The following is a 142,725-nucleotide window of genomic DNA, read 5'->3' as shown; positions in this document are numbered from 1 at the left end:
ATATTATTAAAAGACACAATGAGTTTTACACTGATAACTTCCTGTTACTAATATAATCAGTTTCAGGACCACTTATAGTCAAATTAAAACCTCCATAATAACATTGTTTACATTTTGTTTACCATTTGAAACTACAGCTGCCCTTCACATTGTGAAAAGTCGAGATGACACCGTACACTTTTTCCTTTCAGATATCGATACTGATACTGAACCTGATGCAGTATTCTTTCTTTCAGATCTTCTAAGGCAGGACTCCCACAGAAAGTCTCCCACATGTTACTATGAAATTATATGATGATGCCTTGAGGTAGTGTTGAAAAGATTTTAAGCTAATTCAGAATATTTCACCAAGCAAAAATATTCAGCTGACAGTGGTCTGAAACAAAGAAAAGAGAGACCAGTTAGTGGATCTAAACGGAAATTGAGACGAGGGCTGGTGACTACCACATATAATGCATATATATCAAAGTCTCATTCCAAATTTCAACCTGTTTGAATGAAATATACATTAATACACGTTTTATTCGAGTTTGCGTTGCTGTGCAGTGAAAATGGTAATGATGTCTTAAAGGTATTAAAAACCATTGAGTTTGATTCTAAAAAATCTTGTAAGGTTTAAAATGAACTAATTTTAAATTTGAACATCTAAAAGTAGGCTGTCATATTCAAACTCTTTACTTTACAAGAAAAAATATAACACATACCAAAATATCATTCCTCATTTTTCCCACTGAAATACTACAGTCCATCATTTTCTACTGATATTACGTTGATACTGATACCCACTGATTCTGATATGCAGTCTCCAGTGTGAAATTTTCACACAAAATGGCCCATAGAAGTAGTAAAAAATTTAATTTTACATTAACATACATTAAAGCTAAGAACTTTTAAGAATATAGTTGCCACTTCAGAGGTACAAACCTTTACTAAAACAGAAAAGATATACATTGGAATGAAATAATGAGTGAAGTAATTAAATAACAAACTCAAAAGGATGCTACACTTTGCTCTCTGTCTGCACTGCATCTGTGTGACTGTCATGTGTATGAGTAGCAAATGAGGATCGATTCAATTCTCCCCGCTCATCCCTTTCTGTATTGACATTCTTAAAGGAAACGTCAGAATCAGACGTATTACTCCCTAGACTGTCCCTAATGAGGAGAATGTGGTGCATGCTGTGCTCTTTAACAATGTAGGATGGAAGGCTATTTAAAAAAGCATGGTTGATACCCAGCGTCCAGCGTGAGAGCAGCACTGTACTGCCTCTGCTGAAGTGAAACAGAGCAGGACGGAGGAATGGGCCTCAGCTTGCAGCCAAGAATGCCAGGAAACTGCATCGACCCAAGCACACACACAATATGTGTACACTCAAGTGTGTGTGTGAGAGAAAGAAGGATGTGGAGTACAAGCTCCTTTAATCTCTGTTAGTGGAGAGTGTAAGAGTGTGTGTGTGGTGCTCATGTGCTTTTGTGCATGTGTTTGTGCAGTGTGTGTACGGCTAGCCATCTCTGATCTGCCAGTGTGTAGGTTCGTCCTACGGTTCAAAGTTTATCTGTTTATTTATTGACATTTATCTTTGACTTTTTGACCGTCTTCTTAAAGCACAGCAGCAGTTACTTATTAATGCCCTTCCTTCAGGCATAAAACACTGTGGAGAAGGTTCAGTAAAACAGAAAAACTCTGGCTCCAACCCCCAACCACTCTCATATTAAAGTATTGGATTGCTGTATCTGCTGGACTGAGTTGGGGTAGAGGCTAATAGTTTTCTCAATGCTGTGTGCCTGTGTTTGTTTTTGTACATTTGTAAGACAAAAATGTTCTGACTTTGTAGGAATACAGGCACAAGCCATAATGTCAGACCCAATAAAAGTGTTTTTAATGAAAGCGACATGTTTCATTGTTTAAAAGTGGAGTGCAAAATAATTAAATTGTGGTTCAGGTAAGATTTATGTTGAGTGTTAGACTTAATGTTGTGCAATAATTTTACAATGTAGGTAATATATATATACATATATACTTAGGTATATATGACATACATACGGGACATATTATTATAACATATAAGAACGTATGTATATATAATACACATATAGATACTTACATACAGTACTGTGCAAAAGTCAGAAACAAACCTTGATTTATTCCATTTTCAGTCAAAATGGCCATTAGGTCACTTTTCACTTTCAGGGAAAAACACAGAAAACTTATTTAAATGTCATATAAAATTCTCAGTGTTTAGTATGTATCTTTTACCTTAATTACAGCTTCCATTCTTTTTGTGAAAGAAATCTGCAGGGATTTTTTCCACTCTTCTAAAGTTCAGTCTTAGAAGTTATTTGCTTTTCTGCTTCTTATAATAGAAGTTGTCTCAAACACATTCACTGATGTTAAAGTCTGGTTTCTGGGGTGGTCTGTCCACTGTTTTTGTTTTTGTTTTCTTTTCTCAGTAACAGGCTCATAGTGTTGAGTTGTCTTTCATAGTCATCCTTCATGGAAGGATCTCAAAGATAAAAGTTTATCTGATGGTGAGAGTTTTTGTGGTCTACCAGGTCTTGTATGTTTTTAGTAGTCACATTTTCTCTTAATATTTTTTTTTATTCCAGTTTTTATTGCAGTTTTGTTTTTTTCACCTATATTCCATTGACTTTCCTCTTCTTGGTCTAAAGTTCTCAGAAATCTCTCTTGAAAAATTAATAACTTTAATGGCCATTTTGACTGGAGATTAAATAACTGAGAAGTGGTCCTAGATTGTTCACTGTACTGTATGTAATACATATGGAATATGAAGAACTTCATGTGCAGACAGAGTACAAATACAAGTGTCTGTGTGTGTTGTTTCTACTCCCTGTAATGAAGAAGAAATGCATCCTCTGTCTCACTGTCTCTTTCCCCTTTGCTCTCTCTCACTTTGGGGTGAAAGGTTTAATGCTGTGTTTGTTTACTGTTGTTGCTGGGGCACATGTATTGTTCTGACAACTGCCCTCATCCTTTAGAGCCTATGTGTCTGTCAGTAAGGAGGTTTCCACACACACACACACACACACACACACACACACACACACACACACACACACACACACACACACACACACACACACACATTTAGCCTACTTGTAGACCAAAAAAAGGAATTGGTGAATCTCCGCTGTCTGTGTAATTTCCTCTAAGGCTGGACTCAATCCAGCTCCACAAAACCTGAACTAAGAGGTGCTTAACAAAGTCCCTTGAGTCTAAACCAAGGCAGTACAGATATATAGCACAGAGAGCCTTGCCATTCGGAAAAGCTGGGAGTATTAACACATAGAGAAAGGAACGATTATTCAATGGGCTGGGTGATTTACATGATGTAATATAACACTATGAAATAATTTGGGAAGCTCTCCAAGAGAGCGAACCTTGAACACTTATATCATGTTTTTAAGGAAGTTAAACTCAATAGTAAAAGCCCCATAGACACACACTATCTCTGTATCTCTCTCCCTCCTGTTGTCTCACACACACACACAGCGTGTGACAGCGTTAAATGCAGTTAAGTGCAGTTAAAATAGCTTTGTTAGACTGGTGTGATCTGATTGGCTGCAGTACACTAATGCTATATTGTTATTTTTATATTTTATAACAGTCTTTATCATTCCCATTTGCCAGATTCTGAGTCAGTAGAAATAAATTACATCAGGGGAGCCAAGCTTTGTTAGTGTTTGTTCAGAGACCAGCACTGTTTGGTGATTTCCCTGCTCAGGCTTAGCTGATTCAACACATCAGGTAAAGAGCAGGTTTCAGTAGGTGTGTTAAAAGGTTTTTCCATCACTTTTAGTGTTGTCTCCTTCAGCTGCATCTGAATCCTTCTGTTGATTATACTTACAGACAATAATTTTAACTTATTTCTTTATAATTAGAAAAAAACTGAAAACCTTTTGATTCAGAACTCAGTTATAATGAAAACAATGGGGCAGTCATGAATGCTGTGATTGAATACATATAACATATAAGGCAGTGAATCTCCCTCTTCCGTATGATATAGATCACATCTCGATACACAGTTTTTACAGTTACAGTAACAATTCATCACTTGATTCACTACTGATCCAATACGTTTTGGTTCAGTGCCGCTACAATTCAGCTCAGCTCTAATCCAGTATGAATCACTTCTGTTAAATTCATGCACATGCATTGATGTGTCTTGTTTTGACTCTGTATTTAACAACAATTTCAAAACATTAATTTCTTCACATTATTTCTGAGAATTTTCACTGCACCACATTAGTTCTTTCTATACTGCATTAATCTCTCTGTACTACATTAAGTAATGCCATATGTTCTCTTAGGCAATATGGCAAAAAATCCTCAGATGATATTTAAAGCCATTTTCGTGATACATATCACAATATTTTGACACAGACACAATGCAGTGATAGTGTCGTTTAAAAACAGCCGTCAAAAACTCACTGATTTTTATTCAGCATTTTACACACTGCTTTTGAGCTAGAACCACAAAACTTTAAAGGATCACAAAGCCTTTAGCCTTTACCGTTTTCCTAGTGTCCATGCAAATATCATTTTTTCCCAGTGAACAATGTCGAGTCCAATACCACTTAGGATAACATACAAACCTAGTAACATCTTAGCAATCACCTGGGATACTGTAACAATGGCCTAGCTATACCTTAGCAAACATCAAGCCAACTTGTTTGTTTTCAGACACTCCCCCCTAACTGTTACTTCAAACAGCTCCAGGGATGACACAGAAATGAGAGTGTCTTATCTGTTCTTATGGAGTTTTTTCCAACTTTGGAACACTGGAGCAACAATTAACAAACAATAAACAATGCCAGTTACATTTCTAAGGTTTTCAGATATCCAGTTTGCGGTCAGGTAGAACTATGTAAAAGTATTACACTGGTTAGTAATGATTACAAATTTTTCCCTCTGTAAAACGAATCCCATTTTGAAAGAACACATTATGCAGATTTACAGCTCAGTAAGTATGTGGAAATGCGTGGAAATGCATCAAACGTCCATAATAATTAAATGTGTGCTACAGTTGTGGCAGATAGATTAGGTTGAAAAGCACTGGACTATTCCTTCAAAGTAGAGACGTCTCCTAGCTATACTGGACTCCAGCCATGCAGGAGTGCAGTTGGGCTGCAGAAAAGAAGGCATGGGTCAGTCCTCCGTCTGTCCTGTTGTCTCCGAGAGATTATGTCACATTAGAGAGTGTGTGGGTGCTCTCATGTCTGATGAATGGAGAGGCCACAAAGCGCCAATATCAACAGAGTCTCTATAGCTGACTCACGCAGTGGGCTAGACGAAGGAAAAGGAGGAAAAGTTGGAAAGGGGGGTTCTGCATCTGGAAGAGGGAATATAAACAGATAAGAAGAGGATGGAGCCATAAAGAAGGGCTGATATTAAACTTGGCTTAAGGGAAATTACATTCATTTAATCAAACTCACTTAGAAATAGAACAGAATAAGAATGTTTACATTAAGCCTATCTACTTGCTTTCTATATATCCAGTGGAACTTTCATTTACAGTAGTGAACAGATGCTCCATAACTCAAAGACATCACTATGGAGCATCTGAAAATGACTATATAGCGTACAGTATGATAACGAACATCATGAACAAGTGCATTCTGCCAAAGTACAAAGAGCTTAAAATGCTGCAACCTTGAAAATATTTATAACAGTGAGCAGGAGTGGAAATGGAAATGGAAACTACAGTTGCAGTGGTATGATTTATGAGCTAAAACTTGCAGTTTTTTGTAGGGCTGCCACTATTGATTATATTAGTAAATGAGAAATCTACTGATTAATTTAATGATTAATCAAGTGTGGACGACAAAAAGAAAAAAAATCAAAGTAACCGAACTAATCATGCATATACTTTCAAAGATGTAGAGAAATATGTAGAGATGGTACCAATCCAGTACCAGTTATCAGTATCAGGGCAGTGCCAACAGAAAGTGCTGGATTGGATATCAGAGAGAACAACGGAATGAATCCAGTCAAATCCTGTAAAAAGTCACACACATTGTGTTATGTCATGTTGTTAGCTAGAGCACTGTACAAAAGCCGGAAATGACCCTATAGTTATTTTATTTCCAGTCAAAACAGCGATTAATTACAAGCTATTTATTTTTCTGGAGATATTTCTGAGGATATTATATATAAGATAATCCACACATAAGGAAAAGTCAAAGGATAAAGAGTGAAAAAAAAATAGGAGCTTCTAAAACTGGAGTTAAAAAAAAACTATTCAAATATGTAGACATCAGCCGTGCAAGACCACTAAAGCTTACCATCAGATAAACAGCACTTAAAGCTTTCATCTGTGAGAGAGGGAGAACATCAAGCTCCACTCTTACTTCAGAACTGAAAAAAATCCATGTGTTTCTGTTCATTTTTCCACTCTGAGAAGACAACAACACTATGAGTCTGAAAGGATGCGTAGCTGTTAAGAAATCTGATGAGCTAAGAAAACAGACAAAAAAGAACAATTTCAAATGAAACAAAGAAGCTCCTGATGTTTTCAGAACAACAGTCTGACCACCCCAAAGTCCAGACCACAGCATCTCTGAATGTGTTTGGGATTATTTGGATTGTGAGAAGCAGAAGCAACTTCTAAGACTGAACTTTGGAGGTGTGGAAAAATATCCCTGCAGATTTCTTTGAAAATTAAAAGCAAGAAATGTCCTGATACAAAACTTTGTATTAGATCTAGTTGTTGAGGCTTCTGTGTAATATTCTTTTAATTCTTTTTAAAAAATTCTTTTTTTCTTGGATGACTGGCTGTTTTAAATGACTGAACTGGGATCTCTGACTTTTGTAGAATACTGTATGATAATAATTATATAAGTATAATAATTTCCTTCTGTAGGGTAAAAGAGTGAGTAGTTTGAGCATGACAGCCTATTTCTAGATGTTAATATATTTTTCTATTAAAAATAGCTAAAAGACTGTGTGTGTGTAATGCATGTGTTGCTTCACTAAACTATGTCAAGCTACTTAGCAACTTCTTGAAATCTGATAAGGCGCTGAAGACATTCTTTAGCTCTCGTGTTGTGTTTTTGAATGTTGCTTTTCAAGTCGCACTCCTCTTTTGTTTTCCCACCATTGTGTGCATGGTCAGGACTGGACATCTGACACCAGAACACTGAGATTCATGTGTTTCAGAAACACACGTTTCACAGCATTACGTCATGCATTAAGTCATGCATTAATGTCGGCATAACTCCAGAAAGCTTATTTTCAGAGAACGGCAAAAAGTTACTTATTTTTGTTTTTTTTTCTTTCTAATTACAGTTGTGCTCATGACCAGACATGGACATTTATGTTTAAAAATAATGTAACATTTCCCATTCAACTATATTTAAAAAGTCATTAAGCGTCTGATTGCTTAAATCTGGTTTTTCAGCACGGGGTTACAACAAAGTTAAGCCTGGGACATGCCTCAAGGCAGTGGAGAAAGCCCATTATGCAGAAGGTTGCTGGTTCAAATCCTGGTCAGTGTGACAGGGACAAATGAAGTGGATACTGGAGGGTGATTGTTTTAAATATGGCAGTCACAGGTTACTGCAAATTTGCCCTCAAGCAAGGCAGCCCCCCAAAAGTATTTCTGAACTACCTCAGGCCCCAGTTTCCCTAAGCCAGCTGCCAAGAACCTCTTAATAATGGGGAGTCTTAAATAGGTCCATGTCACAGAGAGTTAAGTAAAAGAGTTGGTGTGTTCAAGTTTCAGAATGTACTGTTCACTCCTTAGTCCATACAGTCCATATGTGAAAACTAAGCTGTTTTGTTATATCACAAAAACCAACACATTTACATATATCCACCTATTCAGCCTACAGCAGTTTTGTCCTGGTCATTCACACTGATGTTAGTAGAGGTGTTTCAGCCTGAACTGCTTACTGAATGAGGCACAATACAGGACAGCCAAAGAACAGAGGTCATTTACATATCAATTTTATAAGCACCATAATAAAAGGTCTGTTTAATTATAAGGATTAAAGAGAGGATGGAAAGGAAAACAAAATATAAAATATCAAAAGAAAAGAAAAAATGTAATGAAGTATAATGTATGATAAGGGCCCTGTAAGGGTTGAGAGTCCTATTTCTGCTGTCTAATGGACACTAAAATGGAGCCCTAGTTGTTGAATAACTTAAGATAAAGCGCAAGTCTATGCAGTAATGGAGCATGTGTGAGAGACATGAGGCAAAAAGTGAGGGAGGGTGAATTGGCATGCAGGAAACTGAAACATATTGTGTTAGGTTACAGAAAGCCATCTGTCAGAAAGGAAACTCAATAAGAGCAGATAAAATGTCTTCAGACAGTTTAAGATTACCAAGAATCTGATGAGTCATTTTGTAATAACAGGATATTTTTATGTCTGTCACAGGTCACAGAGAATATCATCTCCAAACACACATTACAAGGTGAGTACCAGACTGCTGCGTGTCATTATTAGGGGTGGGAATCACTAGAGACCCTGCAATACAATGTTGTAATGACACTAAAGCCACGATATGCTTCTACTCCAGTTTTTAAAGATTTCTGATATGCTAAGTATTGTGATGTGACATAAGGGGATATATTATGATTTATTACTTTTGCTGGCAAAGTATGCCGCCAAAAGAAAACAATTTTTAGTTTGTATTGTGTTATCTCACTGAAACAAAACCATTTTGGGAAGTAGACAAAACAACATAAACTTCCTCTGTATATTTACACATTCAGCAGATGTTGTTGTTGTGAGTACTTTTGCCCACAGACTCTAAATGGCATATTGTTGTTGTTGGTATCAAACCATATGCGGAGTAATTGTGTTATCCACTTCATTATCCAACTATTACTACCAACAGCACCAGTGACAGAAACTTTGGTCTGTCCACCAAGAGAAAAAGACTTCATAAGCACTGTCTTATAAACATAATCCCCAACCGAGCTGGATCAGTTTTACTTGGGGAGGTTCTGTAATTGTAATGGTGATTACTGACAATATCCATGATTTAAATCCAGTAGGAATCTGCAGTGTCCATAGTTTTTACAAGTATGCTAAGTAAACATTCTGGAGTGAATTACTTTCTATCATTTTGACAAACTCTGAGTTCCCTCAGTAATAACTGTCCTGTTCAAATTCACAGTATTGTCATAACAGAACTGGGTAAAAGAAAACCTCAATTTTTTAATCTGATGACAAGGCTAATAGCTAAAGTGGAGCATTATTTGACCCAATTCCTTAACCCTCAAGTTCATGGCAAGATTACTGAAATCCACAACATTTTTGGCGATGGCTGAATTACAAGGAGAAGGAAAATTTAATATCTTGAAAGGCAACCTTTCATCTTGAAAACCTCTCACAAGGCAGTTCATTTTCTGTCTTGCTGGGCGGCATTTGGTCAGTTGAGTGAACCCACTTTACTAGCCTAATGCTGTCTGTATGCCGTTTAGCTGCACAACTTGTTATTGTTCAGAAGTGTGGCACCTGGTGACATAATGGTGACGTGAACGTCTGCACGTGTTTCGATCGGAGGTATTTGGAATAATTTGAAGAAATGACACGAATAGATTATCTCATATGAATCAGTCAGTCAAATCACACACATATTACTTTATCAGACCTCATCTGGTAAAACTAATCCAACTTAAATAGTTTCAGATAGTTTTAGACACAGCAGTGTGCTATTAGTCCATTAGTGGCCTTAATGTAAATGAAAAGTATTAATAATTAAATAATGAAATATTGATACTTGGGCCTCCACCCCTAGTGATCCTGCTTTTTTTGGATGTATTGAAAATTTCTGTCTGATATCCTATTATATCACTTGAATTCTGCTCTGATTTTACTCTGTCCTCCCCAGAAGCAAGAACCATGCCACGCACTTACAACACAACAGGGTCAAAATTTGTGACACAGAGGCCGTCAGCCCACCTAACCCTCAGCAGCCTACAAGGTGAGCTGTGCATCTCTGCTTTTTCTTTGTTTATTATTCTATATAGGACTGCATGATATGGAAAAAACACTAGTATTGTATTTATTTTGATACATATCAAGCTTGCAGTAGATCATGGAAAAAAACACATTGGTGAATCAGGAATGTGATGTGGTTACAGATTAGCCTGTGTTATTTTGACCAAAGTAATTTGGTCCAATTCTGTTCTTGGATTTCAAAAAATGGGTTGATTCATTGAAACACCCACAGAAACTTGTCTGGTCAAGATGTTAACCCCACACAGTAAAAACATTGTGATTGGTAAGAGAGGTGATTTGAATCTTGCAGACTTCTGTGATATCAGTATCACTCAGGTCAATATTGTGAAAAGCATTAAAGGGGAATTGTGCCTGAATGATTCAATCACTGAGATGTATACAGAGTAGTTTAGACTGGTCTAATGTGAAATGGTGCATTATAGAGAAACTTACAGGGTCAGTCTTCTTGATGGTGGTGATGATTGGAGCCGGGGGTTACAATGTCTACAGCTCAACTTTAGCCATTTTATTCATTATCCAAAACAACCAGTAAATCTACACATCCTCTGTTTTTATATGTTGATAATCGTAAAACAGTGATCATCTTAAAAAAAGCCACCTGCAGGATGTTGTTGTTTTCCCTGGATGTACCTCTCCGCCTTTGATGTATTCAAAAAGATACAATTTTAATCCAAAACCTTATCTCAAAACTATTGTAAAACAATGCCTCTGAAGTTAGGTAACATACTTGTAACCAGTTTATGGTGTTTCGCATCTTTAAATTGGTTAGGATGTCTGTGTCCTATCACCACCACTGTGAACGATTTTGATTCTGCAGTTTTCTCTAGAAAGAAACATTTCACACCAAACCACTTTGAGTGCCTTTGCTTCCATCTTAAAGATTTAAGTCCACTTTAACAAACAATATATTGTGCAGCTCTAATTCTATGTGCTTTAGTTAGGGAAAAAAGCATTTTATGGGGTGTATTACTTTACAAATTAAAAATATTAATGAAAATAAACTAAAGGTATATTTAGATCATATAGTGATGGCTTGAGGGTTAAGTTGCAGTCCAACCCTTTAGCTATAAGAAAGTTTAATAGGTCACCTATGTAACCAGGAAAACCATAAAAATAAGAAGGACAAGCCAAATTGGCTCAGCTTTTACAGCGTGAGTCACAAATGTGATCTTTAGACTAGAAAGCAGTTCACAGCATGCTGCAGTTTCTTTCCCCTCAAGTGTTTTCCTGTTTGATTCTGAACAGATGCACCATAACTCAAAAACACGACTGCAGGCATCAATAGATTACTGTATACCATACAGTATAATAATACATCACTCACAGGTGTCATAAGCCGACGTATTCTGACAAAGTACAAAGAGCTAAAAACACTGCAGTGCTGAAAACATTTATATCACTGAGCTGGGGTTGAAAAGACCAGGATATTCTAGACATCTGCTGCTCATCTGTGGCCTTTTCTTTGCGTCCCTGTCAGCTTAAGGGAAAGATACATTAGGATTTAGGAATATGAATCAAAGGCCAGCTCTTATCTAATCTATTGATCTTCAATGAGGAATGTGACTCTTTATGTTTGAATAACCTTCCACAAGCCCTTTCTCTGTCCTCCACACTTCTCCCTCAGTCTATTCCCCTTGTTTTTGTGCAGGACATACTTCTTACTGACTCCTATATATCTATACTTTCCTCTAGCTACTCGTCAGTAATACAGGTCGCTTCCTTATTCTCATCCCTCTTCTGTTCTCCTTATCTTCCTGATATGCTCCTGTTTTTCACTTTTCTCTGCACTTGCTTTATTTTCCTGCTAAAGTTTGCTTCTTTAGTTTTGCACTGGAGGCAAGAGACTAATGTAGTTAACAAGTAATGGAAGCTTATACCTCACCAGCTAGCATTGTGCAAACTGCTTGCTTAAATCAGATGTTAATTAAACTCAGATATACATGTGGTATCTGATAGTGTATATCACCAATACCTTCGAAAACAGACAAAGGTACTTCACATCACTAAAAACCTGGAGTAGCAGACACCTTGAATTTAGCCCATTCTTTTGTCCATTTTTTTAGACAGCAGTAAGTCAAAAAGTGCCAGAAACCACACAAGCAAGTGTGGCAAATATTTTGAGGCAGTTTGCTCTGTGCTGTTTAGTGTATGTTAGCTTCATTACTTGTTAGCTACATTAGCCTCATAGCTGTGGTGCAAAACTGAAGTGGCAAACTTCAAACACCAAACATGTTTTGGCTAATTGTCTTATATTAGAGTAAATACAAATAACAATAGTACAATAAGAAGTGGTTCCATGTATGTCAGTGTGTTTATTCAACCATTTCCAAAGCTCTCCTCATGCAGCACAGTATTATTTGCACTTATCATCTAACACCTAGTTATGCTAATCAGTACATCATTACATTAAATCAAGTTTGCTTGCTATGGAATATAACAGTTCCTGCGATGGCTGACTAGCTCACAAAATATTAACTTCTCTTTTAGAAAATTAGAAACACATATTACTTGTTTAATATATTTATGTTCATTTGCTACCAGCAGATAAATAAATGGTTTTAAACAATGTGCCTAAGACTTTTGCATGGTACTCTTACTCACAGTTCTACATGTGCAACCTCTATTCATTGATTGAACATATCTCTCTTTCTTCTCTCCCACCCACCACATTCCCTTTAGGTATAACCCCTCTGTATCCCAACCCCCAGCCAGACCTGCACCAGTCCTGCCGCCACCCTGTGCGCTCCTGGGCCAACCAGAGCTTTGGGGCGCACCTCCACAACATGACGCTGGCCAACGGGCGTCTACGTGTGCCTCAGGACGGCCGCTACTACCTGTACGCTCAAGTGTACTTCCGCTATCCATCGCCCAGTGAGGGCGAGCAGCACAGCACCAGCCACCAGCTGGTCCAGTGCATCTATAAGAAGACCTCCTACCTGAGGCCCATCCAGCTGCTGAAGGGTGTGGGCACCAAATGCTGGGCACCGGATGCTGAGTACGCCCTGCACTCAGTGTACCAGGGGGGTCTGTTTGAGCTCCGTGCTGGGGACGAGGTGTTTGTGTCCGTTTCTTCTCCATCCATGGTGCATGGGGAGGACTCCTCCAGCTACTTCGGAGCTTTCCGTCTGGACCTGTGAAGGGTAAATTAAAAAGACTGCTCCAAGACTACATTACCCACAAGGCACTGGGAGGATTTTTTTTTTTCTTTTTTTTTTAAGTTGACCCTGGGAGATGGATTAAACATTGCTTTGTTTATTTTGCCTTTGATCAATCAAGAATTCTTTATATATGTGAAGGAAGTGGTTTTGGACACCGTTTATTCTTTTTTTAAGGCGGAAGAATGTATGTATATTTTTAAAACCACATCAAAGATGTGGATCTTGGAAACGGTAGCAAAAATCAAAAAGGATGGCAAGCATGGCCAGGACTTCGCAAGGCTGCATCTGTGCCAATCGTGTACATGTCAAATGTTCAGAGGTGAAAATGGAGCTTTTTTCCATTCACCCAGAGCACGGCGTCTGGGTACATCGGATTTAACACATTTAAAAAAAAATAGAGATGTGACAAGAGAGGGGATGACAGGCGGAATGTGGAGGAAAGAGGACGAGAGGCATGCAACATTACCGGCCTCGCATGGCTCTGGCAGCCAGCTACAGAGGAGGAATTCACTCTGGCCAGTCCAGCCAGTGGAACAGCATGCTTTCACAGATACAGGCCTAAAAACAGATACTACCAACAGGGATATATATACACACATATGCTTAATGCAAAAGTCCCTCATTGCAACAAATATATCTTGACAAGTCAAAGCATCTTAAAGAGGAATTATTTTACACGTTTTTCAATCAAATACAGCTATTTTTATGTATCAGTTAACCTAAATGTCTTCTTACATGGAATATTGGTAATGGTAAAGTAATGGTAAATCTGAAATTTGAAGTTAGAGAACACCCTGTATGTACCCATTTTGCCATTAAGGCCATTTTTTTATGTTTTAGGCCACAAACTTAATCTCGGAACTATCATAATGCAATGTCTTCAGCATCAGGCAGCATATTCATAGTTATTTTGTGTATGAGCTTCTATGAGGGAGCTTTTAGATTCTTAAACTCTTCAGACTTCTGGTTCTTATCACTAGCATTGTAAACAATAGTGATATTTCTGCATCAAAACCACAAATGATTTAATTATTTAGAAATTTAGAAAAATCTATGAAACCCTTTAAAATTTAGCCATTATGTCTAATATTTCTTATTATGAGCCCGTTGTAAGAATATTAGGTCATTCTTTTAACTTATTTCAAGTAGGCCTTTCTCAGTTACAACATAACTGCCTGATCACAATTATCTGGGCCGATCGTAATCATTTCAGCTGAACGCAGTTATTTTCCAGTTGTCGTATGTTTACGTTGCAACAAACAGAATGTGAAATTGTTGTATTTTCATATGTTGGTTAGATCTAAATAAAAAAAAGAAGAAAGCAAATTTATCGTAACACCTTTATAGACCAGCAGTGAGTATCTTTTGAACTCTATGTCTGTTGTTAGTTCAGAGCTAAACAGCTCAGGAAGCTAGATAGCTAAGCAGTTGTCTACTTGAGGTATGTACTTTAAATAATTGCATATAATGAGGAAAAGAAAACAATCAAACAGTTCATCACAATTAGTTATATGGTAATTAACAGGCTGCTAAAATGTCACGATTATCACAGGTTTCATTTTAAGTTTTACTTATTTCATGATGTTATTCCATGTTTTAGTAATTTTTTTTTGGATTTCTTCTTACAACAAACCCATAATAACAAATTTTTAGATATAGATTGACTACATTGAGAATGCTTTGACATGCCAAGATATTACTTTTTGCAGTGCTTGCAAGACACCGTAAGGCAGAGATGCAGGTGCATGCTGGGATATGTTGATCCTTCCATTAAGTCCTCACAGACTCTTCTATAAATCAAGTGCACCAACATGTTTACTTTCCCGCTCCAGCACAAATCATGTACTCCCACTTCCATGCACTGGGCCTACTTTCTGAAAGCAGACACGACTAATTCACACAAACACAGGCTCGCGCCCTCACACGACCGGCTGTTGGTCTTTATCTGTGATAAATATAAAAAAAAAATTTAAAAAAAACTTGCTCCTCGCTCTTTGGTCCATGTGTGGTCAAAGTCCTAGGAAAGGTTAAACAAACAGGGTGCTTCATTGTTTAAATGTCACACACCCGCCGTGCTTTGTTTTTTTCTTAAGCTGCGCACAAGCGCACATGTAGAAACACATTGTCACATGGATGTGGATGTTATTCCATCTCTCTCTTTTTCTTTTAGTCTGTTTGGTTATACCTGTGTATATATACAGCTGTATGCTATTTAATTCTTTCATTTGTCTCATATATTGGGAGTGAATGTATAGCAGTCCAGTCACCTCCAACCTTCTGACTGAGGCTTTGTATGCTCTGTGTGGCAGATTCATAAATTGTCCTGTCCATGCTCCTTAAATGCATCCTTTCATGGCTGATGCTGGGTCGGACAATCTTTGCAGAACTCTGACAAAAATTCCATTCAACCCAATGGGAATAAGTAGTAAACAACTTGTCAAAACACTTACACTTAGGGTGTGTTATTAATTTCCAATGGTTTATTTTGTATACACTGGCCTCAAAAATGTATCTGGACATTTGTGCCATAAGTATTACGTTCAATGTGATAGAAAAAAGAAAATGTCAAACCAAGTTGCATTTATTTTAAGTGTACTGTTCCAAGACTATCATTTTCTTATTGTTTGAGCAATTTCTTTGCAATTTTATTATTGTTTGAGATATTTCTGCTGCAGGTTTGCACTTCAAAGTTCATGAGCCCATCAGTGAACACAAGCTCAGCGACACCATTGTAAGAAAATGAGCCCAGGACTTTTACGCTTTCCACCTCTGTGGTTTGCATTACTCTTAGTGCAGTCTGGTTGGAATTCTTCTCCACACAAACAGTCAACCCTCAGTCTGATGTTGTTCTGAAAGTGTTCCTGAAAGAAATACTATTTTGTTTGCGTTTTACAAAGTACCCTAAAGAACTTCACTGGGCAAACAGTTAAAGTGTCCAAATACATTTGGAGGTCACTAACAGGTCACTCTTAGGGCAGATCTGTGATTTTTTTTGTCATGTAATGACCTTACATAAGGCTAACAAAGATATAAACAAAGATCTAAATATCTCATTAGGTTTAATGGGCTCAGTGTTCTGTAAAGCTTATCCAACCTCAACAGTTGCTACGAAGGAGCACATTTGTGGGTGGAGCACTGAGAGGTCAGTTAGCCTCCTGCTCAAGTCAAAGGTTTAAAGGATATTGTGTGAGCAAAGGATGACTGTAAACAAGAGGAAAACTGAACAGCTCAGTGAAGGCCAGCCAGCATCTCTGCCAATACATGTCATTTGATGGACAAGAAAGCAGGGGTGCGGCCATAACTTTCCAGTTTGAATGGCCAAAAGCATTAAGTCCAGCCACAATGGTGGCTGAACAAAAGGCCTAGTTGGACCTCTCTGTAAAATGTAAATGGGTTATTTTTCTTCCCCTCCTCACCGGACTCCAGCCCTTCAGCTTTCTCTGATAAAGCCACTATTCCACAGGGGCCTGTACCAATACACAATGCACACAGTTGGAGGTATTTGCCTTCCTTTCCTGTGGACTCTGCTACGAGCCATGCTAGACATTGTATATAAATCACTGACTCCATCCGTCAAGTGCAGGAGTCCAGTCTGGCTCGACATGTTGGAAAGGGCAAACACGCACCATCAGCAAGACATATTGTGCAACAGGCATTAACCATTAGACTCAGTATGATGAAGAATGTCACTCATCATAGATGCCACCTCTACGCTGGTTTGAGTGTGTTACCAGGTAAGGCTGTCGGATAAATCCTCTCCAATTTATTCCTGTGTATTACAAATGAGTTTGCAGAGTTTGAATGCAGACTTCCACAGCTTTAAAAATGTGCTATGATGAATACCACTAGTGCTCTATAAGAACTGTAATCCTTGCGCCTGGTTTTTTGTATAAGCTGACTTTCTTGTTCAGTTGTAAAAGAGAGTTGGCAAATTCATGTACGCAACAGGCCAGAAGTATGGAAGCAAGCAGTTTCAAAAATATTTTACAGTGAAGTTAGTTTGCTTACAACCAATGCAGCATACATTTACCAAAGACATTTTTCCAAAATATTCCACTGGGTTTCAGTGATATACTCCTACTCCAACATACTCTATTGGAAATACCTTCATTCTATGTTAATCATTCTCTCATATATTGTCTATTTTTGAATAATTTACAAACTCGTAATTTAACACACCTGATTCAGTTTGTCAGGCCTTCAGATCATAATTATGTTTCATGTCTGGGTTGTGCTTTGGCCAAGCTCCGTTTGCACTTTTCATAAACTTTTCGGTGTGATAAGGTGAATACCGATTTCACCTTCCTGCATAAAAAGCACTTCAGCACATACATTGTTTTCATTTATTTCCATTTGATTTTTTACCCGTTATAATCATAAAGCTTGTGCAAGAAGGCACTCTGTTCTGTGATAACTCCAGCCTCGCTTATCCCCCATCCAAGGGTGAATCATGGTCTCATAGTGGCCCCACCTCCACATTGTGACAACAATGTAAAAACTAACATTAATAAACAGCTCTTGTATATGTCAACAACATGAACAAACAAAAGGCCTTGTAGTTTGAGGTCCCCTGAGTCCCCTGGCAATCCAAGGGCCCCGGGGTCTGGCCCCACTGATCAGTAATCCATCCCTGTCTCTGTCTTGCACCCCCTTGTCTATCCTCTAACCTGCTAGTCAGCACTCAGCAGACGCTTTTCTGCTCCCATAATTGTATGCGGATATAGAGCTCACACTTAAGGTACACTCATCTTAAATGTAGTCAAGATACACCTCCAAATGTAGTTTGAGTGATCTGATCGTAGTCCGATCGCAATGCTGTGTTTACACCTTATGTTTCATGAAATCCGGTCAAATCCGAATGTGATCCGATCACTGACAACACATTGCAATGTTGTAAACAGCCTTAGTCAAACGTTTTGGTCAAACACAGATGTGCCATAAATCTCTAATTTTGAAAAAAGAACAGTGTTTCTAGTTGTTGCTTCCAAACCTTTGGTCTGTATTAGTTTAAAGGGACACCTTCAATGTTAGGAGGCTTTCAGCTTCAGATTAAACTGGATAATATGTACAGATACAAACAGAGGTTCTTTAAACTGTAGAAAGATTCTTCACATTCACGGATCTTGTTTAAGAATGGTTCTTTGAACAAAACAAAAACAAAAAACATCCACTAAAAGGTTTTTTTAAGGCAACTGTTTTCAAACTGGTGCTCAAGGCCCCACATAAGACCCACATTTCTGCTCTCACCCATCTCTCAGTATGTAGGGATAGAGAAAAAATGTGAACTGTCTGAGAGGCCATGAGATCCCAAAACAGGTTCTTCTATGGCATTGGCAGTCCCTGAGAGGGGGGGGGGGCTTTCCATAACAGCACTGTGGAACGCTAGCTAGTTTCTGTTAACACCCTCGGAATTCCACTACAAATAACCGAACACAAACCTCTAACCCCAGTTTGTTATCGCACAGTATCCCCTTCTGCTCTGAAGTCTTACTGGGACTCCTCAGGCATTTGCCTGTGGAAATTTGGCCATCTGTCTATACAGTATGGGTAACATGGACGCATGGACAGGGTAGAGAATATAGTGCAGAATATTCCTTGGCTCCAGTTGAATTCCAGAAGGGCTCGCCTTCCCAACAGTGTGGAACCAAATGTGAAAAAGGTGGAAATAATATTTCTCAAAGTGAATGTGTACGTGTGTATTTCTTAAAAGATGATTGTACAAACAATGGATGTAATGCATAAAATGCCCAGCGTTGAAATGAAATTGAACTGTGTGTGTTCTTTCCTGAGAGCAGACTGTATTGTGGTGAAGAGTCTAATGTAGTCAGAACCCAGTGAGCAATACTGAACAAAAGGGCTATTGTTTTTCTTTTTCTGCCCAGAGCTATGTAAGTGCATTTTTGTACCCTTTAAAAGGTCTGTAAATCACTAATCTGTCGGTCTGGGTTTTCCTTTGATGAAAGATAACATGCACTGTTTACCACTGTTGTTTTCTCACTGTAAAAATGTACAAATGTCTGGTGGTTTATCTTAACTGTAAAAAAAGAAATTTTCTTGATCTGTCATTTGCGTTTTTGAGGGTTTTTTGTTAAGTGTTATTTCTAACAATTAAAATGCTTGTCTTCCAGCAGAGAGTCACTGGTGTGTTGACGTCTAGACTGTGTCTCTGTTTTTTTGTTACTCATCTGGTTGCCATACATCATGTTCTTAAAAGACTTAAAGCTCTCACACATACACTTTAGTTTAAGATCACACCCCCATCCAGCTAGCGCCCCCTCCTCTCTCATAAGCCTCTCAGACAACCCGAGCATGAGTCACAATCAGACTCACTTCTGCTGGGGGTCCCAGCCCCCTCTCTCACTCACACATACACTTACAGCCCACACGGTCATTTCCACAATGACAGACCACACACATCTGACCACCTCAGGAATGACCACACAAGCACACACACAGTCCGTTTTGATCTCCCACTCTTTGCCTCTTTGTCTGTCAGACAAACACACATGTATATACACTCCACTCATTGTGCCCAACTACAAACATGTACCCCCCCAGAGGCTATTCAGACCTGACCTCACATATACTGACCCCACACACTCTGGCCTGCTCCATTCACTAGTCCATCCATCCGACCAGAGTCATCTTAAACCTTGAGTGCCGTTCACTGAGGCATTCCTGTCTACAAATGTGTCATTGTCCACCGGAATACTGTGGAATGCCATTGGAAACTACGTACAGGCTGGCACTATTCAAATCGCTCATCCTCCTGACGCACAAACGGCCACCGCGCCCTCCCTTGTTCACATTTGTGCAGGCTGGAGGAAGAGTAAACACAAACAAACAAGAACAAACAAATGGGACAGCTGGGAAGGCGAGAGCAGCTAGCAAGCCCCAGAATGAGCAAGGCCTTCTGACCTACAGCACACTTTGAAAATAAAGGTTCGAGTGTTCTTTTCTTGCACGTCGAGATCGTAATGCATGGCCATGATTCAGTGAGGCGTGGGAACGAGACCTCATTAAGTTGTGGCCATGCATTAGGATCTCGCTCCCACACCTGTCCCACAAGTTAATTATTGTATTCCCACACCTTACTAAAAGTTGGAGTTGAAGTTGGGACGTTGTGTAAAACATAAATAAAAACGGAATACGATGATTTTCAAATCCTTTTCAACCTATATTCAATTGAATACACTACAAAGACAAGATATTTAATGTTCAAACGGATAAACTTTATTGTTTTTTTGCAAATATTCACTCATTTTGAATTTTATGCCTGCAGCACGTTCCAAAGAAGTTGGGACAGGGGCATGTTTACCACTGTGTTACATCACCTTTCCTTTTAACAACACTCAATAAGTTTTTGGGAACTGAGGACGCTAATTGTTGAAGCTTTGTAGGTGGAATTCTTTCCCATTCTTGCTTGATGTACAACTTCAGTTGCTCAACAGTCCGGGGTCTCCGTTGTCGTATTTTGCGCTTCATAATCCGCCACACATTTTCAATGGGAGACAGGTCTGGACTGCAGGCAGGCCAGTCTAGTACCCGCACTCTTTTACTACGAAGCCACGCTGTTGTAACACGTGCAGAATGTGGCTTGGCATTGTCTTGCTGAAATAAGCAGGACGTCCCTGAAAAAATCGTTGCTTGGATGGCAGCATATGTTGCTCCAAAACCTGCATGTACCTTTCAGCATTAATGGTGCCTTCACAGATGTGCAAGTTACCCATGCCATGGGCACTAACACACCCCCACACCATCAGAGATGCTGGCTTTTGAACTTTGCGCTGGTAACAATCCGGACAGTCCTTTTCTTCTTTGGCCCAAAGGACACAACGTCCATGATTTTCAAGAACAATTTGAAATGTGGACTCGTCAGACCACAAGACACTTTTCCACTTTGCGTCAGTCCATCTCAGATGAGCTCGGGCCCAGAGAAGCCGGCGGCGTTTCTGGGTGTTGTTGATATATGGCTTTCGCTTTGCATGGCAGAGATTTAACTTGCACTTGTAGACGGAGCGACGAACTGTGTTCACTGACAATGGTTTTCTGAAGTGTTCCTGAGCCCATGTGGTGATATTCATTACAGAATAATGCCAGTTTTTAATGCAGTGCCGCCTGAGGGATCGAAGGTCACAGGTATTCAATGTTGGTTTTCTGCCTTTCCGCTTACTTGCAGAGATTTCTCCAGATAATCTGAATCTTTTGATGATATTATGGACTGTAGATGATGAAATCCCTAAATTCCTTGCAATTGCATGTTGAGAAATGTTGTTCTTAAACTGTTGGACTATTTGTTCTCCCAGTTGTTCACAAAGTGGTGAACCTCTCTGCATCCTTGCTTGTGAACGACTGAGCCTTTCAGGGATGCTCCCTTTATACCCAGTCATAACACTCACCTGTTTCCAACTAACCTGTTCACCTGTGGAATGTTCCAAACAGGTGTTTTTTGAGCATTCCTCAACTTTCCCAGTCTTTTGTTACTCCTGTCCTTCCAACTTCTTTGGAACGTGTTGCAGGCATCAAATTCAAAATGAGTGAATATTTGCAAAAAACAATAAAGTTTATCTGTTTGAACATTAAATATCTTGTCTTCGTAGTGTATTCAGTTGAATATAGGTTGAAAAGGATTTGTAAATCAATGTATACTGTTTTTATTTATGTTTTACACAATGTCCCAATTTCATTGGAATTGGGGTTGTAAGTCATGGCCACACACATTCTTTTTATTTATACAGGATGTCACCAGTGGGGCTCTGCATGGACACAAAATATCCAAGCATTTTCATTTGTGACTTTTTTTTTTATCAAGTCAAACTGTTTGTATACAAAAGATGCTGATGTGACTGGTTCCTCTCACATAGGGACAATTGAGTTTCAGTCCAAAATGCTGTATATCCATTTGTGACATGCAGCTGAGGTCAATTGAAAGTGTTTTTTTTATCTTATTAAAAATCCCTTAAAAATCATTATTAATGTATTAATGATAATGTAGCATTGATATTTCTTGTATTTGTAAAGCCCACTCCTAACAATGTATATCATAAACTTTTTAAAAGTGGTCTATGGTAAGTGGTAATGCATTTTGCAATGAAAGCCTTCACTTTCTCAGACAGGTGTATTGTTCCTAGGGCTTAACGATTTGGGGGAAAATATTTAATGGTGATTTTTTATTATATCATGACTGCAATTTAAATGACCATAAATCTTAATAAAGTCCAGGCCTGTTATTTTGGCCAGGAAGACCTGAATATCTGCAGTTTATGGCTTAAAGCTTTAATTTTAAATTTAGATTAAATGTTTCCACTTAGTCCTGCGATGGACTGGCGACCTGTCCAGGGTGTATCCTGCCTTCCGCCCGAAGACTGCTGGGATAGCCCCCCCATTGCACTGCAATGCAGCAACTGAGATGATTGGGAAGGGATTATGAATGGGGCTCTGTATGTACAGCATTGCTTAAACCTTTCAAAAATTCAAAACTGATCATATCAACTGATGAAAATAAAATACCTATTGTCAACTCAATAATTCAATGATTAAATAATAATTAAAGAGGAAATCTACCAATTTTTAAAAAAATAAATAATTAAATGGTTATAATGTAAATATAAGAAAATGTAAACATAACAAAAATTTCATCTAGAGAGGTTTGAAGTGAAATGCTCTGTTTTAGATGAAAAAAAAAAACCAAAGGTCAGAATTGTTCACAGTAATGTTGATAGGAACCAGACTTCTGAAGAGTTTTAATGCCTCTGAAAGCTCATTCACAGAGAGTTATATGCTGCCTGATGTCTGACACATTGATTTGTGATAAAGTTTTGGCTTAAAATGTTTTTTATTCAATTCATTTTAATCCATTCAGGGGACATGCAGGGTGTTGTAAGGCAAAATAGAAAAGAAAAAAAAAAAACTTTTTTCAGGTTTATGTTTATTTTAGCAACATTGCATATAAAAACTGAGAAGATGTGTAGGTTCACTGGTGGTTTGGATAGTAAACAACATGGCCCTACTTGACCTATGGTTTGTACAGTGCACCACTTCACATCAAGCCACTTTTACTATTTACTGTATGTTCCTCCACAATTAATCACTTCACACTGAGCCACTCTGAACGACTGTTTGCATCTTAAGGACAGAATTATTCAGAAATTTTGAAAACAAAATAGTGGAAGGCACCTTAAGTGAAAATCAAATTTGTACAGTTTTCCACTTATCACAAACAATTAGCCATGATGTTTTATGATCAAAGTTCACTTTTTTCATTTTTGAACTGGAGCTACGTAGGGTAATGTTCTCTTGTCCATTTTTTTAATAGAAAACAGTATGTCATACAGTATCAGGACGAACATAAGCAAGCCTTATTAATGACTCAACTTGCAGCAAGTATTTGAGGACTGTTTACATAAAGCTAATTAACATGAGTGTTCATTACTTCTTAGCTACATTAGCCTTGTAGCTTTAGAGATGCTCTCCCACTGGCCCACTAGCCACTGCTACCCCTTTAAGGGAATGCACATGGACTTCTGTGCATTTGCATGAAGAAAGCTTGCAATGTTCATGAATTTCCTACGGGAATCATACTTAAAATCTTTCTAAAAAGGTTTCCAGATCACATGATCTGACCAAAACAAAGGCACTATGTGCAGAAACAGTATACTCAGGATAGCGTAGGTCATTATGGAGATGAATCGCCCATATTAACCCTGCACAAAAACATCCATAGGCTAGTTTTTGAAGACTTAGATGTAATCCTCTGTAGTTCAGAATGGGTCCTGTAATTTCCTTCAAATGCTGCGTATTACACTGACAAGCATATGGAACCAACTTTCAATGGAAAAAAAGCGGCCTGACAATTTGGGGGATTTTCTCTGGATCAGAAATATGATTTAAATGGCCACATTGCTGTCCATTTCATTTCTTAAATGAGTCTTTGATTGAGTGAAACCAGAAATGAGGCATGCTTGATTCCTCACGTATTTCATCACTCACTCACACACACACACACACACACACACACACACACACAGAGAGAGAGAGAACAGCCCCAGTGTGAAATGCTTCAGATTTATTCAAAATGACCAAAGATGTTTTCAGAATGATACTGGCAGAAAGTCAAAAAACAAGCAATTATAAATTCTTTAACAGAAAACAGTGTCAGCTTTGTACAATAAATATCAAGTTATAGACCCATTTTGCACATAGTACTCAAAAATGCACTAATTGACCTTCATGACATTCTGGGCCCAGCTTCACAAAAGTGTACCACAAACATCAGTGTAAGACATTAGAGTGCTCAAGACTATTTCAACACTGATGGAAACCAGGCCGAGCACATTAGAGTGCTCTCGAATAAAAGCAGGGTTTACTTTGTTTTGATGGTTGAGCTTACAAATATATGTTCAAATATAAATATCTGATTAACTTGACTGTCAACAGCATTTGGATTAGAATTGAGACTAAATTGTTTAGAATAAGTTTAGGGTTAGGTTTTCTGAGAAGGAGAAGTTTGAGGAGTATGTTAAGTCTTAATTAAACTTAACTTTTTCCTTAATTGATATTTAGTTAAATGTAATTTAAAGACAAAGTGCACATCAACAAAAGTAGTGGACCATCAAAATAATGTGCCAACAAAAGCAGTGCTCCTAAACCTGGCCCTGTAGGGATGGTGTTGGAGAATTTTTTAAAATGAATTTGAATGATTTATTGATATCATGATGAATTAGGTCATGTTACATCACAATATGTTTTTCTAAGAATATCATGTCATGTGGATATAGTCAGCTCAAAGAAGACTGACAAACTGCACGCTTCATTACAAAGAGAGCACAATTAGGTCTGTTTAACTGGAAACTGAAAAGTGTAGCACTGTAACTTATCAAAGTTCAGAAAACTAAATACTGTGATGCACATTGTGTATCATAAAAATGCATCATGATGTTATACCTTTGCCATATTGCTCACCGCTAAATGACATCATTGTAATGGGTTGCTGCCAGCTTCCTTTCTGTTTGTCATGTTAGCATGTTTGGCCAAACTGTTCTGTTAACAACCCCTTATTGAGTTGAGGTACAGAAAAAACTCTAGGATCGGGAAACACTTGAATAAATCAAGCCCACTGAAAGCACTCAGTACTCCATGTCACTACAGCCAACGAGAGAGGTGCATTTTTCACTTCATTTTTCAGGCAGTTCCTCAAAGAAAATGAACAGAGAGAAAACACAGGCATCTTTTCCACAACGCCTCCCAAACAGCATTTAGCATTCAATTCACTTCTGGCTTTTTGCTTGTTTGTCTTCCTGAGTTTGAGCACATTAGTTAAACGAAAGCCCATTTTGGCAGGTGGTTAATAACCACAGCTGGATAAAGCACTAACTCCTACATTCTTGCACAGGGTGGTGGGCCACATTCTGTAGATAAGGAGCAGAATGTTGGAGGGGGGCATGTCCTGTTGCAGTCAACATTTCATTCAGCCCTAGACCGCGACCTTAAAGCCAATCGAGTGTTGGGTTACAGCAGAGAAGCTGGTACAGCTCAGTAAGCCAGCAGAAATGAGCGAGGCTCCTTCTGGCCAAGTTCTCTCTTCCTCTTTCTCTCTCTCATAACCCCCGTGCCACACAGAAGGGACCTTTGTGAAAGCGATCCGGCTGCTGACCAGTGAGCGAGCGCTGTTTAATTAACCTTCTCTCCAGCCTCTCTCACCACACTCTCCTGTTTTCTCAGGAGGGTCAGAAAAAGAAAGGCATAATCTCTCATTCCAGCACACCTTAGACAGACACACACACACACACACACACACACACACACGTTTGCTTTCAATCAGGAGAGGGAGGTGGGGGGGTTCCTTTCCTCGACTCTATTATAATAATGCAGAATTGCTGTTGTTGCACGGCAGGCCCGGAAATTGGCTCTCTAAGACTGGAAGAGGGCTGGGTTTTCAGTGAGGGGGGCGAAAACAGTTGGGGAACATCCTGGCGACCGCTAGCCCAGACGAGGGGGAACAATAGTGCCTCTCCGACCTCGCTGCCCGAGAGAGAGAGAGAGAGAGAGAGAGAGAGAGAGAGAGAGAGAGAGAGAGAGAGAGAGAGAGAGAGAGAGAGAGAGAGAGAGAGAGAGAGAGAGAGAGAGAGAGTGATTAAGATTGGATCTGAAAGGTCTGAAAGCTTTTAATAGTGCATAAAACAACTGAAATGCCCAAAGAGAGGAACAAATTCATTGAGAGAGAGAAAAAAAAAGAAAGAACAAGAAAGAAAAAGGTGAAAAGAGAAAAAGGGAGAAAAGAAAAGAGAGGGTGTAAGAGAATTTTGGAGAAAGAGAATGTGCAAGAGAAAGAGAGCATGTAAGAACAGAGTGCAAGAGAATGTCGGAGTAAGACAGACAAGAGAAATGAAAGAGGGACTGTAAAAGTGGTGGAGAGAGAAAGACAAAAGAGTATGAGAGAGAAGAAAGAGAGCATGTGCAAAAGAATGGTAGAGGGAGCGAGAGAGTGAGAAAAGAGGAAAAGAAAGCAAGAGAGATGCAGAGGGAGAAAAAGAAAGAAAGAGGCAGAGAAAGAATGAGAGACCATCAGAAAACGAGAAAAAAAGTGATATAGAGAAAAGGACGGATAAAGGAGAAGAGAAAAATGAGATTAAGGGAGACAGAATGGGAATGGGAGACAGATGGATAGATGGATAATAGATGGCTTAAGATTGGATCTGAAAGAACTGAAAGCTTTTAACAGTGCATAAACAACTGAAATGCCCAAAGAGAGGAACGAATTCACTGAAGCTACAAAGATGGGAGATTTTAAAAGCATATGAGGGCAACAGTGTTGGCGAGTGTGCAGAGGACGAGCACTACAGTAAATAAACTGCAGGAGCCTCTCCCAGCGCCGGGCTGCGTTTCCTCTCAGAGCGTGCTCTAATGTCATGATTGGATCGTCAGCGCTGGTGAAACAAAAGGAGCGAGCGATCAGACGAGATGATCTGCCAAGGTTGTGTGAGGTCACGGCGAAGGCAGGCGAGGAAGACAGTGGATTAAAGGCTACGCCCAGCATCGCACTCAGCGGGTGCAGAGCATAAAAAGGAGTAAAAACAGTGCTGAAAGGCCGCATACCCCACCCACCCTGATCTGATTATCAGTAATCAAAATCAGCGGCGTCAAAAAGAGAGATGAAGTCCCTGAAGCAATGACGCCATGAGAGCATCTCATAACAGAAAGAGAAAGAGAGAGAGAGAAAATATCAAAAGGAGGGACAGGAAAAGAAAAGAACTTGAGAGAAGAGCGACAGAATAAAGAAAAAAAAAGAGATGAAAGCAAGACAGAAAAAAGAAACAGAAGACAGAAGAACAAGATAGACAGAAATAAGGAAAATAGCTAAAGAAAGAGGGAGTAAAGAGAAGAAAAAGACAGAAAAGAGAAAGAAGTAAAAGGACAAAAAGGACAGAGAAAGTTACAGAGGCTATAAGAAATAAGAAATAAGAAAAAGACAGTGTGAGAGCAAAAATAGGACAAAAGAGAGAAAGGAAAATGAAAAAAAGACAAAAAAAGAGAAATAGAAAGCGTATGTGGGAGTGAGTCCATGGGTGTGCGTGTACAAGAGAGGAGTGTGAAAAAGAGAGAAAGAAACAGTGTCCTCTAGTGGCAAAAGCATGAATGACAGTCTGCAGGTCCATTAGAGGACTGAAGGTAAAAACACTGCAGGAGCTGCAGCCTCAAACAGTGAAAACCTGAGCAGCCCCTCCACTGCGCTACATAACAGACACAGACATGTCCAGCACTGTGACAGTGAGGCGTCTGAGACCAATACTGACAAACACTGAGCCTTTGAGGTCATTACATGAGGAATGGAAGAGAAATCCAAGTGTCCATTGTTCATTATGGACAGGAATTGAGGGAGTTGGAAAATCAGCTACAGTGGCTTAAATCATGACTCAGGTCACAAACCTCTCCAACATCTAGAGCAGTGCTGGCTGCAGGCCAGCTTAAGTCTAGCTCATACATGAACAGTTAGAAACTGGCATGGGACAGCAACACTTCAGGCTTGAATTACGCAAGGTATCTGAGCTCTGGCTCAAGTCTGGGCAGAACAGCGACAGGACAGCAGCAGTGAGTTCTTTCTGCGAGGCTGAGAGGGTGATTGAGTGCGAAGGGCACGCAAGACAGAGTGTGTGACTTTTAAACATGATACACCCTCGTCTCATCTCTCGCCCACTTCCCACAGCGATTGTCTGACCTAGGCAAGTTCAGACACGTCACCTAGAACACAAACACAGACCACTGCAGATCTTTCCCAGAATGCCTCGCCTCACCTCACCAGCCATGGCTTCCTACTGAGATCACACAGAAACCTTAAAGGGAAATTCCACAGATCAAAAATTTCTGCATAATTAAATCATGCAGATGTAAACAGTGATTCAGTGTGTTTTCAAGTGAAATGATCTGTTCGAGGGAAATTTAAAGAACTGTGAAGAACTGTTCACAGTGGTGGTGATAGGAACCAGATTATTGACTGTTTAATGTCTCTAAGAACTCCCTCCCAAAAATGAATGTCAAACATATGCTGCCTGATGTCTGAGATGTTGTTTTAAGACAGTTTTAAGGTAATGTTATTTTTTTTAATACATTCATGGTGGAGAGGTACATGCAGGTAAGGTAAATGTTTTCTGATTTACCACTATTTTGCGAACATTATGTATAAAAAGAAAGCAGAAGACATGCATTTACACCAGTCCTTTGGACAATAAGTAAGGTAGCTATTTGAGCTGTGGACATCACAACCCCTGGTTGCTATCATCACACAAAAAGTAAAGAAAAAGTCTGTAAGCTTCTCTACAATTAACCATTTCATATCACATTCTGAATGAGCAATGGCTAAAATTAGCAAAAGCTTGCAAAAAATGTGCGGGTTAGGGAGTACATAAGGAAACAGTATGCTTAACACAGACTTCAAGATCCCTGAACATAAGATCACTGTTACAACAAAACCCCAGAAGTGGTAACCTTATAAAAAGGAGAAAGGAGGGGAAAAAAAAGTGAATGTATGGTATTGCAATATTTTTTCCAAAGTAATTCCAAGTCCATGTGTAATAATTTATTCACTCAATGTAAAGAGTGAAGAGTAGCAGGCATTTTCAAATTCTGTAAAATAAATAAACAAACAAACAAACAAAAAAATAAAAGGGTTGGGCAGCGTGGCAATATTTTATTGTATCATGATAAATTACATCACAGTAAGCCTTTCTGAGCATACTGTCAATAGGGCTAAGTATCATTCAAAATGTTTTGATACTGATACAAATGCCAATACCTTAACTTTGATACAGACTCTAACTGATGCTTTCCCTCTCATCGATACCTTCTTTTAAAATTCAAACCAAAAGGGGGTGTGGCTTAAACCAGACATGAGTTTGAGGTGCTACAAATTATCTTTTACTGAGCACATCAGACTGCAAACTAATTAAGAAGCGCTGACGTTAATAACGTGCATAACGTTGCTGTCCAGAAGCTCATTTGAGCTCAGCAGCTGTCCTTTACACTGTGTGGATTGGACAAACAGAAATGAATAAAATCTCTCTACATTAACTTACAATAAAAGTAAAGAACATTTTTGCCTTTTCTTGTAAAGTCACTGTTATGGACAGCAACGATAAGCAATATTATTTAGACAGCCAATTAGCTGTCTGGATTCTGGAACAAGCATGATTATTGGCCCACTGACACTGATAAAACTGAAAAATTGAATGCCATGGAATTTTTCAATAATTTTAATAGTACTGACGTAGTAACAACAAATTATTTCATCAGTACTAACAGAACACTGACCAACTGCATATTTCATTACAAAAAGATCAAAATAACCATGTTTAACAGGATTTAGTGCATCATGCAAAATGTAAAAAAAAAATGTATTCATCATTTTGGCTTTTGCCAACATAAACTTCAGAAAAACTTCATAATACCTATCATGTACTGTAATAATATCATGTATTGCGATATTACATTTTTGTCTTGTTGCCCAACCCTAGTATTGAGGTTCTGATATTACAGTGATGAGTGATTTGTGTATGTGTGAGCATGGGAATGTACTAAACAGGCTTTGGTCAAAATAAGAATGTTTTGGTGATATTAGAGGCTTTACGGAAAAAATCTGGATCAGGAATTGCACGTAGCAGTAACAGATTGTCCAGTGGGTGCATGTAGATGTGAGAATTTATGTGCTTATTAGAACAGTCTTTGGTCTAGTCAGGCATTTTTGGTGATATACTTTGGTGGTATGGTGGCAGCGTCCATAGAGATTTGCACCAGCAGTGATTTGTGTGGAGTAACTGGTACTCCAGTGATGCCCATGGTGTGTGTGTGCACTGTGTAGCAGTCAGTGGCAGGTTGTGTTTAATGTCAACAGCAGTGTCTATGCCTTTCATATGCTTTCCCATCAATGGCCTCCAGCTTCAAGATAAGCTGGAGAAGAAATGAAACCTCCAGTAGCGGGACACCATGTCCAGGCATGCCCCGCTCTGCTGGTATTAAAGCAGCCTGGAGCCATGCTCACACTGTGTCAGTAACACAAACCCCACAATACCTCCCACACAGGAACATTCAGGTGGTGACTGGACGATCCGATCCCGGCTTAGATGAGCGTTCATGTGAAGGAAACAGGGTTTCTGTACGAATCTCTCCTACCAAAGTCCAGAAGACAATCCTCCTCAGTTAAACAGGATCGAGTCAGGATCTCTGTTGGCCATCTGAGCCATGTGCTTCAAAATGTCCTTCTTAGTGATGATCCCCAACAGACACCTACAGAGACAGAGCGAGAGCGACAGAGAGAGAGACAGAGCGAGAGCGACAGAGAGAGAGACAGAGCGAGAGCGACAGGGAGACACAGAGAGACACAGAGACCAAAGAAGGGGGAAAGAGACAGAGTGAATGCAGGAAAAGGCAGAAAGAAGAAAGAAAGGGAAAAGGACAAAGAAAAAAAGAAAGGATGAGAGAGCAGGGGGAAGAGGGACGGGGTAAAAAAGGGAAAGGGAGAATGAGTGAAAGTGGCAGAAGGATGAAAGAGAAAGGGGGAAGAAAGAGGGGAAAGACAAAAGAGGGAAAGACAGAAAAAGAAGAGTGAAAGAGTGAAGAAAGTGAAAGAGTGAGAGAAAGAATGATGGGGAGAGAGTAAAAACCAGGTGAAGGAAAGTAAGGAAGAAAGACAAATTGTGACAGTTACAGAAAGAGAAAGAAAAGATTGACAGGTGAAAATTATTTCAGTTGAGTAGTAACAAAAACAACTATCCTAATAGTGACACACAAGCAAGACAGAAGAGCTTCGTTAGTTTTACTCTGGAAAAAGAAATGTGTGCACACTTATACACACATGAATATTCCACATGCGTGCGTGCGTGCGCGCGTGTGTGTGTGTCCTGAACAGTTTCTCAATCCCTCAATCGCTCACAGATGTCATTTCCATTTGTTGTGCTGGGAGTAAGTCTGGCTCCAGGGATGCAAAGAAAGATAAACAGCCTGCTCATCTTTCACTTGTGTGCACACACACACACACACACACACACACACACACACACACACACACACACACACACACACACACACACACACACACACATATCAATCCAGTTAAGTTAAAGGCAAAACATAGCCCAGAGATGCCTCTGCTGGAGGCTATAGAGCATAATGAGCTGAGAGATTGTGATTTCAAGGGTCAAAGCCACAATTATGTTTTCAGTGCTTAAAGTCAGGAACCACCCAACTAGCAGTAACAAGCATAATGCTAGACTAATCCCCCATTATCATTTTGTATTAAAAAAGAGAAGCTCAAAACATTTGTTTATATATATATATATATATATATATATATATATATATATATATATATATATATATATATATACACACACACACATACACATACACACATACACAAATACATAGTGGACTGACAAACTGTTTGAGTTCCATTATTCAGTTATAGGAAAACAAGAACAAACTGACATATGCCTAATATATACTCACCGGCCACTTTAGTTGCTTGTTAACACAAATAGCTAATCAGCCAGTCACATGGCTGCAACTCAGTGCATTTAGGCATGTAAAGGTAGTCAAGACAACTTGCTAAAGTGGAAACCGAGTTTCAGAATGGGGAAGAAAGGGGATTTAAGTGACTTTGAACATGGCATGGTTGTTGGTGCCAGACGGGCTGGTCTGAGTAACTGAGTTTTGAAATCTGAAATCTGAGTTTCAGAAAAAGCTGATCTACTGGGATTTTCACACACAACCATCTCTAGGGTTTACAGAGAATGGTCCATAAAAGAGAAAATATCCAGTGAGCGGCAGTTAATAACCACTTGTTACAACCAAGGAATACAGAATACCATCTCTGAATGCACAACACTTCGAACCTTGATGATGGGCTACAGCAGCAGAAGACCACACTGGGTACCACTCCCGTCAGCTAAGAACAAGAAACTGAGACTACAATTTGCAGGGGCTCACCGAAATTGGACAATAGAAGATTGGAAAAATGTTGCCTGGTCTGACGAGTCTCGATTTCAGCTGCGGCATTCAGGTGATAGGGTCAGAATTTGGCATAAACAACATGAAAGCATGGATCCATCCTGCATTGCATCAACGGTTCAGGCTGGTGGTGGTGGTGTGATGGTGTAGGGGATATTTTCTTGGCACACTTTGGGCCCCCTAGTACCAACTGAGCATCGTTTAGATGCCGCAGCCTACCCGAGTATTGTTGCTGACCATGTCCATCCCTATATGACCACAGTGTGCCCAGCAGGATAATGCACAATGTCACAAAGCTCATATCATCTCAAACTGGTGTCTTGAACATGACAATGAGTTCAAGTTCAATGAGAGCACCTTTGGGATGTGGTGGAATGGGAGATTCACATCATAGATGTGCAGCCGACAAATCTGCAGCAACTGCGTGATGCTATCATATCAATATGGACCACAATCTCTGAGGAATGTTTCCAACACCTTGTTGAAAGTATGCCACGAAGAATTAAGGCAGTTCTGAAGGCAAAAGGGGGTCCAACCTTTTACTAGCAAGGTGTACCTAATAAAGTGGCTGGTGAGTGTATAAAGGAAATGTATTAATGTGCTGAAATATGTTCAGGCCTTGCATGTAACACTAAGCCAGACAGAGTCAGTTTGTGTCAGTAATTGACAATGTAAATTAACCATATTTTTAAATACACACCCATTCTGTGTGACAAGGCACTGGCGGAGGCCAAGCTTGCGGAAGATATCTACAGTGATCTCCATGGGTGTGTGGTCAGTGATGGCCAGTGGACTGAGGTCCAGGATGGGGCGCAAACTGAGTGGAGGAGGACCACCCTGGTAGGGGTGGGAAGGAGTGTGTTCAGTAAAGAGTACACGCGATGCTCCTACAATGCCATCCTGGCAACAACGTGCATTATCTGGAAGAGAGGAAATCAGAATGGAGGTGTTTTAGGGTTTAGCAAAGTGGAGTTTGTGATCCAGAACTAATCATCCAACATCAGTACCTGACCTCACTAATGCTTTTGTGCCAGAATGCAATGAAATACTCATAGTAAATGTTCTATAGCAAACATCTAGTATAAAACCTCTCCAAAAGAGTAGAAACTGTTACTGCAGCAAAGGGGATACAAATGTCCTATAAAAACCTTGATTTCAGAAGAAATGATGGATGAACAGCATATGATGAATGTCTACCTACTCCTGCTCAGGGGAACTTTTACAACTCAGTTTACACCCACTGGTTTGACTGGGGAGACAAACTGTTAATAAATGACTAAATAAAAAATCTGCTCTGATAATGCATACCAAGCCTGCTTCCTTGTTTCACCTTGAATAACTGGAAGGGCCTGGAGAGTGGCCAAGTTTCATGCTAAAATGGTTCTGGCCATTCCTTGGTTTCTCCCTCTGTCCACATGCTCAAACAAAAAATGAACCAAATACACACTTTAGACCAGCTCACCTATCGATATCACCAGGTCCCTTCGCAGCACAAAGCCCACCAGTCTCTGAGACTGATGTGAGACCACCACGGGGAAGCCACTGTATGATGTGTCAGATATCATCCCCTCCACCTCCTCCACGGTCATTCCATCCTGCGTTAGGACAGACAGTGGAGGGTCATTCCTCCTCGGCCGCATCACGTCCATGGCCAGCGTCTTTTGCTCAAACTCCTCTTTGGGCTCCAGGAAAGGGTAACCGTTGAGGCGGATGTGTGCCTCATAGATGCCCTCTCGGCCCAGAGCATCTGCCACCCACTTACTAGTCATGGTGGCTGCCATCAAAGGCACGATGTACTCCAGTCCACCAGTTAACTCAAACATGATAACCACCAGAGAGACAGTCATTCTTGTAACACCACCTAGATGGAGGTAAAGACATGGTGATAATGGTCAGAAAAATTGAGGGTCTGTAGCTGTCAGGTGATATAGGGAGACCTAGGGGTCACTCACATAACCTTGTAACATGTCCATAAATATGTCATAGTGTCATAGGCATCACACAGATCAACTGGAGCTTTTATAATAATTCACTCTTTAAAAAAGATGTTTTTTTAGGGCTCTTTAGCAATGACAATGGTTCTATATAGAACCATGAACACTCAAAGAATTATTCGCATGGTAAAATGGTTCTTCAGATTGATGGAGAATGTGTTGTAATACAGAACCCTTTTCGAAGAGGGTTCTATGTTTTACCAAAAAGGGTTCTTCTATTTGTCTAATGTCTAGCTTGTAAGAACAGAAGAACACTTTGGTGCTATACAGAATCCTTTTCGGAAAGGTTCTATGTAAAGTCATACACAACACACACTCCATCAATCTGAAGAACCATTTCACCATGCAAAGAACCATCTAAGCATGCACTCTTTACAAGTAATGGGTTGACCACTGTCTTTACTGAAGAACCCATAAAGAACCATCTTTTTTTAGGAGTGTATACAAACAAGTTTGTGGAGTTATTCTCTGTTTCTCAAATACTCATATTTATCATAGAATGACAGACAGATCATTTTATTAACCCCAGATGGAAATTCACACATCACAGCAGCAGCAAAGGAATAGTACTTCTATTAAAAGTAAGAGTAATAAATATGCATTTGTATATGAAACTAAATAAATAAGAAAACCAGTTAACTGCTTTTTTAACTAGAAAAAAAAAATTATTACTACCTATAAACTAACTGTTAAACCTGTTTATTTTAATGTTCTCCTTTTAAAATAGGATGTGAACCAAAACATGTGGTACAAGCAAAATAAAATGTTTTTAAATTTACAAGCAAAATTAAATATGGTCACTGTGTTCCAGTAAAGAGATCAAATTACAAAATATCTTTTTTTTGCAAAAATATACATTATAATATTAAGCTTTAAAATTACTCAGACAAGAGTATACAGATTGTGAAGAGCAGCAAAAAAAAAAAAATACATTTTCAGATACTTACTTTGTCACAGCAATGAGAATTCGGTCATTTAAAGTGGGTCCCAGTTTAGAAGAGCAGAGTTCAGGGATGGTCAAGGAAAAAGAAAGGACAAAGATTGAGGGAAAGGAAAATGAAGTGACACATGAGGGTAGAGAAGGCAGCAGGATGGAAAGAAAGACAAAGAAGGAGGAATGGTAAAAGGGGAAGGAATAAAGAGACAGAGACATGAAGTCAAATATTAAGAGAGTGTTCCGGGGGGAGAAAGGAGAGAAGAAGATTAAGTGAGAAATTAGAAGAGAAAGATGAATGAAGACAGACAAAAAAAGGAAAAGGAGAAGAAAAAAGAGAGAAATAAATGGATACAGAGGAAGAATAAAACATTGTTGAGAGACTGTGCAGAGATTTGGAATGGAGAAAGAAGGCTGATGAAAGAGAAAGGCAGCAGAATGGAAAGAAAGAAAGAAGGGAAGGAGAGACATTGAAAGAGGGGCTAAAGAAACGGGAAAAGAAAAAAATATATACAGACGTGCAGAGATGGTGAAGGAACAAGAGATTAATTAATTGAGAAGGCATAATGAAGGGAGACAGAGAAAGTGTGGAAGAAAAAGAGAACAGGAGTGGAATGAAGCGACCGACAAGAAGAACGTTTTTGATGAAGAGTGCACAGAGGAAGCCAAGCGTTCTCACGAAATGGGTTTGCACACAAGCATTTTTTCATTCATGCAAAATTAACAAGGCAGCCACAATCGGGATTTGACAAAGTTTTACATATGCAAGAATGTTTGTTCCTGCACTGTCACGGAAGACTGAGCCAAGAATTTAGTGGAGATTGTAGATCAAAGAGCAGAGCTCCATAATAACGACAACAACCCATTTGGAAAATCCAAACAGCCGAATACACATTTTCCTCATCAGATGGGATTCCATAGCTCAGTGATCTCCATTTAACATCCCTCAGCCAGGCCCGGCTCCAGCACGGCTTACAGCGCACATGTGCGTGCCAGCTTAAAGCTTTATGAGCTGTGAAACTTCTGGGCTACAAACGGGCAACAACGATTGACACTGAGGATCAAGGTTTTAGTTAAACAAACACTACTAATTAAAAATATGAGCAAGCACATTCCTGTTGGTGGAAAGTAGATGGGTGGGCCATGGAGGGGTCTGCTTTAAGCAAAGGTGAAAGTCTTTTATTGTTGTCATTCTGCTTTACATTCAATGCACATCATACTGTAAATATACTCATCATATGTATATGAATCAATCACAAATAGATTTAAAAAAATCACGATGTGCATTTTTATATGAGCACATATCTATTTGCATTTATATATCTGTGCATGTTATATGTGAAATATAGTTAGTGTTATCAAATGTTTTCATTGCATGTTTAGTTATTAAAACTGTACTGGTCTTTGGATGCAGCATTTGACACTAACTTGTTATGCGACCTGACTTTTTAGATAATTTTTAATTAAACAGGGATCTACTTGGACACTCCTGGAAACCTTGGTCCTTGAACTTGAATTTATTCTATTTCAAATAAATAAACATTATGATAATTACACATTTTAATGGTTTTCCTGAAGTTATTCCATGTGACACAGTAAACTGAGCCATCTCCTAAAGCCAGGAGAATGCCACCTACAGGAATGCATGGCACCAACAGTAATGTTTGGTGGAGGAGGGATAATGTTTGGGGCTGTTTTTCAGGGTTTGCAATGGGTCATCTAGTTCCAGTGTGGAGTAAATGTTAATGCTACCGCTTACAGGAACTTTTAGACAATTATATGCTTCCAGCCTTGTGGATCCTGACTTCAGTCCTATTGAACACTAAGGAATGGAATGGAACATCGACGGCACTGCCTTCTTGTCCAACATCAACTTCCCAAATGCTCTTTTGGCTGAATGGGCAGAAATTCCCACAAACACAAGTTAAAGTCTTGCGGAAAGCACTGAGAAGAGTGGAGGCTGTTATAGCAGCAAATGGGGGGCAACTCCATTAAAATAATTAAAATTGATGATGAATGGACCAACAGAAATCCTCCAAAATGCTTAGAAGAAAAGTTGTTTAGTGACTCCCACTAAAAGTAATGTAAAGCAGTCAATTTGGAGATTTTGCTTCAACACCAACCACAGATACATACGCACTTAATTACAAAGTTATGTAATTAATTACTTATTACACTAGATCTACATTCTGTTTTGCAAGCTTTTGTATGTTTCAATGTCAAATCATGTAAATAAAACATTTTAGGCTGTCAGCACAACAATAACTTTCCATCTATTCAGAGGTGGGTTGATTTTAATGGGTTATCACTCTATTAAGAAGTTTTTGACCTGCTACGTGCTCTGTACTTCAACTTAAGTTGTTTCTGGAAAGCTCTGGAAAGTTGTTTACATTTGAGTGCATTTTTGGGATACTGTGGTGCAAGTTTTCATTCCAAAGCTTCATACACCCGATTCCACTTTTTAAAATTAGCTTAGTCCTCATCAATCAATCAATCAATCAATCAATCAATCAATCAATCAATCAATCAATCAATCAATCAATCAATCAATCAAGCAATCAAAGCTTCTGCTTGTTTGGAATGGAGCCCACAGACAGACTGGCCTTTTGTGGATAAGATTGGAAAGAGTGGTTTAAGGCATCTTACCAAGACACGCTGCTGCCCCGAGCATAGCGTAAAGGCCTGGGGTAATGCATTTGGCTCCAAGAGAGCACCAGCCTTTAAACATGGGCCACTCATGGTGATAGTAGGCCAGTTGCTCCATGCCAATGCCCAGCAGCCTGCCGGCTATCGCCCCCACTGCCATGCTGGGGATGAACAGACCAGAGGGCACCTGTGGCAAAGAAGAGCCAAAAAAGTGAGGGGAAAAAGGAACAAAAGGAACAGCTGAAATCCATAAACTGCAGAATACAATTTTCAAGCAGTCATGTTGGCAAACTCTAAACCTACATTTTATATCATGAAAACTAATTAAAATGTGTAGCTAAAATTAATTAAGAATGTAACTGCCTACAAACATCACAAAAATTTCATCTACGTTCTTTTTTAGAAAATCACTTCATATTAACATTTTTACATTTTTAAACATTTTATATACAATAACAGATCTAAATACAATACACTATTCACACCACAAGGAATTTTAATATGTGTTTAAAGGAACTGTTTATTCAATATTTCAATAATTGTATTATATTATATTAAGTAAATAAAATATAAATTATATATTGTTATTATTCATTTACATTAACGTTTTTGGCAATCCATCTGTCTTGAGATTTAATTTCCACTTTTAGAACATAAAAATTCTGAATATTCATTTTATAATAGTTTCTCACCTATTTTATCCTCAACTATAACTCTATTCATCAATCTATATAATTTTTATTTACAGCTTCTTATTAAAGTTCTTAAAGGTATGATTTTACACAGTATTAGCATATCTGAATTAATAAATACATTTATCTGCAACCAGACTGTATTTATAAATGTGAAAATGTTGTTCCAAAAGTGACACCACAACTGTCCAAACCGTGCTCTAAAAAACACAAGGGCTTGCACAGAGAATATTTAGAAATGCACCATCGCTAATATCTAATATATATAAGCTAATATATTTTCATTTAAATATCTGCTGATATATAACCATTTATAAAATGTAGAAAATAGGACTATATCCACCTGGATTAGTATTACGCAGAAAAGTTTTTTGCTTTTTTAATTAATTTGTAGAAGACTGCAAGTACAGTCAAATTAACCAAATGCAGATATTTTAGTCTAGTAACCCAGGGTCGCCTGAACATTCTGCTCTACCAGAGTATAAATATGTCATCAAATATTAGTTTTAAATATCAAATGTAATATCAAAAGTCAAATCAAACATCTGTCTGATGACAATTATATTTATGGATATATCTGCAGATACCAATAACATTGCTGACTGCAACTATCAAAAACAGTACTACAACAGAACGTTTTGAACTTCATAGTAATTTCAGTGTAGTATAGATTGTTGTGCACTTTTTTTAGAGCGGAGTTTGTATTTTTATATTCTAGAAATCTGTAGTAGCTGCACTGTTTAGGTGAATGCCATATTTTCATTACAGTGAGCTGAAAACAGTTGGCCGCTTTTGGGCTGTGTTGCGTATATATATATGCAGTACAAAGTACAGAGATAGAGGCCAGTTCTGAACCTGAAGGCAGCCTAATATTGTTTTTTAAAAAGTGATCTAATAAGGAAGCTTTTATTAGCCGTTATATCTCCCACTTAGTGTGTGTTTCAATGTTAAATCTCAGTGTGTGTCTGCGGGCATAACACCACATAGCAATCTGATTGGTCACTATTCAGCTCATTTACATAAAGTTCATCCAGAACTGTAGAGCAGAGTGCTGATGTGCGTCAGTGGTTTGATGTGTCAGTTATATGCATCTATTGTCTTCTCTCAACACTATGGGACACGCTCAGTTTGATTTAAATAAGCCAAAAAACAAAAACAAAACAAAAGAATCAAATGAAAATTGGTAAGTCATATTGAATGACATCATTGGTTATGTCACACTGCTTAAAATTTCACAACCCGCAACTTAAACCCCTTCCCTGTATTCCCATGTTAGAGAACTGAGATTAGAATTGAGGAACTAGCTGCAGTACCTTCATGCCAAAGGTAACCACAGTGATGAACATTTTAAAGACCAGTGCAAGTACAAGCTGCCAGAGGGCGGTGTAGACCCCTGGTCCTGCTGCCCGGTCGGCTAGCCCATTAGTGGTCATGCTAAAGTTTGCAGCTCTTTCGCCACCTTTGCCTGGAGAGATGTAGTCACACAGCTTTGAGGAGTCCAGCAGGCTGCAGTCATTAAAAAGTTCGGAGATCAGCTCGCTGCTGCTCATGCGGGTGTATTCGTTGGGGAAAGCCAAGACTGCTGTTGCTAGAGCCACCACCACAACCTCCAGTACGGGGTAGTGGCCCAGCCGGGTGGTCTTCCGCCGCCGGCACCAGGCAATATTCGCCCGGATGAAGAGTGCCCCCCACAGACCACCAAAAATACCTAAAAGGACAAAGGGAAAAAGCTCCAGGAAATGCCACGGAGTGTGGAACTCCACATAGAACAGAACCAGGCGACTGTTCCCGAACGGGTTAATGGAGCGCAGAGTGAAAGCCGCCACCAGAGCAGCGAAGAAAGAGCGCCACAATGTCTTCAGAGGGAAGTAGTAGCTGACCTGGACAGAAGAAGAAGCACAAAAATACAGTCAAAACTAAGTGCTACACTACACACTTAAAAAGGGTTCTTTAGTATAGGCAATGGATCTATTTAGAACCATGTTTTATATAGCACTATTTCATGCTTAAATGTTTTTTTTGGATACTTAAATGGTTCTTTGCATGATGGAATGGTTCTTCAGACTGATGGAGAATGTGTTGTATATGGTTCTATATAGAACCTTTTTTCAAATGGCTCTATATTGCATCAAAAAGAGCTTTTCTATTGTTACAAGCTTGACACTGCAGCAATGGCAACAACATTTCTACAGAGAAACACATACCACACACTCTTGAAGTGAAAGGCTGGAGACATGATGAGTGCTCACAACACAACAAAAGGGGTAAATCTGTGAGGTTTGTTCTTTTTTCCATGATAGGACTTTTGTAAGTTGTTTTTTTGTTGATATGGCATGATCTGAACAGTTGACAAACATACTTATTTCTTATTTTCTATAAAAAACATTTTTAAAAGCTAAGTGTCCCCAGTCTTCTGACCAGCAGGGTACACACTTCAGCATGCTGTGTACTTTCACTGATTCATAGCAGTGAAACAGAGGCTGTATACTATGTACCTTGACATGGAACACAGATTTACTTATACATTTTGTTTTCCTTGTTTTGTTTATTTGTTTATATATATTGTTTATATTTTCACTGGTACCGCGACCCTATCTGGATTAAGAGGTCAACGACGATGATGATTTTCACTGGTCTAATTCATACCTCCTCCAGACTGAAAAGCACTCCTCCTATAGGAGCTCCAAACGCTACAGACACACCCACAGCAGACGCTGCAGACAGGACCTGAGAAAAAAAGAACAAACAAAAAAATAAGGGGCAGAAAGACTCACACAAATAATTAACACACTCATATGCAGAGCATAAACACTCCTGTTTGACTTCCATGTTTTAATGATTTTCTAGGTGACAATAAGTTAACACATGAACATTGAGGGAAGGTTTGGCTAATGTAGGGGAAAAAGTTTGCAGGATGCTAATTTGTGGAATATAAGTTTCTATTACTCATTAGCTAAATTAGCTTTGTAGCTTCTATACAAAACTAAAAAGCTAATTTCAGACACCAAATTGGCTGATACCTCTGGGGTGAAAACAAAACCGTTTTGTTATTTTTGCCTGAACAATCCCTTCAATATCAGCTCCAGTCCAGCTGACTCCGATTTAACAGAGAATCTAGAGCATGGCTGTGTGCCTGCTGACCAATCTGTCTAGCTTGGTTAACTTGGCTGTGGTCTGGAATGGTAGGAGGCAAATCTTTACATATTACATTACTGTTCTTAAGCCCACAACACAAAGAAACCTCTCTTCTTTGTTCCTCCCCATCCGCTTCAAAATCTCTCCCCATCCACTTTACCCCTATCTTGTTGTGCATTACTTCAATCACCCACCCCTTCTTTCTTATCTCACCATCACTCCTCCTCCTTTTCCCACTCTCCCCCTTTCCCTTTCACTCTACAGCTCCCTCCTTCATTTCATGAATCCTACCTCTCTCCTCTTGGCCTCGTTCTTGCGGTACTTTGTGAAAAGGTGGCAGAGGATGTTGCCACAGCAACAGGCCACATGCACCAGCGGACCCTCTTTACCCAGACTGAGGCCTGATGACACGGCCAGGACCAGAGTGATGGTCTTTATCAACAACGTCCACTTACCAAGGTAACCTCTGATTATAAAGCCACTGAGGATTGTCTTAATCTGAGAGACAGTGAGAGAGAATAATAAGGGAGAAAAGGTGGGAGGAGGAAGAAATGAGAGGAAAAGATATAAAGAAATAGTATAAGCATTAAGGACAACTTAAAGAGGAGAGACTAATGAAGAAACGTCAAGAGACACATTATCATCAGTAACTCTTAATTCATTAATCTACTCAGGATGTTTGCGTCTGAGGGAGGGCTAGAGTGAAACCGCAGCTTTCCCTGGATTATCATTTGTGTGATAGTGTCTTGTTCTTGGCAGGAACCCACCACTTAAAGGCTCTTTGAGGAAATGGATCATTTTCACTCATTTGGATCCTTTTGTTCAGCAATTTCTTAAGGCTTAATGAATTCAAGCTGTAACAGTGTCTTTCGTCTTAAGGCTTCTTTATCTGACAGTGCAATTTATAAACAAGGTGATGCGCAGCGTTTTTTATACACACGGCTTTACACAAATTATTATGGTCTCTTTAAGGCTTAACTACAGTGGCAGAGGAAATAACTCAAGCAACAGGTGACTTTTCTCTCTCTAGCTGCAGAAACATGACAAACAGACAGGAGTTTTGCTAATGCTCAACTCCATTTTCAAAACACAAACTCATATATACAGTTAATGAAGAGTTGATGCAGAGGATGAGTGTAATGATTCCATTTCGCCTGAGTGAAATAAACAGGGCCAATTAACAGTTTGTTATTAGAAACAAACTAAACTTAGGGGTGACAAAAAAGAAAAACATATTTTAAAAAAGTTTAGTCAGGACAAGTGGACTCGCGTAAAATAAATACCTGACCCCCTCACTGTAGGGGTCAATCATACAGGCCTGTACATTTTCACCCACTTGTGGATAATATGGTAAAAGGTGACTCAAATAACCAAATGCAGAGGTCACTTTATTCACTATTCTTACTAAAAAAAAGTTTGTGACTGTGTATCACATTAATGTGTTGACTATTTGTACTCTATTGTCCACTTACATAAGCATCAATCCCACCAAGACAACTGCTTAACCAATAAAAAACAAAAGACAAAAGATTAAGCAAGGGTAGAAAATGTGTGCATGTGTAAGTTTGTACACACAGATGTTTTACCTCAGGGATTCCTGAGCCGCAGGCATACGGGGCAAAGGCTCTGACTAGGATGACGGCCAGGTATGAGAAGATCAGAGCCCAGCTCACATACATCAGATAGTTCACCACATACGCACTCGCCCCCTAGTGCACACAGACAGAACAGCACCATCAGCACTAAATCATACACACTCCACTCCTTCATGTCCATGCCTGTAAAGCATATGGTACATACTATGCCCATACAACATCCACAAAAACCCATATTGCAAAAATAACAAAGAAACATAAGTTTGTGTCTGGAAAAAAGGTCTTCGTAGTCTGCCTTACAGTAACAGTAAAGAGTGAAACAGGCCCTACTCACCTGTGTTATCTAATAAGATATGAAACTGAAGATATTATCTAAGTGTGGTGAACAATGAAGAGTAAGAGTTCATAAGCTCAAATGCTCGAAGCCCAAACATGGTTTTAGACAAATAAGCTTACAAAGTTTCAAAACATATAGTTGCAACTTCCTGTTGTGGTTTAACACTTTCAGCCACTAGATGGAGTCATTACCACTACACATCCTGAGCCACAGCGGAAGAGTGATTCAGCCACTAACATCTACAGCAAAATATCTGCTCCTGGGCTTTGAATGACAAAACGTTATAAATGTTTTTTATGAAACAACTATCTGGAGAGGGGAAATACCCTGATGTATCAGATTCAGATCCTATTAGAGAACACAATGTTTCATCTACAAACTGGAATGGCATATGAGAAAGAGAAACAATATGGCTTGTTTGTGTGCGCCTGTGTATGTCCACCAGAACCCACCTCAGGGACTCCCACCATAAGCTCAGCCCAGCTCTTCCACTGGGGGCATTTATTTCTCCTCTGGAAGGTGGTCTCATTGGATTTCCAGCAGCAGTGCTCATGAGTGAACCAGAAACCTTTCATACAAAAACCCTCCTTCAGGTCTGTCAGCCAGTGAGCTGCAATGTCTATACCTCCAGCTAAGGCTCCTGAGGAGAAGACAGAGAAAGATAAAGCTATCTGAAGTGATCTGAAACAGAATGTGTGTGTGTGTGTGAGAGAGTGAGAGTGAGAGTGAGAGTGAGAGAGAGATATTGATTGCCGGCGGGGGGGGGGGGGGGGGGAGAGAGAGAGAGAGAGAGAGAGAGAGAGAGAGAGAGAGAGAGAGAGAGAGAGAGAGAGAGAGAGAGAGAGAGAGAGAGAGAGAGAGATATTGATTGCCGGGGGGGGGGGATAAGAGGAAAACAGAAGACGATAAAGACAAAGACTTACACTATCAAACCATGTATACTGTGTGCAGGATCATAAAATACATGTATCTCTTACTTACGGATCATAATTTCTGAAATATGTTAAATAATATTAAAAGATCTAGGGAGTGTACAAAATAAACACTAATGCCACTAACATTGGCCATTTTATCATTTAGGTGCACTTTGTACTGTCGTTGACCGTCTGTGGTTACAGAATTTCAGACTCCCTCTAGTATAGTGTGCTAAATTGTGCAGCAATACATGAACTGTAGTCATTTTGAAAATCTACAACATGCATCTATATGGTGTTTCTGATCAAACAGCCAATGCGTATGCATATTTCATGTGGTGTTTGTTAGTTTGTACACCCCTGCATATACAGAGAGACAGAGAAAGAGACGAGAATGAGAGATAAACAGATACTGACCACCAGCAGTCTTCATAGAGATATTACTAGTTAGAAGTTTCTTTTTTTCTCCTTACAACATACATATTCACAGCTCGTATAACTCACTCTCCACCACTCAACAGCATCTCTGAGGAGATTTTTCCCTTTACTACTGCGTTGCATATGGTTGACAATTAAAAGAGCATCCCGGCCTAAGACTAGGATTTAATATGTTATTTGTTATGTAATATTCTGTAGCACATCACTGCATCCTTCAGACTCATCTGTTTCTATCCAATGTGGCCAACTACAGCACAAATACAGAAGCGATACTCTGCTTCCAAGCAGTGACATTAGTAACCTGGCTTGCTTCAGCATTAGCCAGCTAGCATTCTAAAAAATAATTCAAACAGCTCTCCATCAAGTATCCACCCTAACGTGCTTGTAGTTTTTTTGTTTTAATTACTGATCACATTCAGGATACACCATCTGAAGGTTTTTTCACAAGTCTTTAAACCAGAAAATCTAAAACTACAAGTCGGCATGTTTACAACAGATGGAGCAATAGTTACATTTTTAATTTTAGCCAGAGTGTCAGCAGTTTTGTGACCATGGATGTCATAAAAGGTCAAAATTCAGCAGTGCAAAAGTTTCTAAACTGCCTATTCACAGGAAATTACACTGAAAACCTCTCAATTATTTACCATTGCAATTTGAACATTTTCCATGGCTCAGTATATTTTGGCAGCAGCCTCTAGCTCGGGTTTTGGGAAAACTGCCCCGCCCCATGTAAAAGTGACACACTTCCTTGTATAAATGTTACTAATGTTGCTGTTTTGTTAGTATAAGATGTGTGTATGTGTTATGGGTTAGTTAACATGAGTCTTGTATTTACCACAGAGTGAAGGGCTATGGCTAGTAGTGACTTTGTTTATGTGCCTTTACTGCTGGTGTTAATTAAGAGCACTTCTTGTAGCAGAAACCATGTCTCCTTCCTAGCCAAGGCACTACAACATCATCAGTTACACCGCTTATGTGAGTATACTACAATCACATAAGCAAATGTCACCGAGGACGTTATGCAAAAGAGTAAACAAGAAATGAAAAGGTAAACAGATGCGTGGAATTGAGAGGGTCACTGACCTGACAGTAGTCCGATGAGAAGCATGAGAAGCCACCCAGAGAAAGCATCAATTAAACTCAAGAGCAGAGCCAGGTCAGACTGCTTCTTCTGTCGGTTGATCTGAGAGACAGATAAAAAAATGTTTGTATGTACTTAACATGCTCGACAGCCCATCAGAAGTTTGGGAACACCTAGCTTGTTTTTAATACAAATGAGTAATGCTTTGTCATTTGGCAATAATTTAACACTAAAGGCTCAGCAGGTTTATTTGGAGTAAAAAAGAAAATCTACATAAAATATTTTTGACAGCTACATAGGGAACAATGCCATTCCGTTTGTTATGAGATCAGCAATCAGCCCTCAAACCTTCCGGCCAATTAACACCACCTTTTGAGACAGGAGCTTCAACATAGCCTAAGCTTTCAACATGAGCTAAAAACATTGAGGTATTAGGAAAACTGTTATATCATTGCTTAGGAAACTCTTCTTCATACCAAGGAAGATGCACGTCGAGCCTTGCAATACATACAGTATTACTCAATAAGTGTTTTTGCTAAAACATTTGCAGGCGTTTTACCTACATAACTCTCTAATACTTACACAAAAAGTTGTTATTTCTGCATTTTAATCCACTCTTCACTTTTAATAACATGCTTTCTCAGGGCTGTAGTTTTAATAGGCACATGGTCTACTACAGCTGATTTTTTAAACAAGCAAACACTGAATAGGAATGTACTTTATAGTTGTATACACAAGTGTTACTTTGACAAAATAAATGAAGAATAAAAAATAAACATGTATACACTCTCAGAAACATGCAGCACAGAGCTTTTATTACAAAGTGACAAAACACTAACACCACACCTCTCTGTGGCGGTCCCGGTCCTTTGACTTCTCCCTCACCCAATCGATGGTGTTGAAGTCTTCATAGGTGCCCACTCCAGGTACTCCTTCATCCAACAGATCCAGCAGGCCAGCACTTGCAACCTGCCCCCGGAAGCCATTACTGTAACCTGCAGGAATTAAAACAACAACAACGACACTCGTAAACATCTTAAAAACAAAGTTGCCAAAATGGTTATTTGGTGCAACGGCAAAGAAAAAAAAAAAAAAAAACAATCTAGTTCCTTGAAGAACCTTTCAGTAAATCATTTAAATAAGCATTTTGGTTTGAGATGTGCGAGTGTGAAGAACCTTTCAAGAGCTTAAAGAACTTCCACATAGTGTAAAGATTTTACAGCAAGCTCCATAAATATTAATAGCCAAGTCTCAAAAACTAAAATTAGACATCATCTCCAGGCGGAAAGATGTGTCATCTTTGCCAGAAAACGTACTGCATGATGTTTGCTAGACACTTCTGGAACTGGGTTCTATAGTCAGATAGAAAAGGAGGATGGTTATACAACAAAGAACCTCATCTTCACTGTTACGTATGGTGGTGGATCTGTGATGTTTTGGGACATTTTCCTCCAAAAGACCTGGCAAATTTGTTAAAAGGGAATTCCACTCATTTTTTCAGTGATTGAGAAATACTGCATTAAGTGTTGACGCTTACCATGCCAATTTCTCTACAACAGTGGTGACAGAAACAGGGATTGTAATTTCCACAACACAAAAAAGACCAGTACATTTCTTTTAAGGTCGCATGATTTAGCCTCATAACACCCTGCATGTGCTCTCTGCCAGGAATGGCTTTTAAAAAGTGTGTTTTAGGCCAAAAACTCCTCTTAACTATTGTTCAACAATGTCAGACAGCACACTATACTTGTAGTCATTAAAAGCATAATAATTTTTCATGAGACAGTTTAGAGTGGATGTGTAGTTCCTATCATCACCTTTGTAAACAGTTCTGACTTGGTAAGGTTATTATGTAGAAATTTGTAAAATAATGGTGGAATATTTTAAATAAAAATCTAACCGTCTCTGCCAAATAGCTAAAACTTAGTCATGGTTGAATCACCTCGCAGGACAACAATGAAACACGCTCCCAACTAAACACAAAAAAAGTTCAATAACCTGAGAATTTTGACTTGGCCATTCCAGTGCCCTGACCTAAACCTCAAAGAAAACCTGTGTGCCTCTGATTGCTTGGAGTCGAGCTTTGGTTTTTTTTTTCTTTTTCTAAATTTACTCCAGTCAAATGTTAGATTTCGCTGCCATTTTGAATACTGTTAGAACTATTTAACCACAGATTTTTTTCCTGATCTATTTTAATTATGGAGCTGACTGTAAAACTTCACATCCAATCAAGAACCATGAGCATAAAACTATGAGAAACTACTGCCTGTTGCATCTACACTATTGTCACAGTTGGCATTTCTGTCAATACATAAAATGCACAATAACAGCGATAGGATTAAACTGTGCAAGCAAGACAAAAGACAAAGCTTTTACATCAGTATTGTTGTATCAGTATTGTTTTTCAGAGAAGTTACAGATATCCCAATTTGATTTGTTCATGACAAGCAATTCCATTGAGAGATGTGAATATTAACATGTCTACTATCGCCGCCATACTGCTGCATGCACTGTAAGCCTGAAACAAAGGAACTGGGTTTGTACAGGCTACAAAAATACCATCATTAACACAAGACAAAAACCAAGCCCAAAACTCATGCCAACTAGAGCTGCATATGCGATGGGAAGTCCTAACTTTCATCAAGCCCCAAAATATACCTTAAATTCAGAAGGGTGACAAGAATGATTCGGTTTCAGACAAAAAACCCTTATCCTGCAACAAACACAAGAGGCTAAAACAATGAAAAGCACAAACAGAGACATGCTTGTGCTTAAAATTCAAACCAAGAATAGAAAGCGGTGGTCAGAAAAAACCCCTACACAACTGAACCATAGCAGTAAATAGGAAGAAAAGAGCAGCTTAAACTCTGCATTATAACCTTCCATGGAACGTAGAATGTAGATAACTGGACAGGTTGCTAAGTTACAATCTGCTCTGTCACTTTATTTTGCTTACTGAATTGATAAAGAGAACAGAAAAATGAAACAGACAATACACATACATGCTCATTTTGAGAAACAGCTTTGAGATGGATTGAAAACTTTTGACACAACAAGCAGAGCAGGCTTCACAGACAGGAAGGACGACTTCATGGGAGTGAAAATATGCTGAAGAAAATGTAAAACATCCCATATGATAACGAAACCGCACCTCGCCTTAAACACACATCTTCAGTGTGCTCACAAATTTTTCAGTGAGGAAGCCCAGTTACACAGACACATCTATATATACACACATAGTGTGGTCCAGTCTAAAGAGATCTCAGATAAACTGTTGAGATAAAAAGCTTTAGAAGTTACACTTTATATGTAACTTCTTTCTGGAAGGCGTTACAAAAGTACTTGTAAATGCTTGAAGCTTGATCACAGCTTGATAAAGGGCAATATAATTGGCCAATATTCACAACCGGCAGTTTTATCGGTCTCAATAAATTCATCACTTATGAACTTTAATGGTTACTAAAATCACACAGACTTGAACCCGCAATCTCTTGACGACTGAGCGGTACCACAGGCAGCTGTGTCATTTTTAAGCCCAATATGAGGCACTCCTGCTGTATCCCTTATATTATACCCCTTATAACTGTATTACAATAATACAGAATAAACTAATACATTTGAACACAATGGTTAAAGTAGCAAAAACATGAATATATGTGATCTTTTTAACCAAACAGTAACAGTGCAACAGTAACCATTTAGACTTTGAGACCAAGCCCTTATTTTGAGATACACTTAGTCTGTGGAGTGAAACCATAAACAAAGGTGTTTACACGGGGCCTGGTGATTTAAGAGTCTGTCTAAAAAGCATTACACTGTGTACACAGCCAATCTCTACCGATTAGTGGGTCATTCAACTTTCATTTAGGACTACTATAAATGTTTTGTATGTGTGTTTGGGGTATGCATAAGTGCGATTTCATAAAATAATGCTATACTACTATCACCAAACATCTCATAATTCTAACTTCATCTCTTATAATTATGATAATGTACCACATAATTATAACACCACCTCATAATTTGGATTTAATATCTGAAAATGATACTCATGCAACAGTATATTATGATTCCAAAAGGCTATTTTGCAGCAAGATAAAATGAAAAGACAATCATAAACAGATTTTTTTCCATTATTAAGTAATATTAAATCATAATTGACATACTAACTCTGAGACACAATGAGATATGAAGTCATAATACTAAAACAGTGTTTCAATTATGAAATAGTATGTTATAACTATGAGGTAGTATGTCAAAACTCTTAGACGGTAGGTCATATGTATAAGAATCTCTTTTTTTCCATTTTTTTGAGATGTTGAGTAGCAGTGCAACTGTAACAAAGTGAATTGTGGGCTGACACCTATTAAGTCAAAATTATGAAAAGCATTGTTTTTATGACTTAATTTTGGAATTGTGGGTTTTTTTCCTAAACGGTATAAATTGGCTTTACAGCACAGTAATGGAGTAGTAGATGAACAGTACAGATGAACTAAAAGTTTATAGAAGACTGCCTGATGTGCTAACTCTCCTCCATCTGCTTCCTACAGGCTTGCTGTGTTGCACAACACTAAAACATCCCCTTATTCCTGGAAGTACAAATATACACACGCACAGTCAGGGGGGCATGGCAAATAGTTCTGTTCCTCCAAAACTTTTCTTATGAGACTTGTATTGGTGGCCTTTGACACTGACTGGCTCCAAGCATTTAGTGATGTCTTGGGAGGGTTGTGTTATGGTGTGGGTCAGACGAGAGAGCAACAGAGAGAGAGCGACAAAGAGAGACAGGGAGAGACAGGGAGCAAGAAAACACAAGATAGCCAGAAAGAGAGAGCAAAAGAGACAGTCTGTACGTGAAGAGTTTGGGGGTGTATGTGCCTTACCAAGTGACCCGGTCATTGTTGCGCTACAGTGAGAATACTGACTGAAGGCTCTTCCTGGAACTAGAATTGTGAAAATTCGGTCTAAGCTCCAAGCTACAGTAACAGGAAAGGAAAAGGAGCATGCCAAGCACAGACAACTACCCACTTACGTGCTTCAAACTGTGTAATAAAAGTCACATTAGAACACCAACTATCTTTTGGCTCCAGTTTTAAACGGAACAGTTTTACACACATGAACAATTTTGACTACAACATAGACCAGCACCATCAAGCAGCTTATCTGACACATGGCTTGTTTAAAATTAAAAACCCACCCCGACGTTGAAAAGACTATATTTCTTTCTGTAAAGTCCAGGTTATGCTATCATGACCTCATCTGTTTCTTCACCAAAACAGGTTACAAGAGATTCCACAATGCCTGCCCTGTAATAACAGCGATTTTATAAATCTAAGCAATGATAGTCAGCTGTTGTGAAACTGTGTCAGAAACTTTTTCTGCAAGTCAGCTTTTAGAAAGTTTTTCTTGGTCCATATGAGTCAAGTCTGCCTTTCTATCTGTTCAATAGCAATCAATAAGCCAATACTTCCACTGGAGCCCCCTCTGCTCGTGTTTCAGTCAGTTTACTGTTAGAGGGATTTAATGATTGCAGTCATAAGGGTACTTTTGGGATTTAGGCATTTTCCTGGCAAATAGTTTCAGTATGCTCAGAACAGCAAAACAGTACAACAGTCTCTCTGCTACAGGACCATATCTTACTCTTGTATTTAATGTTTTTCCTTGAGGTTTGCTTACAATGTCTGTGGTTTTATGCACGAGAAACAGTTCTGAGCAGCTCATCTGAGATGGACTGACGCAAAGTGGAAAAGTGTCCTGTGGTCTGACGAGTCCACATTTCAAATTGTTTTTGGAAATCATGTACGTTGTGTCCTCCAGGCCAAAGAGGAAAAGGACTGTCCGGATTGTTACCAGCGCAAAGTTCAAAAGCCAGCATCTCTGATGGTATGGGGGTGTGTTAGTGCCCATGGCATGGGTAACTTGCACATCTGTGAAGGCACCATTAATGCTGAAAGGTACATACAGGTTTTGGAGTAACATATGCTGCCATCCAAGCAACGTCTTTTTCAGGGATGTCCTGCTTATTTCAGCAAGACAATGCCAAGCCACATTCTGCACATGTTACAACAGCGTGGCTTCATAGTAAAAGAGTGCAGGTATTAGACTGGCCTGCCTGCAGTCCAGACCTGTCTCCCATTGAAAATGTGTGGCGGATTATGAAGCGCAAAATACGACAACTGAGACCCCGGAATGTGGAGCAACTGAAGTTGTAGCTTCAACAATTAGTGTCCTCAGTTCCCAAACGCTTATTGAGTGTTGTTAAAAGGAAAGGTGATGTAACACAGTGGTAAACATGCCCCTGTCCCAACTTCTTTGGAACGTGTTGCAGGCATCAAATTAAAAAAAAAATAAAAAAGTTCATCCATTTGAACATTAAATATCTTGTCTTGTAGTGGATTTAATTGAATATAGGTTGAAAAGGATTTGCAAATCATTGTATTCTGTTTTTATTTATGTTTTACACAACATCCCAACTTCACTGGAATTGGGGTTGTACTAGAGATAGTGTATCCTTAACGATGGGTATCAGCATCAGGCCAAGATCAGCCAAAAATGCTAGGCTAAATATCAGAGGGAAAAAAATGATTAATCTGATACAGTCCTCTAACAAATCTAGCCTACAATCACTCTCTGCCATGTGATGCTGTTAGCTGTGCATTTCTTCCTGTAGGATAGCAGAGTGTTTGAGTAGTTTCAGCATGATAACCTACTTTTAGGTGCTCATCTTAAAGTTACACTACATAAGATTTGTGGAGGAATATTTTGCGTTATTGGTTGTGCTTCAGAGTGCTTCCCCAAGCGTATGAATCTGGTAATTACGGGCGTGTTCAAAGAGTATTCTAAGAGAAGTATTTGTGAAGGTCATGTCTTCTAAGGATGTCTGGGAATGGTCTATAATTGCCATGATGTCTTCATCAGTATAAAGTTGATTTTGCATCAGAGACCTAAACATCGAGCTAGACCTTTTTGACACTTTGCATGTGACGTTAATTTGTAAAGACATACGATGTGGTCTGAGAAACTACCACCAAATACAACCAGATGTCACTGACTTAAATTATTTTCAGGTTTTACTGGGTGATTTGCAGCAGTGCATGCACAACATATTTTAGCGTTTTTTTTTCCCTCAGTAATGCTACTTCTTTCCATTTAAATAAAAGATTCTTACATAGTGCAGCTTTAAGTGCAATGCAGTTAATTTTAAAACCTTAGTATTGAAAGAAAAAAAAAGAATAAATATTGGATCAGTATCGATCAATACTGTAGGTTTCAACAGAGAAAAAAAAAGTAGTATTGTACCATGGCTAGCGTTTACCACGAAACAAAAAAGGTTTTCTGCATGTTCCATCTTTTTTTTGTCTAGTCTCTAAAAGACAAAAGATGGTCTAGCTGAGATAAATGCAGATTCTATACAAAGGCAAGAGTGGTTGCTCTGTGTTAAATAGGACACTCATTCTTAAAGGGTACAATTCATGGAAAACAACTTCCCTTTTCTTTTTTTTTTAAACTCAAAAGTCTGAAGTAGTATGTAAGCACTTTTAACAAACTCCTCACTCCCCAGTCTATAAACAGCTGTTTGATTCTAAGGGAAAACAGAGGCTGGAAAATAGTCATTGATAATGAATGGGACACATATAAATGTAATAAGTAGCTCTCCAGAAAAAAAATTATAAAAAGCAAGAAAAATATCGGTCATATGCCTTTTAATTTCTCTTTGATGCACACAAATACACATACATGCACACAGCGACACATGCACATTATGAAACTGAAAGACAGGCACCTTGTGTGCCTTGAGTTCCTGGTACAATACTGGTACAATTTGGGAGCACAAAGGGTTGAAACCTCAAAAACTGTAAATGAGCATCAGATAAAAAAAAAAACAAGAAGTGAGAACAGAACTGTGGCAGACCTCAGCAAGAAAAATCAAGGTACTCCTAGCACAACTAATGGACTACTTCCTCTAGAGAAGTGTGTCTGACATCATCAAAACGTCACCAGTATCCAAGAAGCAGCAGCATGGAGACAGAGCATGCCGTCTGAACCGGACACGTTTATACAAACATCACCGAGCAATCCTATTCATCAAGGCTACAGCTGGCCAGAAAATACACCTACAATCATTAACAGCATCATGAATGCACAGTTGCAATAAGGATATTCATACTGAAGGACACCAAATGCAAGATTTAATTAACAATTTCCACAATCTTCATTCTTATCATTGCTGGGCTGTTGTGCTTAATTTCCTGCACCCTGCTGGGCTGCTGGGACAAAATGGACCAACCTCCTCTAACACTGTACACTTTACATAAACAACAAGCTGTTTGAAACAGTCAGTGCAAGATATAGTGAAGACTGAGACATTAACTTAATGTCCATATCTAAAAAAGTTGAATTAAAAAAAGCATAACTCTGAGCTTGCCCAAGCATAAATCTGCAGACAGTTTAATCAAACTACATCACCAACAGCTTTCATAAAAACCTTTATAAAACATTTTATTTAAAAAAAAAAATTTATATATTATATGTAAAAAAAATAAATAAATCTATAGAAAGATTTGTAATCAGGCTGCCTTGCAATTTTGAGTTAACCGGGCCTAAAATAAGTGGTCTCACTTTATTTGGATAGTCCAGTGGTGGAGTTAAGGTTTGGATTGGGAACAGGGTTAGGGCTAGGACCAGGCCCCACCTCCTATTCCGCAGTGAGGCCGATTCACTACAACTCACATTCGATCCAGGTCGATGAGCTGCGGCGCGGGGGTGGTGGCAAGGAGGCGAAGCAACAAGCTCTCGTATCTCTTGGCTCAGGTGCATTTTAAAAAGAGCTGAGAGGGAACATAGAGAAAGAGGGACAGGCCGCAGCAGCAACGACGACAGAGTGAAGAGCTGAAAAGCTTGAGTGATAAAGGAGTGGAAAGTCTTGCTTGAAGCCACTGATAAGTGGCCAGCTTGGCTAGATGTTTGCTGTTTGGTTTTGTCTCTTTGTTTGGAGTGAAAATTAAAGTAATGGCTGCTGCGACAATGAACCCTGCCTGCAGCGTCCTCATTGTGCCCGGGGTAGCGCATGGCATGCTACAATTAAGTATCTACAAAGCATTGAAAGTAGACTATGCAAATAAACTGTTACCAAATAAGTTAACCACAGGTAAGACACTTTTTGGGACATGACTGGGGGTTTATAGTCTCCGAGTCTCAGTTTATTCTTGTAGCTATGCCACTGTACTTGTATTTTTTGATCATGACAAAAACTTGCCACACTTGTCACTATTAGAAAATACCAGCATGTCTGCATTTCCTACCTTTCCTATACATTTCCATTGCTCAGATAGAGATCATATAAGACTATTTATTCTTACAACTGCACTTATATTCTATGAGCAGAACAAAAGTGGTCGAACAACAACCATCACAAAAATCAACAATGTCACAACTGAAGATATGAAAACTCCCAGTCATTTTTAGTGCTCATACAGCAATCACCTGAAACACATGCATGTGTGACCAGACAACAGCAAAGGCTAAATGACTGAAGATAATTGCTCTGGTCTCATACCTGCAGTGTGGTCCCGGTCCAGGTAAGGCACATCCTCAGGAAGGTCCTGCTCTGCACTGACCAGATCCACCAACTCATCATCCAAGCTGTCGGAACCCTGCTTACAAAAGCTGCCGTTCTCCACCCGCTCTGGTTGTGCCATGCCGGGAGCTGAAGACGTGTTAAAAGAAATTACAAGTAATGCAAATAAAACAAGGCTGAAAATGCTGAAAACGGCTAATTAACAAAAAAACAAACAAACAGTACAGCAAGAAAACAGCCAAACAGGAATCGGGTAATAAATAAAGTCCTGTATTTTTGCAATTACACACATTTTTTAACTATAAATTTTATACACACATTGTCTCACATTACCTGGTCTGCATACTGAGCCCCTCTGTAGTGCAGGGAGTGCAATCATTTAAAATATCAAGCGCTCGACAACCTCCTTTACACCGAATTGGCACATTCATAACGAATGATGAAATACACACACATTCCTATTGCACGACTTTACTGGTGCGACTGGTGGAGAGTGGATTAGGGCCAGAAGCTGACACATTAGTCTACAGCACTCCAGCACACTGCTGTTAGTAGTAGCACTGCGTAAACATGCGATAAACTAGCTTTTTATTCCAATTTGCCGTTCCACCTTAAACAGCGCAGCAGTAACATTCTAGCGCCTGAATAGCCAGAGCTCAACTGCTGCACCGTTTAAGGTGGAACGGCAAAATGGAAAAGAAGCTAGGGACGCCAAGTTGAGCCTCGTGGGAAAACTTTACACTTTCTTCATTAAATGTATGCGCTGTCATTTAATTTTATACTCAACTATGACACGCTGTTTCAGAGCAAACGAGAGGAGTTTCTGCACATTAACGTTCTCTGAGTCTGACAGCGTAAGACAGTAAGTTAGATATGCAGCCTGAGATTAGGAAAGGTAGGTTAACTCGAATGACTGGAACACTTAGCGAGGCTGTAGAGACGGCAGAGAGGGGAGTTTGAAAAAAGCCGTGCTCTTTAAACTTTAATACATACCTTTCATGAGAGAAAGTGTGAGGAAAAGTCACAGGCTCAGCACCGCTCCGGCATCGAGACAGTCTGACAGACAGACGGAGCAGCAGTCTTGTGACTGGTGGGATTTTAGTCTTCCCGGTTCACGTCTCCTCCTCCGCCAGCAATGTGCGTCACTCCGTCTCAAGAAAACCATCTCACGACCCGCTCAGACATATTTTACTGCCCACTGACGCTCAAAGTCAAGAAATACAAGCAAACACTGGCGCTCGGAGCGGACTACTAAGCGGACGCTCCACACAGCTGGCTGATACCTGCCCTGCTGTGGACTAGTCACAAACTAGCCATGCCCGACTCGTCATGGAGTCGTTCTTTTGAATCGGTTCGTTTTAATGAATCGGTTTATAAATCGGTTTTATGCAGATGTTATTAGATTAATAATCTGCAGAATTAGAAAGGCAGTCTTTCTAATGTCACATAAAAATTGTCACGTATGCCATATTAAGCATGAATCTGCTGACATTTTCTCTCGGTAGACTGCAGATGAGTGTCTCTTAGTTTTGTTTCTACACTTTGTTTACTCCCAGTCGGTTCGAGAGTAGACATAGCGAACATCAGAGTGTTGTATGTGGAGGATGTGAGAATTTAATCGAACAATTTAGAAAATGAATCACTAAATCGGACTTTGACTTCGCTGAACTTCATAGTTCGAAAGAGTCGGTTCGACTGACTCGAAAGGTCAGACTCCCTTCCTGACGGCAGCCGAGAATTTCTAGTGAAACTTTTGAGGTGGATGCTGCCACCTACTGCAGCGGGGTAATAAAGAGCTGGGTACAACTTAAAGGGGGATACCGACGATTTTATAAAGCAAATTCAAAAAACAAATTCTAAGTGTTTTGATGTGAAATGGTTAATTGGTTAACGGCTCTCTCACATTGCTCATTCACTTTACACTGGTGGTCACAGGAGCCAAGGGTCGCAATGTCGATTTTATTTACAGTCAAAAAACAACTGTGGACCTAAACGTGCTGAGTCTTTGTATGTAAAGCTGATAATGGTAGAATGGTGCTAACTCTGTGCTACGATTCCTTTGGGGCTGTTTTGCCCTTAGACATCCTGTATGTACCAGCCCATCATAAATACACTTTAAAAAGGCCAAAATCTTATCAGAAAACAGCTGTAGAACAATGTCAGCATCAGGCAATGTATTTGTAAACATGTTGTGTACTAACTGCTGAGGCGGTATATGCACCACCACTGTGAACATGTCAAGAGTCTGGAAGTTCATCTGCAGCGGTGCATTTCACACCAAACCACTCTCAGCCACTTTGTCTGAGTCATGCTTAACTTTTGATTACGCAATAGTTCCGGACACGCTGATTGGTCGTTTCTAACCATGAAAAAAACGCGCTGTTGTGGCGAAATAACGTTTTCTCACAAACACTAACACTTAAATTGTTTAGATGACATTAATTTATACGTTCTGTACTATAAATAATAGAGAGGCCGCAGGTTTGTGTAATATGGTTAGATCATCTTTATTTTTCATTTGTTTCCAATGATAGCCGTTGGACTGTGTTGTGGGACCTGTCAGCGACCACAAACACAGAAGAACATTCAAAGAATCGATTACAGAGGGACATGGCCTACAGCAGTATATATAACTTTTTTCTTTCTCTTCACTAATCAGTTCTTAACAGTTTAACTACAGTGTTCTCTTGGTCAGTCATCACTCATCAACTATGTATAATACTACACACTCCAGTGGAAACAATTTGCTACACCACTTTAAACAACTTCAGTAGCAGTAGTCTTTATTATATATTATTCTATATTATTCTACTACGAGTGGAGTAGTCTATGAACACAAGCAGATTAATAGGCCATACACTGGATGTGTGTGTGATCTGGGCCAAAGGTTTAACATCACTGAAGTGACTCACTTCCCACAGTGTAGGCTGAGAACCAGGAAGGATAAGAGGAAGTTGTAGATGAAAGTAACAAGCTCTCTAACATTTGCACATGGATAACAACACACATACATATGCATGCTTCCACGCACATACACACAATAAGGCAGTTTTTGTATGTGTGTTAAGTAGCGGAAGTACAGGAGAGAAGGCAGTAGGACGGGAAAGACACAGATAAAAATCTCCAACTACTATTGTTTGTCATATCAATACTCGTGTAAAACAACTGTGTTAAATATGTCAGTGTGTGTGATACGTTCAGGAAAAGCCTGTAAATACCAGATCTCGAGCAGAATCACTGCACAACAAAGTGAGTCCTTGCCCATACCAGTCATCCTTGAGGATGGATATGAAACGCTGATAGAGTTAACCCTCGGTGTCAAACCTCCATGTCACAGTGCTTGAATGTGTGCATGTTTATTCATCATAACTGGTCTTCTTTCTGTTCTTTTGTTCATGACAGGAAGACATAGTACCATTACAGCATAACATATTGCACTAAACACTTAGCTTTCTATCTATGTTTGGGCAGATGGGTAATATTGCTGGTAAAGCAGGGTTTTGGTTCATCTGGTTTGGTTGTACAAGTCAGCATGACTAAAAAGCGCCATTCTCACACACACACACACATTTAAAGACACAACACAGAGAGCAGAACATTAAATTTTTTTGCAAGTGAAGCCAGTGAACCAGGTGGCGTGAGGTACCTCTGCTGTCCTGCAGGACAAATCTTACATAACCGAATGACAGAACCACAAATGACAGACATATCTTCACAATGGAGAAATGAACCAAATGCGTGTATGGCTCTTGTATATGGAGCTCCTGCATGCTGGCTGGATGCCTAGCGAGGGTCGTCTGGGGCAGCAATCTTCTCCAAACTGGGCTCCACACCCCAAATCTCACGGGCATACTGGGAAATGGTACGGTCACTGGAGAACTTACCACAGCCACCAATGTTGTGGATCACCTTCTTGGTCCATTCCTTAGGGTTCTATTTGTATAACAATTTAAATAATTAGATGAGGTTTAAAACAGATGAATTAAATCACATTTTTACATTCAATCCTCTTTGAGTATGTCAGCCACATTGACCCAAACATCAGCCTCAGCCCTTATACCAACCTCAACCTCTATCCCAATCCCATCCTCAACTCCTACCCCAGACTCTACCCTGACCTCAACCCCAATTTTTAGCCCATCCCAATGTCTACCCCAACCTCAAGCCCAATCCCAACCCCAACCCCAATCCCATCCTCAACCCCTCCCAGAACTTCAACCTCTACCCTAACCTCAACCTCAGCCCCAATCTCAAACTCTACCCCACCACCACCTTTTGTGCAAACTCAAGCTTAATTATGCAAACAGGTTTTCAGTTGTTCTCTGAAAAAGTGTATTGATTTCAGTTCAACACTGAATGGCACCACAAACTTTGATGATTTGGGGAACTCTCTGGTGTAAATGTGTAGTTTCATGTAATGTATAGAAGAACATTTTGTATTGTTGGTCATCGGGGGGGATGAATGTGATGATTGGAAGCATGTTAAAAGAGTAATCAAGGAGAACTCAGTCAAAACTTGGTGAATGACATGTCTTCTGAGGACATAAGTAAATCATGTACTGTTCTTAAATCTTCATCAGTATAATGATCATTCAGAGCAGTGCCCAGACCATATATTTTAGCATGATTTTTTCCTCTTGACCCAGTAATGCTACTCCTTTCAATATTAACAAACATCATGCAGCTTTAAGCAAAGCATAACTCGAAACTCTAGAGAATTCAACTACAGTGAACTTGTTTGGGAGAGATGAATTTTATAAGGATAACTGATGTACACTAACCTTGTACAAAGCACTAACTTTCTCCTGGCATTTGATGTACTCTTCATAGTCAGCAAACACTTTGAACCTTCAAAAGAGAATCACAACAGACCATGCAGTTGCAGATCTTTAACCAAGAATCAGCTTCCACTTGCCATGTGGGAAAATGAGATCAGTGGATAGAAAATGAGATTAGTGAAGAGAAAAGATGAAAGACATGGTGAATGACCAAGAAACTAGACGAATGAAAGATACTGTGGGTTATCTGTTAAAAAACAGAATAATCAAGTGTTGGCATTCTAGGACTGCTTTTTGTTTTTTGTTATTTTGACGAAGGTTGTACAGAAGAAGCATTCTTAGTTTCTGATGCTTGACATGCAACAGAGAAGCCATTCATAATTAATATGGCTTCCAGCCCAAGGGGAGTGGTTCTGACCTGTCATGATGCATTAGCATGTTGACAATGTCCTTGAAGAGGTCTGGCTGGCTGGGGCTGAAGAATCCTCCGGAAATTTGATCCATGGCCTGCTTAAGTTCAGGGATACGATTGTAGTATTCAACAGCATCATAGCTGGTGAAGGGTAGATAAAGATAAAGAACTGCATTTGAAACCAAACAGCCTTGGTATCAGACACATAAAAACATCTTGGCTTTAAAAATAGGCACTGCATACAAATATAGATTTAGCCATGACGATATAGCCTCTACTGTATCTTGTAGCTAGGTTCATACAGCTAAACTGCTTATCTGCTCTGCTTTTCTTTTACCCTTTCTTATCCATAGCCTCTACGTCATCCACTCTCATGCCAAAGATGAAGAGGTTCTCCTCTCCAGCCTCCTCTGCCATCTCCACATTGGCCCCGTCCATAGTGCCGATTGTCAGAGCACCGTTTAGCATGAACTTCATGTTTCCTGTTCCAGAAGCTTCTGTCCCTGCTGTGGAGATCTGCTCAGAAAGGTCAGCTGCAGGGATGGCTACACATAGGAGAGAGAGATAGAAATAAAGCACCAAATTAATGTTCCTAAAAGCAAAAAACACAAATCAAAAGACGTTCTAACTTACAGTACACCAAAATAATGCTATATGCCACTTAAGGCCATGCGATTAAGGGGTGGTGTTGCGCACAACGTGAAATGAAGCGAAACTGGAACTTGAAATATTTGTCCAAACTTGACAGGACCTGACTGCTCATGCTGACTTTAGTCAGGATCAGACATAATTTCTCAAGTACTTGTTGGGCTCACGTCAGATTTGGGTTCAAATTTCAGATTTGGTTTCTCACAGAACACCACCCACTTATAACAGATTTTATCTGTATTTTCCCATGTTTACAAGTTTCTCCTTGCTCTATTCTTCAGTACCTTCACCATCTTAAACAGTTTTTTAATCTGACACACTTAATCCATCCCTTTCAAACTCCCTCATCTCCCAATGCAGCCCCCCTACCCACACAAAAACTGTTGATTGTCGGGCCAAAAATACCTGTATGTTCTATATACAATATATTCTGTGTAACATGTTCTATGTGCAGAGATAGAGATTTATTATTGAACATATGAAGGTTAACATCTCGCTATATCAGCACTGCAGAGCATGAGAGCAACGCATTATGTAGAGTTCATTCATATTATAATGCAACAGCAACAAGATAATACAATTAATTTAATAAAAGCAACAAACCCTGGTTCCAGCAATCTATGTAATCCTTTAACACTAAGTTAAGGTTGCCAAGGATCATCTAGATTATAGATGATTCCATTAACATGAATAGTGTATTATTGATTAAGATGATCTTTGATATTATATAATAATAATTTCCATTGATGGGACATAGAATGTTCTTAGTCTGATGCCACAGAAGAGTTATGTTTGAAACAGCAATTTGTGAACATAAAGAACCTTCACACTCATATATCACAAAAAAACTAAAGAACTATCCATTGAAAGATTTTTAAAAGGAACCAAAAGTTAGCATTTCCCTTCTTATGATTTTGCTGTGTTCAATGAATCCAGAATTCAGCTGTGTGCAGTCATGTGTGTGCATGTAGTTATTTTACAACCTCCAAATGTGGCTCAGCCAATCACATTTCAAAACTACAAGTATCTGTTTTAGACGAAAAGATAAAACACAAGTGTTCCTCTAGAGTAATATAATAAACTTGTGTGACGCTCAAATGCTAACACTGAACTCTTAACATATCAGATGATGATAGCATTCCATACCTTTCTCAGCCAGTGTAACCCTGTAGTTCTCCAGGAAGATGACCTTAAGGCGATCCCCCACTACTGGGTCATTGTTCACCACCTCTCCAATAGCTGTGATGAGTCTAATGATACTCTTAGCCATGTGGTATCCTGGGGCAGCCTGGGGAAAGACTCAGTGATTGAGTAACACAGCAGATTTCAGAAAAATACAACCAGTAAATAGGAAAAGGTGACGTTTTCTATCAAAGTCTCTGCTAATCTTCCGAAAAAAAAAGCAAAAATCTGATTAGTGTAAAATGGCCAATTATGCAAATGTCAGAAACAAAATGGGTTGTCAGAGAAATGTGATCACCCTCACCTTTCCTCCAATCATGATTGTCCTGGGTGTCCAGGATTTGTTTGGCTCCTTCTTGATGCCTAAGGAAAGAGACACGTGTCAGAAGGACAATGAGGGCAGGTTTGTTTATTAATTTAATAGTAATATTTGTCTACTAGAAGACAAACAGAATAAGCTTGCCCTCAAATGTATCAGTAGAAATTGGTAAAAGACAAGTGTGATTCTGCATAGTAATACTAATTTATGTTGACAAATCACTCAAGACACACTAATGTATGCAATAGTTCCAGTCTCTACATACACTACATTGCCAAAAGTATTCGCTCATCTTCCTTCACATGCATATGAACTTGAGTGACATCCCATTCTTAATCCATAGGGTTTAATATGATGTCGGTCCACCCTTTACAGCTATAAGCTATAATAGCTTCAACTCTTCTGGGAAAGCTTTTCACAGGTTCAGGAGTTTGTTTATAGGAATTTTTGACTATTCTTCCAGAAGCGCATTTGTGAGGTCAGACACTGATGTTGGACGAGAAGACCTGGCCGCTCCACTAATTCATCCCAAAGGTGTTCTATCAGGTTGAGGTCAGGACTGTGCAGGCCAGTCAAGTTCTTCCACACCAAACTCCCTCATCCATGTGTTTATGGACCTTGCTTTGAGCACTGGTCATGTTGAGCAACAGTCATGTTGAAACAGGAAGGGGCCATCCCCAAACTGTTCCTGCAACGTTGGGAGCATGAAATTGTCCAAAATCTCCTGGTCTGCTGAAGCATTAAGTGCCTTTCACTGGAACTAAGGGGCTGAGACCAACTCCCGAAAAACAACCCTACACCATAATCCCCCCTCCATCAAACTTTACACTTGGCATAATGTAGTCAGACAAGTACCGTTCTCCTGGCAATCGCCAAACCCAGACTCGTCCATCAGATTGGCAGACAGAGAAGTGTGATTCGTCACTCCTGAGAACACGTCTCCACTGTTCTACAGTCCAGTGGCGTCACCACTTTTACACCACCGCATTCGACACTTTGCATTGCAGTTGGTGATGTAAGGCTTGGATGCATCAGCTTGGCCTTGAAAACCCATTCCCTGAAGCTCTCTATGCACTGCACTTGAGCTAATCTGAAGGCCACATGAAGTTTGGAGGCCTGTAGCAATTGATTCTGTGCACTATGTGCCTCAGCATCCACTGACCTGCTCTGTCATTTTACGTGGCCTACCACTTCGTGGCTGAGTTGCTGTCGTTCCCACTCGATTCCACTTTGTTATAATACCACTGAAGGTTGACTGAGGAATATTTAGCGGTGAGGAAATATCACGACTGGACAGCACAGGTGGCATCCTATCACGGTACCGCATTGGAATTCACTGAGCTCCTGAGAGCGACCCAGTCTTTCACAAATGTTTGTAGAAGCAGTCTGCATGCGTAGGTGCCTGGTTTTATACACCTGTGGCCATGGAAGTGATTGGAACACCTGAATTCGATGACTATGAAGGGTGAGTGAATATTTTTGGCAACAGAGTGTAATAGAGTGTTTTTTTAAATGGGATATTTTGCAGTAATTAAATGTCAAATGTAGTCACTGAAACTCTGAGATTTGAATCAGTGAAAATGATGTTAAAGCTGAACAGACAAGCTTGGAATGTGCCATAATTTTTTGGTCAGTCTCAAATCATAGCTGGACTGGACACAATATATAGACATAAAATGTTTTATGCATTTGATAACGTCATTACAGGTATAGAGACTGCTTTTAACAGCTTTATGAAATGGTAATTACGGTTGTAGAAGGTGATGATGTGCAGGCAGTTCAGTAGCTGCCTCTTGTACTCATGGATCCTCTTCACTTGAATGTCAAACATGGAGTTGGGGTTGATTTTGACCTTATAATGCTCTTCCAAGTGCACAGCAAATTTCATTTTATTCTCCTGTAAATAGGAAAATGTAAACAAATTTGTACCATAACATACAAAGCATTATAAATGTAAGGATAGTGTAGCGTGCATGCAGTATACAAAATCAGACTGAAGTGGTCAGAAAAAAATAGGAATAGGGACTAAAAATTAATTTTGTCATTACAATAACATCGGTTTATATCAAGACATTATATCTACAATATGAAATGATAAATCATGGAAATCTGGAGAACATTTACAGTCTCTTGGTGCTGTTATTTTTCACAGATGCCATGAAATACAGTATAATTAAGTAACTTTAATATGACCTTATCAGTGTAGTTTTCTGTAATGACTGCATATGAAAATAACAATGTTTGTGTCTTTATAGAAATAGAATAGAAACAGATTAAATCACATGCATCCTGACATAACCCTTGATATAAGTAAAATTTGACAGCCAGTATTAGTGAATGATTGATCAGTGACAGATCAGTCATCTTTTCACCTGTTTGATCTTGGCAACATCTCGGATGAAGGCATCATCATCCACAAACTTCAGGAGTTTCTTCAGCTGACCCAGATCACGGATGTAGTCCTCACCAATCCTCTAATGCATTTAAAAAGTCACTTAAAAAACATTTAAAAAACTCAAACAGTAAATCTAAATAACCTAACGTATATTAAACAATCATATCCAGACTGTAGCACTAGCACTTCAAAACTAAAGATTGGTTTACTTAACATAAGATCTCTAAATTCAAAAGCAGTAATAGTGAATGAAATCATAACTGATCAGAAATTTGATGTGTTGTGCCTCACTGAAACCTGGATTAGACCCGATGAATATTTAGCATTAAACGAAGCCACCCCTGCAGGCTATAATTATATACACAACCCCAGATCGTCCGGTAGAGGAGGCGGGGTCTGCATAATTTTTAGAAATTCCCTAGCTGTCAATCAGAAACACTATGATAATTTCACTTCTTTTGAGCTTCTTTACATCAATATAATTAATCCAATTACAAAACAGAATGCATTTTCTTTAATTAATATTTACAGACCACCAGGACCCTATGTAGAATTTTTAAAAGAATTTAGTGATTTCGCTGCAGATTTAGCAGTTTGTAGTGATAAAGTAATTATAGTAGGAGACTTCAACATTCATTTTGAAAAAGTTGATGACTCATTAAAAAAAGGCTTTTGCATCAATTCTAGACTCAGTTGGTATTGCTCAAAATGTAACAGGACCTACGCATTACTGTAATCATACTCTGGATCTGGTTTTGACCCTGGGTGTTAGCATAGATAACCTAGATATTCTTTCTCAAACCTCAGTAATCTCAGATCATTATCTTATTTCTTTTAAACTTCATCTTAGTCATAATATACGTACATCCCCCAGCTACTCTATGAAACGTTCAATAACGCCCTTTACCGCTCAACAATTTACTGATAACCTTCCTGATTTATCAACCATAGTGTACTCTCCAGGTAACCCAGCAGAACTAGACAAACTAACTGATTGTTTAGAAAATACCTTCCGGTCTACTTTAGATGGTGTAGCACCACTTAAACACAAAAAAGAGAGACAGAAAAAACTTGCGCTGTGGTATAACGACCAAACTCGTACTTTAAAGCAATTAGTACGAAATTTTGAGCGAAAATGGCGATCAACCAAACTGGAAGTATTCCACTCTGCTTGGAAAGACAGTATTGTTGAATATAGAAGAGAAATTAATAAAGCCCGCTCAGAGTATCTGGCCTCTCAGATCGAGATTAATAAAAACAACCCTAGAGTTCTCTTTAGTGTTATTTCTAAACTGACTAAAAATCAGGCAGGTACTGATCCTCAGATTCCAGCAATCCACACTAGCAATGCTTTTATGGACTATTTTGATAATAAAATCGAAAATATTCGGGACAAAGTTCAACAGATAAATAGCACATCTTGTCTGTCATCTGGTGTGGCTGATATAGAACAAAATCCAGCTACCGAAGTCAGGTTGGAAGTTTTTAACCCACTACATCATTTAGAACTGGAGAAAATTATCTCCTCATCAAACTGCACAACCTGTACACTTGATGCAGTTCCCACAAAACTATTAAAACAGGTATTACCAGACATAATTAAACCACTATTAACAATAGTAAACTCATCATTAAACCTGGGGTATGTTCCCAAAGCCTTTAAACTAGCAGTAATTAAACCTTTGATCAAGAAACCAAATCTTGATCCTAGTGTACTATCTAACTATAGACCTATTTCAAATTTACCATTTATTTCTAAGATTTTAGAAAAGGCCGTGGCCCAACAACTTGGCTCTTATCTGCAAAGAAACCAGATCTATGAAAAATTCCAATCTGGATTTAGGCCTCATCATAGCACTGAGACAGCTCTAGTTAAGATAACAAATGATCTGCTTCTTGCCGCTGACCAAGGCTGCGTTTCTTTACTGGTACTTCTTGATCTGAGCGCAGCTTTTGATACAATAGATCATAATATCCTCCTAGAAAGATTAGAGAAAATGGTCGGTATAACTGGAACTGCCTTATCGTGGTTCAAATCATACTTGACCGATCGTTTTCAGTTTGTGAGGGTAAATAATATACCCTCCAATTATACAAAGGTTAGATATGGAGTTCCACAAGGCTCTATCTTAGGACCGTTATTATTTACGTTATACATGCTCCCCCTGGGCAAAGTTATTAGAAAACATAATGTTAATTTTCATTGTTATGCAGACGACACGCAGCTCTTCATATCAGCCAAACCTGATGACAAACAGAGAATAAAGAAAATGGAGGATTGCGTAAAAGATGTGAAATCATGGATGTCACACAACTTTCTTCTATTAAATAGTGATAAAACAGAAGTTCTTCTATTAGGCCCTAAAGCTGCTAGAAATAAATTATCACACCTAATGTTGAATCTGGCCGACTTCTCAGTCACACCTGGTTCAACAGCTAAAAATCTTGGCGTTATCATAGATTCAGATCTAGCATTTGATAAACACATATCTAATGTTACTAAAACAGCTTTTCTACATCTCCGTAACATCGCCAAGCTAAGAAATGCTTTATCCTTACATGACGCAGAAAAATTAGTACATGCCTTCATTACGTCAAGGCTAGACTACTGTAATGCGCTACTGTCAGGATGTTCTGGCAGTAACTTAAATAAACTTCAGCTAGTTCAAAATGCTGCAGCCAGGGTCCTTACTAAAACTAGAAAATTTGACCATATTAGTCCAGTCCTATCAGCTCTTCACTGGCTTCCAGTCAAATTCCGCATAGACTATAAAATTCTCCTGTTAACGTATAAAGCCCTACATGGGCTCGCTCCTGAGTATCTGAGAGACCTTATCTCCTATTATGAACCACCACGATTACTTAGATCACAGGGTGCTGGCTTCCTAGTAGTTCCCAAAATTCAGAGAAGCTCTGCAGGAGGAAGAGCTTTCTCTTATAAAGCGCCCCAACTCTGGAATAATCTCCCCGATAATGTTCGGGACTCAGACACAGTCTCAATCTTTAAGTCTAGACTAAAAACTTACTTGTTTAGTTTAGCTTTTGGTAGTTAATGTTAATTCCCTTTAGATAAGGCTGCAGATCCAGGGGTTCATGGACATAGTGAATTGTGGGTAAACTGAGATGCTGGTGCTGCTGTCACTCACTACATGCAGTCACTCAGGTTTGTGGACGGTGGAGTGGGTGAATGCCAGTGTCTCAGGGAGCCTCCGTGTCTATGTTACCTTCTGGCTCTCTCCCTTTAGTTAGGCTGTCATATTCAGACCTGCCGGAGTCATTAGTCACACTCTGATAATTTTTTACATTTTCTGTTCTTCATAAATACAGTCTAAACTAATTCCTAAATCTTTCCTTCCTCCGAGTTACTGACTGTCCACCGGTCCGGCCCAATACTGATGGATGTCCCACCCTCAAGTCCCCCTGTCCCCCTGATTGACCAGACTGATGGAAGTTTCTGGAACGCAGCTTCTCCACTACAGATCACATCCAAATCTATATGAACTCTAATTGTTTCCACTGTTGATTATACACACCTGAATATATTAGAACTGCGTGGATGTAAAATTGACTTTTCAATGTTTAACTTATAAGTTGTCTGACCAGTGGTAGGATGGTCCCCCCCTTTAGATGTGAGTCTTGGTCCTCCCGAGGTTTCTTCCTCCTCCAGCTCTGAGGGAGTTTTTCCTTGCCTCAGCGCTCACGGGGGTTCTGTATATTCTGTATATTATGTTCAGTGTTTTGTCTGATTCTCTGTGCTGTGATTCCCATTTTTGTAAAGCTGCTTTGTGACAACATCAGTTGTAAAAAGCGCTATATAAATAAATTTGATTTGATTTGATTAAAAAGCAACAAAGTACAACAGCTAAAACCCCAAATTAAGAATGCATGATTGGAATGGACAAAAATCTAGACAGCACATTTTGGCTCCAATCACCAATTTACTGTTTTGCTTCTGGCTGATGTGTGTCGCAATGAGAAATTGTAAATAATTTGAGCCAGTTAATATGGAGTGTACTTGAAAGCTTCTGCTACACGTAGGCCAAAATGTCTAATCATAATTATGATCGCTGTGTTTCATGTGTCCAAAAAAAAGTGTAACAAAAATCAGTCAAAAAACATGCACCATCGAATTTGGCAAATTTGAATTGGAGTTGAATGCTTCCCTATCCTAAACAGGGGACCATTTTCTCCTTATCAATGATATGAATCCTCTTTGCTGCACCCCAACCTCACAAATCCATTACATGTTCTAAAATGGCCAAATCAGCATTTTATTACACATTTCTATTAAATAATAATAACTTGGCCAGTTTGTATTGTTTTCCATAATATTATTGAAAATTAAGCCTTATATGTGATAAGGTTGCTTTGAAGTAGGTAACTGAATGTCCCTCACCTCAGCAATGACCTCAGCCAGGCCAGGGTTGCACATGACCAGCCAGCGGCGGGGAGTGATGCCGTTGGTCTTATTCTGGAACTTCTGTGGGTCCATGTCATAAAAGTCCTTAAAACTAGACACAATAGACTTAATTTTAGAAATGTCTGAGGACCAGGGGTTGTAAAAACACAATAGCTGATATATTAACTGTAGGTCTGTCGATGAAATAAACTATATTTCAAGCTCCATTAGTATTTTAATTACCTACTGTAGGCATCTGCAGATTTCAGCACATGCTCTATAAACACTGGTGACCAGGTAGGCGTTAACACCTGCTACACAGCTCCCAAATAAGCTGTTTCTCCAAGAAATGCTTCTCAGCATGCTTAGAAGTCATGTCTAGCTGCTAATACCCTGATAGCCTCTTACACTGTGTTTTTGATGATGTCAGAGTGGATGCGAGCCACTCCATTCACTGCATGTGAGCCAACGATGCAGAGGTGAGCCATATTGATCTTCTTTTGTTCTCCTTCCTCAATCAGAGACATGCGCCTCAAACGGTCATGATCATCCGGGTACAGAGAGGAGATACGCTGATAGAGATGACAGGGAGGGTCACAGAGAGAAAAACGTTCAACTAATGAGTTGGATGACAAGGACAGATTGATAGCTTACATATTATAATACTATATCTCACTTTTCTACTCCAATAATGAACAAGGTAACATGCTGCATTTTGTACTGATAAATCAAAGGGCAGGGAATGTGACTGTGGAAGTCATTTATAGCTAAAATCACATTTCTCCTGACCTCCAGGTGACGGCGGTTGATCTCGTAGATGATCTGCAGGTGGCGGGGCAGGAGGTTCTGGAACAGGTCGACAGGCCAGCGCTCCAGAGCCTCTGGCAGTACAGTGTGATTAGTGTAGGCACATGTACGAACTGTGATGTCCCATGCCTGCAGCAGAGAGAAAGAAGAAGGGGAATGAATAACAACAAATCTTATCAAATGAAAAATACCATTCATTTTCTCTGTTGCTTTTCAGTTAAGAATGAAAAAATGAGAAATATGGGAGCCATATTGTGGAGCAATGCCGATATCCAATATTGCTCATGTACACATCTGCAGATACAGATGTCAATGCATAAACCTTTAAAATAAATAGGAACTGGGACTAAATCTACCTATTCTACAGAGAAATGTAACATTTATTTCTGTAGTGTTAAATACAGTTAAATGAATTAAATGCAGATATTTTAGTCCAGAAGCTCAGCACTGCCTAAACGTTCAGCTTTTCCAGAATACAGTAAGTAGCCCACATCATCAAAAACCAGTCTGAAATATTAGTCAAATGTGTTAAACTATCTGATGCTAATATACTTTTATTAAGCAATTATAAAAGATATCTGATTCGTATCTCCATTTTTGTCATTTTTCCTTTTTTTACATTTGAAAACTCCAGTTATCCATCGGTATTCTAGTGTCACAATGAACTAACCAATAGAACCGGTCCAAAATGACTGTGAACAAACTCTAGTTACATTAACCTCAATTACAAGTTGAGAATGTTTTTTCTTCTCATGTAAAGTTACCATTTTTGTTTTGCTCCTGTTCTTACACTGGCGATTTACATGGGATACTTTTTATCTCCAAATATACTCAACCAGGATTACAATGGCAATGCAAAGATTAAAGATATAACACTGTTTTAAAGTGTCAAAAAGAGCATTTTTAATGTATAGCATACTGCAAATGTAATGAAAATTCGCAACAACAACAAAGTACTGATAAACCAAGATAAACATGTCTTCATTCTACAGCTCACCGCCTCCCAGGTGAGCTTCTCTTCATCCACCAGGATCCTCATCAGCTCTGGAATGGCAAGGGCTGGGTGTGTGTCATTCAGCTGGATAGCCACCTGGATAATGCCAGAACAACAGCATTCAGTCTCTCACAGAAGAAATAATTTGACTGAATTGGATTAATAGGTTTACTATATAGAAGTAAACAGTAACCCTTTATAATTAGTCAGACGTCTGCTGAGCAGTGCACATTTCTATGGAATTCCTACTCAGTTCTAAGCTTCACAATCACTCGTAACAGGGTTCTGAATCTGCAGGTGTCATTAATGAGATGCTGTAAATACTTGCATGTTGAAAGTATACATACATATTTGTTGGATTTCTAGAGCTTATACTCCCCTAATCAGAGTACATGGGCTGAACAGCCCCATAGGCTGAGAGTCACCTTGTCAGGTAATTTGGTCAGGTCCATGCGCACCACCTCTGTGGAGCCGAACTTAGAAGCTTTGAAACGACGTATGATGTCTTGAAGAGTAGCAGCCACCACAAAGTACTCCTGCTTCAGACGCAACTCTTTCCCTTCAAAGAACTGCCAAATACAAACACACAAAAATACAGTCAGCAGCTGCAGAGGCAGCACTGGCCCATATTCAAGTGCCAAAGGCTATATGCTACTGATTGTTTAAACTGCGTGGAAATTTACTATTGATTTGGTATGAAGCAGTACTCACATTGTCGTTGGGGTAGAGTACGCGGGAAATATTCTCAGCCAGGTTTCGGTCCAGAACAGCCTGGATGTAGCCTCCGACATTAACTGTTAAATACAGTATGCGTTACTTTGTTGAAAAAAAAAACTATGCTTGTACTTTTTTGTAGATTTTTCTCAGAATCGTACATGAATAGCTCATCAAAACATATGAATTTTAGGGGTGAGCATCTAGCATCTTTACAAATAACAGCCTTTAGAAAAACATAAAATGACAATATTTGTTTAACTCACAGTCCTTGAGGTTGAATTCACAGGGGGCCTTGGCAGACCACAGTCTCATGGTGTTCACAATGTTGTTCCTGTATCCAGGCACCGGGGTGTCATACGGCAAAGCTAACACCACCTGTTCAAACAAACAGGACAGGATTTACAAACAGAATCTTTCACATTACATCTGGTAATAACACTGCCTCAAAACTAAAACTGGCAGAATATCTGCACCACTTAACACTTTACCATTAGTGCGATTTACACGTTCTGATTAGAGAGCAGTAACTGATGAACTGATGAAAACACAGGGATTCCATTTACCGTTTTGTACCGTTCTGATGACAGTACACCCCAATTTACTTTATAATGATGCTCTGATGATAATAATAACCTGTTGTACTGCATATGGGTTGATAGAGTGGTAAACAAGTGTAGTTCTGTTCATTTAAATAGCACAAAATGTGTCTATATGATTTTTAATTCAATTTTTAAAAAATAAGATCACTTATGTTTATGAAAAATAAAGATAAAATATCCGTAGCCTTTTAATAAGGGAAATTTTTCACAGCATTGTACAAACCGGCAACACATTTGGTATTAGAACCAAACGTATTAATATCAGAAAGGAATTAAACTTTGCAACACACTAAAGCTCCAGATCTCCACTTATAACTTGCGAGACTAAATTAAATTTATTTCATATGAATGAAATTCAGAAAGAAGCTTGAACCACTACAACTGCCCAAAACATAAAAGGGAAGGCCACTATTCACTTATAAAGTGTCTGCATTGCCACTGAAGGCTACGACACAGAAAGCTATTACATGAAATGGTTATAAATATGTTGTGTGACGACAGGTGGGCAACATGAGAATATTTTATAGCTACTGTGATCAGTTTTATTACTGTGATAAACAGCATGCTTTTCTGAGTATATCGTTCTGAGTATAATTCAGTTCTTAAAGAACTCTTAACAACTGCATGTTTCACCACAAACAGAGCATATTTAGTCCTGTTTAATTGGATTTGGTGCAGTACAGCAGGTGAAATTCTGAATAACTGTCACTGTAGAGTTTTTGATTGCAGCCATCAGTCCTCTCTGTAATAATGTTTTATTAAAAATTAACTACATGATCTAAAAAAAAAAAAAAGAATCCATGGAATTCCTATTTAACCTTAAAAAACCTAAAAAAAATCTAGACAACATTTAGACGGATTGACTCATGGTATGTCCTGTAATCATGAGCCCATGTTGTCTCAATGCACATTCCTTTGAAAAAGTACTGTTCCAGGAACAGGGCTGAGCAAGATTTACTTTTTTTCTGTTATTACCTGTGTGTCCACCCATTTGACTCCGTCAGCAGTGTGCTCCACTCGGCCATAGAAGTGAACAGGGCGCATGTACTCAGGGCGGGCCTTTTCCCATGGGTTGCCATAGCGCAGCCAATCATCTGCCTCCTCAATCTGTCAGACAATGTAATGTGCATCAGTGAATGCAGTGTTACCCTGCAGTATTGCTGAGGTCTAAACACATTTAGTCAAGAAATAAGTGACAGCTTTACTGCTTTTGCTTAATTTTTATTAATTTATTATTATTAAGGCGTGTACTGTTTACTGAGTGTTATCATTTGTGTAATGGCGTGTGTTTTGTTTTATTTACTTCATTTTCTCATTTTTTTTTCTTTTAACCTTGCTCACATCTTATTACTACAGACCTCTTGCTTTAGCGGTTATGCTGTGCATAATACATGGCATGGTTTCGAGTGCATAGATACTTGTGTGCATGCTCATGTATTGTTGTTCCACTTATTACTATTAATTCTGTTCATTCCTGTCTGCTCTCTAAACCTGGGTATTAGAAAAGTGCGCTATAAACAAAATGCATTCTTATTTTTATTTTACTGTTCATACCAACCAAACAGTTACTTACCTGCCAGCCATTAACAATTTTCTGATTGAAGATTCCAAACTCATACCGAATTCCATAGCCATAGGCTGCCAGACCGAGAGATGCCATGGAGTCAAGGAAGCAGGCTATGGGCAAAAAATGAGGATGGAGGAGGGTTACTAAACTAAACACCTGGCAACCCAACACCAAAGCCAATACTCCTACAGGCTGTTTAATGATAAAATGTGAACAATATCAAATCTGACCTGCCAAACGGCCCAGACCCCCATTGCCCAGTCCAGCATCCTCCTCAATGTCCTGCAGCTCCTCCATATCCAAACCCAGCTGCAGTGAAAAGATTGTGTAGTTTGATGAAGTACAATCATATAAAAGTTTGGGTGCCAATGGTCAAATGAAAATTAAAATAAGTGGATCCTCTACATCCTCTACCCAGAAAACATTTCTTCACACTTTAATACACAATTACTCTTAATTTTCTACATTTAACATACTTAAAAAATGTTTTCTGTGCAAAGGTTATGGCACATTTTTACTGTTATGTTTTACTGTTATGTTTATGCTACACTCAGCAAATAAAATTTGAACTGCAATTTGAAACTGAAAAATGCTTTTATGTTTGTTATTTGCTATTAACATTTCAGTTTTTGTTGTGATCGTATGGGCGTATCAGGTACAGCAATGTTACTGGGGTTTCTACACACCTAAATGTCATTGGTAGGTTAAGAATAGTCTAGCAATCAAAAATATTCAGCCTACAGCACTTCTGTGGGCAGAATCTGACCATCAAAGAAGGCCTAGAGGAGGGCCTAATCAAACTGTGCATTGAAAAAATAAGCTATAGTCTCACCCAAACAATAGATGGTCAGTGGTGGGTTTATTGTGGTCTCTTTCCATTGTTTGAGTAATTACGCATACTAACAGATGGGCTAGAGTAACTGTACAACTACTAAGTTCACTTATATAGCAGATGCTCTGTAAAATAGCAACGATCATAGGTAAAAGGCACCTAATAAATTGGCGACTCTGTACATTTTATATTTATGTAAATGGGGTGATTTAAAGAAGAGCTCTGTCCTCAAACTTTCTACATAATTAAATATTTCAAAGCAGTTTGATGCAAAATGCTATGCTCTGAACCAGACTTTAGAAACCAGAATCAAATAGAATTTACCATTCACTCTTTTTAGTTTTTAATAGTATTTCACTGTCCCAACATTTTTGGAACAGTGTTTGTGAAATCTCAGAAGACATGTTATGATATCTAAAACGGAAATATACCATTTTGGATAGTACATAAAATGGAATATATCTATTTTAAATATCACGACCCCGGTTCCTTTCACCACCACTGTAAAGACATAGGTTAAGATAAAGATTAAGATTAAGTAACCCTTATTAGTCCCACAATGGGTAAACTTCACCTTCGCATTTAACCCATCCGTAAAGTGCAGCCCAATCCGCAGCGCCCGGTGAGCAGTTGGAGGTTTCTCTAAAATAAACCATTTCACACCAAACTATGCTGAATGATTTTTTTTTTTAATTATTTCCTTTTACGTATGTGGTGCAGATGGATTTTATCCATTCTGTTTCACATCAAACAGATGATTACTGTCAACCAAATGATGATTACAGTACACAAAGCCAGACAAATGGGTTAGGTAAGTGCAACAGTTGCAAAACATTGTCTGTGATATTTTAGTTTTGGGGTCAGTAACTGGTACAACTCTTACCTGGTACAAGGCCTCATCGCAGGCATTCTCTAGAGCTAGATTCACCATAGTGTTCTGCAGAGTGCGGCCCATGTAAAACTCCAGAGAGAGGTAGTACACCCGCTAGAGACAGGGGGGAGACAGAGAGTTAAATGACCATTGTCGGTGGTCATACTCATGTCTGCTGCAGTGGAAAAAACATCAAATGAATTGGCTCATTGCTGTATTCACATAGACAATACTTTCTGAACCACACTGCCCTGGAGACAGTAATCTGATGCACACACAGGGAGGCTCACATTGCTATGCAGAGCTGTGAGCATCAAGTGTAGTTGTGATAGCTTCGCCAACCTGATCTGTTCCCTTTTCGGCCTTCAAAACAAGGACCATCACTACATTTTATATTCTCACTTAGCCAGCATCACTCACACTGTTTTTCATGGACTGTCACAGATAGGAATGCATGGAAGCCGATTCCTGCCAGGTAGAAGATCACCTATTTATTTATTTTTTTCTCTGTCACTGGTAGGTGAATAAATGACTTAATGACTTACATTCCTCTAAATATTGACTTACCATACCACAGAAGTGACTTACTATGTCAAAATAATGACAGTATCTTGAAATAATGACTTGTCATGGTCAATATGGAAAAAAGAACATATTACTTATATTTATCATACGAGTTCCTTAAAGACATTTTCACAATATATGATGTCTTCATACATGAATACATGAAATACATGAATACATGAAATGTTTCATTATACATTATACATATACAACTGACATGAACACCATGAATCATTATTATGAACGATTTCACACACTGCCCTAACTCCAGTTTAACAGGACTAACTATGCTCTCTTTTTAGTTAGACATGCACTTCTTCAGGGCTCTGAACTTAGGATATCCACAATATGCTCAGCAATGCATATTGTTTATCATGATAACGATAAAATATTGTCATAGTGCCCACCTCTAGACTTAACGTGTCAAAATAATGACTTATTGTCCTGAGATAACTAATTACTTACTCATGATTTTTCAGAATGTATCTTAATGTCGCTAAATTATGCCAGAACTTCAAGAAAAGTCATTATTTTGAGAAAACAATTCATTATTTTGAGATGCCAAGTGAAAATGTTGATATAGAGAAGAGGGGTAAAAACTGCGAATGGGTTTCCACCGGGCAAGAATAGAACGTAAGAACAAAAGTGTGTGTGTACTGACATTTATGCCTGTGTATATATAGCTACATCGGTGACCTCTCTAAAAAGGTTGGACCATCTGTGAGGATGCCAGCCATTCATAGTGAGCGGCAACACACTCCAAACACATTGGCAAAGCTAGAACACAAGACTAAACAGACGCAGCTCTAAGAGGCTTTGCTTTCCTCTGGGAGAAGCCATTTTCCAAATCCACTTATCTCTGTTGTAAACGCGACGGCCTGCTACCGCAAAAAAGTCACATTATTTACATTGGCGAGAGCTGACACTACTGCACACACTCGGGCAGCAGACAACACACTCAATTATGTAACACTCTCACTAAATAAGGCCTCCAGTTTCTCTGCGCTACATCAACAGCTGCGGCCTCACTGTTCAACACCAAAACGCTTCACCTTCACTGCGCACTCAACTCTCCATCAGACTAAGCCTAAGGTTCTGCAGCTAAATGCACGAATGTCAGGGCCTGACATCCTCCTGACATTGTGCTTATGTAACGGGCTGGCGGGGCTGTTTCGACCGTCCTCAGAAAGGCTTCACTGCACCCGCTATTCACATCATCTCTGCCGCCGCGCATTCCTCGGCACTCCCGTTTGATGTGGACGCGATTTTACCAAACTGTAAACGCTGCTTCTGCTGCTATTAGCCGACGACACTGCGACTCAGTAAAGTCATTAGACATCTTGTTGCACTGCCCCCCTCCCCCTCCCCCTCGCCGTGCAGCAGCTGAGCTCCTACTTTGGGGTCTGTCTCGTAGTAATGCTGCTGCGTCCTGATCCATCTTCCCACCAGGTGGTCGCGGACAGTGTGCGCCAGGGCGAAGTAGTAGTCACGCTTCGTGGACACATTGCGGTCCTTCACCAGGGTGAAGTGCAGGTGACGGTTGAAATTGGTCTTGAGGTCGGCGACGTTTTCCACTCCGGCGAGGCCGCGCACCGAGATCTGCTTCCTCTTCTCCTGGTCCGTCAGGGGCTTCGGCATGTCTGCGCTCGAGCGGAGGGCTCACTGGTCAGGGGTTTGTAGAGCTGCTGCGCGCGGAGGACTCGGAGGATGCCGGACTACGTGACCGTGTGGACGTCTGATGCAGATGCCTGCACCTTTTGCCACGCCTTCTGCGCCAGCACCGGACGAGCCCACTAGCCAATCACAGCGCACGAGGAGAGACACTATTAGCCAGCTCAAGCGCACGAGGAGGATTACACTGAACCAATGATAGTCAAGGGGGCTGGACACACGAGCGCGAAGAAGTTATTTTAGCCAATCCTAGGAGAGACAGACGTTATGAACCAGTCCTAATGCAGGAGAGACAGACGTTATGAACCAGTCCTAATGCAGGAGAGAGACGTTATGAACCAGTCCTAATGCAGGAGAGAGAGACGTCATCAACCAGTCCTAATGCAGGAGAGAGACGTTATGAACCAGTCCTAATGCAGGAGAGAGAGACGTCATCAACCAGTCCTAATGCAGGAGAGACAGACGTCATCAACCAGTCCTAATGCAGGAGAGAGAGACGTCATCAACCAGTCCTAATGCAGGAGAGACAGGCGTCATCAACCAGTCCTAATGCAGGAGAGAGAGACGTTATCAACCAGTCCTAATGCAGGAGAGAGACGTTATGAACCAGTCCTAATGCAGGAGAGAGAGACGTCATCAACCAGTCCTAATGCAGGAGAGAGAGACGTCATCAACCAGTCCTAATGCAGGAGAGAGAGACGTCATCAACCAGTCCTAATGCAGGAGAGACAGACGTCATCAACCAGTCCTAATGCAGGAGAGAGACGTTATGAACCAGTCCTAATGCAGGAGAGAGAGACGTTATCAACCAGTCCTAATGCAGGAGAGAGACGTTATGAACCAGTCCTAATGCAGGAGAGAGAGACGTCATCAACCATTCCTAATGCAGGAGAGACAGACGTCATCAACCAGTCCTAATGCAGGAGAGAGAGACGTTATGAACCAGTCCTAATGCAGGAGAGAGAGACGTCATCAACCATTCCTAATGCAGGAGAGACAGACGTCATCAACCAGTCATAATGCAGGAGAGAGAGACGTTATGAACCAGTCGTAATGCAGGAGAGAGACGTCATCAACCAGTCCTAATGCAGGAGAGAGACGTTATGAACCAGTCCTAATGCAGGAGAGAGAGACGTCATCAACCAGTCCTAATGCAGGAGAGGAGTCCTAATACATACATCTGAGTAAATGTAAGCCACTGTCCCTATGAAATTAGACCACCGTCTGAGGGATAACCTCATTGGCTGCTTTTGACATGCATAAATTCCAAGCCACAATCTGCACAGCAGGTCATGCTCTAAGCTACAATATAGTTCAGCACGCAGGCAGCGGAGCTCATCATCTATGTATAGCCTGTTTGCAGTGCCCATATAGAGGCACCTAATTGTGGCAGTCCATGACAAAAGCAACATGATGACACCCAAACATAGAAACACTGCACTAACATTATCTGTTGACTCAAGAAAACTGAAATTTACATGATCTATATACCATCCAGCATCTGCACCCTCAACTCCTGTGAAACTCAACCCTCAGAAAGAGAGACTAAGATTTTAATACAAATTTATAAATCACCTTTATTTTCTTAAAGAATACAATGTAACAAAATGTATATTCATTTAATATGTGCATATCCTAATTTTATACAATAAAAATGTATAAAGCATGCAGGACTAGACAGTTACGCATCCCAAAAAAGCAAGAAAGACTGCAGGGGAAAAATAAATAAAAGCACCCAAAACAGATTGCTGGTAGAGAAGTAAATCCTAAGACTGGCTGTATTGACTGGACAACTTCCAGGCACTTCAGCCAAGTGTAATACTTAGTTTTAGTTAGTTCCACTGGGTTGTAGTGATTGTGCTGTTGCCCACAAACAGATCTATAAAATACATGTGATCACTTATCAACATTCCTCCTGGAGATCCACCTACCTGTGGAGGTCAGTGCTAACCCTGAATAGGCTGATCAATATGATTTGAATAAACAAATATAGTCCACAGAGATGTAAAAATAGATCAATGAATCATGATCAAGTGTCATGCCATTTTTCAAACAGATTAATACAGAATTAATACATTTTGCACAAAGTGGTTTTCAAATGAATTGTGCCGTCATAATCATGACGGTGATGTTTGAGTTCATGACTCATTGTATCGTTTCTGGAAAAGTCAATCTAAAATCTAAACGGATGTTTGAAACTGATGGCCCTAGATGGCATTTACCAATTAGGGTAAGATTAAAGTGTGCATTAGGATAAATCTCAGGGAAAAGGGTTGGAGATCAATGCTTTTTTTTGTTGTTTTTAAGCTTCCAATGCCTTTTGCAAAATACTAGAGAAACTTCAACAGGCTTTCATGAAGCTCCACAAAGGACTTTTAAAAACAACAGGAACCTGCAAGGAAAGTAGGGCACACGTGTAGGAATGTCTGAATGCAGAGGCAAGACAAGAATCTAAATAGGGCTAAAGTCCTTTACATCTCTTCACTGAAAATTCAAGTCGTTCATCTTTATTTTTTTGTTTTTGTATACTGGGGGAGGGGGGAGCGCATTCTGGCCAATAAATGTTCCTTGAAGTCAGATTAGAAATCTGACCAGGTCTGAAATCCACCAGGTCTAAAATTGCCAAAGCGCAACACAACAAAGACACGGCATGTCTGTACATCTACAACTATCTATATGTGAAGCCATTTCAACTTTTATTTAGCTGAATGTAGCATTACAAAAATACTCAAGGAAGGCAACATTTTCAAACAAAAGCTTTTCAGGTTTTGGATATTAAAGAACAAAACAAAATGCTGGATACAATTAGTCTGTCAAATCTTCACAGAGGAAAACACTTTGCTTTATAATGACAAACTGCTGCTTAATATGATATCAGTTCAATTACTGTGGTTTGGAATGTCAATTTGCACTGACGTTTGGACCAATCATGAAACAAAGGCCCTGCAAACACACACATACCATTCCCTGCACATCAAAGTACAAACACAAAGAATCTACCAGTTGATCAAACACTACAATTTTAAAATCAGAAACAAATTAAGTTAAGCAAATTTACATATTTCAACCACACCAACCTCCCCCGCCCCACCTCCCCTCTTTTCCTTTTTCTTCCAAGCATGGGAGAAAACACAAAAGCTGGTCAAAGGCCAGTTGCATTAACAATACATCAAGCAGTGATAGAACCTAGTCCTTTAGTCCAAATGTATTCAATCTTCTGTGGTTGATCTCAGCCACCACTATGATGTGGGGTGTTTAATTTTGGGGTGGTGGGGGTGGAGGGGCTGGGGGCATCCCAAATGGGGGCATCCCTGGGATCCCCATCATGGTAACAAAGTTAGGGTCCATAGGTGGAGGCGGAGGAGGAGGGGCATACATCATGCCTGCTGAGCCAGGAGGTGGGGGAGGGGGGGGAGGAGGGGCACCAGGGGGCAGTGGTGGCTGAACTCCAGGTGGAGGGGGCACCATGGAGGGGTTGCCCATAGGAGGTGGGGGCTGTGCAGCAGATGCTGCTGATGGCTGGGGCTGTTGCCAGGGAGGCAGGTTACCCGTAGCTGGAGTAGAGGTGGTAGTGGTATCTGAGACAAAGAAAAACAAGAAACTATGTAAACAGGCTGTAACCAACAGAGTAAGCCTGTAAGCCTCCAACAGCAACATTTACCACAACTTTAGCACAGGACTCCAAACAAAGGTTTTTGGGAATCTTCATTTTGACCATTTAAAAACAAGTGTATGGTTATCAGTCAAGATTACTATTCTAAACTAGTGATGCACTAAAACTGGTATTGTGTATTGGTCTGATACTGTGCTTATTTACTCATAAAAAAAGCATTGATACCAACATTCCAAGACCAGCTGTGTGGTAAGCTGAGTGCACACTGCCGGACTAATTAAGAAATGCAGTGAAGGAGGCTCTGCACTCACAGAGAAGAGTTACTGACCTTGTGACACTCGTATAACCATTGGTCATTTCAAACGTTATGCCTTGGTATATTTATATTATATATAGTGTATTTTTCAACACTAACAAATGCAAACACCGTAACAACCGCTTCCTCAATATGGGTTGAATCACAAAAAATAAATAAATAAATAAAAAATAAATAAATAATAAAAAAAGAAATTTACTCTGATTTTACTCTGAACACAGAAAGAAAGGTATAAATGCTAATACATCCATCCATTTTCTAGCTTCTCCTTCAGGGTCGCAGGCTAAAACAATTTATAAAAAAAAACAAAAACAAAAACAAAAAAAAAAACCCACACCCCCCACTGGTGTGACCATAATGTACATCACCGCCTGGCTTTTTGCTTCAACGCATAGCGTAAACAGTGCTGCTCTGTTTCTCAGCGAGTTTGCTCTGTACTGTTCATTTGAATAAGAGCTTTATTTGAAACTGCCCATAGACAGAGTTGCCTGTAAAGACATTTCACTTTTAAATCTTAGGCTTGATTGTGCAAGAAGGTCTATTCTAGAGGTGTCCAACCTTATCCACAAAGGGCTGGTGTGGCTGCAGATTTTCACCCCAAAAAAGCTGAAGCACACCTGTTTCTACTTGTTTAATCAGTTGGTCTTCATCAGGTGAGCTTTGTTACAGTGAAAACCTGCAGCCACTCTGACCCTTTGCAAATAAGATTGAACAGTGCATGTCTGGCTTTAGAGGACATTCAACTACAGCTTAAATCAGACAATACAGATGTAAATCTCAAAACGTAAACTCATCTAATGTGATTCCTCCTTCCACTCTGTGCTACTAAGACTATTGTTGAGGTGAGGACAAAAAAAAAAAAAAAAAAAACCCACTGACTTGTATTTTACAGATGTACAGAAGTGCTTTTCAATCTGCTCCTCTGTACTGCAGCACTATTCAATCCAAGGTAACTAACATAATAGCTGGCTAGTGCACGTCATTTAAAATGAGCTAGAATTAAATATATTTATTTTTTTATAAGGTAGACTGTACTCATTTGCACCAACTACCTAATTCAAAGTAGGATACCCAGTATGGTATCGAACTCTGTTTTGGCGAGAACTACCGGGGGGGGGTATTTATGCATCCCTGTTATAAACTGCACTGCATCTACTGGAATGTCCTTTGTAAATGTACTCACTCTGTTGCCATGGCAGTGGGGCACTGGTGGCCATGCTGCTGGTTGGTGGAGGAGGTGGGGCTTGCTGTTGCCATGGTGGCAGAGGGCCTGATGGGGGCGGAGGTGGCTGACTGTTTGGAGGAGGTGGAGGAGGTGGCATCATACCCATAGGGGGGGGCAGCAAACCTGGAGGGAGATTTTTCATTGATTGAACCTATACATTCCCCAAATGTGTAAGCAGCATCCAACACCTACAGAACTGTTGCAACTGTGAGTGCACTTAGGATAACCTTTTTTGGCATTTGTTATTTGGAGATATGCTTTCAATTCTTTTGCACTACAGACTTTTTTTGCAAACCACAAATGAAAGTATTTTCTGAATAAAATAAAAAAAAGTTACTGTAGTTATAAATTGAAAAGAATTCAACTTACCCATTGGATGTCCAGGTGGGGCTGGGCCTTGGCCCATGGGAGGAGGTGGAGGCTGCATCCAGGGAGGGGGCATGCCGTTGGGGTTGGGCGGCATTGGTGGCCCACCCATGTTGGGCATGGGAGGAGGGAAGTTGTGGGGGCCTCCATGACCACCAGGACCACCATGCATATTATGAAAGTTCCTGTTATCAGAGGGGCCAGAATTCATCCAAGGAGGACGAGTCTGAGAAAAGAAACAGAAGGTGAAACTGAATGAAGACAGCATACAAATTTAAGACAGTTCTGAATTCAGATTTACTGTACTTGTTCTCACTTGACAAGGTAAAACTGAGGCAGGAGTACTATGAGAGCTACTGAATCAAAATGTAAAACAATGCAAAAATCACTGCATTATGATTAACCACAGACCACACATTTCAGAAATAGAGTACTCTATAGATAAGGCAGTTTTTTTCCTTTTTTGCTCATTTTCAAAATGTCATTACCCTACATACATTGTAACTATTTGCAAAGAGCAGGGATGCCCAATACATTTAAGGCAATAAACTTGAACAGTCAAAACTCAAACTACACTTTGCAAAGTCAAAGTATAAAGCCTCACTGGTGGTGGCTGGTTGTTGCTGGGTCCATTTCCTCTGGGGCCGCTGGGAGGTGTGGTGTTGTGCCCACCACTGGAGGCAGGAACGGGAGCTTCTCCGAGCTCAGCCATTAAGGAGAGATACTCTTTATCCATACGGGCCTTATCTTGAGCTGACTGGGGTGGCTCACCTTGCCTTGGGGGATAGGAGCTGCAACAGGAGTTGGTAATAGGTTTAAGCTAGTACAATGTTATTAAAAAAAAAAAAAAAAAAAAAAAAAATAAAAAAAAAAAATAAAAAAAAAAAAAAAAAAAAGTACAGTAATACAAAAATGTACCCATCATTTCATTACAGAAAACAAAAACAGAGAGGCCTCAGATTCAGCCAGGTACCTTGTGAACTTGCAGTCAGACGCAATGTGTCCAGCTCCTCCACATTTGGTACAAAGCGTGGTGTTAGTGATGCTGCGAGGCTCAGAACTTTGCCATGGGCGCAAAATCCTGCAGAGGAAATTTTTGCATATTCTTGCTTTCAGACAGATTTCACCTGCTAAAATACTACTACACTTCACTATGAAAGGGTTGTGAATGTCAAAAAAGCTAATAAAATAATAAGCCTAAATATAAAATAAATAAGCCTAAATGGTGGAGACTGCCACTGCTCACCTGTTGTCATCCTCTCTGAGAGTGCCATTGAGTCGGGCCAGCTCTCTCAACTGCATCTTCCTCAGGTCATTCTGATCTTCTGGTGTCTCAATGCCCTGCTTCAGAATATTACGGATCTACAGGGAATCAGCAGAACATCAGACTTCAACCAGATGGACAACATACTGTTTTCAGTCTTTGTAACAAGATTACCAACTGAGAAAAAAAAAAGATCAACTTCATTCTAGGATCACCACAAACAGCTGCGTCAAGGCTCTCTGACTTTGTGATCTGATGCAAAAAAGCTTTCCTCACTTGCTCTACGGCCTTCTTGACGTTCTCCATGGTGTTGGCCGTGACCAGAGCATGCAGAGGTTCATCTTCCCCAGGCAGCATCTGTCCGTCCTTACGGCCCACTTTACCTTCCTTCACTGAGCCCTTTCCACGTATCATGATCTTAGCACAACATTCTTTCTCAATGTTTTTCAGTGTGTTGCCACTGTAGAACAAAATACAGGAGACAGAGGTAGTTATCTAAATCTGTATATTGACCTACTTCTGTCACTGTTCTTTAAAATAAAGATATATAGTTTATTATTTATTTATTTTTACACACACTTTTTTAATTACTGGCCTCCCGGGCTCGATGTATGATATGATACATACCGTGGCCCAATCAACAGTCCAACAAAGTTTATTTCCGGATACTCTTCCTGTGGGATCATCACTTTATCACTGACTCTGGTGGCTGGAGGCCTGAGAGAAAAACAGATTTAAAAATAAATATATGAATTAAAAAAAAACAACCTTGACAATTCAAAAGCTAAGCCAGCAATAGCACAGTGACAAACTGAACTCAGAAAATATCAGTGAAGGGAAAAGAAAGGAGAATGCACTTACTTATAGTCAGCAGGTGGCTTAAACTCTGGGTTCAGCCCAACCATCTCTGTGATCAGTGAATGTCTCTCCTCCTCCAGTTTTTTGCGGGTACGGTACTCACGTGTGTTCAGCCTCTTCCCCTCACTGTTATAAATTGGCTCAGGAGAAGGAGACCTGTTGGTGAAAGAAGGAATATAGACAGAAAAATGCAAACAGCATTAATTTCAAGTTAATTATTTTGAAGAGATGGCAAATACCAAAGAAAACTCGCTCACTTCCCTAGCCCTAGCCGACACCTGATTGTGGTTTTTTTGGGTTTTTTTTGGCGGTCACTTGAGGAGTACAGGATGCCCCAGAGAAATATCAAAGCGGAGTATATTCAAAAAGCAAGGGAGGGAAATACTACCTTTGGCAGAGAGAGGGAAAAAACGGTCTTTCTCTGCTGAAATTCACAACAGAGGATACCCTCTGTTGCCTAGTTCAAAGGAAAAGTGGCAGTGAGTGTCCCCATGGGAAAACTTTACAGATGGCAGCATATTATACTTCTCTGCAGCTTCATTTTTATCAGTCTATTGGATTCACAGAAGAAAAACTGAAGTAACTTCTATTCTGGACATGTGGGGCAACCAAAACACTTGAGCTACAACGTCTCTCTGTGGAACTGAGCTATCCCCTTCTCACCGGAGCAGGCGGACACCTGGCACATCTTTGGATGCCTGTGGCAGACTTCACACTTCTGAGAAGAGCATTCTAGTGCTGGCTCCAATCATTACCTTACCCTTGGATGCTGCTGTTACGCTGCATTACGAAGTTCTGCGCTTGAAAAAGGTTACGAGAGGGGGAATTTGGGTTAGAGAAAATGAATTATGATTAGAAAGTCAACCTTTTTGAGAACTCTCAAAAAAAAAAAAAAGGAGACCTGCATTGGCGTTAACAGGTTCATGAGAGACAATTGAAAGAGGAGAAAAGTGAATAAAAAATTAGAGGAAAGTCTCTCGCTTTTGGCTCGCAAACTCCACCGCCGACAACCTGAAACACCCCCAGAGTTTGTTTTGCGCATTGGAAGCAATCATCCCTAAATCCTGGAGTGAACGGATCTTCAGAAAGAACCTTGTTTTAGGTGTGCTGTGAAAACTCTGGATTAAGATTATGCTGGAAAGACTATTGCAGGAAGAGAGCTGGGCTTGTGGCTAGCAAAGAGACACTCATTTGAGCAGCATCAAAATTCCTGCTTTACAGTTAAAGGCTTATGCAAACTACGTGCGTGCCATCATTGTTATTAGGGTTATGGTTACTCCAGGAAAGACAGCGTCAGAGGGTTCTCCAAGAGAGGTCTTCCAGTGCGGAAATCTGGAATACTGTTAGAATTCCTGTACAAAACCACAGACGTCCCTTTATGGAAAATCATTAGTGACCTTTAGAACAACCAACAATTCAAAACTAAAGATTCTGAATTTGTAATGCTGAACTGCGGATTTCAGCAAATAGGGGCGACAGATTATCAATTTGGGTTAAAAGAGCTTAAAATACTTTTAAACTTACTCTCAATCTTTAAAAATAAATTAAAGATATAGAGGGAAAACTCTCTTTTTAGCTACTTAAAATGAAGTCACGGGAAGAAAAAGCTACAGCAATGTAAACTGAACTTTTTTTTTTTTTAATTCTGTCCACTGTTCTTTAGTCCACATGCAATATTTTGACATGCATGCAGTTAGACAACAATACTGCAGATTAGTTATATGACCATATAAATGTCATATCGTTATGGACATAATCAGGGGAAAAAATGTTTGTGTCACCTGATACGTTTAGAAACAGTTTTTTAAGCACAACATGAAGACACCAGCAGTAGAACAAATTCTATGCGCCAATTTAACACACAAAAAAAAAACATTAACTGTCACATCATCTGTATTAGTATGAAAATTAAGTAATAAATACTGGAATAGGGGAACTTTCACTGTTAGTTTATAAACTAAAAGTAAAAGCACTGTAATTCCTTAAACAACAAAGTTATTGCTATCTGACTAGAAGCCAGAATATTCTATCTGGATTAATGTAATTGTACTGTTCATGTAATTAAAGCAAAGGAAGCACACAAAATTATGAACTAACAATGCAGCTGGAAAAAAAAACTGGAAAATATTCAATTGGGCATAATGCATTCAGCACAAAGGCTGCAAATAGCATCCTGATCTTCCTTAGAATCATGAATACTGGGACAATTTAGCTTGACCAACATGCCCTCAACTAGCAGAGGGGTGGTCTAAGATTACAGAAATACATATAATTTAAAGCAAAACAGATGATTAAGTAAGAATGGCTCATTACTTTGGAATGCCCCTTTACTACTTTACAAAATAAACCTGTCAACATTGCTTTCTAATACTAACCCTAAAAGACCAGCGAAAAATGCTGCTACATGTTTTAAAATCTGAATTTATAAAACGCTGAAGATATCTTGCATTCCACTTCAAATTAAGGACAGCTACATTCTGGTATCTGGTCCACAGCTTATTGTGCAGACAAAGCTCCAAGACGACAAAAATGTCTTCTGATGCACCTGACCAGGTTATGCACGGTACCAAAGAGAACGCAGGCGGTACTGTTTGTACATAACACTGTGCGCAGAGTCTTAACTAAACCGTTACGATTCGTGCCTGAGGAAAAACTGGTACCATTCACTACCTGCCTCAACCTTTTCGTTTACTAATAAAGCAGAACACACCAATAACAAAACCTGTAATAGTAGAAGAGATAGTATAGCATATAATGAAATGTGGATTATCTATCCTGTGATGGCAGTATAGCCTGCCTAAAATGCTTCCTTTACTTTAATATATATGACTCCATTTAAAGGTGAATTACAACCAATTGCCTCTTATATATTCATATTGGTCTTCTTTGCCTTTTTTCTCATATCACAGCAGAAGTAACATGCTTTCCAAGATAGAGGACTGATGTCATGTTACCAAAACGTCTTAACTGTGAAATCTTATCTGTTTAATCTCAATGACTACTTTAGTTGGGACTGAATTTTGGACAGAAGCTATTCCAGAACAACAGTACTCAAGCTCATAATTACATCCCAACTCCAGATTAATAACAGTATTATAGAAACATCCTAACTTTACAACAACCCCTGAGGTGTCTTAACTTACGGTTTGACTAACTGTTTCTATCGTTTTAAGCAGGGACAGGCAGCATAATTTTTTATAATTAGCCATATTTACGGAATAAATCTTAACTGAAAACCTTAAGTCAAAGCACCGTTTTTAACAGCGTTTTAAAATCCCAGACGCTGCAAACACAATCTCCACCATCCCCTCATCACCTCCACGTGTTAATGTTGAGGAAATACAAGTGATGGTGAATAATGAAGAGAAAGAGCTGATTGTGTTGCAGGTTATTAGGAGGAATAATGTTAGCGTTCTCGGCTAAAGCATTTGGTAAGCAAAATGGAGAATCATGACGCACTGACATACGCACAGTTTTGCCACAATATTCTTCACTTCAACTTCCTCTCACTTTAGGTTTGTTAGACCTCTTTACATCAGTAACTGTAGCTAGCGGTCTGGCTAACTAACTTGATTAATTGTGCTAGTTGCTTCTATTATACCAATATGTGAAAAATCTCATCTTGACCTGTCCGATGTTAACTCAAGACAAACGGGTAGGATGTTTCTGTAATACAGCCCCTGGTTTTGATATAAAACATACATTTTCATTTGAGCAAGTAGGGTGATTCAAAAACCTGGAGCAAGCATTCTACATACTGGAAAGCATGGATCCACTCTGGTCTTTTGTATGAGCACATCATTGTCAAACTAGCAAATTATTTTTGGGTGGAATTCTCCTTTAAGAGCCTCAGTCAGGTCATGCCTTTGCCTCTCCAGATAAAATGTCTGATTTGCCTTTAAAAGAAACATGAAGAACTGAAAAGCATGACCAAATACAGGTGACAGAAACTCCAAAACAAAATCGCCATTATAAAGATGGTATAATATTCTTAATTTAAATCTTAAGATTAAAAAAAAAAAAAAAAAATGGAGACAAATGAGATATTCCCTAATGTAGTCATCACACAATTACCATACTGAGCTGAAATCTACATACCTTCATTTCTAAGAACAATTAACTGACTTATCTACATAAATATTTTACTATATTGTATATAAAACATTTTGTATTTTAAATTTGACTTCTTAATTGATGAAGAGGTAAAGAAAGTGTTACTGTTGTTGGGTTTAAATGGTTATTCCGACCTGTCCTCAGGATTAACAGGGATTCCCAGGTCTCCTGTACGCAGTTTACGAGTCAGGTCTTCGATCTGCAGTTGGACTGGAAGAAATCAGGTTAGGAAAGAAAAAAAAGAAAAGAAAAAAACAAGGATGGAGAAAAATGTGGTTAGCAGCAAAAAATACCTTGAAACAAAGAGTGCAAAATACTTCAGTTATGCACTCATTAAGGTTAAAAATGAAACATGATTAACAACGAATGAGAGGTCAAGAATCAAGGTCAAGATTTAAGACCTTCAATGCTACAAAAATATTCTGAACCCCTTCCTAATTTCTAAAAAAACATAATACACATATGAATTCATATTACAAATAACATTCATTTCATGCTCGTAAAATAGAATGCATCTTCCAGCATATGATTTATATATCCATAAAATTATTCCAAATATTATATAGAATTAAAAAGAAAAATTAGAAATGTGGGAAGGGTTTCAAACAAACAATTTCAGAGGAATTTCACAAAACAGTGAACAGGCGTTCACCGAGGCAGGCTTCCAATAAATGCCACCAATCCAGAAAATCTGATCTTATCAAAAATACTGGAATAGAAATGTTTTTCAAATGTATAAATCTGTGTTGGCAAATGTTATTGAACGTTATTAGCGATAAAGTGGTGTCACAAAAGGAAACCTGCCAGAGTAAAAACATTTAATTAAATGTAGATTAAAAAGACATTCCTAAAGCTCATTGACCTGGGCCACGACATTTTGAACTGGGGGAGTCACATAAAGCATGCCAGTTTATCTGTGTATGCACCAGATTTGCATTTTCACTAAGAAGGAAGCACAGGAAGAAAGTTAGGCTGAGGATAACACTTGGGCTACGTAATGCAAACATTGCTGATGTCATTAATGGAAACTGAGGATGACTGACAGACTGCATGTGCTAACCTACAGGGCTGACAGTCTTAAAGGAACACACTTATGTTCCATAAACAGTGTTTTCTGTGAAGAACGAGCAAGAAAGATGCAAAAAGTGACAAATGTGAAGAGATCAAAACGTAGGTCAGTGCCACAAGTGGACATCGGGGGAGAATCAATTCTTAACAACAAACTTCAACACTTGCCAATAACTTATTCTGTTATTGACAGGCCACTTGAGTGGTGACTTACCAGCAGAACTGAGCACTAACAGTAACAGGCAGTTCAAATAAAAATATATTAAACATTAGGTTAAAAAGAATATACTTAAGGGATGCACCAGTACAGAAACTCCCATCACTGTGCTCCCCTAGTATTTTTCTTGCTTTGAATCAAACCTGTGTGTCACATGGCATCAACCCACCCTATATATCTCAATATTTTAATAACCTTAAAATGCAAAAATGAATGAATGACACTTCTGGTCAAAGTTCCTCTGGAACAATCATTAGACCACTTCTGTTCGGGTACATCCTTTGTTTTCTGTGAATTAAAAGACTTTACAACACTGCACCCATGCATCAAATCTAATCAAGTGGCCTCTAGTTGAAGAAATGTTTATTAAGTGACTGAGGATTTAAGCACCAGTGTACAAGATGCATTTAGCCACATGAGGTTTTGACTACAACTAAACCACATGCCACTTCAGAGCAAGCACCCGACAGGAATGAGGACACTGATCTCGTTACACAGCACATTCAAACACTGGTGATGAAGATGACTGCAATTCATGTTAGGCCTGCATTGCCTACTCTTTGCCCAATCTGATTGGTTAAGACATTTTCATGGTTAACATGAGCAGTGATGAGATCCTGCAGCCAGAAGACAATTCACAACAAGCAGCAACATCAGAGAGAGACTGTGGGTATTTGATTAGACAACTGATGGAACACAAACTTTGATAAGAACGCAAACGAATCACAACTATGAGAAACAGTGCCTGCACCTTTCATGCAATACACTCCTTATAAATATTTGGGTTTTAATTAAAAGAATTGAAAAGATACCTGAAATTAGGCACCTTGAATTAGTGTTTCAAGCACTGTGAGTATAATCAGACATTAAGGAACTTCACTGCAAATTGGCATATCTGAACCGCATCTCATTTTGTCAGCAGCATTTCGGCATGCATGTTCAGTAATGTCTGAGCAACCCAGCAAATAATTTCAACTAGCAAAGTTCTGGCAACCACGTCCTCTGTATGATGTGCAAATTGTTATGAAGCAATGGGCACATAACTTGGACTGAAAAGAAAAAGGGAGCTGTTGGGATGTGGAGGGGAGAATAAACCCTTTTGCAAAGTATGTACCAACCTTAAACATTCAAAAGAGAATATGGGACTCAATTACCTATATAAGCTCTCTCCTGTTCACGGGTGAGCCCCGGGGGGATGACTGTGGGCATGCCGGGGATAATCGTCTTCTGATCAGGAGTCTCACTGCTCCAGCGGCTCTTTTTCCTCTTCTTATTACCACCATCTATCAGAGATTGTCAGGGTGAGTGTCAGGGTCAGTGACCAGCACCACAGCAAGCAGATGTGCAGATTTATAAATCTTCAAAAGATGATCTTCAGCAACGCAAAGAGCAGTGTAAAAACAGGCAGTGGGCTTCTTACAGAGTATGGCCGTATAGTTACCACACTGCTCGCTTTTTCTTCTACTTTTTTTGCAAGTTTATTTTAGACCAGTGGTTGTGAACAGTTTTTACGCTGTGAGCCCCAGCTCCTCGGTTAACACTGGAGCAGGGGCCCCCGATCGTTGTCCTGTAAATCTACAACCCTGCATAGATTAGCAGCAACTATAGTCTATCACACCTAATCCAGCTAATGAAGACCATCAGAGGCAACTGAATTACACTGCCAGGTGAGTTAGATCTAAAATCTTCAGGGTGGGAGATCCCCAGAACCCTTGCACTAGAGCACCTGAAGACTGTTCAATACGAATTTTAAAAAGTCTGTTAAAGTGTGAGTGGCGGTGTGAGTGGTTGGGGGTTAATTTCAGTATACAGGTATACAAACTAATCATGGCATTTGTTTATTTCCACAGGTATTCAAATAAATCAAATAAGTGAAAGATAAACTGTTGTGATTAGATGTGAAACTTTTCATTGACAAAGCAGAAGTCAAGGTTTAGGTCACGAGAATGACCACAATGAAGAACTGATGTTATGCATAAATGACACGGTCACTGCTTATTCATAAAAAATATAAAACAATATGGTAAAATGGAACAAAATTGAAACTGGATATCAGTAAAAACGAGAAGGAATATGTTTGTGGCCATCAATATACTCTGCAGTGGCACAAACTATGTTTAGGAAACACAGTTTTCCAAATTGTAGTTTTAAATCGTCGCATAATATCATTGAACCATGACATTTTAACTTGGTTTTCCTAACATAAAAAGTCTTAACACCAGAGTCATTCAGAAAGAGATCCTACTGCCCACAGGTAATAACTAGGCCATATCTACAAAAAGCTGCAGGTTTGAAACTTCTAGGATTATAGTCAAAAGCAGAAATGATAAAAGGTGTTGTACTGTGCGTCTAATCATGGCTTGTGTTACTTTGGAGCAGTTTACTCTCTTCAGGCACAAATCAGCTACAGCGACGAGAGGGGAAAACATCAACCAAACAACCCTGATTCCTCGAGCAGATGCAACACTAATGGGCAGACCAGTCGTTATGACTGGCTCTGGCTGAAAAAATCCTCGATACCAGTGTGAGCGACAGAAACTGGCTCCGTTTAAAGACTACGAGTTTTAAGACGATTCAGTTGGAGCCAATAAGCTTACCATGCCTTATGAGGCGATGATCATTCTCAGTAAAATGTTCGGATTTTTGGAAGATCACCCTCCGCTAATGACTGGCCTCTGGTATCCAAAACGTACTGCAGCGCCTCCTTAAGTTGTACTACTGTGATTCATCCGCTATTACCAAAGTATAAATCTAAACAGGCTTAATACCATTCGTAAGATTCAGGCTTGTGCTTAACTCAACCCTACAGAACACTTGATATTTTTAGTAGTGAACGTTACAGCATTCACAAAACTAACATTATCTCACAATCACGGCAGGCAAGCTAACTTAGCTGACACAGCACAAAATCTTTAAACTTATGTACCAAAGGGGCTTTTATAAGCGAACTTGATTCAAAAGAACCGGCTCTTCAAAACGACTCGTAGTGGCCTTCACTAATATGGTAGGTCAACGACCAGAAGAGCAACGTGGGCCTACAGCAAGGAACACGCTCCTATTCATGCATTAGGCGAGACAGAAGTCAGCTTCTAATACACATTTTCATTCCACCTTAAATGGTGCAGCAGATCCATTCATAATGTAGTTAACTGATGCACTATTTAAGGCGGGACTGGAAAATTCGAACAAGAAAACGACCTCAACTTCGTAGCTACGGTTTCCTTCGGAAGAGCAGCTGTGCTTAAACGCGGTCCCAAGAGGCCCCAGAGTCTTACGCACCTCATTCAGTTAACGTTACAAGAGAGTCCGATAATTAGCTTTTTAGTCGACCTAGGCGTGTTGGGAGTTTGAAAAGCGCCCTGATAACTCGTATCTGTGCGCACGGCCGCTCCAGTCTCAGAAGATTCTGGAGTCTTCTCTCGGACTGAGCCCGTATTAGCTGAAAGCTAACCGATAATCTACCAGCACCACAGTCACACGCGGTTATACTTTACCTCCGCCTTGAGACGGCAACCCGGCTACAGCTGGATTTGCAAATGAAGACCCGGGCATTGCAGAAAACTGAGGGAAAGACACGTTCGGCATCGGCGGCTGCTGGAAGGTCGGAAGCGGGAATGAGACCGGAGGCCCCGGCGGAGCCGTTAGCCCAGGGCCGGGACCCGCATCGAAGCCCCGTTTAGCGCCAATGCTCGGGTGCAGCTTCCCCAGCGGGGTTGCGTTTGCTCCCGTTGCCATTTCCCAATGTTTTGTCTGACTCCCTTCAGTTGTCTAGTGTGTTTCACCTACAAGTCCTCCTAATAGCTACTTTATTTTAATGAAAAATAGTCCGAGCACGTTCGTCGGTAAACTACTCAACCTCTCTCAGTCACCCGATACAGTCGGTCAAGATGGCGTCCGTTGAGGCGGACAAAGGAGGTTCGGCGTCCCCCAACGAGTACTCTAATTGGTCAGAATTTGCGTCAATCATGGCGTTCTCAACTGTCATTGGACACAAAAGGCGTTCTCTACTCCCGCCTTGGGGGTTTGTTGATCTGTGATTGGACGTCTCGGCGCTCAGTAACTTTTAGACTGCAAGAAGGCTCCTCCTAGACTGAGCGCCGCGGAGACACGGGCAGCGTCCGAATAACCGAATGAAACTTTCTCTTGCTTGTGTTCCTTTGATTTGCTTGATCTGGCGTTCATGTCCTCCACATGCTAGTCAGGTCTGCCAATACATGCAGCGAGGCCTTTGCTACAAATTAGGCAAAACCAGGGAAAACAGATAGGAACTGTTTCGTAGCTATTGGGACACAGCCACTAAACCAGCTACTTCAGGCGATGGACACATAGAAACGCCCCTCTTTTACTACTGAAATACGTTTTGCAATTATAGCTTCAGTTCATTTAGAAAGAATATACAAAAGCAAACACGGGAATGAACTCCTCGCAACTATTAACATAATACTTTCATCAAAAGCCCACCATGGGGTATGGGGATTAGCTACTTACATATAAGTGCATACTTGTTGAATTATCCCTTGTCATTCTATAAACATTTAACAGTATTTAATAAAGGTTTAAATATGAAATGTGACACAATCAAGCACAAGAACATGTAAATACAGTAGTTTTATTGAGGACATTACTGAAATACAATTGGTCACTAAATATTCATAACACTGCTTAAGCTGAAACTGCAGAGTCAGGCCTACTACTTTTGCCACATGGTAATTTTAATACAAAGCAGTTCACTTCAGGTAAACATCACATTATTCTGTGTAACAGTGGGATTTTATGTCGTTAAGTTGAACAGGAGCTGTAAAACACCATGATGAAATACAAGCCATCTTGCACAGTGAGCAGTGTCAGTTGTCAGAGTCCAGCTTCCATCAGGATCCCTCTAATAGCCCCCTTAGAACCGGAATTTTATTACTGTAGAAACTGAACATCGGGAAAAACTAAACATGAATTTAACTGCTTACGTCTAGATTACATTTTGCACCTTAAGTTATTAAACCTGGAACGATCCAAAACATTTTTCGTTATTGCAGGCTGGGGACTGACAGAAGAAATGCTGTAAATAAGAGGAAACTGAAAGGTGGATAGATCTTCTCAAAGACACACCATCTTAAGCAAGGGTGCATACGCTGCACCCTGAGGGCTAGCAGTGCATATGCACTCCCTGCAAGCAACTCAAGCCCCTTGTTTGCTTGTTGCAGTGGGCATTTAAATTCCAAATGCAGAAATAATCACACACATCTGATCATGTATCACTGGGCTATTTACGCCTACTCCAGTTTCTAGATCATAGCTCATGTTCACTGGTACAATGTATTTGCCTTTACATTGATTTTATATAACCAACTGGATTGTTGGGAGTTGTTTTAAGGTTTTAATTTTTCAAAGACTTTTAATGAAAGATTCTTTTAATGAAATGCATGCGTCTAAAGTTAAATGCGTACAAATGGCTTTTAAAAACTCTGAACACACTTCTAATGCAGGGAGGCACTTTTATTACACAGAAAGAAAAAAAAAAGCAAATTATGAAATACCATAACTCACCTGGGACCAGTTTACTGTTGCATGTTCATTTGAATGTTGCAGGCAGTGTTGCGTTTCTGTTCGTACACAATCCTTCTGAAAACGCCCTAAATCACGTCTCAGCCAGTATTAGCTATATGCTTTAGAGGTGAATTATGAATTGATTAAAATATTTAACACATTTAAATACTCATTCAAATACTAATTCACACTGTAAGCCAAAGGAATGATGCTGTAGAACAATTTTTATGCGATGTTGTACAAGACCATTTTGAACTTTAGAAGCATGCATTTAATAAAAAAGTAAAACATTGTGTAAACAATTGTGGAACAATTAAATTTAAGAAGAAAAAAGCGCCGGACCATCCTACAAAGTTTATAAAAATTCTACATGTGAAAGAATCAGAAAATTAAACTCTCTTCAGATGCTAATGCCAACATGTGCACTGCATCATGTACAGGTAATTATTAAGTTTAAATGAGAAACTTTTGTGATGATAAACACAAAAAAAAACAACTGCTATAAGATGGCATAGTGCATTGTTTGCAACTTCACAATCCAGCCAGAATTTATTAATTGCAGTGACTGAATAATTACGTCGGTGGAGGTGCAATTGAGGAACATCTGTAAAGGAAGCAGATCATCATCACAACACAGTTTTTTTTCTTGTGTTTTCTGGAGCTTTTACCCATCTCCCCAATGCCAGTCATTGCAAATTACTAACTGCTGTCTGAAATCTCCCCCATTATCTAGCACCATCTGAGAGCGCAAAGGTAAGCACAAGTTTCTTCACGACTTCATGCTGCCACCAGAGATATTCAAAAAGCGGTTCAAGCATTCTAATTCAAACCTGGGTCCCGGACATTTTAAGCATACACTAAAGAACTAGATTTTATAGCAAATTTTCCAGACAGTAATGAAACTGTCACCAACAGCCATTCAAGAGACTTCTACAACATTAGCCTAGGTCTTATAGCCTCACAGGGAAACAACAAACATGTCCAAAAGGAGGCTAGCAATCAGCTGTCCAATCAGCTGTCCAACGCAAAATCGCATCCGAGGGAAAAAAAGCAATATTTTTACTTTAATAAAAAAAAAAATGATAAAAAAAATTATCCTATCTAGTTCACAATTACTTAGCTTTCTTTAAGCCATACTGAAGATCCCAACTACACAATCATTCTCTATTTTTGCAGAACAGGTGAAGGGCTAGGACTCTGAAAGCCTTTTGATATATTCTTGGTGCCACTCTATCACTCCAAAACACAACCAATTAATCTTTAAAGAACTGTTGGGGTTTTCTGCCATCATATCTGTCTTGTGTCTATAAGCCAAACTACTCAGATCAATCTCGTCCACAGATTATTTCATTTGTTAGTATGGATTTCATTTCATACAAAAAAGCTACGCACACCTGAAAGTCCAGATACATCACTTTAGAGAAATATTTACTGTACAACACAGTGCGTGTGTGGACCTTTACTAACTGGACAGGTGTTAGGTTAGAACGCATAACGCGCCCGGTCGCCGTAAGGGTCCCGCGACATGTCGTACGCAGAACTCCGGTTGAGCGAAGAAACAGGGGAGATGCGCGACCGATCGTACGAATATCCTTCCCCCTCTACGGGGATTCGTCGGATTGGGCTCCGATCGCGGGTATAGTATGAAGACACGGGAGCCGGTGGAGGGGGGATGGGGCGTCGCTCATATGGGTCAAGGTTAGAGGAGGACAGGCGGTCTCTCGCGATGGTCGAAGACGTAGGGGGAGGAGGGGCAGGAAGAGGGACGGCGCGTCTGTCTTCGAAATAACCGGTTCCATACGGACGCGCCCGATACTTTTCGTAGTAGTCCACCACCCCGTACGGATCCCTTTCGTCATAGGGCGCTCGCCGCATGGGGTACCCGGGCACCGCGCTGCCATAGCCCGCGCCACTGTTGCCGTACGCCGCCTCACTGCCATACACCGCACCAACGCTGTAGCCCGGCGGGACACCGTAACTCACTGCGCCGTCATAGCCCGTGCCCCTTCCGAACCCAGTGGCACTGGGGTAAGCGGCTCCCCGAGAGAAGCTGTGCGCGGGCGCATAGTTGGCACTGTAGGCCGGCTCACCATTGAAGCCACCACGATGGAAACCGCGACCGCCGCGACCACCACCCCCACCGAACCTGGGGGGACCGTATCCTTCCGAGCCCGGGCCCTCTCGGTAGGAGCCATTCTGGTCAAGCGGGCACTCTTTGGACCAGTGGCCTTCCTGCCCGCACCGATAACAACCCGTCCTCTCTCCCATTCCCGGCGCAGTACGCAGGCGGCTAGTCGAAAGCTTCACGCTGATCAGTTTCCCTTGGGGAAAAAGAAAGACGCAAGACAATTTGCCACGATACTTCTTGAAAAGTCCTACATAGACAATCGAACGTTAAAGGTTTGTATGCTCCATTGATATTTATGGACTACTCAAATTGAGATGTGAGCATTAGAGACAGTCTAACTTTCCAAGGACATTTTAACAAAATGTCTAGAACTAAAAGGTAGAAAACAAACATGCTTAAGGACGCGCTTACAAGATTACTATCATACAAGATTACTTTGAAGGATGCAACTTTGAACAAAGCATTTCCTCTAAATCTAAGGGATTTTAGGTCAAGATGATAATATTATGATTATCACTTTTAAAACCTGAGTAGGTAACACTCCACTGACCTGATTACAGCTCATCAAAAGATCAGGTACCAGGTATATAGATTACATTGGCGAACAAGATTTTGCTTACCACTTTTACTTACCTATGTGCTTTACAGATCATATTTGCTACAAGAATGGCAAATTAAAAATTACAATACAAAAATTTAAAATGTATTACAATACAAAAAATTTGTATTTTCTGCAATGGTCAAACAGATGCTCTAGCTCTGCATGCTGGTTCACCTTGAAAGGCTGTGTTGTCCAGCCCACTGATGGCCTCCATAGCATCCTCCACCCGCTCCATGTGTACAAAGGCATAGTCCTTCACAATGTCGCACTCAACCACAGGGCCATACTCCTCAAACTTGGCCCGCAGCTCCTGGTTGGTACAACTACTACTGATGTTTCCCACATGAAGCTTAGTGGAGGCTTTTGGTTTTCCTCGGCTCATTTCCACATTCATGGCAAGGCCGTTGAGCATGTAGTGGTGAAGGTTTCGAATGGCTTCCTCAGCCTCAGCTTTGTCGTCCATGTGGACGAAGCCGAAGTTCTTCACAATATCACATTCTGATATTTTACCATACTGAGAAAACAGAGAGCGAAGCTCCTCTGTTGTTGTGTTTGGGGAAAGGTTCCCAACGAATATTTTAACCATTCTGGCTCTTGATTCTCACACTCAGATGCCCTATTAAAAAAACAACAAAAAACAAAAAAAATAAACAGACATGAAGTTTAAAACACCCTACAAAAACACAAACGCACAGACGCAGAGTTTCAGATGCCCTACGATTAGATACCCTGCGAAAAGAAACGCACAGACGCGGAGTTTAGATACCCTACGAAAAGAAACGCACAGACGCGGAGTTTAGATACCCTACGATTAGATACCCTGCGAAAAGAAACGCACAGACGCGGAGTTTAGATACCCTACGATTAGAGACCATACGATTAGAGACCCTACGATTAAAGACCTTACGAAAAGAAACACACAGATGCGGAGTTTAGATACCCTACGATTAGAGACCCTACGATTAGAGACCCTACGGAAAGAAACGCACAGACGCGGAGTGTAGATACCCTACGATTAGATACCCTACGGAAAGAGACGCACAGACACGGAGTTTAGATACCCTACGATTAGAGACCCTACGGAAAGAAACGCACAGACGCGGAGTTTAGATACCCTACGATTAGATACCCTACGAAAAGAAACGCACAGACGCAGAGTTTAGATACCCTACGATTAGATACCCTACGAAAAGAAACGTACAGACGCGGAGTTTAGATACCCTACGATTACATACCGTACGATTAGATACCCTACGATTAAAGACCTTACGAAAAGAAACACACAGATGCGGAGTTTAGATACCCTACGATTAGAGACCTTACGAAAAGAAACGCACAGACGCGGAGTTTAGATACCCTACGATTAGAGACCTTACGAAAAGAAACGCACAGACGCGGAGTTTAGATACCCTACGATTAGAGACCTTACGAAAAGAAACGCACAGATGCGGAGTTTAGATACCCTACGATTAGAGACCTTACGAAAAGAAACGCACAGACGCGGAGTTTAGATACCCTACGATTAGATACCTTACGAAAAGAAACGCACAGATGCGGAGTTTAGATACCCTACGATTAGAGACCTTACGAAAAGAAACGCACAGATGCGGAGTTTAGATACCCTACGATTAGAGACCTTACGAAAAGAAACGCACAGACACGGAGTTTAGATACCCTACGATTAGATACCCTACGGAAAGAAACGCACAGACGCGGAGTTTAGATACCCTACGATTAGATACCTTACGGAAAGAAACGCACAGACACGGAGTTTAGATACCCTACGATTAGATACCCTACGGAAAGAAACGCACAGACACGGATTTTAGATACCCTACGATTAGATACCCTACGGAAAGAAACGCACAGACACGGAGTTTAGATACCCTACGATTAGATACCCTACGATTAGATACCCTACGGAAAGAGACGCACAGACGCGGAGTTTAGATACCCTACGATTAGATACCCTACGGAAAGAGACGCACAGACACGGAGTTTAGATACCCTATGATTAGATACCCTACGAAAAGAAACGCACAGACGCGGAGTTTAGATACCCTACGATTAGATACCCTACGGAAAGAAACGCACAGACACGGAGTTTAGATACCCTACGATTAGATACCCTACGATTAGATACCCTACGGAAAGAGACGCACAGACGCGGAGTTTAGATACCCTACGATAGATACCCTACGATTAGATACCCTACGGAAAGAGACGCACAGACGCGGAGTTTAGATACCCTACGATTAGATACCCTACGAAAAGAAACGCACAGACACGGAGTTTAGATACCCTACGATTAGATACCGTACGATTAGATACCCTACGATTAAAGACCTTACGAAAAGAAACACACAGATGCGGAGTTTAGATACCCTACGATTAGATACCCTACGAAAAGAGACGCACAGACGCGGAGTTTAGATACCCTACGATTAGATACCCTACGATTAGATACCCTACGGAAAGAGACGCACAGACGCGGAGTTTAGATACCCTACGATTAGATACCCTACGAAAAGAAACGCACAGACACGGAGTTTAGATACCCTACGATTAGATACCCTACGAAAAGAAACGCACAGACGCAGAGTTTAGATACCCTACGATTAGATACCCTACGGAAAGAGACGCACAGACACGGAGTTTAGATACCCTATGATTAGATACCCTACGAAAAGAAACGCACAGACGCGGAGTTTAGATACCCTACGATTAGATACCCTACGAAAAGAGACGCACAGACGCGGAGTTTAGATACCCTATGATTAGATACCCTACGAAAAGAAACGCACAGACGCGGAGTTTAGATACCCTACGATTAGATACCGTACGATTAGATACCCTACGATTAAAGACCTTACGAAAAGAAACACACAGATGCGGAGTTTAGATACCCTACGATTAGATACCCTACGAAAAGAGACGCACAGACGCGGAGTTTAGATACCCTACGATAGATACCCTACGATTAGATACCCTACGGAAAGAGACGCACAGACGCGGAGTTTAGATACCCTACGATTAGATACCCTACGAAAAGAAACGCACAGACACGGAGTTTAGATACCCTACGATTAGATACCGTACGATTAGATACCCTACGATTAAAGACCTTACGAAAAGAAACACACAGATGCGGAGTTTAGATACCCTACGATTAGATACCCTACGAAAAGAGACGCACAGACGCGGAGTTTAGATACCCTACGATTAGATACCCTACGATTAGATACCCTACGGAAAGAGACGCACAGACGCGGAGTTTAGATACCCTACGATTAGATACCCTACGAAAAGAAACGCACAGACACGGAGTTTAGATACCCTACGATTAGATACCCTACGAAAAGAAACGCACAGACGCAGAGTTTAGATACCCTACGATTAGATACCCTACGGAAAGAGACGCACAGACACGGAGTTTAGATACCCTATGATTAGATACCCTACGAAAAGAAACGCACAGACGCGGAGTTTAGATACCCTACGATTAGATACCCTACGAAAAGAGACGCACAGACGCGGAGTTTAGATACCCTATGATTAGATACCCTACGAAAAGAAACGCACAGACGCGGAGTTTAGATACCCTACGATTAGATACCCTACGGAAAGAGACGCACAGACACGGAGTTTAGATACCCTATGATTAGATACCCTACGAAAAGAAACGCACAGACGCGGAGTTTAGATACCCTACGATTAGATACCCTACGGAAAGAGACGCACAGACACGGAGTTTAGATACCCTATGATTAGATACCCTACGAAAAGAAACGCACAGACGCGGAGTTTAGATACCCTACGATTAGATACCCTACGGAAAGAGACGCACAGACGCGGAGTGTACACACAGTGGAATAGTGGTTAAATGAATGGTTCACAATATTTCTTTTACCCCAAACGTAGTTAAAAGTAATGGAAATGTGTGTCACCCAAAGAGAGTTCTGGCTCACACAGATCTCCACTACTGTTGTACTTGCTCTAGAGCAAAACTAAACAGGCTACATTTGGACATCAAACGATCGGCTACAGTTGAGATGAGGGGAAAACTCATTTTGAACGCTTGGTGAAACGCTCCTCTAGCTAACCGCCATCACGTGTATAAGTCCTCCTAATGTAACGGCGGCTGGAGTTACACGGAGTTAAACGATTAAAAATGCATTGGACGAAAACTCGGTAACACGCGTTACGTGGATCTAGTTAGGGTCATATATATTTCTAATAGAACCCAAAAAATCTAAAGGAAATAACGGCAGGGAGGCATGTTTGATGCTGGGCCTACTCGGGGCGAGGACAATAGAGCAGCACGCCGCGCTGCCGGGCGAAAAGAGCCGACTCGGCCACAATCAGAGCGACAAACGGACAAACGAGGCGTTCGGTCCACGCACGCACGATAGCACGGAAAATTAACGGTACATCCTCTGAACGACTGGAAATATCGGTTAGCGGACTCGTTTAGCCACACTGGCATCAAGCTACAGCTAGCAAGGCAACAGCAAGCGTAAACCAGACCTTCAGGTAAAACGAACTGGATATTAACGAATATCATTAGCCGATATCGAGTTACTGGATTCAGAAAGCGAACCACTGCAAAGCCGATAGGCCTGCGCTCGGTATCTGTGTAAGTAATGCCACTTTAATACCGTACCTTTGCAGCCGTTACGAAGAAGTTGCCGGTCTCGACTGAAATGGCGAACGTGGCCAACATAAAGACGCGCCCACAGGGCCCAACCCCCTGTCAGCGTTCAGCATACAGACAATAACATGGAGCTACGACCCCGAGCCCGAGTCCCTTACACACGCTGTCGTAAAAGCAGGACTCATGATCCGCCTGCTAATGTCCACTCACTGGAGTTTGTCCTTCCTTTCCCGCAGTTACTGCCTCCACTCTTCCGGGAAGGCCTTACACTAGACTACTGCACCTGGAACATTCAGTGCTGTGAAAATTTGATTGCATTCAGTAGGAACTTTAGTGAGGTCAGGTACCGATGTTGGGTGATCATTTCTGGATCACAAACTCCGCACTGACCCGTCTCGGACGTGTTGCGTGGAGCTCCAGCACGCACGAGAACATTTCAAACGCTGGAGGGGGGCTTTAGGCCCCTGTATACCCACATGGCATATTAACCCACATGACTAATGGATATGACTCGTGTGCAGCTGATCGAGAGCAATTTGCAATGTTTTATTCATTTGTTTATTTATTATTGTTTTTTGAAGGACATTACAGAAAGTCTATTCATATCTACTGAGATGGCATCTTATCGCACACCTTGCACTGAATGTGGAAAAAAAACATGAGGGGACACCACACATTTTCACCCAAAAATAGTTTGGTTTATTACAAAAGATCTCATAAAACACTCTACCTCTTAGGGAAATGAAATTTATAAAGTTTCACCGACCTTACCAAGGCACGCATAAAGAAGTTACACCACACCAGCAATCTTAAAGGTGAACTGAGCCCTGAGCGATAGTTGGTCATCACATTTCTATTGCTTATGCACAGCTTTACATCCACTTCTGCCGCCCAGACATCAGGCAAACCCTTGGTGAATGCTGTTTTATAGAACAAGCACTGATGCATTCTTACCTCATACCACCAACAGGGAAGAGGTCGTGTACAAAGTCTCACAGTGCACACACAGATAAAATAATTCTCTTTCATACGTTTGACTTTTATATCATGTCTTTTATATCATGTGTGCAAAGCCTCCAGAATCCTGCAGTATCTCTGAAAAATCTCACTTAAACTGAGAGAAAAAACAGGTTAGTTCTATTACCTTTGTCCTATGTACCTTTAGTCGCATTATAGCCATAGATGAGCAAACATCCTGTTTGCAGGAGAGAAAAGTCAGAAGAGCGTATTCTGTGATATGCAATGCAAATCAACAAACTGCAAGTAAGAGTGAGAGAAAAGTCAGATGGGGAGGGGGCAAAAAAAGTAACAGGAATGTTCATTTTAGGTTTTGTTTTCTCCATAAAGCTCTTGAAAGACATAGCCTTACACTAATACATATCTCCACAGCAAGAAACTGAAGCAGATTGTCCTCACAAGACATGTAATGCTTGATAAAATTTTGTAAAAAAATTAACAGCACATTAGGACCCCAAAAAACGACAAAAACTAAAAGAAACTGAGGGACAGATTACACGAGGGCTAAAACAATTAACTGGTAAACTGCAAACCTCATTTGAATGGCTGTGCTTCTCAATATGCACGGAAACGCAAAAACGTAAGCAGGACAATATGCACTCTGCAAACCACAAGGCAAACATGCAAGGTTCAAATCAACATGAACCTTCTTAACATCCTGAATCCTTACACAAGCAATGTCTTGATGCCCCCCAAAAAACTAATCAGTAAGGAACTTTTTGATAAACACAGCTAATGAAGACAATTAACAACTGATGGAGTTAAACATATGTAAGCGGAGAGCTAATAACTGATAATGGAACCATGTGCCTTTTCAGTCTTTCATCTTTCAAATCCAGTCCTGTATCTCGAAAACTTTTTTGTTTCCTTGTTGTGATGGAAGCAAGGTGGAAGGAATGATCGCAAAGGAAAATCCAGCTGTTTCAACGCACCTGAAAACACAACAGAACAAATATCAGATATGTAAGAGACCTTTCTAGAAGCACCCTTCAGATTTATCCATACAACCCGAGAGAAGAGACTTTCCCCCTACATCACTGAGCATTTGATGCGACTGATTATATTTCTCTGCTCTAAAACTCAGTGTCAGATCACACCGTGAGGATCAGAATTAAAACCACGCTGAGAATTATGTTCCCCAAATTGCTCACCTTGGCATGTGTGGCTTAGTACGCGTATCGCGGGTGCTCAGTGGAAGGGTCTCTGGCCCGCGGCGCGGCATATGAGGTGCTCCTTGAGACCGGGGAAAGACGCGAGCGCTCATACGAGTAGCCATCAGAGCCAGTGCTGACTCTTCTGATCGGGCTACGGTCCCGCGAGTAGTACGATGGTGCTGTGGATGGCAGGGGTGGCGGCAGAGGGCGGCGGTCATAGGGGTCAAGGCTGGAGGCAGCCACCCGCATCCTTGAGAGAGAGGAAGAAGAGGGAGGGGGAGGAGGGGGAATGGAGAGCTGTCTATCGTCCAAATAGCTAGAGCCAAAGGGCCGAGCACGATACTTCTCATAGAAATCAACGGCACTGTAGTGCTCATGCTCATACATGGGTGACCTCTCCGGGTAGGTGCTCACGGGCTTGCTGAGGTACTGATCTTGAGCATCAGCACCATAATCACGTGAAATCCCATAGGTGGGCTGGTGGCTCACTGGTGGGGCAGAAGGTATTGCTGCTGGATAGCTACTAGCAGGAAACATTTCTGGGCCTGCCATGCCATAACCAGGAGCTCCTCCAGAGAAACCCCTGCCACCGTAGAATCCTGGGCCATCCCCATAGCTACCGTTCTGACCGCGGCTGCAGTCTTTGGACCAATGACCTGGTTCTCCGCAGACGTAACAGCCGGTTATGTCTCCCATGCCAGGCACTTTGCGGAGGCGACTGGTGGACAGTTGTACGTTTATCACCTTGCCTTATGAGAGGAAGAGAAGACACGCAAGACAGTGTAAAACCTTTCGCTCACGCCATCGCATTCAAGAGAATGAAAAAAGCAAGACAGCCAAAACGCACTGCGGATGTGGAATTTTCTGTCACTGAAATAAACTGCGGAAATTTCATTCACGTACGGAAAATGCTACATAAATAACATAAAACACAGAGCACAGAAGTCCTGATATCTGTTTAGGATCTACTGCTTCTCCTTAGGTAAACGGGAGATTCAATTATTATTAATCTAGAAATACTGAATATAAAAACTATAAACTGGATAGCACTTTCTTTCTTCGTTGTCTGTGAGAGTTCACCTTGAAAGGTAGAGTTGTCCAGTGCGCTGATGGCCTCCATCGCATCTTCCCTTCGCTCCATGTGTACGAAGGCATAGTCCTTCACAATGTCACACTCAACCACAGGGCCAAACTCTTCAAACTTCGCCCGCAGCTCCTGATTTGTGCAGCCATTGCTGATGTTGTTTACATGCAGTTTGGTAGTTCCCTTGGGCTTTCCTCGACTCAGCTCCACATTAATGGCCTGCCCGTTCAGCACGTGATGGTGGAGTTTACGAACAGCCTCTGCAGCTGCCTCTTTATCATCCATGTGCACAAAGCCAAAATTTCGCAGGACATCACACTCCTTGATCTTGCCATATTGCAAGAAAAGATTGTGCAGGTCTTCTTTAGTCGTACTTGAAGAAAGGTTGCCAACAAAGATCTTAACCATCTTTACCGCCAATATTTTTTGCTCCTGGGTAGAGAGTATAGTTGCGAAATTCACGTTACAGAAGACTCGTTGAGCGATATGGATTTACCCATCTAACAAATCTTACCAGTTAAAGTACTCTATGTCACTAATCATCCAGTAAGGTAGTAAGGTCTACAGAGCTGGCACACTCATGTCTATAAACTCAGATAAACCTTAAATTAACACTTTAAAATAGTGTTACTAGTTAATTACCTTCCAAGTTTATACATTGTCGCTATTGGCACCAACCCTTGTTTTTTCATATTTTGGTACAAAATATGAAAATTATGTAATTTACATCGCATGAACATTTTGTGGCGCATGGACCAAATTACTTGGAATAAAATATCTTTACTTCCATTAAAAGCACATAACTTTTCCCCTTCTCCTATAAAGTTGCCATTTTGGAGATATACAATTTTGTTCCAACATCGACTAAAATGTTACACACACACCTCATAGGTGGATAGAGTAGTCTAAACCCACACTCAAGTAAAAGTATCACTGTTCGGTAGTGAAATGAAGACTCAAGTAACAAAATCAAAACACTGAGGAATCTTGAAACGCAACAGGTTAGTAACTCTACTCCCAAGTAGATCACTAGTACAGAACTGTGGTGGAACCTTGTCACATCCGGCCTCTATCAGCAACTTAAAAGCCTGCTGAATTTCACCAACGCAAGAATTAAACACTGAACTGGGAAGCAGTGACTAAATGCCCATGACTTCAGTAAAGCAAAGTCATTATTTAAAAGTTTTACTTGAGTACAGGTGACTGAGATGGTTAGCCAGCTACCGGAGATGGTGAGCTAGCTACCTGATAGTTAGCCAGCTACCTGAGATGCTGAGCTAGCCACCTGATAGTTAGCCAGCTACCTGAGATAGTTAGCCAGCTACCTGAGATAGTGAGCTAGCAACCTGATAGTTAGCCAGCTACCTGAGATAGTGAGCTAGCCACCTGATAGTTAGCCAGCTACCTGAGATAGTGAGCTAGCTACCTGAGATAGTGAGCTAGCAACCTGATAGTTAGCCAGCTACCTGAGATAGTGAGCTAGCCACCTGATAGTTAGCCAGCTACCTGAGATAGTGAGCTAGCTACCTGAGATAGTGAGCTAGCAACCTGATAGTTAGCCAGCTACCTGAGATAGTGAGCTAGCCACCTGATAGTTAGCCAGCTACCTGAGATAGTGAGCTAGCTACCTGAGATAGTGAGCTAGCCACCTGATAGTTAGCCAGCTACCTGAGATAGTGAGCTAGCTACCTGAGATAGTGAGCTAGCCACCTGATAGTTAGCCAGCTACCTGAGATAGTGAGCTAGCTACCTGAGATAGTGAGCTAGCAACCTGATAGTTAGCCAACTACCTGAGATAGTGAGCTAGCCAGCTACCTGAGATAGTGAGCTAGCCACCTGAGATAGTGAGCTAGCTACCCGAGATAGTGAGCTGCCACCCCGCTCTGTGGTCAGAGATACAGCTAACGTCACCGGCTCACCGTGCGAGCTGGGACATCAGCACTGCTAACCTGCTCATTAGTGGAAAGTTCACATAACTTTTAGCTTTTCGGGCCACACCGATTCTGTGAGGCGCCAGGTCGACTGGAGACAGCAGGTTTTCTGGTGTTTAAAGTGTAATTCTCGTGCAGCGGAGTGCATTAGGTGTTGTTTAGTGAGGACCGAACTCGTGAGCGCGGTGGTGAAGGCATGTGAAGGCCTGCGGGCCTCAGTCGCCGCTTGTGAAGGAGCTAAAGGCGGAGCAGCAGGGAGCCGCGGCGCCGAGCCGAAAACGGCTCAAAACAGACCCGCCAAACGCAGGACGCGACATCAAAACGACGGCGAATGAGCAGAGCACACCCGCCTAGTCTTCCCAAACCCCATTAGTGCAAAATGAAAGCTGGCTATCTGAGAACCCCGAACTGCTCTTACCGTGTAAAGCAACACGAGCACCAGAGGAAATGCATGGAAACACGAAATGGCGTCGCCAGGAAAACAGAGAACGCTTCCGGTACATGTTCAAAAGACATGAAAGGCAAATACGCGCACCAGAAAGCGCCCACATACATACAAACACGCTCATATACACCAGGCTGTAGGTTCGCGGCTCTGCTGTTACAGTTCGAGTCGATAAACTCGATCAAATCTTCCATCCTTTTAAAGGGGAACCTTCTCGGAGTTCCCACAATGTCCGCCAAGCTAAACCTGCGGGATGTAGAAGGGCGTTCTGTGTGGTTTCATATGAAATGGGTCGTTTCTAGCGAATCCTACCGATTCAGGAATGTTAACGGAACCAGACGTCCGAAGCGCGTAAAGCCTCTTTAAGCTCCCCCGCGGTTACTGCGGTGTGGTGACGAACCCGCCGGTGGCTCGCGCATTATTTTACGTTAGTTTGAACCAAAGCTGTTCTAATCCATTCACCCGCAGTGTGACCGTGCCTTTCCAGAGAAACCGCACAACCACTGTTTTATCAACATCTCATTCACTTCTACAAAGCGCCATCCTCTCACCGAGTTACACGGCAAGGTGTCAAACTCGGAGCCTCCCCCTCCTGCAGAAACGAGTCTCCATGGCAACATTTCAATTCCTCATCAGCCGGTAACGTTTCAGCCTCCTCGGAGTTATTCAAGGCTTTCAGTTCGGCTGTTTAAAAGCATCACGTCTTCCTGCCAAAGATGCCGTTTAGTAGTTCACAGTATCAGAGAAGGAAAAGGAGGGGAAACAAAAACACTACAACAACTTTTTTAGGAAGATGTTTTTATTGTAAAATGTTACATTTGGTGAAGCTATTGTGAAAAAATGTGTTTTGAATTCACTTTAAATACTCAGCCTGCATGCATTCATCATTTAAAAAGAAACCCCTACAATGTTTATACAAATAATCCTTACAGAATCCCCCGAACACTATCCGAGAACATTTCTACTGTGCATCCCTCGTTTCGACCACTGTAGTTTGTGATGGCTGCGAGGAGCTGCCTCCACAGGTGAACTCAGTCCTACATGCTGACAAACTTTGTATCATTACTGTAAATGCCTGGACAATTATTAAGAAAAACACTCCATCACAAATCACTGTGCAAGCAAATAGTAAAGGCATGAACCATTTAACATTAGTTAGCACTAACAAAATGGGCCTATACAGCCTGAGCAACACCCAAGAAATACCTAAAAAAATAAAAATAAAAATAATCAGCTTTCCGTTTTCTCATAACCCGATTAGCTTCATTGAATTAATTTGCTCAGGCAACTGGTAAAGGCCTAAACCTTTAATTATTGCTCAGCACAAAACCTTTATATAGCCTGAGCAAAATAACTCATCCAAGTCTGTATTTTTGGCAAAATGGGAAAAAAAAAAATATATATATATAAATAGCCAAATCTTGTTAATTATTTCATACTTGCAGTAGATTAAAAAGAGTGAGAAAATCAAACAAAGCATCATCAACTCCAGCCGTACTCATACCACCAATTACTTGCATAAAATTTCAAAGTCATGCAAGGTTATGAATACCATAACCGACTTACCTGAGATTGTGATCCAAGGTTCTCAACCCTCACAAGTAAGTGAAGGGCTGATTGAGACTCAAAAACAAAACAAAACAAAAAAAAAGGACAAAAGGTCATTTGTTGAGTTAAAACCCAAGACAGTTCACGCTAACTGGAGACCGAAGACCAAAAGGGGAAGTTAGAACTCAGATGGTTGTTGAGGCACGCAGAAGTGTGTGGCTTGGATTTAGAAGGGGGAAAGGTTTGTCATTAGGCACATCGGACAATATCGCTTTTTAATAAGTCGTCGCAGAGATTATGATATTACTGCTCCATCACGTTGTACTCCCAAGATACAGGTTGATTATGCATCGTGTTATTTTCTTTCCATTTCATCAACGTCTGCGTGACGAGTTTGGCTTCATTATCTAATTTACACTTTCGTTAACTGTTAAAATAAATGAATAAATAAACAAATCGACGCATGTGTCAGATTTTTTATTAAAAACAAAAAAAGAAAACATTGTATTTAAAGGATTGCCAATCTCTGTCACTGAATTTCAATCTAAAAGAAAAACTTAAACTCATACCATTTGCCGCTTTTATTGCTGCTCTCAATGTTTTAATCGCAAGGCGCACGTGTGTACCCATTAGTCTACTCTAAGACAGATGTGGCACATGTTCAAAAGAACATGTCCGGAAACCTATGACAGATCTAAGTTACAAAAGATGGGCTTCAAATTAAACAAAATGTTTTGATTTTACAGAAATACCACACAACGTACATAAGTTCTGATTGCTGACATTAGAACCGCCACACTGGGAACCAGTAACAACTATAATTATAGTAATAGTTTTAACAGAATCTAAAACTTTTAGCCTGTCTGCTTTGTGTTCAATCACCTGCTGAAGTCTACATAGTAAAAACAAGCAGAACAGAAATTAGGCAAAAGGTTACAGTTTAAGCAAGAGGACGAAATTAAGTCGAGTAAAAGCGTTTAAGTTTAAAGCGTGAAGTCCGCAATAGAACTCTTCCAATATGTGAGGCGCAGGCAAACGAAACGCGTTCCGTCAGACGAGGGGTGTATCGCGTCGTGTGCACCTGGAGACGACAACGACGATCTTGTCGAATAATTTACACCTGAAAAGAGAGCAAACCACATAAGTCAAAAGCCCAGCAGAGCCATTTCGTAAACTGCACGTAAAAGTCCACTGTGTCTTCATTATACACCTTATAATTAAATTTACGCAAATTTAGGTCGCCTCTATACATCTTAGCTACATGTTCACTGCATATTAGCAGTTTTTACTGCCACGTCAATTGTTACTATTGCAAATTACGCATTCCCTTCTCTTTACGCTCTAGTGGACAAGGCGCAGCGCGAGTGCAATAGAAGACTGTCTTTCTTTAGGAAAACGCCTTTAAACTGCATACTGCCATTTAGAAAGCTCTTGCACCGAGAGCCTATCCTCACCTTGGGTACGCAAGTGCAGACATTCACTTTAGTATGAAAAGCGTGCAGGTGGCGGTGGAGGCACCCTGTCAGAGTAGGGGTCCCTGGAACGAGCTGTGTTGTACATTGGGGTCCGGGACATGGAAAGAGGGGAGAGACGGGAGCGCTCATATGAATAGCCATTTCCCGTGGGTGCTGCAGGGGCTGGTGGAGCCCTTGTGATGGGACTACGATCTCTGGCATAATATGAAGACGGCGGGGGAGGGAGAGGGCGACGCTCATAAGGGTCAAGACTAGAAGCGGCCAGGCGCTCTCTCATGATGCCAGATGAAGGGGGCGGGGGAGGTGGGGGAACAGAGCCCATCCGGCGATCCTCATAAGAGGGAACTCCGTAAGGCCGAGCACGATATTTCTCATAATAATCCACCACCCCGTTACCATCACGCTCGCGATCGTATGAAGGATAGCCACGTTCTGGATAGGGGGGGCGCCTAGGTGGAGGGGGAGGTGGTGGTGGTGGAGGGGCAGGGGGGTAACCATGGGACCCAGGAGGGTGACCAAAGCGGCCTCTAGGATATCCAGGGGGACCTGGTTCAGGTCTCTCGCCAGGGAAATGGGGTGGCCAATAGCCTCCACTCTCTGGGGGGCCATAACCGTCATCCTCTCCTCGTGGTCGGCTCTTTGAGATTTGAACGTGAATCCTTTTGCCTATAAATGAAAGCATCACAAATAAAAAAAAACAGCATTCACAACAACAGTTAAGTGCATCACACGAGCAAACTGACTCAAACTGAGCTGTACAAAATGTATACTTTAATAAAATATATACATTTATATTTAAATGATTTTTAGCAGTTAACAAAGTTCAAATTAGAGCGAAGAACTTCCTACCTTGAAAGTCAGAGTTGTCCAAGCCCTTTATTGCATCCATGGCCTCATCTGAGTTACTCATGTGTATAAATGCAAAGTTTTTTATTATGGCACACTCTGTCACTGTACCATATTCTTCAAACAAGGCCCTGAGCTCTTCCTCCGCACCTTTCTCTACATTGGCCACATGCAGCTTGACCGGGCCCTGGTTCTTGCCTCGACTCGCCTCAACATTAATGGGTGTGCCATGCAGCTTGTACAAATGAAGGTTGCGAATAGCCTTTGTAGCACTCTTGCGATCATCCATATGGACAAACGCAAAGTTTTTGATGATGGCACACTCTGTGACTGTTCCATATTGAGAGAACAGTGCCTGGAGCTCATCAGATTGCGCCTGTGCCGGCAGGTTCCCAACGAAGATCTTCACCATTGTCAACAGAAACCAAGTCTGAAAGACACTAAACAAAAACGTAACCGGTCGGTTAATAAAAGGGAAACCATCAAAACGGTAAGAAATAAAATACTGCTTGTGTGCTTAAAAATCAATGCATACGTGGAAAATGAGTGTGGACGTAAAACGGGTATAAAAAATAAATAAATAAAAGAGGTTAGTATGAAATCGAAACTATTTGTGGGAGCCCACTAGTCGCACTTCCTGCTTAGGCGGCACTTATCTAACCATCTGAGCACCAACACAAGGGCGTCACACGATAAACAGCGCACATCGCGCTAGTTTTACGCAAGATGAAAAAGAGCAAGACATCTGCTGAGGGTTAGAACCGTTCTAGATAAAAGTATGAATTACCAGTTACTGTGAACGCAGTGAGCTAAGCGTTCTTTAGCTAGCTACCATGCTAACGCTAGGCGGCGAACGCACGAGTGCGCGACTTCGCGGGGAGCGCCGAAGCGGCTTTGATGAATCGGTAAGCAAGAAAAACAACGCCAAGCCAAAATGATCAGCGCAAATGTTCATCAAATCTCGGACAGACTTCGCGAGCGCCGTGCAGACGAACACCACGGCCTCGCTCAGCACAGCTGACCGCTAGCTCAGAAATGAATGGCGAGGCGGCGTGGAACTGAACTACAGGCCGCAGAGGGTCAACGGGGCCAAGTCAGTTTCCTACTCGCCAGCTTGTTGTTCGAATTTTCACGTTCCACCTTAAACGCTGCAACAGTTAGCTGCGTTCTAGAGCCTGAAGCGTTATAATAAATGCTGCGCTATTTAAGGTGGACCGGGAAATTTCTAACAAGAAGATGGCGAATGTGCTTCAGAGTCAGGAAGCCAGGGATTTCTGATTTTTTTTACTTTTGGGAGTCTGTTCCAGGCCACATAAATCCATAGTACGCAAAGAAAATCGCATCTCCAAGACTGAAGTAACGTAATTAAATGCGTTTTTTTATTTTTAGCAGCGGCTGAGAATAAGCTAACGCTAACGGCCAGCTAGCTAATCTAACAAGCTAGCCTATGCAAAGTTAACAAGATTAGCCGACGCAGTTACCAGATTATTTCCAGTGACGTACACAACCGTCCTGAAAACGAACAAATTCGTTTGAATCCACCGGTAAAATTAGGATCTTATCAAACTAACGCCAACAGCTAGAAGGTCAAAGCACTTCAGAGACACTCACCACTTCCTTCTGCCCGCGCTGGAGAAACGGGTGTCGCCACTCATAAACCTGATCGTTCTGGTCCCGCCCACTTATAGGTTTAACCAATCAGTGTGCGTATGCTGCAAGGACGGGCGTATTATGATTGGTTGAACACGTCTTTTTTTCACTTGACTGATAGGAAAAAGAGCCAGTCATATTTGGTATTGACCATGTTTTAAAAATGGACGATACCACTTACTTTCTGACCGATACCAATTCATAGGAAGGCTATCCCGATACCAGCACCAAAACCGGTATGTTAAAAGTCTCCCTGTGCACATAAAAAAGGGGAAAACGTTATGATTTCAACATTAAAAAGTGGTAAATGTAAATATTAATATGTTTTTGCACGTTTTGCATTTTTTGAAAGTGTCGAAATCCTGTTCCACACAATAGCAAATGGTCAATTATTTTAATATTTATTTAAAATAAGTTAAACTAACTTTGCTAACTTGATGCTGATTGTGTCTGTGTGATGACTGGAAAAAGGGGGCAGAAAGAAAAATATACTTACTATGTTTATTTCGTACAATCTTCTTTTTACACTTTTTCTGCAACATACACACACACACACACACACACCTTCTAAGCCGCTTCTCCTTCTGGGTTGTGAAGAGTGCTGGAGCCTATCCCAGCGGTCATCGGGCGGAAGGCAGGACACACACACACACACACACACATTTTCTAAGCTGCTTCTCCCTCAGGGTCGCGGGGAGTGCTGAAGCCTATCCCAGTGGTCATCGGGCGGAAGGCAGGACACATATACAAACATTTACACAAAATTGAATTTAAAGATACTAAACAATATTGTTTAAAAACATTTGGTTTCTTTGTAAGAATCAGTAATCAAAGGATCAAAGGGAAATGTCATAATTGCAAGTATCAATGGTGTAGTATTGCCATTTACACATGATATTTCCATGTGTCTCAAATGTGTCTTCAGTGACCACTTGCAATCAGATTTTGTAACTGGAGAAAGGGTGTCATGCACATTCACAGCCCTGCCCTCTCACGGCATTTGCTGCCAGCTAAAAGTCCCACCTGTCGTTCATGTACAGGAAAGGGCTGTTACATACGCTTAGATTGCATCGACTGCTTTACAACTGCCAAATTGCCTCACAAACTGTGAGTGAATATGCAAAACAGCTGTTTTCATCTCTGCTGTGAGATTACTGACAGGGACGTATCAGGACACTGTCATGTTCACACTGCAGATGTTATCTGGCCAAACAGGTCCCTTTCCACCTCCGAATGTAGTTTGAGTGGTCAGATCTCAATGGCTCCATTTTTACCTGTCATTAACATGCGTCCTGGGTGATCCAATCATAAATGGACAGCACTTTGCAGTACAAGTGTGAATGGGGTTCAGTATCTCTCAGAAACGCACAGTGATCCAATCACTCAAACCATCATAGTACCTTATACTGTTTGTCTTTTTTTTTTTACTGTACCTCATTCTTTTATGCCAGAAATGAACAAAAAAATCCAGAAAACAACAAAAACTGCCTGAAAAACAAAAAGAAAAACAAATAAGCAGAAGACAAATAGACTAAAAAACCAAAATACTCTACTTATTAATAGGAGATGGAAAGAACTCATTCCTCCTGATAAACCTTAGTGGTCTATCATTATGAACCTTTTTTTAATTAATTAATGAAATGTGCTGAAAGACGTGGATTAACAGATTCTTGAAAGCGAGATATTATGTCTCTTGATCAAAAATCCAGAACACAACCTCTGTGTGGATACTGCACTTAACTCTGACTATAAAAAGTTTGTATTTGTGAGTAAATAGGCTCAAAACTTATTTGAATGAAATTATTCCTCTCCCACTCGTGACCCTGAGGGAGAAAATGTGTGTGTGTGTATTTCTCTGCCAGGGATTATGGAACATCTTCAACAATATCTTGTCTGAGATATATTGGGGTACTCAGAGTCATTATCAAGATGAGGTCAATTTGCTTTTTCATTAAACTTTGGACACAGTTTTATGTATGAGGCTATGGATAACTTTGGTTTAGGAGGAATGAAATAGGTCCCTATGTCTTGGTGTTTATTCCTGATAGCACCAGAGCTTCTGAATGTACATCTCTTGTACTGTTAAACCAGTTAGACTATCCATTTCAACTGCAGATCAGTTGGCAGATGACAGATGATTCTTCTTCCGTGATCATATGCAGATTCCTAATGTTTTTGATTATCTGCTATAAAAGTTAGGAGTCTGAAAAAAATCCTCTAAAACAAATATTTTGGGCATTTCTTTAAAAGATTTAGCAAGCTGTGTAAATCATCATGTGCTATGATGTCTTATCAATCTAAGTGCAAATTCCACTGACATTTCAAAACTTATACATAATTAATAATAAAGACATTTAGAGTGGATGGTGTGAAATGGTTCATTGTAGAAAAACGTAATGTGGATTTCTTTACAATAGGAGTGTAAAAGGAACCAAGGCTCACAATGTCAACAATACACACACACACACACACACACATATCTGTAGGCCAAAATCTTGTCACAAAACAAAACTTTATAAAAAGAACATCTCAGACATCCTGTTAGGCCACTCCTAAAGGCGTTGGAAGCTTTGGACATCTGATTCTTTTCACCACCTCCATGAACAATTCTGACTGTACATTTTTCTAGAACAAAGCATTTCACGTCAAACCACTCTGAATGATTTTGCTAATATCTTATTGAGTTAATTCTACAGAAATTTGAAAAGGCGGAATTCCCCTTTAAGCCTAAATAGGGAAGAATCTATTTTAACTGCTGGTAAGACAAAAGTAATCTTCCTTTAAAGCTACTGTCTCCTCTCTGAAGTAGAGGGTAATTCATTATTTATCTATTTTGCTCTGTTTCTTTCAGCAAGACCCTGTTTGGCAGCCGTTGATCTAGTCATATTTGAAGAAAGTGAATTTAAAGTATTGGGTACTCACAATCTGTGTAACATTTTTAAAACAAATTGGGCTAAGCATTGTTTTTTTTTCAATTGGAAACTGGTATTTTTGCACGCTGAAATAAATATTAAATGTATTACAAAAATACTATTACAGTCACCTTCTTTAGTTCATGTGACCATTTTGTGTGTGTGTGTATATATATATGTGTATTTAGCAAATGTTGGATTTACATGCCTCAGATGAATGTTTGCTGTCGTGGCCTTCTGTATTTGCTCTCTTGCAAATTCAAACGGAAAAAACTGCCTATTTCTCTTGCCATTATAAATATACATTATAAATAATACTAATGCAAAAAGTAGTGGTGTGATGTATGTCAACTATTTCCAAACCTCTACTCAAAGCAGATTTATTTGTAGTTACCATTTATTTCCTGGTGTAACTAATCCATCACTCATTAAAATCAGTCGTGCTGGTGATGGAATTGAACAAATCCATGTGGTGATGGCTGGGTTCACTGAAGAGAGATCTGGGGCAAAACAAGAAATTCTTATTACATTTTACTGTATTTACTTTAATGTGTTTTTATATAGAGGTGTTCTTGGCAAAAACACACACATTGCTGAGATAAATAGTTTAAACTATTTGCTTGAATTTACACACTAAAATCCATGATGTTATAGAGTCGTAGCATCATAATAGAATTATTTTATTCATGTATCTGAAACCTCTTAAAAAATATATTTAAAAAGTTATCTCAAACTTTTGAAAATGACTGTGTGTAGTATATGGGCATCTATGTAAAACTACATAAAAACAAATGATACTCAAATGACAGCAGAATATTTAAATTAGTAGCAGCAGCAAAAGTAGAAGGCCTAGTAATAGTAGCAGTAGTAGCAGACCAAGGAGTAGTAGGCCTTATAGTAATACACTACATAGTAAGACTGGTTAGAAGCTACCATTTAAGAGCTCTATCCTGGTGAGACGATCATCAGGGTAAGAAGATAAGAACTTTAAGAACTTTTTTTTCCAAGCGTAAGAGTTAGGACAGAAGTGAAGGAAAGTCATATGAAGTCATTTGAAGAAACAGAACTCATCTAATGTCAGTAATCAGTGGGTAGCTAAGAAAAGAGGCACATTTAAGAGGATCACTTTTCTCTCCTCGAACTGTTTTGTGAATAAATAGATGGCCGCAGAGTGAACAGACTTTCCTATAAGGACTTTCACCCCGAGTTTTGGTCCTTACAAAGGATAGTAAACCCATCCTTTGTAAGACCGTTTCCTCATTGAACGTCTTTCAGTGTAGATTAACTAGCAGACAGAAGTCGCTGATAAGGGAGGCCTGTAGGTCGCGGCCACAAACCCAGTGTATTGGTGCTGGAGACCGGGGGCCACCGGGGAGACCGGGGGTCCTTGTTTTGATCGGTGTAAGGCGGCTGTAATAATACAGCTCTGTCGTCGTGTCCTAATGTATCGAGGTGCTGGATATATTTCACACTCCTGAACCGCGTTTCATCATGTTTATCGAAATTTCCCGAGCTATTGCGCAACACCGGACTTTCCGGGCGGAGAGTCGGATTTCTCAGCCCTGCTTCCTGCATGTGGTGATGAAACCTCTCAGGTCGCTCTCCGAGCGTAAACACCACAAGCCCGATAGACTGAAGAGGAGCAGAGCGGAGCACAGCGGCTAGCAGAGAGGTGCTAAACTGTAAAGGTAGGCTGTGCAGTGTGAGGGATGGAGGTTAGCGTGTTAAGCTAAAACAGCGTTAGCAGAAAACGCCGGTCTGCCGTAAACAGCGAGCGGTGCAGTGTTGGAAACGGTTTGTATACGAAATGCTTTTCATCTGTAGCTGCGGTAGTAAACAGATGACTCCGACCAGAGAAGAAGACTGTACTGTGTGTAGAGGTTAACTCAGGGTGTCGGGGCTGCTGTGTAAAGCGTCTGTACCGTTTTCCTCTCTGCATAATTTTCCTCCAACACTCTCGTAACGTAAAACGTCTGTAAAACTTGTGTTGTACTCGGAATTAAACGGTGCTTTGAGTTTCCACCATTCACATGTGCCAGGTGGTTGCAAATGAATGTAAGGTACGACACTTTCTCAGGCTTCTGTTAATGAGCTTGAGTCTTAGCCAATGACAGCATAGTTCATGGTGTAGTTACAAGCAAATGTTCTCGGGTTTCTCTTTTGTAGGCAAGGACCGAAATGGTGTTAAACAATGGCAGTGTGATGTGGCTTGTGGGATGTTCATGTACGATCCTAAAGCACTTTTGTTTCTGTTTTGTAGGTAACAGTCTGTAAGAAAAGTTGACTCAAGCAAGAGTCCTAAACGCAGCCACTATGAATGTGTGTCAAACAATGACGACAGAGGAGACCCTCACATGTCTCCACATTTATCTCTATCATCCTGAGCAAGCCAGCCAGCCTCTCTACAACCTGTTGCCAATGAATCGCCTTCACAAGATGAGTGCTGAAGAATCAGTCAGGCTGGGGCGAGACGGACAGACCTGCACTTTTGTCCTGAACGATGCTCGTGTCTCCAGAAAGCAGATTTCTTTCCAGGCGTATCGCAAATCTGGTAGTGCAGACCTGCGCTTCACTGTCCAGAACATTAGTCAGAAAGGCAAGGTTGTGGTCAACGGCTGTGAAATGGGACACCTTGAGCGAGTCGATCTTGAGGATAAGGCGCTGCTCCGATTTGGCAGGTACGAGATGCTGATTTTGAGGGAACCTGGCGAATCACAGGACAGTTTTGAGGTTCTGTTTGAGAAGCAGAACATCCCCCCTTCACGAGAAATGGGCATGGATGTAAGCTTCAGGTCAGCGGTGATGGATACAGGTATGAGAAGCTATCAGAATGGAGGACCTGTTAGTCAAGAGCCACTTGAGTTTGACGAGACTGTTTGAGTAGCTGTTGGGAAAGAATCCAGCTGTTTACGCTGATCCAAACATGAGTTCACCAAGCTGTGCTTTTGTGGTTATTATTAGTGTCTGAAAAGGAAAGGCTGCTGTTGAATCAGCAAAAATGACAGTTTTTTCATTTCACAGAGTGAGAAAACAAGCGGGTTTCCACTTTGAGACTTTGACTGTTCTTGTTAATAGTTTGATTTCTGATTCACTTTTTTGACTGTTACTTAAAATTCCATGTCTTTTTTTCTTCTGTGGATCACTTAAAATATATGTGAAGGTTTATATCCCGAAAACAATGTTTCATTTTCCTACTGCGCAGTGAATCTGATAATCACTCTTTAAAGCTCTATGTAATTAATGGACTGAACAAAACATTGAGTAGCATTTTGACTGGAACTACTAGCTAATTGTATTTTTCTAAACACTGAGCCGGAGGTTTACCCCCTCTCCATGTACAAGTATGCTTATCTTAAAGTATTTACACTAGTATTCATAGCAATATTGTGATCCTGAGATCTTCTGTATAACATTATGATAAAGTACCATGCATTTATTGAGTGAGCGTTCATGTGTTACACGTATGAAGTATAGACAGGACTACCCTGAAATGTGAGAAATAGCTAATGAAGCCTGACACTCTGTATTAACTTTAATAAACTAAAATTTGTAAAGCTGTTGGATTTTCTTTTGTCAAAATATAGAACCACCTGTTTCATTAGTTGATATGTCTATGAACTGTAGGTTTACATAAACCAAGTGACAGGAGCATGTTTGCATAAGGAGCTCTGACCTACAGCCAAAACATTGAAAGAATCCTATAAGTGATAAGAGACTTTCGTGCCAATACCCCAGTCAAAACATTGTGTGTTTGTTGCGCAATGATCAACACTGTTCTTTGTTTTTCTCCCTTCTCAGCTATTTCATGCATTCAGGTGCCCTCAGGAAAATGTTCTTTACTTTTGCCTCTGCACTGATATGATTATATGGTAATAATGGAGTCATAGTGTGTGAGGTAAACTTCATATCTGAGACCTCCAGGCTCCTACTGTACAATCTTAACCAGCCATAGGACCCTGACCACAGCACAGAAGCAGAAATGACTCCCAGCTGCACTGCCCAATATGGCCTCAGCGGCAAGCCTGGGGCTTTCCCAGCCTCATTATCCCTCAGCAAGTAGCTGTACAGCAGCCATTCATTCTCATGGTAGCGGCAAATTCCAGACAATTCAGACTATATGCATGGCAGATAAACGGGCCACTGCCTCTGAGGTGTGTGAGGTAAACTTCATATCTGAGACCTCCAGGCTCCTACTGTACAATCTTAACCAGCCATAGGACCCTGACCACAGTACAGAAGCAGAAATGACTCCCAGCTGCACTGCCCAATATGGTCTCAGCGGCAAGTTTGGGGCTTTCCCAGCCTCATTATCCCTCAGCAAGCAGCTGTACAGCATTCATTCATTCACATAGTAGTGGCAAATTCCAGACAAGTCGGACTATATGTCTGGCAGATAAACGGGGCACTGCCCATCTAATGGAATGGTGCTGTTCTGCTGATTAAAGGCTGGTTCTGGCTGAGGAGCTAGACCCTGAGCTATGCAACTACAGAGAGGGAGAACTGGAGAAGAGCCAGTCTAGTAGTGAATTAAGGGGCTTGCATTTTTTCTTGTTAAATTCTTTTCACTGAGGTCTCCTTACAACATAAATAGTCATTATTACTTCACACATGACCATTTTCCATCCTCCATCCCTAATTGAAAATGCTGGCTTTGTTCCCGTGCATTTAAGACTGATAAATACAAATGATCTCTGTTCTGACTGGCTGTCCTGTAGCATGCCTCATTCAAAAAGTAGTCCAGACTGAAACTCATAACTAACCTGCTGTAGGTTGACTGGGCTCATGGGGAGACTGGGGAGGGCTGTAACACTTTTTGTCTCAGCCTCTACATTATTCATGCTATACCTTACAAACTTTTATATAATTTTTTTTAAAAGTTACAGTTTACGTAAGAAATGTCAGTGGGCCTATTCAGTTAAAATTTGCCTCATCCTGGTCAGGACTTTTACATTTGTACATTTTACACCTCAGATTAAACTAGAGAATGTGCTGATTTAGACTATATCAGTTGCAACATTAAACCTAATGAGTGCTAACCAAGCTATAATCCAGATGTAAAATCTTACTTTCTTAACTCAAAGTCCAATTTTGTTATACAAATCCTAAGTCTTCAAACGTCCCCTGTCAGCTCAAAAGGTGGGCATGTGAGCAAAGCAGCAGTATTAGCCCTGCAGCTTGTTTCTGTAGGCACAAATACAAATTATGTCTCAAATACTCTTTAACATTTTGATTATAATGTCTGTCCTCCTTTCGTAGCCAATGTTCGACAATTTCTAGAACTTTTATGTGCATCTTTTATACCCCCCTCTCATTTTGATCAGCTTATCATTCTTTGCTTCATAAGTATTGTTTCATTATTTATTTTATTTATTTTGTCTTACTAACTCCCATTAAATAGAATTGAACATAAGATTAGTTTTATGTATATAAAGGGTTTGCAACCACTTTTTAATAAGTGTGAAAATGTTAACAGTATTACTAATTCTGGATTTCTGAATTGCTAAATATTCAGAGTGACCATCAAAGCTGTCCAAAGAAAATGATTTATCTCCACTTTTTCCAATTTCTGTTTTACTGCATCATTGAACCACAACTTTACATCCTGTCAAAAATTTCCTGTTGAATGAACCAATAGGATTGGTCCAAAAATACTTAGAAAAAAATGTCATGACACAGACTTACATTAAAAATGAAGAGCGTTTTTGCCTTCTCTTGTAAAGTTACCATTTTGAAGTTTTTTATTTTTCCTTTTAGGAAGCGATTATGTTTTTAAAGAAAGAGTTGATCTGGCTTAGAAGAATACAGGGAAAACCTGTCTGGTAGGTTTACTGCTGTAAAATCACATGCTTAGCTGCATTAGGTGAGGGTCCAAACAGTGATTACATATAGAAATATAGAACATTCTGGAGCAGCCCTCCCTGTCTTGCCTTTGTGAGCTTGTACAGTCACGGTAACATAATGATGACTACTTCAGAATAATGGTTCTCTCACATGAGCTTCTTTTGTTCTCACACTGATCCAGGCTCAAAGCAGAGACTGAGAGAGCCTGCCTCATGGTCACATGCTACAATTCGGCTATACTGAATTTGTACTGTACTCTCTGAACGGAAAAACCCAAGAGATAATGATCCTAATAACAACAGCTTGCTTCCCAGAACTCTGAGAATGAAGGCTATTACTGTAAACTGAAACTAAAACTAAAAACTATATACATTAAACATCTGCTTCAGAACATAAACTAAATGAGCATGATTATTGCCACTGAATCTAACTGTATCTGAATGAAAAAATACAAAATATTTTTGTTTTTATTTTTTAGGTCAAACAATTTGTGATACTTCTTAGACCTTTATGAGAAAACCATGGTTGGGTGCATAAAAATGCAGGAAGATGCCAGATTGTGCATGTAAATGCTTACAAGTCTGATTTCAAAACTGATAAAATACAGTAAAATGAACTAAAACTATTAACGCCTTCTGAAAAGTAAAAATCAAAACAAAAGACAAATTTACAGATTGAATACCTCAGAAAAAACTACATTAAAAACATAAAACGTTTATCATCTTGGTCAGGATTGCAGTTCATAGGATGATCTGGTGAAATTGTGGGTCCTGGGCTTTATTAACTTCATATTTAAACATCTCGTTCATGGATATGAGTGTATCATACAATGTTCCAGTCTCCTCCCCTGTCATACATACATGGATGACTCAATTTGCATATCAGTAGGTTTTTAATGTGTGTAGTACATTTGATTAACCTCCAGATTTGAATAGTTTCTAGGCCAGGGCTGTTTAAAAGCTTCAGAATCACTGTGACTATCATATTAAAATGAAGAAAAAAACCCCACATATACAGATCAGGGACGACAGTTTAATCTATGTAGCTCATCAAGCCAGAAGAGCTGCTTTAAACACTGAGGTATTTTTGCCTGTGGGTTCTTTTTCTCATCTCTTCTTGTATTGCTGCTCTTGACGCTCTGAAGCATTGAAAGGTGCTTCACATGGGTCAGTGCTACAGTTCTTCGAAATCCAGCACATTCAGACATGATCATCACGCTCAGTGCTCCTAGACATATTATAATGACAATTAAACAATAAACAATGATTATTTTTACAACTCTTTTCATTTAAGTATTTATTAATTGTGTCCGTCATGGATCTCCATGCCCCATTATGCTGTGAATGTGGAGTGGCAAAGAATAGAAATTTGCTGGCAAACATCTTAGAATGTTCTTTGGGACATACATGATCTCATATCTGCAGTATATAGTTTTGACTTAGAATGAGGGTGAGGGGGTGTTAAAGTGTGGGTCACATGGCTGTTAAGATGAATCTGGAGTAAAGTCATATATTGATTAAGAAAACGTAGAGACATGGCGTAGTAGTTAACTAGGAATTTATTTCATTCAAATGTCATCTCATAAGTTGGGGAACTTACATTCTTGTATGTAAGATGTAACAATGTAAAATTGTATGTAACAATTTTTGAAATCATTTTTAAGCATTTAATTGAGTACATTCTTTGTGGGTTTATGAGTTTTTGGGTTCATGTTTGTTTTTCTTTTGATAATGGATAATTTGGTTATGCTCTGGGGGGCAGGGCTTGGCTTTTTAAAAGAGGTACAAAGAGCCCAAATGGGAAGTCTGCTTATGGGACCTGGAGGGGTGAGTCAGATGCCCTGAATGTCAGGGTCTTTGTGATATAGCCTGTTGTCTAGCTGGCTGACTGCAGCTGTGTTTTGTGCAGTTTTTAAATAAAAAAAAATTGTTTCATTGTAAATATATGCATTCATAAAAACTGGAAAAATGGCTAAGAAAAGGACATAGAGCTGCGTGGACCATTGTTATTTGGAAGTCTGATTAACCCCCCTCCTCCCGTCAGCTTGTAAACAGTGTCAGTATTTACAAAATTAGATCATTAATTAAATAATAAGCAAATAGCATTCTATTGGCACAAGAGGCTTATACTAAAGTATACTATACTCTCCTTAAACATCCTTCTCAAGAAATGGAACTCCATGGAAGTCCAAGGTCTAATAAGAACACCATATCCCATGTATGATTTTGATGTCTTCACACTAAAGTGATTATTTACATATTATTATTAGCAAATTTGTTGCAAATTTACTTGCCTTTAAGGGTACACATGGTGTTCTTAACTAACTCGTATTACTGTCAATGTCATGCAAGGCAAATCCATAAGCTCAAAAATCAGGAAACAAGCCAAGGGTCAAAGAACAAGAAAACAAGAAAAGCACAGCTCAGAATTCAGCTTTAAACAGTGCAAGAAACCAGTCCAAACTATGGGGTGTATGTATGCTAGTTAATGTACATGGAATGAGCTGCAGGTGTGCATGGTTCATAGTGAGCAGAGCTTAAGCTGGAGAGCCAATACACTGCCCATGTGGTGACTCTCCTGAAGGGGAAGGCAAGTGGAGCTGGAGTGAGCCAATGTAAAATGGGGCAGGTACAAAACGGACTCTATCCAGACAATGTGGCAGTTATAAATAGGGTAGATAGGGTAAGGAATCATATGGAACATTTGGAATCACTTTCCATATAAATAGCTGTTAACGTATACATTGCATACAATATAGATTGAAATATTATAAACTACACACAAAAATGTAAACTAATGGTTTATTCATTTTTAAATAATAGTTCCTATATGGGAATTGGACCTGACAAAATAGACAATGGCTGTATGTACAAGATGCTTATAATTATATATTGCATTGGTAAACAGTGACTATTACAGCCAGGCCTTCAATTCAGGCCATAAAGTTCAAATCTCTGTCAAAATTACAGGCATCCATAGTTTGATTACCAGAAATTATTAGGCCTAGATGACATTATGGGATCTACACTGACATATTGTTACTACACTGCTCCTAACACTCACACACATCCTCCAAAATTTAGTCTTTAGGCCTCACAGGCTGCATATATCATTGCAGGTCATTAGAAAGCTCAGTCAACAGTGGAAGAAAAAATGCTTCCTCTCCTGATGACACTATTGACAAAAGCTCAAAAAGTCTAAAATATAAATATGAATGACCCTGTGGCAGTGTGTTGTTTGTTATGCCCAAGCCAGCACTGGATCTTCTTAGCTGGTGAACACCACCAGAAAGATACGAGCTGATCTTAGCGGGCTCAAGCTACTAAGTGCAGTTCTTTATAGATCCTTTGCAAGAGCACTAAGCCAAAACAACACACAGTAACTACACCTCAGCTCTCAACATAAAGCTGCTTGTTGGACACAACACACACACACACACACACATTTTCTAAGCCGCTTCTCCCTCAGGGTCGCGGGGGGGTGCTGGAGTCTATCTCAGCAGTCATCGGGCAGGATACACCCTGGACACATCACCAGTCCATTGCAGGGCGGACACAATACAGCTCTATGCAAATCAAAGACCACCCTTCATTTAAAAAAACACAAGAGTTCCTGAGATCACAAAAATGTGATCTCAGTGATTTTGACCTTGGCATTAATGTTGGTGCCAGACAGGTTGGTTTCGATATTTCTGTACCTCTGATCTCCTGGGATTTTTACAGACAGCAACCTCTAGAGTTCACTCAGAATGGTGCAGTAAAGAAAAAACACTGAAATGTAGCTCTAAGTTTGAAATGCCTTGCTGATGAAAATGCCAAGACTGCTTTGAGCTGACAGAAAATCTATAATAAAGCAGTTAACTATTCTGTACATCTGTGGCGAGAGGAAGGAGCAGGAGGTGGTGTAACGATGTGGGGAATGTTATCTTGGCACAATTTGGGCCCATTAATACCAGTCAATCATTGCTTGAATGCCACAGCATATTTGAGTATTGTTGCTGATCCCATTATGACCACAGATTACTTAATTATCTTCTAATGGATACTTCCAGCATAATAACACACCAAGTCACAAAGCAAAATCAATCTACGATGTTCTTCAGCGGTCTTACCAGTCACCCGATCTGAATCCAACAGAACACCTTTGTGATGTGGAAGAACTGGAGATTTACAGCATGAAAGCACACCTGAATTTTTTCCAAAGTGTTGTGGAAACTTGTGAAGCTTTATTGAGAACAAAGAGAGGCCCTACCAAGTATTATTAGTATAGTGTTCCTAATAAAGTGCTTAGTGAGTGTAGAGAAAATGGGACAACTGTAAAAAACCTTGTAGACCATCAAAACTATCACCATCAAATAAACAGTAGTTAAAGCTTTCATCTTTGAGAGAGGAGAAAATCGAGCTCCACTCCTGCTTTAGATCTGAAGAAAACCACAGGTGCTTCTGTTCTTCATTCCACTGTGAGAAGGCAACTCAACACTTTTCTGCTAAATATATATATTTTTCCTGCTGCTGAAAATAAGTAAAAAAAATCATACTTACTGGCTACTTTAAAGCACAAGGGGCTCTCTCACTTTTGCACAGTATTTAATGTATGTACGAAGAGCATGAGCTTCTTTTGTGGATGATGTATTATGAGCCAACAAGTGCTTTGATTTCTCATCATTTTCTGACATATAAAATGTTCCTTAATTATATCTCATATTGTCATAAGATAATAGTTGCCTTATAAATTATATAAACATTTAATGATTCATACCAGCATGATTGCTTAAGTATGTGATTTATTCATTTAAATCTGATGATACATAGATTGTTGTACCATTGATCCAGGTAGCATTATGTAAATGGTTTTTGACAAAATAAAAATAAAAATGTTTGTTAACATAAGTTTTCATATTTGCATAAAACAGACTTTTTTGTATAGTATTAATTAGTTTACAGATGACACTGAAGTACAGTTTAGTACAAAAATATATAGGTGCTACATGAAGCAGCTTCTGTAAGTGCTTTAGCTAGTGATAATAGGCTTCTTTAAACTTGATATAATATATCTCGATCATCTGATTAATCTATAAATATTCAGTAATGCATTAGAAACATGGAGAGTTTCTTCAGTGTCCCGCCATGTGCTGAGGCTGCTGAGGTACGTTAGGCATTGGAGGTTGATAAGCAGGGCTCACCGATGCATTTACAATCACTTGGGGCTGCTGACGATGCTTTAGCTCTCTGGCTATCTGGCACCACACACAGAGTGAACAGCAGGTGGACACACAGCAGTCATCACACATCGTGCCCTTAAAAGAGAAAAACAGCAGGAGAGAGAAATCATATAAACTACAATATAACATCTAGCTATGAAAGTCAAATCAGCCTGGATAGTCTGGACATACACACACAGAGTATATAAAGATCTGAACATCCCTGGTCAAATGGCATGCTTTGGTGATTTTCTAAGTGAAAATAAGTCAACACATCCCGTACAGGAAACGTAAATACAGTCATTTTCTAAAATTTATTTTTTCATTTTAATCCACAAAATCAAATCACATTAATTTTCATATCACATTTACACAGGTGTGAAGGTGAGTGAAAATCATAGGTGCATAGCCCCCTTGTACATACAAAAAATATATAATAAGAAAAAAGAACACACATGCAGCTGTACACATTTCTGTACATGCAATTTGTGAGTTATCTTTGTTAGATAAAAGAGATGCATATATTCCAGATTATACAAGATATAGATAGAAGATGTGCAAGATGTCACTCTTTAAGTGCAGGTACGCATCTATCTGCTAGAAGTTACAGTTACAGTAGGATTGGCGTGAGTCTGTTTGAGGTGTGGGTGTGGTGTGGATTGTCCATGGTCATGATCATCGTCATGGTGATGATTCTGAAGTGTAGTGACTATATCTGTTTATTTGCTAAGTTTAACAGATTTAACATTTAAGAGAAAATAACATCACAGGAAAATGGCCATTTCCACTGTCAGGGCAATAACTAAGAAGTATAAAACAACTGGAGATGTTAAGCATCTGCCAGGAAGAGGACATATGTCTACACTGACCCCACAAACAGTAAGAAAGATGGTTTGAGTGGATAAAGAATCTACAAAAATCACAGCTGTGAAACTGCATACATTAGTTAAGTCTTGAGATCAAAATGTCTCCCAGACTACAAGTTAATACCATATATATATATACATACATATATATACATACATACATACACACACACACACACATACACACACACACATATATATATATATATATATATATATATATATATATATATACACATATATATATGGTGATTGGGGGTGTTGCCAGAAGATAGCCCCTGCTGTCAAGGACCAACAACCTCAAGTACCTACAGTATGGAACTTATTACGCATTGAGGGAGGTGTTTTAAGAACATTTTTAAAACTTCAAATTTTAGTTTGGGAAATACATTCATACATAAACACCTCATGTCACTGTTTACATTGCCATAGAAATCATTTACACTTTGTTTAAGTCAATAGAAACATACATTCTAATGACACTGTATACCTCAATACTAATCAATAATTCATTGAGACTTTGGAAAGTAATGTTTCCATTAGGGTTTTTATAAATGTAAATACAGCTAAACTGATGTTCCAACGCATCCATTCTCCCAGCTCAGAGCACTGTGTACCTGAATGCGGTATCTCTCTCTCATGGAGCTCCTCATAGCGAAGGTGAGAGGTGGAACCAATGCCCCAAAGCATGTTTCCACCAGGGGGAGGCAGAAGCACTCTCCAAATCTTTCGCTTGTGTTACACATCAAGCAGTAGGGGCACCAAAATCCAAGACAGCCTGTGCTGATACAAACGCATAGTATTTGTACAAAGTAATAAAAACGATTAGGCCTTACTAAAAATAAAATAAATAAATAAATGTACCTTATGGGACTGACGAAAACAGTGATTATAATAATATTTAATAAGGTATGAACAAATTTTTCTGGCGAAAATCAAATTCTCTCTCTCTCTCTCTAATATATATATATATATATATATATATATATACACACATTATATTCTGATAGTCCAAATCAAACGTCCTCACAAGCTAATTTAAGGAGCACATGGTAATAATATTAGCAAAAATGCAAACTCGTGTAATGTCTTGTATTCACACCTATTAGACGCACAAACAAATACACACAGACACTCACAGATGCCCATGTCCTCACAGCAGTCACATATCCCACTACTCCACTTGCCGCTCTTTGGGCTGTCTGGAGACTGGAATGCCACTGGCTGCATCATAACTGTAGGAATGGCCATCATGACTGCACACACAATGGGACACACAATGACTTCAAACACACTGACCTGGCAATGAAAGTGCAAGAACAAAATTGTTTTTTATACAAAAATGTATACAGCAATCTGCTGATTTGATACTTCAAATTTCGGGCTAGTTTTAGCTCATGGTGGGTGGGTTTTATAAAGAATTTGTACCATTTTTTTCTATATTTCTGCATAAATCAATTGTTAAATAAAGTCATTCATAGTGTATTGATATAAAATGGGTCATTTACATTTACGGCATTTTTCTGACGCTCTTATCCAGAGCGACTTACAATTTGATCATTTTACACAGGTAGGCCAAGGTGGTGTTAGGAGTCTTGCCCAAGGACCCTTATTGGTATAGTGTAGGGTGCTTGCCCTGGTCGAGGATTGAACCCCAGTCTTCAGTGTAGAAGGCAAAGGTGTTACCCACTACACTAACCAACTACCACGTCATTGTAGAGAGATTTGCAAACTCAGATTTATTTACAGTGGTGGTGACAGCTGGTTACCAGGGGTTGCTATTTCGACAATGCAAATATAGCCATTTCTTTACCACACGTCATCCTTTTTAGCATGTGTGGATGCAGTGACAAATTGTGTTCACAGACTGGTTTCTGAAAGCTCATGCAGTGATTTCCACTAACGAATAATGTCTGTTTTTAAGGCAGCTGCCTGACATCCTGAAGATCAAATGGTCATCCAATATTGTTTTTTCAGGCTTGTCCCTCTCTGAATTATTTGATGATATAATGTAAGGTAGATGATGACATCCTCAAGTTCTTCGCTATTTTACGTTGAGAAACATTATTCTTGAATTGTTGAATGCGCAGTCTTCACAGAGTGGTGACCCCCTTCTCATCTTAATTTCTGAAAGATTCAGCCTCTCCCTGCTCTTTATACACGATCATGTTACTGCCCTTTTGCTTGTTGACCTAATTAGTTGTGAGATGCGCCACCAGGTGTTTTTTCCAGTATTACACTTTACCAGTATTTGTTGCCGCTGTTCCAAATTCTTTGAAATGTGTTGCTGGCATCAAATCTAAAATAGTCATATATAAAAAAACAACGCCAGAATATTATATGTTGTCTTTGTATTACTTTCAAAATGATTTGCTAAAATTACTTGATTTATTTAATAAAATGAGTTTAAATGATTTGCATATTCAGTTATTGTTAAGTCCATTTTTACTGTTTTGCCTTTTTTCCACAAATTCCTATCACTTCATTAATCACATCTCAGTTAGATGAAACTAATATGGTAGAATATTCCTTCTGCTTCATATACAGATTTGCTACTAGAAAGAAGTTTGCTTATCATGTGAAAATCGTGAACACTGTGTATGACTGTTAAAGAATCGGACAGTTTGCAGAGTCAAGGCCAATTTGACTAGATACACACAAAAACAAAACCGCCTGTGTGGTTTTTATGTGAGATCTCATTCATTGCATTATATCCCCACCCAAAACAGTCTGCCATGAAGCTCTGTTTTTTCAACTCTCTAGGACAAATGCATTAGCCCTGTAGGGCCTGTTTTGCCCCTGTTCACAACAATCAGGAGAAGAAAGCAGTTCTCCTTACATTGTATTCATCACTAAGGGAAACAGAACTCACATGGTGAAATATGAGATGTTGACATAAAGAGATTTTATTTTCCCTGAAAAGCTCAATATACCATTGGCCCACCTGCTTTACCTTGCAAATTTACTCCTTTAGCCTTACGTTCTAAGCCCCAGAAATGCATTTGCACTCAAATTCAAATCATGTTGTTTCCTTCTTCCCTGTGGTCCTCTTGCCATTTGGTACTATAGTCTGTGTGCTGTTTACATTGAGTTATATGTTCTTTTTAAACATTATTTAGTTGCATCCGTTATTATAGATGTAAAGAATGAACTAATTGCCAGCATTGTCAAAATTACTGTCGGGGACTGAAAAAATCAGGATTTGTAAAACACTGCTAAATGAAGTTGTGAGCAAGTGCCCTCCTCCCGAAAACTCTTAATTCAGGTTTTCAGTAACCAACAACGTAAAGAAAAATGTTCTGTCACAGCCACAGATCACTATAAGTCTGAAACACACCCTGAAGTTACCCTTTTATTTTACATTATTTTGGCACTAAATGGTCATGTACCTTTTCTTAACATCTAAAATGTATCTTAACATTAAAATTAAGTGTAAAACTGTTCCATAAATTAAAATATCTACAAAAGGACTTCACAAATCCATTACTGTTTTTTTTTACTTTAACTTCCTTATACAATCAAAGAGTGTACAGTCTAATAGAATTCTTTATAGTATACATTTGACAAAACTAAATAATTAAAGGATGCATCTTATTCAGTCTCTACAAAACTTTAAAAAACACAAATATACACACCTAAACATATTAGATTTTGACATACAGCACAGATATCCAATGTCTATATGTATATTAACCCCCTCAAAAAAACTAATACATAGTTAGTATCAGTAAATATATACAACATAAAGCATGGGAATATCTGGTGTATATAAATACCAGAAAAGACCTCACAACATACCTGTTAGCAGTGGGATTTCAGGTAGGTGTGTGTGTGTTTGTAGTGAACACAGAGTGGCGGGTCAGTCTGGCAGGCTGCAGGTGGGTGAAGACGTCAGCAGGATGTGCACAGGTAGAGGAAGGCGGGGTCAGAAATGGGTGGCTTTCAAAGGACACTGTGTTGTGGTAAACTGCCTACAATAAGGGCATTGAAAACATGTGGAAAAATATTCTTACGAATGGATGAGCTCAAAATGGAATAAGCGCTTATTTACTTTCTGATTGTCGTACTTCCAAGAAATGCAGTTTAACAGCCTCTCACACAGTTAATCAGAACTGAAGAGAGAGAGAATATTGATGGAGGAAGAGTATAAGAATGCAGAGAGACAATGGAGAGAAGGAGAATGTGTAAGGTACTAAGAAAGAGATAGGGTGAGAGATTTGTGTGTGGAGAGAAAGATAGAGTGAGAGAGAGAGAGAGAGAGAGAGAGAGCGAGAGAGAAAGCGAGAGAATGAGAGGGAGTGCGTGTGAGAGAGACACTGTGTGGATGGAGGGAGAGTATAAGAAAGCAGAAAGAGAGAGTCAGGTGTTGATCTGAGATGAGCTCTCAGTCTGTAGCATCATGTCTATGATAAGATGACATGTAAATGCATATTTAGACACATCAGCGTTAATGGTTCTTTACACACAGGACACAGAAACTAAACTCTAATCCCTCGAATGAAGACTTGATTATTACAGCATGGCACTTCTTTATTCTGGCAAGCAATGCTCTGATGTTTTGGCTCATTTTACACTTGATGTGATTTGTGCATAGATTGCACACAAGAAAGGAATTTTTGCCCACCCATTTGGCCAGAAGGCCAGTAAGTCTAATAACATGCGGAAAAGTGAAAAAACAAATATGACATAATGATTGACGTTGTGTCGTTTGCATAAATTTACGAGGAAATTATATTAGACTAGATTTCCTATATCGGGCCGCAAAGGGGAATTCCAGCAATTTCTCCAATTTTCTGGATAATTCAGTCCTTGAGATGTAATCAGATTCATTCAGAGTGGCTTGGTGTGAAATGACTCACTGAAATACTTACAGAGCCAGATTTCTTTACAGTGGTGGTGACAGGAACCAGATGTCTGCAACACAAATATAGCACGTTTATTTACTGTCTAAAATCACCAGTGAACCAACATATATTCTACGTTTTTATATGTAATGATGATGGTAAAATAGTCATAAATCTGAAAGGCAAAAAAACCCACATTTTCTTTGAGGACTATTTTGCCTTGCAACACCCTGCATGTACCCATCTGCCATGAATGAATTAAAATAAATGGATTAAAATTTTACATTTTACATGAAACCTTCATCACAGGGCTATCACAAAACAGTTTCTCAGGCGTCAGGCAGAATATATCTAACTACTTCATGTAACAACTTTCTGTGAAGGAGCATTCAGAAGCACTTCAGTTCTCTGGTTCCAATCCCCATCACTGCGAACAAATCTGACTCTGCAAGTCTCTCCAGAGTGGAACATTTCACATTAAGGCACTTGGTTTACACCTCAGCCGTTTAAGTATGTAGAAATTGTGAAAAATTGGTGGAGTTCCCCTTTAAATGAATGCGCACACACATATCATTAGTATAATATAGTAGCTTTCTACTACTAGAGTATAGTATGTTTTTCAAACCATTTATTGTTTTTCAATGTTAATTCACCCAATGAATTACACAATGTAAATTCAATTGTATTATACAGACTCAGACTGACGGAGAAGCGGCTTAGAAAATGGATGGATGGATGGATATAGGCTGCGTTTCTTTACTGGTACTTCTTGATCTGAGCGCAGCTTTTGATACAATAGATCATAATATCCTCCTAGAAAGATTAGAGAAAATGGTCGGTATAACTGGAACTGCCTTATCGTGGTTCAAATCATACTTGACCGATCGTTTTCAGTTTGTGAGGGTAAATAATATACCCTCCAATTATACAAAGGTTAGATATGGAGTTCCACAAGGCTCTATCTTAGGACCGTTATTATTTACGTTATACATGCTCCCCCTGGGCAAAGTTATTAGAAAACATAATGTTAATTTTCATTGTTATGCAGACGACACGCAGCTCTTCATATCAGCCAAACCTGATGACAAACAGAGAATAAAGAAAATGGAGGATTGCGTAAAAGATGTGAAATCATGGATGTCACACAACTTTCTTCTATTAAATAGTGATAAAACAGAAGTTCTTCTATTAGGCCCTAAAGCTGCTAGAAATAAATTATCACACCTAATGTTGAATCTGGCCGACTTCTCAGTCACACCTGGTTCAACAGCTAAAAATCTTGGCGTTATCATAGATTCAGATCTAGCATTTGATAAACACATATCTAATGCTACTAAAACAGCTTTTCTACATCTCCGTAACATCGCCAAGCTAAGAAATGCTTTATCCTTACATGACGCAGAAGAATTAGTACATGCCTTCATTACGTCAAGGCTAGACTACTGTAATGCGCTACTGTCAGGATGTTCTAGCAGTAACTTAAATAAACTTCAGCTAGTTCAAAATGCTGCAGCCAGGGTCCTTACTAAAACTAGAAAATTTGACCATATTAGTCCAGTCCTATCAGCTCTTCACTGGCTTCCAGTCAAATTCCGCATAGACTATAAAATTCTCCTGTTAACGTATAAAGCCCTACATGGGCTCGCTCCTGAGTATCTGAGAGACCTTATCTCCTATTATGAACCACCACGATTACTTAGATCACAGGGTGCTGGCTTCCTAGTAGTTCCCAAAATTCAGAGAAGCTCTGCAGGAGGAAGAGCTTTCTCTTATAAAGCGCCCCAACTCTGGAATAATCTCCCCGATAATGTTCGGGACTCAGACACAGTCTCAATCTTTAAGTCTAGACTAAAAACTTACTTGTTTAGTTTAGCTTTTGGTAGTTAATGTTAATTCCCTTTAGATAAGGCTGCAGATCCAGGGGTTCATGGACATAGTGAATTGTGGGTAAACTGAGATGCTGGTGCTGCTGTCACTCACTACATGCAGTCACTCAGGTTTGTGGACGGTGGAGTGGGTGAATGCCAGTGTCTCAGGGAGCCTCCGTGTCTATGTTACCTTCTGGCTCTCTCCCTTTAGTTAGGCTGTTATATTCAGACCTGCCGGAGTCATTAGTCACACTCTGATAATTTTTTACATTTTCTGTTCTTCATAAATCCAGTCTAAACTAATTCCTAAATCTTTCCTTCCTCCGAGTTACTGACTGTCCACCGGTCCGGCCCAATACTGATGGATGTCCCACCCTCAAGTCCCCCTGTCCCCCTGATTGACCAGACTGATGGAAGTTTCTGGAACGCAGCTTCTCCACTACAGATCACATCCAAATCTATATGAACTCTAATTGTTTCCACTGTTGATTATACACACCTGAATATATTAGAACTGCGTGGATGTAAAATTGACTTTTCAATGTTTAACTTATAAGTTGTCTGACCAGTGGTAGGATGGTCCCCCCTTTAGATGTGAGTCTTGGTCCTCCCGAGGTTTCTTCCTCCTCCAGCTCTGAGGGAGTTTTTCCTTGCCTCAGCGCTCACGGGGGTTCTGTATATTCTGTATATTATGTTCAGTGTTTTGTCTGATTCTCTGTGCTGTGATTCCCATTTTTGTAAAGCTGCTTTGTGACAACATCAGTTGTAAAAAGCGCTATATAAATAAATTTGATTTGATTTGATTTGATATACAGACTCAGCTTAATATTATAGTTTATACTGTGATAAGGTGATTTTGGCTATCAAAACAGCCTGTCTGGTAGCATTTTCTGATTTACATACAGGTTACCTACTTATAAATATGTGCTACACCAGGATATTTCAACAACACAGAACACCAGCAAACCATAAAAGGAAAGCAACGTGTCAGGTGCAATACCCGTCCTCGCCACCAGAGGCCAGCCTCACCCGAATAATGACATCCTCCCTCGTTACACCCTGACCCCTCACCTGCAGCTCATTTCACCTGGCTATTTAAGGACCTTCAGTTCACGTGCTCAGTGTCTACCTGCATATCAGCCTGGTCTCCTCCTTGTTTATGGTTTTGGCTTGCCTTGAGCCTTTTCTGTACTCTTTGACTTTGACTCTGCTTCTGCATCTCCCTTCAGGTGCTTTTGCAGGTTTTGGATTTTTCTAGCGTTTTGACCTTTGGACTGTTTCTGCCTCTGACTCTGGTTTTTGTGTTTTTGGATTAAAGGAGATTAAGGATTCCAATCGGCCTGGAGAGTCTTCCTCACACAATGTGTCAAACCTTCATGAGGAACGGACCATTTTCTTTACAATGTAAAAGTTTCTAGGTAGTGAAACGTCCTTGACATTTTAAAACCCACAAGCCGATGATCTTCTGAACATTGATATGTACCGTGTGATTCTGTCTCTACTGCTTGGCCTTGTGAAAGCATGATAATGAAAAGGACACAGTAGCTTGCTTCTCTGAGTAAAACACAAACACAGCACAGCACACACACACGGTTCATTATCATGTGTCTATATGCCTAAGACGGTGGAAACACTGAGCTTTCTACATGAGGGTATGTTCACACTTGGCAGGTGTGGTCTGAATTCAACGGCTCACATCGTGGAAAACTGAGTTTCCTTCGTTTTTATGAAATGAAAGAGTTTGATGTAAATATGCAAACACTTAGTTTCAAAACTCTTCACTCCCTGCTCCATATGTGGGAAAACGGCAGAAACAGCTCATTTTCATTTCTTTATTTATGACGTCGCCCAACATTTACATACACCCGCCTATTAGAACAGATCAGCTCTGCTCATTCATACTGAAGTTAGAAGGAGCGGCTCAGCTCGGACTGCTTTTTGAACGCGGCCCAATCACAGCCGTGACGTTATCTCGCGATAACACACGACCTCGAGTGTTCTATTGCTTTTATACACCAGTTAAACAACTGAAGTAATAAATAAATAAACTGGTCCGTGGACGTGGCATTTCACGCGTTTTAATGGTCGCACGTCCTTCCGCACAATCAATAGTTCCTTAACAAGCAGCTTGTTGCTGCGTCACAGTAGCGAGCTCCGCCCACTCGTTCTCCGGCTCCGCCCAGAGCAGCTGACGGTTTGGGAGTTTAGTGCGGTCTCATCTTCAGAGTCTGACCACGTCGGCAAAGTTGTTGCTTAGCAACGGCGTCTCAGCGAAGTGATAGTGTTTGTGAAAAATCTGTGATGTTATGGCGAAATAACAGCGCGGTTTGCTTGCGTGGCCGGAACTGACTGTTGTAGTTATAATAACGGTCTGCAGGCCCGTAGCCAGCATTGTGATGGGGGGGGATCTTTTTCCCCCAAAAGTGGACTTCATTTGGCTATCTACTCCAATGCCCCCTAAATACACAAGCACACTTCAAACCTTTTAATTTAGACATATTTTATTCATTATAAGTTTGTTGTGAGTCTGTTGTTGCTGTCCTTATTTGTTCGTCTGTTGCTCCCCACTGTTAACATAAATTTGATATAAATGTAAGTGTTACTCAAACTTCCTACATCTGTGATGTGACTTCATTGTCTGTCTCTGTTGCTCACCTCAGTTGTCTGTTGCTTTGTTCCATTGTCTCTGTTGCTGCCCTCCATTGTCTGTCTCGTTGCTGTTGTTTATTGCCTATCTCTCTACTGTTGACATAAATAGATAAGAATTACTTCATGAGGTACACTATCGGTATGGTCATTAAAACTTAAACGTGAATTAATAATGATATAAACTGAAGTGTTCCGTCTTATTCAAATCTTCCTACAACTGTGCTGGGACTTCATTGTCTCTCTCTGTTGCTCACCTAGGTCTGTTGGTGCTCTCCCTCCTCTGTATCTCTGTTGCTGTCTGTCTCTGTTGCTTTTCTTCATTGTCTGTCTATTTTTCCTCTCCATCTTTTGTATCTCGCCTTTTTCTTTATTTTTTAATTGGGTCTTGCCTTCACTGTCTGTCTGTTTTTCCTCTCCTTTAGGGTCATTTTACAGGAAATCGGACACTTTGGAACTCAACCCACACAGATTTTAATCAAACTTTGTGTGCCTTTTTAGTGGGAATGTAGAACCCCAGAACTGCATTTGCATGAATCTGCCACTAATATAAAGGGAGAAATGGACTAAGAATGTTTTAAGTAGGGCGGCACGGTGGCATGGTGGGTAGCGCTATCGCCTCACAGTGAGGAGGGCCTGGGTTCGATTCCCCGGCCAGGGTCCTCTCTGTGTGGAGTTTGCATGTTCTCCCCGTGTCTGCGTGGGTTTCCTCCGGGTTCTCCGGTTTCCTCCCACAGTCCAAAGACATGCAGTCAGGCCAATTGGACATGCTAAATTGCCCCTAGGTGTGTGAGTGTCTGTCTGTCGGCCCTGTGATGGACTGGCGACCTGTCCAGGGTGTATCCTGCCTTCCGCCCGATGACTGCTGGGATAGGCTCCAGCATCCCCCCGCGACCCTGACGGAGAAGCGGCTTAGAAAATGGGTGGATGGATGTTTTAAGTAAGAGGGTAGGGCACTACACATTCAACCTTGATTATGTCCATTTAAATTACAAACAGTTGGTTTTGATGCTGTTTGAAAGCTCTTTTCTGACTCTACAGAGTACACAAACAACATTGAACTCAACAGTTAGGCCCTTTTTAGTGGCAAGGTAGAACTCCAACACTGCATTTGCATGAATCTGGCACTAATATTTCAGAGGTTGTTCATGACATTGCAGGCTATATGTGGAAAAGATACTGACCATTTTAAAATAGTTTTTTTATATTCAGATTTTAGTATTTTAATATCTCATAATTTATACGCGGCTAACTGTTGAGTTCAATGTAGCAGCTTACCGACTTTGAACCCTTCGATCCTCCCTGGCTACGGGCCTGGGTCTTTGACGCTAACGCTGCTCCCATGGACCACCAGATATACTGAGGCCCCCTCCGTTCAGACGGTCATTCGCTCTGTAGCTGTGCGATCCAGGACTCAGCAGCTCGGATGGAGCCTCAGCATAATTAATTAAATTAATGTTAAATGAAATTAAACAGAAACGACCCAGACAACAGGTGTACACTGCGCCTGATTAGGGCCAAATGTAGCGCTGCATCCAGTCCGGATCCGCAAAGCAGAGCTGCCCGGTGTCTTATTGCACAACGGCCCAATGCCGCAACTCATCCGTTATACGGATCTGCGCCAAAACAGATTAAAGCTGGCCCAGATGAACAAAGAACAGCAGTACCTCTGGCCCTGAACTGGCACAAGTCTAAATATTATCTTCATATGTGGCCCAAATGTGGCACGGACCCATTTCAGAAGAGGTCCAAGCCCAGGTTGACATGAGCAGCTGTCTGCAAATGCGCTTTGTAGTTGACCCATGAAAAGTAAGCTATAAAACCGCAAGAAGAGTCAAACATTAGACGCAGGAGAGATGTAGAGCTGACTATGATAACCAGTCACAGTATTAATTTGACAACTGCGTGTTTGTTCATCTGTCCGTTTGAAAGTGTGACACAGTGGCTGTGTCCAGTATCCCATCCGCCCCTACAGAACTGGATGAGGGCTGTAGGGGGCGCTGTAGTAACACGGCCGTTTCACTGCACGAGGACACGTTAGGCTGACTGGACATCCCAGGTTCTCCACATCTAAGGATCCTTATAATACCCACGGACATACCCACATCACTGGCACCGCCAGTTCCGAGTGCCATTTCCACACTGGAGTTCAGTCAAAACATAGAAGTATTTTCGTAAAGCAAGTTCATGTTTTACGAAAATAAGAGAAAAGGAGCTGTTATTTTTAATAGTTGTTATTTGTTCTACAAAGTATGTTCTTCGACAGTCATGCCAACAAACTTGGTTTGAATTGCTGATAAGTCGTGTAGCCAGCAGGGGGCGCCAGATGCCGCTCCAGCTTTCTCTACAGAGTCAACCAAGCTGAAAAGAAAAGAAGCCTGATCAGTGAACTTGCACGATAACAGAGTCTACTCTTTAGTGTTTTTAGGGAGAAAAGACTACAGAACTCCTGTTGGACATCATCAGTTTACTGAAAAGAAAGTGACAATGTTATAAGATTATGAGTACACAGCACATTTTCTTTCTCCAAAGAAATATTTTACAGGAAGACTCTACAGTCATGGCCAAAAGTTTTGAGAATGACACAAATATTATATTTTCACACGATCTGCTGCCCTCTGGTTTTTATGTGTGTTTGTCAGATGTTATCACATACAGAAATATAATTGCAATCATATTATGAGTAACA

General features: G+C 40.1%; 9 protein-coding genes across 16 annotated transcripts in view; 2 read left to right on the top strand and 7 right to left on the bottom strand.

Annotated features, from left to right (window-relative positions):
• The window catches only part of tnfsf10l (TNF superfamily member 10, like), a 32,501-nt gene extending 13,201 nt beyond the window's left edge, over positions 1 to 19,300 (top strand). The window contains exons 3-5 of one of the 2 annotated variants that reach the window (XM_017681467.2): positions 8,400 to 8,436; positions 9,865 to 9,954; positions 12,672 to 19,300. In XM_017681467.2, coding sequence (XP_017536956.1) covers positions 8,400 to 8,436; positions 9,865 to 9,954; positions 12,672 to 13,129 — 585 coding nt within the window. In that variant the 3' untranslated portion in view covers positions 13,130 to 19,300. Of the gene's footprint in view, positions 1 to 8,399; positions 8,437 to 9,861; positions 9,955 to 12,671 lie in introns of both variants that reach the window. The other variant, XM_017681466.2, reaches the window with a different exon arrangement.
• A 4,893-nt stretch (positions 19,301 to 24,193) lies between these two features.
• Positions 24,194 to 57,335, bottom strand: clcn5b (chloride channel, voltage-sensitive 5b). 2 transcript variants are annotated; one of them, XM_037546612.1, is made up of 14 exons: positions 56,984 to 57,335; positions 55,970 to 56,119; positions 47,260 to 47,408; positions 46,416 to 46,515; positions 44,433 to 44,620; positions 43,635 to 43,757; positions 42,340 to 42,546; positions 41,560 to 41,640; positions 40,227 to 40,793; positions 38,222 to 38,408; positions 34,110 to 34,508; positions 33,348 to 33,567; positions 30,812 to 30,925; positions 24,194 to 26,170 (listed from the first exon to the last, which is right to left on the bottom strand). In XM_037546612.1, exons 1-13 carry the CDS (start codon positions 56,988 to 56,990, stop codon positions 30,835 to 30,837), a joined length of 2,469 nt encoding a protein of 822 aa, XP_037402509.1. In that variant the 5' UTR covers positions 56,991 to 57,335; the 3' UTR covers positions 24,194 to 26,170; positions 30,812 to 30,834. The 2 variants fall into 2 exon arrangements, with proteins under 2 accessions (XP_037402509.1, XP_017565770.1); XM_017710281.2 differs by lacking the exon at positions 24,194 to 26,170 and having other exon boundaries at positions 29,306 to 30,925.
• Positions 57,336 to 58,472: 1,137 nt separating this feature from the next.
• Positions 58,473 to 78,712, bottom strand: pygmb (phosphorylase, glycogen, muscle b). Its single transcript, XM_017710282.2, has 20 exons — positions 78,470 to 78,712; positions 76,523 to 76,624; positions 75,038 to 75,116; positions 74,814 to 74,917; positions 74,216 to 74,347; positions 72,905 to 73,016; positions 72,636 to 72,718; positions 72,350 to 72,493; positions 71,928 to 72,020; positions 70,913 to 71,059; positions 70,532 to 70,695; positions 70,121 to 70,235; positions 65,702 to 65,803; positions 65,079 to 65,226; positions 63,315 to 63,373; positions 62,975 to 63,116; positions 61,518 to 61,725; positions 61,187 to 61,321; positions 60,772 to 60,838; positions 58,473 to 59,923 (listed from the first exon to the last, which is right to left on the bottom strand). Exons 1-20 carry the CDS (start codon positions 78,710 to 78,712, stop codon positions 59,774 to 59,776), a joined length of 2,529 nt encoding a protein of 842 aa, XP_017565771.1. The 3' UTR covers positions 58,473 to 59,773.
• A 2,524-nt stretch (positions 78,713 to 81,236) lies between these two features.
• sf1 (splicing factor 1) lies at positions 81,237 to 95,520 on the bottom strand. The gene is made up of 12 exons (XM_017710283.2): positions 95,280 to 95,520; positions 92,940 to 93,068; positions 90,635 to 90,710; positions 86,391 to 86,543; positions 86,157 to 86,246; positions 85,806 to 85,989; positions 85,512 to 85,627; positions 85,239 to 85,346; positions 84,870 to 85,056; positions 84,269 to 84,491; positions 83,858 to 84,022; positions 81,237 to 82,323 (listed from the first exon to the last, which is right to left on the bottom strand). Exons 1-12 carry the CDS (start codon positions 95,518 to 95,520, stop codon positions 82,001 to 82,003), a joined length of 1,995 nt encoding a protein of 664 aa, XP_017565772.1. The 3' UTR covers positions 81,237 to 82,000.
• An 854-nt stretch (positions 95,521 to 96,374) lies between these two features.
• On the bottom strand, positions 96,375 to 105,197 carry rbm4.1 (RNA binding motif protein 4.1). Its single transcript, XM_017710284.2, has 3 exons — positions 104,719 to 105,197; positions 100,230 to 100,671; positions 96,375 to 99,647 (listed from the first exon to the last, which is right to left on the bottom strand). Exons 2-3 carry the CDS (start codon positions 100,639 to 100,641, stop codon positions 98,809 to 98,811), a joined length of 1,251 nt encoding a protein of 416 aa, XP_017565773.1. The 5' UTR covers positions 100,642 to 100,671; positions 104,719 to 105,197; the 3' UTR covers positions 96,375 to 98,808.
• A 186-nt stretch (positions 105,198 to 105,383) lies between these two features.
• rbm4.2 (RNA binding motif protein 4.2) lies at positions 105,384 to 110,975 on the bottom strand. Of its 3 annotated transcripts, none has more exons than XM_017710285.1 (4): positions 110,892 to 110,975; positions 107,961 to 108,396; positions 106,878 to 107,629; positions 105,384 to 106,658 (listed from the first exon to the last, which is right to left on the bottom strand). In XM_017710285.1, exons 1-3 carry the CDS (start codon positions 110,958 to 110,960, stop codon positions 106,893 to 106,895), a joined length of 1,242 nt encoding a protein of 413 aa, XP_017565774.1. In that variant the 5' UTR covers positions 110,961 to 110,975; the 3' UTR covers positions 105,384 to 106,658; positions 106,878 to 106,892. The 3 variants fall into 3 exon arrangements, with proteins under 3 accessions (XP_017565774.1, XP_017565776.1, XP_017565775.1); XM_017710287.2 differs by lacking the exon at positions 110,892 to 110,975 and adding an exon at positions 110,653 to 110,855; XM_017710286.2 differs by lacking the exon at positions 110,892 to 110,975 and adding an exon at positions 110,314 to 110,625.
• A 1,374-nt stretch (positions 110,976 to 112,349) lies between these two features.
• On the bottom strand, positions 112,350 to 115,915 carry rbm4.3 (RNA binding motif protein 4.3). Of its 2 annotated transcripts, none has more exons than XM_017710289.2 (4): positions 115,821 to 115,915; positions 114,213 to 114,649; positions 113,343 to 114,029; positions 112,350 to 113,008 (listed from the first exon to the last, which is right to left on the bottom strand). In XM_017710289.2, the coding sequence occupies exons 1-3, from the start codon at positions 115,862 to 115,864 to the stop codon at positions 113,371 to 113,373; spliced, it is 1,140 nt and encodes a 379-aa protein (XP_017565778.1). In that variant the 5' UTR covers positions 115,865 to 115,915; the 3' UTR covers positions 112,350 to 113,008; positions 113,343 to 113,370. The 2 variants fall into 2 exon arrangements, with proteins under 2 accessions (XP_017565778.1, XP_017565779.1); XM_017710290.2 differs by having other exon boundaries at positions 115,691 to 115,821.
• tifa (TRAF interacting protein with forkhead associated domain) lies at positions 115,010 to 122,328 on the top strand. Of its 3 annotated transcripts, none has more exons than XM_037547713.1 (2): positions 115,010 to 115,114; positions 121,032 to 122,328. In XM_037547713.1, the coding sequence occupies exon 2, from the start codon at positions 121,085 to 121,087 to the stop codon at positions 121,649 to 121,651; it is 567 nt and encodes a 188-aa protein (XP_037403610.1). In that variant the 5' UTR covers positions 115,010 to 115,114; positions 121,032 to 121,084; the 3' UTR covers positions 121,652 to 122,328. The 3 variants fall into 3 exon arrangements, with proteins under 3 accessions (XP_037403610.1, XP_017565723.1, XP_017565724.1); XM_017710234.2 differs by lacking the exon at positions 115,010 to 115,114 and adding an exon at positions 120,081 to 120,459; XM_017710235.2 differs by lacking the exon at positions 115,010 to 115,114 and adding an exon at positions 120,447 to 120,565.
• A 7,100-nt stretch (positions 122,329 to 129,428) lies between these two features.
• ponzr6 (plac8 onzin related protein 6) lies at positions 129,429 to 134,518 on the bottom strand. Its single transcript, XM_017710236.1, has 4 exons — positions 134,477 to 134,518; positions 131,818 to 131,934; positions 131,296 to 131,456; positions 129,429 to 129,908 (listed from the first exon to the last, which is right to left on the bottom strand). The coding sequence occupies exons 2-4, from the start codon at positions 131,930 to 131,932 to the stop codon at positions 129,726 to 129,728; spliced, it is 459 nt and encodes a 152-aa protein (XP_017565725.1). The 5' UTR covers positions 131,933 to 131,934; positions 134,477 to 134,518; the 3' UTR covers positions 129,429 to 129,725.
• Between the last annotated feature and the right edge of the window lie 8,207 nt (positions 134,519 to 142,725).

The sequence above is a fragment of the Pygocentrus nattereri genome, chromosome 2, assembly GCF_015220715.1.
Source record: "Pygocentrus nattereri isolate fPygNat1 chromosome 2, fPygNat1.pri, whole genome shotgun sequence".
Taxonomy (NCBI): domain Eukaryota; kingdom Metazoa; phylum Chordata; class Actinopteri; order Characiformes; family Serrasalmidae; genus Pygocentrus; species Pygocentrus nattereri.
This window is presented reverse-complemented; position numbering and strand designations above follow the sequence as displayed.

Bases quoted from the DNA above. Each gene is read 5' to 3' on its own strand.
- clcn5b (XM_037546612.1), bottom strand. The intron at 34,509-38,221 runs GTAAGATGCCTT...ACCTCCATCTAG, and splicing joins CGGGGCAGCAGCGTGTCTTG to GTGGTGTTACAAGAATGACT. The intron at 30,926-33,347 runs GTGTGTATTTAA...CTGTCTCTGTAG, and splicing joins TGCCTTGTCACACAGAATGG to GTGTCTGTTGGGGATCATCA.
- pygmb (XM_017710282.2), bottom strand. From the start codon at position 78,712: ATGCCGAAGCCCCTGACGGACCAGGAGAAGAGGAAGCAGATCTCGGTG. The intron at 75,117-76,522 runs GTAAGAGTTGTA...TTTTCACTGCAG, and splicing joins GCGATGAGGCCTTGTACCAG to CTGGGTTTGGATATGGAGGA. The intron at 65,227-65,701 runs GTGAAAAGATGA...TCCTATTTACAG, and splicing joins ATGTTGCCAAGATCAAACAG to GAGAATAAAATGAAATTTGC.
- sf1 (XM_017710283.2), bottom strand. From the start codon at position 95,520: ATGGCAACGGGAGCAAACGCAACCCCGCTGGGGAAGCTGCACCCGAGC. The intron at 93,069-95,279 runs GTAAAGTATAAC...AATCTCTGATAG, and splicing joins GTTGCCGTCTCAAGGCGGAG to ATGGTGGTAATAAGAAGAGG. The intron at 82,324-83,857 runs GTGAGTACATTT...TCTTTGTCTCAG, and splicing joins CCCACTGCCATGGCAACAGA to ATACCACTACCACCTCTACT.
- rbm4.1 (XM_017710284.2), bottom strand. From the start codon at position 100,641: ATGGTTAAAATATTCGTTGGGAACCTTTCCCCAAACACAACAACAGAG. The intron at 99,648-100,229 runs GTGAACCAGCAT...TTTTTCCCCAAG, and splicing joins GGACAACACAGCCTTTCAAG to GGAAACTGATCAGCGTGAAG.
- rbm4.2 (XM_017710285.1), bottom strand. From the start codon at position 110,960: ATGTTGCCATGGAGACTCGTTTCTGCAGGAGGGGGAGGCTCCGAGTTT. The intron at 108,397-110,891 runs GTGAGAGGATGG...CTCTCTACCCAG, and splicing joins ACACCTTGCCGTGTAACTCG to GAGCAAAAAATATTGGCGGT. The intron at 107,630-107,960 runs GTGAACTCTCAC...TCCTCTCATAAG, and splicing joins GGACAACTCTACCTTTCAAG to GCAAGGTGATAAACGTACAA.
- rbm4.3 (XM_017710289.2), bottom strand. From the start codon at position 115,864: ATGAGTGGCGACACCCGTTTCTCCAGCGCGGGCAGAAGGAAGTG. The intron at 114,650-115,820 runs GTGAGTGTCTCT...GTTTTTGTTTAG, and splicing joins AGCGCGGGCAGAAGGAAGTG to TGTCTTTCAGACTTGGTTTC. The intron at 114,030-114,212 runs GTAGGAAGTTCT...TTTCATTTATAG, and splicing joins GGACAACTCTGACTTTCAAG to GCAAAAGGATTCACGTTCAA.
- tifa (XM_037547713.1), top strand. From the start codon at position 121,085: ATGAATGTGTGTCAAACAATGACGACAGAGGAGACCCTCACATGTCTC.
- ponzr6 (XM_017710236.1), bottom strand. From the start codon at position 131,932: ATGATGGCCATTCCTACAGTTATGATGCAGCCAGTGGCATTCCAGTCT. The intron at 131,457-131,817 runs GTGAGTGTCTGT...GTATCAGCACAG, and splicing joins CTGTGAGGACATGGGCATCT to GCTGTCTTGGATTTTGGTGC. The intron at 129,909-131,295 runs GTACACAGTGCT...TTCTCTTTTAAG, and splicing joins GAGAGAGATACCGCATTCAG to GGCACGATGTGTGATGACTG.